Source organism: Cucumis sativus, chromosome 7, assembly GCF_000004075.3.
Source record: "Cucumis sativus cultivar 9930 chromosome 7, Cucumber_9930_V3, whole genome shotgun sequence".
NCBI classification, from domain to species: Eukaryota; Viridiplantae; Streptophyta; class Magnoliopsida; order Cucurbitales; family Cucurbitaceae; genus Cucumis; species Cucumis sativus.
The window spans coordinates 11,759,084-11,879,754 of record NC_026661.2 but is presented as its reverse complement, the minus strand read 5'-3'; the positions used below and the strand labels follow the sequence as shown (position 1 = coordinate 11,879,754).

The 120,671-nt window shown below is 33.5% G+C and overlaps 10 protein-coding genes and 1 long non-coding RNA gene across 22 annotated transcripts; 7 read left to right on the top strand and 4 right to left on the bottom strand.

The window, feature by feature from the left end:
• Positions 1 to 2,346: 2,346 nt before the first annotated feature.
• On the top strand, positions 2,347 to 9,086 carry LOC101215745 (hypothetical protein). 5 transcript variants are annotated; one of them, XM_011660743.2, is made up of 15 exons: positions 2,355 to 2,498; positions 2,949 to 3,025; positions 3,115 to 3,203; positions 3,356 to 3,544; positions 3,911 to 3,961; positions 4,223 to 4,353; positions 4,467 to 4,583; positions 4,734 to 4,853; positions 5,687 to 5,748; positions 6,407 to 6,585; positions 6,933 to 6,986; positions 7,716 to 7,825; positions 7,942 to 8,055; positions 8,152 to 8,277; positions 8,370 to 9,086. In XM_011660743.2, the coding sequence occupies exons 4-15, from the start codon at positions 3,368 to 3,370 to the stop codon at positions 8,398 to 8,400; spliced, it is 1,272 nt and encodes a 423-aa protein (XP_011659045.1). In that variant the 5' UTR covers positions 2,355 to 2,498; positions 2,949 to 3,025; positions 3,115 to 3,203; positions 3,356 to 3,367; the 3' UTR covers positions 8,401 to 9,086. The 5 variants fall into 5 exon arrangements, with proteins under 5 accessions (XP_011659044.1, XP_011659045.1, XP_031744864.1 ...); XM_031889004.1 differs by having other exon boundaries at positions 3,347 to 3,544; XM_031889005.1 differs by lacking the exon at positions 2,949 to 3,025 and having other exon boundaries at positions 2,366 to 2,498.
• A 7,317-nt stretch (positions 9,087 to 16,403) lies between these two features.
• LOC101213664 (probable disease resistance protein At4g27220) lies at positions 16,404 to 30,487 on the top strand. Of its 4 annotated transcripts, XR_004218227.1 has the most exons (7): positions 16,404 to 16,506; positions 17,002 to 19,837; positions 20,105 to 20,602; positions 20,801 to 21,559; positions 26,869 to 27,724; positions 27,832 to 27,908; positions 30,263 to 30,487. XR_004218227.1 is itself a non-coding variant. In XM_011660741.2 (6 exons), exons 2-6 carry the CDS (start codon positions 17,060 to 17,062, stop codon positions 27,837 to 27,839), a joined length of 4,899 nt encoding a protein of 1,632 aa, XP_011659043.1. In that variant the 5' UTR covers positions 16,404 to 16,506; positions 17,002 to 17,059; the 3' UTR covers positions 27,840 to 28,221. The 4 variants fall into 4 exon arrangements, 3 of the variants coding, with proteins under 3 accessions (XP_011659043.1, XP_031744706.1, XP_031744707.1); XM_011660741.2 differs by lacking the exon at positions 30,263 to 30,487 and having other exon boundaries at positions 27,832 to 28,221; XM_031888847.1 differs by lacking the exons at positions 16,404 to 16,506; positions 30,263 to 30,487 and having other exon boundaries at positions 17,426 to 17,566; positions 17,685 to 19,837; positions 27,832 to 28,221.
• An 8,239-nt stretch (positions 30,488 to 38,726) lies between these two features.
• Positions 38,727 to 41,990, bottom strand: LOC101215513 (phosphoglycerate kinase, cytosolic). The gene is made up of 7 exons (XM_004139789.3): positions 41,682 to 41,990; positions 41,377 to 41,580; positions 40,759 to 40,836; positions 40,395 to 40,655; positions 39,957 to 40,274; positions 39,639 to 39,797; positions 38,727 to 39,210 (listed from the first exon to the last, which is right to left on the bottom strand). The coding sequence occupies exons 2-7, from the start codon at positions 41,569 to 41,571 to the stop codon at positions 39,016 to 39,018; spliced, it is 1,206 nt and encodes a 401-aa protein (XP_004139837.1). The 5' UTR covers positions 41,572 to 41,580; positions 41,682 to 41,990; the 3' UTR covers positions 38,727 to 39,015.
• A 1,671-nt stretch (positions 41,991 to 43,661) lies between these two features.
• LOC101213430 lies at positions 43,662 to 47,623 on the top strand. 2 transcript variants are annotated; one of them, XM_011660740.2, is made up of 8 exons: positions 43,662 to 44,651; positions 45,111 to 45,170; positions 45,264 to 45,512; positions 45,653 to 45,729; positions 45,969 to 46,045; positions 46,338 to 46,470; positions 46,568 to 46,782; positions 46,912 to 47,623. In XM_011660740.2, the coding sequence occupies exons 1-7, from the start codon at positions 44,189 to 44,191 to the stop codon at positions 46,718 to 46,720; spliced, it is 1,212 nt and encodes a 403-aa protein (XP_011659042.1). In that variant the 5' UTR covers positions 43,662 to 44,188; the 3' UTR covers positions 46,721 to 46,782; positions 46,912 to 47,623. The 2 variants fall into 2 exon arrangements, with proteins under 2 accessions (XP_011659042.1, XP_004139896.1); XM_004139848.3 differs by having other exon boundaries at positions 43,664 to 44,651; positions 46,905 to 47,623.
• Positions 47,624 to 47,939: 316 nt separating this feature from the next.
• Positions 47,940 to 48,485, top strand: LOC101213185 (dirigent protein 6). Its single transcript, XM_004139847.3, has one exon. The coding sequence runs from the start codon at positions 47,940 to 47,942 to the stop codon at positions 48,483 to 48,485; it is 546 nt and encodes a 181-aa protein (XP_004139895.1).
• Positions 48,486 to 53,176: 4,691 nt separating this feature from the next.
• Positions 53,177 to 70,567, top strand: LOC101215272 (guanine nucleotide exchange factor SPIKE 1). Of its 3 annotated transcripts, none has more exons than XM_011660739.2 (30): positions 53,178 to 53,609; positions 53,694 to 53,856; positions 55,671 to 55,792; positions 55,889 to 55,989; positions 56,102 to 56,157; positions 56,298 to 56,395; positions 56,499 to 56,636; positions 56,940 to 57,251; positions 57,380 to 57,670; positions 59,055 to 59,222; positions 59,373 to 59,564; positions 59,665 to 59,708; positions 60,066 to 60,135; positions 60,271 to 60,432; positions 60,644 to 60,751; positions 60,906 to 60,943; positions 61,709 to 61,853; positions 62,525 to 62,651; positions 63,357 to 63,550; positions 64,043 to 64,173; positions 64,654 to 64,729; positions 64,902 to 65,012; positions 66,124 to 66,306; positions 66,706 to 66,855; positions 67,183 to 67,356; positions 67,510 to 67,857; positions 67,948 to 68,280; positions 68,711 to 68,896; positions 69,016 to 69,990; positions 70,076 to 70,567. In XM_011660739.2, the coding sequence occupies exons 1-30, from the start codon at positions 53,553 to 53,555 to the stop codon at positions 70,328 to 70,330; spliced, it is 5,508 nt and encodes a 1,835-aa protein (XP_011659041.1). In that variant the 5' UTR covers positions 53,178 to 53,552; the 3' UTR covers positions 70,331 to 70,567. The 3 variants fall into 3 exon arrangements, with proteins under 3 accessions (XP_031744912.1, XP_011659041.1, XP_011659040.1); XM_011660738.2 differs by having other exon boundaries at positions 55,886 to 55,989; XM_031889052.1 differs by lacking the exon at positions 64,902 to 65,012 and having other exon boundaries at positions 53,177 to 53,609; positions 55,886 to 55,989.
• Positions 70,568 to 70,639: 72 nt separating this feature from the next.
• Positions 70,640 to 74,242, bottom strand: LOC101215029 (peroxisomal 2,4-dienoyl-CoA reductase). Its single transcript, XM_004139787.3, has 5 exons — positions 73,874 to 74,242; positions 72,679 to 72,838; positions 71,904 to 72,073; positions 71,601 to 71,823; positions 70,640 to 71,058 (listed from the first exon to the last, which is right to left on the bottom strand). The coding sequence occupies exons 1-5, from the start codon at positions 74,057 to 74,059 to the stop codon at positions 70,904 to 70,906; spliced, it is 894 nt and encodes a 297-aa protein (XP_004139835.1). The 5' UTR covers positions 74,060 to 74,242; the 3' UTR covers positions 70,640 to 70,903.
• A 7,232-nt stretch (positions 74,243 to 81,474) lies between these two features.
• Positions 81,475 to 84,365, bottom strand: LOC101214792 (style cell-cycle inhibitor 1-A). Its single transcript, XM_004139786.3, has 4 exons — positions 84,151 to 84,365; positions 83,827 to 83,946; positions 83,393 to 83,448; positions 81,475 to 82,016 (listed from the first exon to the last, which is right to left on the bottom strand). Exons 1-4 carry the CDS (start codon positions 84,215 to 84,217, stop codon positions 81,783 to 81,785), a joined length of 477 nt encoding a protein of 158 aa, XP_004139834.1. The 5' UTR covers positions 84,218 to 84,365; the 3' UTR covers positions 81,475 to 81,782.
• A 4,239-nt stretch (positions 84,366 to 88,604) lies between these two features.
• Positions 88,605 to 90,464, top strand: LOC101212948 (putative Peroxidase 48). The gene is made up of 4 exons (XM_004139846.3): positions 88,605 to 89,019; positions 89,114 to 89,311; positions 89,458 to 89,623; positions 89,715 to 90,464. Exons 1-4 carry the CDS (start codon positions 88,732 to 88,734, stop codon positions 90,221 to 90,223), a joined length of 1,161 nt encoding a protein of 386 aa, XP_004139894.2. The 5' UTR covers positions 88,605 to 88,731; the 3' UTR covers positions 90,224 to 90,464.
• Positions 90,465 to 91,243: 779 nt separating this feature from the next.
• On the bottom strand, positions 91,244 to 103,995 carry LOC101212708 (hypothetical protein). Of its 2 annotated transcripts, XM_011660736.2 has the most exons (17): positions 103,572 to 103,995; positions 102,860 to 103,058; positions 101,734 to 102,039; positions 101,553 to 101,642; positions 100,350 to 100,832; positions 100,144 to 100,251; positions 97,809 to 97,939; positions 97,593 to 97,725; positions 96,706 to 97,051; positions 96,145 to 96,626; positions 95,866 to 96,045; positions 95,630 to 95,788; positions 95,304 to 95,378; positions 94,855 to 95,026; positions 92,987 to 93,135; positions 92,335 to 92,550; positions 91,244 to 92,049 (listed from the first exon to the last, which is right to left on the bottom strand). In XM_011660736.2, exons 1-17 carry the CDS (start codon positions 103,784 to 103,786, stop codon positions 91,414 to 91,416), a joined length of 4,080 nt encoding a protein of 1,359 aa, XP_011659038.1. In that variant the 5' UTR covers positions 103,787 to 103,995; the 3' UTR covers positions 91,244 to 91,413. The 2 variants fall into 2 exon arrangements, with proteins under 2 accessions (XP_011659038.1, XP_011659039.1); XM_011660737.2 differs by lacking the exons at positions 102,860 to 103,058; positions 103,572 to 103,995 and having other exon boundaries at positions 101,553 to 101,635; positions 101,734 to 101,872.
• Positions 103,996 to 106,875: 2,880 nt separating this feature from the next.
• LOC116405234 lies at positions 106,876 to 108,559 on the top strand. The gene is made up of 2 exons (XR_004218403.1): positions 106,876 to 107,455; positions 108,373 to 108,559. It is a non-coding gene; the product is annotated as an uncharacterized LOC116405234 (long non-coding RNA).
• Positions 108,560 to 120,671: the final 12,112 nt, after the last annotated feature.

The following is a 120,671-nucleotide window of genomic DNA, read 5'->3' as shown; positions in this document are numbered from 1 at the left end:
ACAGAGGTTAAACACTTGTAGCCTTTGTGCATGGAGCTATATCATAAGAAAGTACATGGACTAGAACGAAAGTCAATAAGTGAACCTGGCTGCTGGCAAAAAAAAAAAAAGAGTTTTTCGAAGGAACTTATATCATGAACAACTATGGAAGACAACGTATAGATTTGATGTTAAAAACAATTCATTGGATTAGTTCTAATCAAGCTAATCCTAGAGTGAGTTGTCTTATAATTTAAGAGTGATAATCATAGATTTTAGGTTTGATTTAAGTTAGCTTTCTTGGTGAGTTTTTGTAAGAATTTTAGAAGAATCTCGAGGTTTGCATCTAACAAACATGGTGGATGCTTATCACCAAGTAACCAAGAACATATCAATTTATCTTGCCTTTTTCATTGATCATATGCATGATTTAATTTTTGAGTAATGACAGATTTTTCACTACTTTTTCACTAACTTGAAGAAACTTAAGTGGTGCATCTGCTTGTTCACAAACATGTTTTTAAACAAGTCATGACCTTCAAGGAGAAATTTCTACAAGAAGAAGTTATATTGTTTAATTTGACTGTAAAGACTTTATTTCCAAGACTGATCATCATGGTCGATGTCGCTTGATTATTTGCCAAAACTAAGTTAGTGTCCGATTCATCAATTGAATTAGGAGGAGAAAAAAAAATGTTGTGAGACTATGGCTTTGATTGATACCATAAAAAAAACAAACAAAGGTAATAACCCACATAAAAGTTTTGCTATGAAAAAAGAAATTGGATATTGATACAACTAAAATCTAGCCAATATATAGAAGGCGGTCTAGAAGTTGGACGCTTGAACCTCATTGCATAGAATCTGGACGTTTAGGGTATGCGATCAAGAAATATGCAAAACAAAAACTTGTGAAGGAAGGGTAAGTCACAGATCACACTTTCTTTAAGATGTTTCGCGAATGTAAACAATTTATAATTGTCACGTCGTCTATAGGATAAAATAGCTGACTCAATCAGAGATGCACAAAAAACAATCGAAATACCAACACCCTTCAAAATGTGCTCGAAAACAAAAAGAACATAATGAAAACAAAGAAATCAAGAGAGGAAAAAATATATGTTTCTTGATAAGTTGCAAATGAACATGAGGAAGCTTATATAACGTGAAGCGATTAACGACTAGCAACAAAAGGAATTGTTTGAGAGCTAAAAACATAATAATAGGTTGAAATGTTGAAATGTTGAGTGGAAAGTGGGTTGAGCGAACGATATCTAAACGATGAACACTTTTAACACATATTTTCTTTTCCAAATAAATTTTTCATAAACAGAATATGCACAATCATACACTGAATATAATAATTAAAAACTTTATAAAATCTACTTTTTTTAATATGCACGCAAGGGCAAATAACTATATTTGTAATATGTTGTGCATATAAGTGGATGAAGTTCAAACTAATATCATTATAGTTTTGTAGTAGTGTAGTAATGCTATCGTTAGAGTTATAAACCATAATGGTAAACAACAAATATGCAACTATATCAATAGATAATATGAAGTTTACCATTGAATTTATGGAAAAGTTAAAGGAAATCTACTCGATGTCATATGTTGTCACATTCGTAAAATTACTGGTGAACAAAATGACATGTAAAACAAACAAAAGCTTGCTCATCTCACCCACTTAGTTTTCTTTTAAATTAGAGAATGAAAGTGTGTAAAAGCTTTAAGATTTGGGAAGTGAGAATTGACTTTTGAGAATGCATTCATACGAACACCTAACTTCTTCCTAACTATAGGAACAAAAGTTTTTTTTTATTCTATATATTATATGATATTACAAATAATAATTGTATAATTTTGTAATATTTAATTACAAATATAGTAATTAGATTTAAAATAATTAAGTATATTACAACATTTTAAAAAAACAATAAATATAGTAAAATTTGTTAAACTACCATAGTCTACCAACAATAAAATTCTATCTCTTATAAATTTTACGATATTTACAATTTTAAAAAATGTTACTATATGTTATTATCGTAAGATTGTTTCCACTAAAACTACCATGTTCGTCGACGTAAAATCATATTCATAAACAAATTAGTATTAATTTATTATCAACTAATATTTAGCGAGTAATTTACAAATAATTAAATTAGAATTGAGAAATTGAATTCCGCTACCAAATACATATCTAAAAATATAAAACATTAACTTTATTTTAAAATTTGTGTATATGACATTAGTATTATTGGTGTAAGAGTAAGTGAAACAAAAATCACCTGAGAGCGAGGCCACGTGTCCCGGATTATGGCAAGTTGAGCTGCCAACCGATTTGGCGAGACATCCCTATCACGCGCCCTACTAAAAACATTCATTCTTTTCCCATTCCGGCAACAATGGTCCACCTTCAATCTCATATCCTTCAAATCCCATTCAGGTTTTGAAGGCGTCTATGGAATCCATTTCTACGGAAAACATTCTGTGATCGTTTGTTTGCTCTTCTGGTAATCCATCTCTTTCTGCTACATTCTCCTCTCCTTTCTGTTTTGCTTGAATTCTGGTACAATGTATGATTTATTATGGATTCATAGAGGTTTGATCTTATACATTCTCGTCTTTAATATCTTCGTCCTTTTACGGAACCTTTGTTTCAGTTTATTTGTAAAATGGTCGTTGCTAGATTGTGGGTATTGATTTATTTTCGTTTATTTGGTTGTATTTTAGATGATTATTACAACCTAGGCCCTGTTTTTGAATGAATTCCTCAAGGCTAGGGAGATCCCAAGTTCTTTTCCTGCTTTGCTATTTGCTAAGAGTCTGAAGGTTTTGTGGTTATTGGATTTGGAGAATTTTGGACAAAAGAAGAAAATAGACTCATTTGTTTTGTTGCAAGCAGTCTCATTCTCATTCCATGTGTTTCTCCTTATCTAATTCAACAATGTTCATTTTTCTAGGCTCCCGATTTAAATATATCTTATTTCCAGCTTGGACTTCTCATATGGGGGCAAAAAAAAATAGGCATTAGATGAATGTAAGATGCTATTGTTTTAATATCAATTTATCAACCTGTAAAATCGTGGATTTTAAAGGAATAATTTATCGTTAGTTTTTATCTTAAAGCGTACCTAGCAGCACCTCACGTTTGATGCCTCACTGCTGTTGAGAGTATTCGGCTTTCCTTCGGCCAAGTTAAACCTCTCGAGCAAAAAGTATGATTTCACTTGAGGAGGCTCGTTCACACTTATGTGCATAATAAGTTGTCGACTTTTTTTTTTTTCCTTTAAGTTGTGCCCGCTTGTAATTCTGTGGCTAACACGTTGCATTGGTACTGACATACTATGCTTTTGGGGAGGTGCTACAGACGAAGTCAAAGATGGCTATTGGATTTAAATACTGGGATGATTGTGTTGATCCACAAGACATGGAAGCAATGTGGAGTTACCCTCAAGTATGCGCTGAATGGTTAGATGCCGGAGAGTCCAAAACACAAAAGGTTCACCTCTCACGAGATCCGGATGGACAGCCTTATTTGACTCAGACCGAGATGAAGGTCATACTCTTTCTATAATGTTTATGGACAGAAACGTGAAGCAACCGTTTTGCCTTTAACTTGAATATTTCTACTAGAACTTTAAGGAGTCAATTACATCAATATTAAATACTCTTAATGCCTTCATTGTATGTAGACTAAATAAAGTCCCTGCTTGATTTTGAAAATTACAATCTTGTTTTAATTTCAACTACTTATCTTCTTGAGGAATTTGATTATTTTCTTTCTGATTATTCAAGATCTTTTTCAATTTCTGACGTAGAGCATATAAAGAATTTATTTTCTTCTTTAATTTTGATGGACAAATTCTTAGACTAGGAATGCCATGTAGCCACCTGAATGATTGTAAATTGTGTTGTTCTCCAGGCAGTGGCAGATATCGTTGTGCATAGGCACTTTGGTTCCAATGTAGATTCTGTAAGTTTTTTTTTCCTGCAGATATCGTTGTGCATAGGCACTTTCTTTCTGCTTGCAGTTAATTTATTATGCTGATATCGATATTCCATTTACTTTTTTACAAGTATTCTTTTTTTTCCCCCTCAATGAAGGTGGTTATTTTTATTAAAAAGGAAAATCCCATACACACAGTTACTTCTTATGATCATAGCAGTTGTAGTCACTGGAAATAGTTGCTTTACTTAATTTCAAATATGTATTAAAAGTTCATAATTTGCACAGGATATGATCTGTGCCCTAGCAGAACTTGAGAGTGATAGACAGCCTCTTGCAACACGCTATGACAAAAAAAACAAGGAATCAACATTAGGGATCATGCAAATAACACTTAAAACTGCTGAGTGGTTGGTCAGGTATGAAGATTCGGTATTTTATATATTCTTCATATTTAAATATATACATAAAAAATTTCATTGAATAAGATCTGGTTAGGACACATTAAACTTGTACCATTTTTGGTTGGCAGTGAATTGCGTTATCAATCTTATGGATTAGAAGGGAACCCAGAAGTTCTGAGTAAGCCCTTTGTCAGTGTATATTTTGGGGCTGCTTACCTTAAATGGTTATCAAACTTTGAGCAGAAGTAAGTCGCTGGACTTTCATTTTGTTCATTTATTTGTTGTAAATTGTCTTCGGCTTCTCGTCCAGTTTATATATTTTTCCTCTAAGTAGCTAATATCATTAACCCTCTAAATATATGGTTCCCTATACTAATAACCAAGCTCCTTTTCAGAGAAAGAAGTGAAGAGTTTGTAGTTAGGGCCTATAGAGGTGGTACAAAGAAGGCGACTCACAAAACAACTTTACCATACTGGAAACGATATCTATCAGTAAAAGAAAGTCTTCCATCCAGGTACTCGCCTATTGATGAATAATGTTTGAACTGCAATAAAGTTTATTCTGTTCAAATGTTGGTTAATGTTAATCCTGTTGGCAGTTAAATAGGTACATGAAAATCTAACCTACTTGAACAACTTAGGGATATTATTTGCTTGGTATAAAGTTTTGGCATTCTTTAAGCTTATATTTAGCTCACCTCGTTCTCATAATGCATGAGTGAGCCATCACAGAAACTTTTTTTTTCATCAAAACTTGATTGGTTAGTTTTTAAAAAAAAAATATAAGTAAATAAATGAATAAACTTAGTCAAAAAGTTAGGGCATCAACTATTTAGTTTCCGAATCTGATTCTAACTTTTTGATTCTTTTACCCCAATTTCCACCAAACCAACTTGCCTCCGGAGCTATAATCTTGTTCTTGTAGTTGTTCTGTTAAATATATCCCATTTTCAAGTATAATCATGTTTCTTTTTTTATTCCTTTTTTTTATTATTTGTATTTTTTTTAGAACCATGTTTCGCTTCAGGCGTAAAGAAATGTTTCTACTCTGCTTTTGAGATTTGACCTGAAATGAAGTGATGAGTCTAAATGAAGCAGAACTTGCACATATTGGCAGAAACCATAAACTTTTAATTATCTCTAATATTTAAACTATCTTGTGGCTTGCATTTAAAATCATGTGTCTAATCCAGATAGGTGCTAGCTGTTTTTGGTATTACAGTTGAACTCCTTGTAAATAATCATATGTCTAACTAAAATGGCTTAACTGCATGAGTCTTGATAGAAAGAAAACATTCTTACAATGTTCCAACTTTAAACTGATCACCATCACATTGGTTATGTCTAGGAAACATATCAATGAAGTTTCCACCTCTACTACGTCCCCTCCATCTGCTTCAGGGAATACAGGTTGAATTTCTTTATATGCTACTGATGATTCATTTACTTGTGAATCGTATTCTCGATATTAGAAACATGGACAACTAGAGTAGAGGACTGGTTTCTTTTTTCTTTTTTTAGTTTTCAAAGTCTAGCAGAAAAGGGAAAGGGGTCCAACAATGCAGAAAAGAAGAAGCGAAGGACGCTCTTTTGGGCTAAAAAAAATATATAAGAGTCCTCTTTTTTTTAACTTCATGCAAGTAATATTATTCAACACCGTTTACCAACATAAACTGATTTTAACCATCCACTACAACCAAAGATAAAGAAGAACAAAAGAAAACTAGGATTATAAATGAAGAAAACATCGCTTAGTGTTCTTGAATCACATCATAGAATAATCTTCCCAAGAGAGAACAATCAATTGATTATTGAAGAGAAAATAAGAAGAAAGCAGCAAGAAGTTGGACTTCATGGCCACCCTTTCCTTCATACATTATTAGTGTGAATCAATTTTTGATACCTTGTTTCTGCTTATATTCCTCTGTGATGTCCTACATGAGCTTTGGCTTTATTACATATGCAACTTAAGCCTCTTCACTAGAGTACAGGATGCATACATACATGCCTGCGGACATCCTTGTATTTGCATTTCATGGAAATGACACGCTATTTTCTCCTCTCATAGAGGGCGCAGCTATTACTTATACATTTTGGGATTGTCGAGCTACCCCTGAGGACATGGAAGAGATGTGGAATAATCCTGATGTTCAAAAAGAGTGGACTAAATCTGGAGAGAAAAAGGGCAATGTACGGTTTTCTCATGATTTAAAGAAAAGACCCTATGTTTCCCGAGTAGAGTTGAAGGTAAAAATTAATAAGATTCTCATACATCACAAGAATACTTATTTTCTGTGGTTTTCTATGTTTTCACATTCAGCTTATATGTGTAGGAAAGTTGTTTTTTTCCTATTCAGATTTGCAGTAATCTAAAACTATCTCCAACTACTAACTTGTTGTTACATGCCTCTTATCAATGCTCTAATCTCTAAAGTCTCTCAAGAAAGAGGAAATACTTTGAAATTTCTTTCACAAGCTTGCTATCATATTATTAGCTTCTATCATCTGATTTCTCCAACTTTTTGAGGGAAATAAACAAACAGCATTCGAAATTTGTAAAGAGAATCTGCATTCTAACCGGCATCCTCTTGCAGGCCATTGCTGAGATTATTCTTTCAAAACATTTCAGTACAAAAGGAGTTCAACCAGTAAGTCTCCAGCCAATTAATCCCGTACTTTCTTCTGGAATATATCTTTCCAAATTCTTTTTCCCTTGGTTTTATACTTTTCCATTTTCTAGTGTATGTCAATAAAATGAGGATGGGAGCCGGAAAACTTATTTATATCTACAGTAATAATACGCTACAGAGAAAAATAGTATAAACAAAAAATAAAAATTGCCCCTATTTTAACATGAAACATTTGACGAATAATTGAAGCCATTTATCCAACAAACCCTCACTCAAAAGCTCTAGAATTTGAATTGATAATGGAAGGAGTGTGCTTGAAATTTGGAAAGAAAACTAGAAAGGGAACACCATCAAGAGAAATGAAGCTTGGCCAAGTTTAAGATGTCCTAAACAAAAACTCACTGATAATTGTCACATGTACTGTTGATTAGGTAATCCTGGATTTCCACACACATTCAGCATCTTCTAGTATTCAAGGACACAGTTGTACAACCTGTAGAACATATCCTTATTTAACTAAGGTCATACACACCTTCAACGTCTGTCCCTTTGCTTGTACACCTGAAGAGCAAATTGTGTTGATGAATTATTCATTTAAAAATTTAACACCAGTTTGAACTGATATATTGCAACCGTTTCCAGATATTTATTGGAACAATTTTCTTCTTAACTCACTATTCTAAACATTTATTCAATTTAACATTCTTCACAAAATTATTTATGGTATGAATTCTCATTGGTGCACAGACTGTTCTATGCGCTTTAGCAGAGGTAGTTAGCATGCGGTTCATTAATGGAGTTGGAGCGCGTCCTGGAATAATGGGGATTGACTATTCAACTGCATTTTGGCTCTATATGTATGTCAATCTTGTATCAATTTTACTAAACAATATCAGCATATGTCTATTCATTGTATGATTGTCAATTGTGGACTAGTAACATTATTTATGTTAATCATTTGTTGTTGGCTAAGGGAGTTGAGCTACAGAGCATACAGACTTGATTCTACTGACGATTTAACCAAGCCATTTGTGTCCATGTATTTCGGTGCTGCCTACTTGGCTTGGTTATCTGACTATGAAGGGAGGTAGGTTTTTTTTCTAGGATGAAAATTATCATTCAAACTCAAACTAAAAAACAATTATCTACCAACTACGGTATCTGAAGTGGTACTTTTGATCAGGGAACGAACTCGCCAGTTTGTTGTTCAGGCTTATATAGCCGGGCCGCAGAATGTAGATCTTCCAGAGACAGGTCCTCTTTGGCTGAAATTTGAGGAAGCGTTGAGCAACTACGAAGACAATAAAAGGTTAGCTATTTCTGGACAACGACTCCCTCTATTCAATGCTTCAATTTTCTTCTACTTACATATCTAATACAGTAATGGTTATTTTACCTCAGTGGCGCTCAAGGAAGCTGTTCCATCATGTAAAGCAGGCATTTATCTACTGTCTGTTTTCATCCGTAAGTTGTCCATTATGACTTGATGTCTCACGACAAGAAAAGGCTGGAAGCTAGATATTCATTCTTTCACACGACAAAACTGAACACCACTTGGAAGTTCTTTTGTACAGTACTGGAACATTACCAAAACATTTGTTCCATTAATTCCTTATATTCATTTGCCGACCACTAATCGGCAGCTCCTGTCTTTGGGTTTTCTGTAGAATTCCTAAGGAAGATTAGAAATTAGAACCAAAGCTTTTGAAAACATGAATAAAAAGCAGTTGGTAGTGTGAATGTAGCAAGATTGAAGTACCCCTGTCTTGCCTGATTGCGCAATATATTTTGCTTCCCCATCACTGTTTCTTCTTTCTCTGAATGTTTTCTTCTCTATTCAAATTTATATCTCCTGCATTTTGCGTGAAGGTCCATGAAACTTTTTCATAGCATACTTTGAGGCTTCTCTGTAATCACTTCCAGTTTATGGTGATATCTGACAGAACTTCTTCAGAGGCATCTTCAGGCACGTGGTTCTCTCATCTGAACAAAATGACTTCAATATGCCTAAACTTATCAGGCGACCTCTGCTTGGCAAGAATTTGAGTTATAGTCAAAAGTTCATGTAAACAATTAGGCCACTTGGCCAGAATAAATGTTTAGTTGCTTCATTTAATACATTTTTTCTTTTATTTCTTTTGAAAAGGATTTTTTATTATGAAACAAGGCCAAACAAAAAAAGGAAGAGCGGAGAAGAGAGAAAGTATAGAAAATAATTGAACTCAATTGTAGTATATCTTATAAAGTTTTCATGTACTTTTATTTACATAATATATGTTACAGTATAAAATTCAATAGGATGGATGTTACAACGTATTGACATGAAATTGGATGAGAATTGTATGAAAATTGGTAACATAAGTAGGTTATGGGATATCTATGAAAAAATAATATATAATTGTATTTACAATACTCCTTTTTAGATATTTATATTATATAAAATAAATGTCTCGTTAAAACAATATTAAGAAAGAATACATTGAAAAAAAATAATAGTGAAAGAAAAAATGTATATAAGTTTATATACTCTAATAACTAGCAGAAAAAACCATATTAAGAAAAACAGATTGAAATATTTCCAGTTCTCTCATGAATACATCACTTGAATCCTTTTGACGTTATGATGTTATGCATCAACATTTTAAATGTTGGTGTGGGTAATGTCTTTTGTCTTTTGAAAAAAGAAATTTGTTAAACACTAATGTGTTATTTTTTCGAAAGTAATGTGTATAGAAGAGTTTTGGTAACATTCGATTTGTTGAATTTCCTTTCATGTATCATCTTTTGACTTGTGTTATACATTGTTTTCAAATTGTAAAGTTTTTATCGAAAGACAAACCACACGTTTCTCAAATATGATGAGTCATTGACCTCAACCACACACATAATCTCATTGATTTGATGAAATGGGTGTAATGGTTTGCTTTGATAGAAAATGACAAATATCGAAGAGGTTTTAAAATGAGTTTATTATTGAGGGTAGAGTTGTAATTTTTCCTCAATGGCAATTTTGCAATTAAGTGCATCTTATCTCTTAATTGAGAAAAGAACAGAGAGGGCAATGAGAGGGAGGGCAGCCAAAAATACCACGTGAAGAGAGTGATTTTTCTACTACTGACACAAGCGGTGCGAAAGAGTTGGGTTGAATTGGATTAGATTATGAGACATTCTCGACTCAACGTCATTGACAACCCGAATTAATTTTTCAATAGGTTGAATTGGGTTGTATTGTTTTTTTTTTCTTTGAAAAATTTATACATAGAAACTTTTAGAGTTAGTATTTGGAAGGATGTCAAAACGGAAAATTAATAAGAGTTATAGCAAATAGCGTTTGCTACACGTGATCCATATTTTTTTAATCCAATAATATCCTTAGTATTTGAAAAAGAAAAAGCCTTCAATTGTAGGAATGTTGTTTTCTTTTTTACTACTTGGTTGTTTAAATTCAACTATTTTCTTTCTCAAATGCAGTTTTTTAAATTAAAACTTGTAGAGAATAAACTTATTATCCATCTACCTTATAACTAAATTCGTATAAATCTTATCAGATTTAAAATTTAAAATTCAAACCATTTTCTCATCTTATAGTTTAAGATTTTAATTCATATATATTTATTTTTCGTATAAATCAATTAAGTGAAAATTTGATTGGTTCAAAACTAGAAAGCACTTTTGGAATGTGAATATTGAATCAAAAGCTTGGTGGAATCGATAAAAAGTTTTTATGGACTGCAAACGATCCTAATAGGCAAAAGACTCCTATAGTCTCAAGGATTGAATGAGACATCCAACTACAAATAAATGAACGGAAGATGAAAATGGAAAATAAGGTCTGAGTATAAGTGCGAATTTGTAAATTTATTATCTAAACATTGAAAAATTTGGGCTGAATCAATCAAGATATGAGTTCATATTCATATAGGGTAGATAAGAAAAAGTGTCAATTGCCGCATTAAGCTCAATATGCAGTCTCAATTACGAATGTATATTTGAGGAAGAAAGTTGATCATTAAGAGATGTGAAGTTTCTACAATATTATCAATTGATGGAAAGATATGAAATTTATTATTCATTTTCAATGGGGTTGAGTCGAAAGACCATAAGATTTCAAATCCCTTCAAATACAAGGTATTTGCTAAAATGTTGTTTGTAATGTTCAACCAGACCCAATTATACAAATTAAGCCAAAATGTCAATCATGGTGATTTTTTTAAAATAAACCATTTACCATTCTCATGATTTTGAAGCTGTTAGAGTGAATTTCTTCATCAACAAATTTGTTTTTTTGGATTAAGGGTTCTAAAGTAGTGTTATATCATACTAACCTTGTGAAGTTTACGCTCACAATAATGATTTTGTAATAAGTTTCTCATACACATAAGCTATTTTTCTCGTCTCTATGGACTAATTTCTTCATCCATCATTTGGCTCTCAATTTTAGTTCAAGAACGATGTACTACCTCTTAATTTGTCAACAGATCATGAACCCAATAACATGGATAACTGAGGTATTTTATTCTATCAATTGAATTTATTCTTAACATTTGTTATGTTTTTTTTGTTTTCAAATACAAGAATACATTCAATGTGTTTAGTTATTTCTTTTAAGTATAAGGTATTGGTCGGTCTAAGTTTATGACTAATAGTTATTTTTTTCATGTTGATCACGTTATAAATTGGTTGTCCAAATTTTAGGAAATCCTATTTATATCTTAAATGTTGTGTTAGGTATAGTTTTTTCAAACGTAATTTAAGTTTTTTTAAAAAAATATTATGCTTCCCATAGTTAATAAATCAATTAAATAATAAAAATGGATATTAAAGTAATTTGAGCCTACATTTATGTAATATACTAATTTATTTAGGACTTTTATGAAATTTATTAGTAATTTGGATCCTTCGTATAATATCATATAACAATTTAAGCTATATGAAAGACCTTTTATATATTGAATAAATTGGTAGAAAGTGTGGGTTAGAGAATTTCAAAAGACATCCTTGAATTTATTATCATACTTATAAAAGCTCTTCCACTTCCCAAAATGTTAATTAGAGTAATAAATATTTTTCAATCAAATATTGAAATGGTTAGAAAAATGGAGTGGAAGAGTTAAAATTCACCGACTATTCATCGTTGAAGTTGAATGACAAAATTGTAAATGAACTAAAAAGGTAAATTTATATAAATATAGTTAGTTTACAAAATATTTATTGAAATATTGTAGTTTCAAAAATATTTATTGAAACATCGTAGATTTGTATTCTCTACTATGTCTTTAGTTCAACCTAAGACATAAGAGAGAATAAGAAAGTTCTCTTCATTCCAATACTTTTCTCTCATTTTTATTTTCTTTCTCTAAGGTCGGATTTTCAACCAAAGACGACTTTACCTTTTTTGTTTTTATATTTAAATATGTAAATTTAAATAATTACATAATGAGAAACTTTTGCTTTTTAAATCAAACCATATTGAAATTTCAATTGTATTTTATCTTTCATTCATTTGTCACGAATTTTATAAAAATAATTGTAATAGTATTTTTAATTATTAAAAATATGGTTGTTGAAAAGTTTTTTTTTTTTTTTAATAATGACCTGTAATTGAAAAAATTAAGTGTAAATTGAAATATCTTTTAATAACCAAATTACATTTACTGAAAAGATAAAAAAAATAAGTGTGTTCTACACACCTGGACATTATCGATTTTGAGCTAGTTGTCACTGTTTACTCTGAACTCTTTTGTTGTCTTGGCTCCTCTTGATTCCCTGGTTCTTGTTGGTACTCTTGTCGATTTGAAACATGTGCAAGTGCTTCATAGTACAAATATTCAGACCCCTAAATCATAATATCACTAATAAGGATAGATAGATTCGTTGATCGACATCCATATAAGAAGATGATAGACAAACCCCTTAATCATTATGTCACTACAAGGATAATGGGTATTTCTGAAGCAGTAGCACGTCAAAAAAATGAAAAAAAAAACATTGGTAAAAGTTCTCTTGACGTCAGAAGTAACCCCGTCAGCTAAAACGTCGGAAGTAAAACGTCGAGAGAACTTTAGCCAACGCACTAAAGGAATGACGTCGGGCGTGTATTATCCCCAACGTCGTCATCGGCAATGAGGTAAACCCGACACCACCTCCTCACATCAGATAATGATGTCCCAATCTGACGTCGGAAAAAGGTTTCTCTGATGTCATGGAAAGGACATTGAGGGAAAACCCTTATGCTGACGTATTGTATGCTTCGAGATAAATTTATATTTATATTTTTAATTATTGTATTATTGTATTATTATTTTTTGTTATAGTGAGTAATAAGTTTCACGTTCCCCTTTGAAAAGCAACAATTAAAATTCATAACAAATTATTATAATAAAAAATTACAATTTATATAATAAAAATTACAATTACGAAATTGGATTGCATAAGTTGATGATCGAAGTAGTAGATGATCGTTTGCATGTCTAAGTTGTGGAGCTATGGTGGAAAATCATTTCCAAAGCCCATATTTGAAGAAATATCAACAAATCGGTAATTTTACGAACATCTCGCTTTGATGTTTTGCATAAAGATTTAATTTATCTTTAATTTTAAAAGTCTCATCTTTAGGATTTTTTTTATAGTTATATATATCAAATTTTAAAACTTGACTTAATATTAGGGTCTCCTTCTAGCATTTATATGTTTTTTAATATACGAGTCCAAAATATGATAGATTTAATAGTATAACTCTTATAACTTAATATCATAACAATAAAATCATAGATCCACTGCTAACATATACAACCCTAAATAATGTCGTAACATGTATTTAATATAATTTTATTATCAAAATGAAATCACATATCTACTAATAATATGCATCTAATTAATAATGTTCTTATCATAATACTATAGATCAATATTAAATTAAAAGAAACTTACAGATTGAATAACGAGTCTACTTTTTTCTCAAATTAATGATGATTCTTCTCTTCTTTTTTTATATTAATCCAACCCAATATAACTATATATATTGTGTATATATATTTATTTATTATTTAGAATTATTTTTCTTAACATATTTATTATTTTATTCTTCATTTTTCACTTTCTCTTTTTAATCTTTCATTGAAGAGAAATTAAACTGTTAAAACAAATTTATTATTTTAATCTTTACCGAGAGAGAGTTTTCAAACCTATTTTAAAAATTTTTAAAACCTATTTATTATTTTATTCTTCAATTTCCATCTCAAATATGCAGGTAAGAGAAAAATGAATGATTGATTTAATTTATTTTTTAGGTAAAAGAAATTTTTTATTATTTTATTATTTAGAAAGTAGAGAGATCAGAGGACACTACAAGAAATGGGAGCTCTCCCAACGCATAAAATTGTCGAAAGATATATGAAAAGCGTCGAAAAAGACTTTTTCGATGCACAAATATACGAGACACAAGTCGGAAAAAATGTGTCGAGAGTTCCTAAACAATTATTGACGTTGTATGAACGTCGAAGATGTTGTCAATATAGAGGGAGATGTCTAGAAACTCCTAACGCACATGCGTACCATGTGTGTCGGGAGTTCCTCTATTTTTTTAAAAAAAAATACCTTCGAAACACTATTAATTCCTAAATTGAAATTCAAACTCAACTTCAACACTTTAACCTCAATTTCAACACTTGAATCTCAACATTCAACACTTCAATCTCCACTTCAACGCTTCAAATTCAAATTCAAATTCCTAAAACCTACAACTAATTCAAAATAATAACACTTCAAATTCAATTTCAATACTAAAACCTACCACTAATTCAAAATCTAAATACTAAAACAAATTTGAAATCTAAATCTAAAACCTAAAACTAATTTGAAATCTAAATACTAAAACTATTTAACTAAAACAAAACAATAACTAAACTAAACCACATAAGGCAATGGGGATGACAATGCCCTCTTCTTCTCGATCTCCCTCTCAGTCTCCCTCTCCCTCTCTCGGTTTTCTTTCTCTTTTTTGTTTCCATTCTATAAAGAATGGAGTTAAAAAAGACGGAGAATTTCCGACGCACAACGAAAGCGTCAGCACCCTATTCCTGACGCGATTAGTGACACGTCGAGAATCCCTAAACATATTTCCGATGGTGTTGACACCACGCCGGAGGAAGGCGTAACGTACAATTAATGATTTGCCCTTCCTCCAACGCAGCACTGTAGACGTCGGGAATAGTTACCCATTTTTCGACGCACCTGACACCACGTCAGAGGAAGGCCAATTAATTGTCTACCTCTTTCGACGCTACACTTTCCACGTCGGAAATAGGAGTAAATTTTCTGACGTACCTGGCACCACGTCGGAGGAACCCTAAACCATTCCAGCTAGTTTCAACGCTAATGTGTCTGCGTCGGAGGGAATGCCTTCCCCTGACATGCACCAAGATACGTCGGGAAACACCGGCTTCTACCGACGTCATGTTTCCCGACGATTTTTTATGCATCAGGAAACTCCCTCTTCCGACGCTACACTTTCCATGTCGGAAATAGGAGTAAATTTTCCGACATACCTGGCATCACGTCGGAGGAACCCTAAACCATTCCAGCTAGTTTCGACGCTAATGTGTCTGCGTCGGAGGGAATGCCTTCCCCCGACGTGCACCAAGATACGTCGGGAAACACCGGCTTCTACCGATGTCATGTTTTCCGACGATTTTTTCTGCATCAGGAAACTCCCTCTTCCGACGCTACACTTTCCATGTCGAAAATAGGAGTAAATTTTCTGACATACCTGGCACCACGTCGGAGGAACCCTAAACCATTCCAGCTAGTTTCGACGATAATGTGTCTGCGTCGGAGGGAATGCCTTCCCCCGACGTCAACCAAGATGCGTCGGGAAACACCAACTTCTACCGACGTCATGTTTCCTGACGATTTTTTCTGCATCGGAAAACTCCTGATTTCTTGTAGTGGGAGGAGGAAGATATTATTATTTGTTGGGGCCTACGTCTCGTTTTGAACACCATACACCTATTTTTTTTTAACATTGGTCGGGTTTTCAACGCTCGACCTATTTAAATATATATAATATTTAACTAAATATTTTTCCAACTACAATAAATCTCCGACTACCATATTTAAATAACTAAATATTTTTTTAATCTCTTTAAATTAATGTAATTTGTTTATTAGAAAATATTTTAATTTACGTTTAATTTTTTTATTACATGTCATTATTAATAATTAAAAAATACATCATATTTTTAATAATTAAAAAATATAATTTTAAATTTTCATACAATTATAAAGTTACAAAATAACCAAATTAAAGAGAGAATGCAATGTCGTGAGTTGATCGCAATACAAAAAGAGAGAAAACAAAATAGTTTAAAAATGATTAAAAAGTACAATAAATCTCTAAATATTTTTTTATTTACAATATTTAAATTAAACCTCTGACAAAAAACCCCTTCCGCCTAAACTCACAACCACAAATCTCTCATCTCATCTCTCTCACAGTTCATACACTAATTCTTTGGTCGTCTCTCTTCATCTCAACCAAGTAAGTATTATACATCGTCTTAATTAAATCTTTTGTTTTCCACTAATATTTTTCATGATGTGGTACTCCTAGGCTAGATCATCCATCTTCTCATCCTTCTAAAATCATTAATTTACTTTCTATTATTGTTATATAGATAATATCTTCAACTTCAATATATATAGTGTTTTGCTAATTATATTAATCTTTTATGAAATCTGAACAAGAACGCATCCATCCAAGTGAGATGATAAAGAACCAATTGGTTATAAAAAAATTGAGGATAAATAGGTTGAATTTTAAAAACAAACAACCACACACACATATATATAGTTACAAAACTATGTATTATATTTTTAAATTTTAGAATATGGTAAAATTGCAAGATTATGGGAAAAATGGGTTTGATATAGTTAAGTATCCACGATTCTAACGATAAGTTTTTCATCTTTTTTTATGTGTGTATATATATATTTATACAATAATGTTACCATATTCTACATTCATTTTCCACAGAGAATGAAAGGGTATTATTGAAGATCAGTGTGAAGGAAGAAGAGAAAATAACAAAAAAATGGCCGAATTTATAATAAATGTTGCGTCAGTAATTGTAACACCAATAGGAAAGTATGTGATTAAACCAATTGGAAATCAACTTGGTTACATTGTTTTCTACAACAGAAACAAGAATGAGATTAAAGAGCAACTTGAAAGTCTTGAGACTACTAAAAAGGATTTGGATCTAAGGGTTGAAGATGCAAAAAGCAAGGCATATACCATCTTTACGAAAGTTTCAGAGTGGTTGGTCGCTGCGGATGACGAAATAAAGAAATCTGATGAGCTATTCAATTCCAACCCACCTTGCCTTAACTTTCTCCAACGACACCAACTAAGTAGAAAGGCAAGGAAGAGGGCGACGGATATCCGCCGACTCAAAGACGGAGGAAACAACTTTCTGGAAGTTGGTTGTCCTGCCCCTTTACCGGATACTATGAATACTATTGTTCCTGAAGCTTATCAAACTTTAGGATCAAAAACCTCAATGGCCAAGCAAATTAAGGACGCCCTTGCAAAACCTGAGGTAAGAAAGGTTGGAATCTATGGTATGGGAGGTGTTGGAAAAACATATTTGCTCAAGGAAGTTAAGAAATTGGTGTTGGAAGAAAAATTGTTTGATCTAGTGATTGATGTGACTGTAGGTCAATCTAATGATGTAATGAATATGCAACAACAAATTGGAGACTTCCTCAATAAAGAATTGCCAAAGAGTAAGGAGGGAAGAACATCCTTTCTACGAAATGCATTGGTGGAAATGAAAGGTAATATCCTGATCACATTCGATGATTTATGGAATGAATTTGATATCATAAACGATGTTGGAATTCCGTTAAGTAAAGAAGGATGTAAGACACTTGTCACAAGTCGTTTTCAAAATGTTCTAGCCAATAAAATGAATATAAAAGAGTGTTTTAAGGTGACTTGTCTAGACGATGAAGAGTCTTGGAAGTTTTTTAAGAAAATTATTGGTGATGAGTTTGATGCAAAAATGGAAAACATTGCAAAGGAAGTGGCCAAACAATGTGGAGGATTACCACTTGCACTTGATATCATTGCAAAAACATTAAAGAGATCAAGACATATAAATTATTATTGGGAGGGAGTGTTAAGTAAGCTGAAAAATTCAATTCCGGTGAATATTGACGTGGGTGAAAAAGTTTATGCTTCACTTAAACTAAGCTATGAACATTTGGATGGAGAAGAAGTCAAATCACTATTTCTTCTTTGTAGCGTATTTCCAGATGATCATGGGATTTCAGTAAACGATCTGCAAATGTATGTGATGGGTATGGGACTATTGAAAATGGTAAATACTTGGAAGGAAGCAAGAGCTGAAGCACATTACTTGGTCGAGGATCTTACATCATCTTCTTTACTTCAACGACTTAAGAATAGAGATGTTAAAATGCATGATATAGTTCGTGATGTTGCAATATACATTGGACCAGACTTTAACATGTCTACACTTTACTATGGATATAGTACAAGTAGCAAAGGGCTAGATGAGGATAAATGTAGATCTTATCGTGCAATCTTTGTAGACTGTAAGAAGTTTTGCAACCTTCTTCCAAACTTGAAGCTTCCAAAACTAGAATTGTTAATATTAAGTTTTCCTTTTTGGGGGAAAGATAGAAATATTGACATTATGGATGCATATTTTGAAGGAATGGAAAATCTTAAGGTTTTGGACATTGAAGGAACAAGTTTCCTTCAACCATTTTGGACACCGTTAAAGAACCTTCGAACGTTATGTATGTCATATTGTTGGTGTGAGGATATTGATACAATTGGGCACTTAAAGCAATTGGAAATTTTGAGGATTAGTAATTGTAGAGGCATCACAGAATTACCAACGTCTATGAGTGAATTGAAACAACTTAAGGTATTAGTTGTGTCGCATTGCTTCAAGTTGGTGGTGATTCACACAAACATTATTTCAAGCATGACCAAATTAGAAGAGTTGGATATACAAGACTGCTTTAAGGAATGGGGAGAAGAAGTAAGGTACAAGAACACATGGATTCCAAATGCACAACTTTCAGAATTGAATTGTCTGTCACATCTTTCTATTTTAAGAGTACGTGTTTTGAAGCTTACCATTCTCTCCGAGGCTTTGAGTTCACAAATGTTGAAAAACCTAAGAGAATTCTTTATTTATGTTGGTACCCATGAGCCTAAGTTTCATCCTTTTAAATCATGGTCGAGTTTTGATAAATATGAAAAAAATATGTCCTTTAATATGAAATCGCAGATTGTTTCAGTCAACGGGACGAAACTTAGCATATTATTAGAAGGAACTAAAAGGTTGATGATTCTAAATGACTCCAAAGGTTTTGCAAATGATATTTTCAAAGCAATTGGAAATGGTTATCCCCTGTTGAAGTGTCTTGAAATTCACGATAATTCAGAGACACCACATTTGAGAGGAAATGATTTCACATCTTTGAAGAGGTTGGTTCTTGATAGAATGGTGATGTTGGAGAGTATTATTCCGAGGCATTCTCCAATAAATCCTTTCAACAAACTTAAATTCATAAAAATAGGAAGGTGCGAGCAGCTAAGGAATTTTTTTCCACTCTCTGTTTTTAAAGGGCTTTCAAATCTTCGACAGATTGAGATCTATGAATGTAATATGATGGAGGAGATTGTATCAATAGAAATTGAAGATCATATCACTATTTACACTTCTCCTTTGACATCTTTACGCATCGAGCGTGTGAATAAACTTACAAGTTTTTGCAGTACCAAATCATCCATCCAACAAACAATTGTTCCCTTATTTGATGAACGACGGGTATGTGGACCATAAAACTCAGCTCTTTTGCCTTCTATTTGTTGGTGTGATAAATAAATTATGTTTGTTTGTAGCTATTTATTGGGTAATTTACATTAATTTGAAGACTAGTACTATTTTCAAATAATTTGACGGAGGTTTTAATTTGAAAAGAAAAAACTGAGAAATTAGTTTGAAAACATGTTAATTTAGATTTTATGTTATGATAATTATATTGATATATATATTTTTTTTGTATCTGAGGAGATTATAGTAAAATTATTTCAGGTTTCATTTCCTGAATTGAAGTATTTATCAATTGGTAGAGCAAACAATTTGGAGATGCTATGGCATAAGAATGGAAGTTCCTTTTCCAAACTTCAAACAATAGAGATTAGTGATTGCAAGGAGTTGAGATGCGTGTTTCCTTCAAATATAGCGACGTCACTTGTCTTTTTAGATACATTGAAAATCTATGGTTGTGAGTTATTGGAAATGATATTTGAAATTGAAAAGCAGAAGACTTCGGGAGATACAAAAGTAGTGCCATTGAGATACTTATCTTTAGGATTTCTAAAAAATTTAAAGTACGTGTGGGACAAAGATGTTGACGATGTTGTGGCATTTCCAAACCTAAAGAAAGTTAAGGTTGGTAGATGCCCTAAGTTGAAAATTATTTTTCCAGCTTCCTTCACCAAATATATGAAAGAAATTGAAGAGTTAGAAATGGTTGAGCCGTTTAATTATGAAATATTTCCAGTGGATGAAGCATCAAAGTTAAAAGAGGTAATTCATACATCATGTCATCAATGTCTGTATGTAGGCAAGAATTGTATATGCTTCAATTTGATACTAATTAACTTCTATTATGTTAATCTACAAAGAATTTTGTTATTACATTTTTTTTTTTGGTGGAGCCAAATATATATATGTATGTGGATATTAAAAAAATAATGGTTTAGAGACTTTGTGTGTGTATTTCAGGTTGCATTGTTCCAAAGCTTGGAAACATTGAGAATGAGTTGTAAGCAGGCTGTAAAAGAGAGGTTTTGGGTTATGTCAAAGTTCTTCAAACTCAAAAGTCTTGAATTGTTTGGTTGTGAAGATGGTAAAATGATTAGCTTGCCGATGGAAATGAATGAAGTATTATACAGCATTGAAGAATTGACAATTAGAGGATGCCTCCAGCTGGTAGATGTAATTGGAAATGACTATTATATCCAAAGATGTGCAAATTTGAAGAAGTTAAAATTGTATAATCTTCCGAAGCTTATGTACGTGTTGAAGAACATGAATCAAATGACTGCAACCACATTCTCCAAGTTGGTTTATCTTCAAGTAGGTGGTTGCAATGGAATGATAAATTTATTTAGTCCTTCAGTGGCAAAGAATCTAGCGAATCTCAATTCCATTGAAATATATGATTGTGGAGAAATGAGAACCGTAGTTGCAGCAAAAGCAGAGGAAGAAGAGGAAAATGTTGAAATTGTGTTCAGCAAGCTAACTGGTATGGAATTCCATAATTTAGCAGGATTGGAATGTTTTTACCCTGGAAAATGCACACTTGAATTCCCCTTATTAGATACGTTGAGGATAAGCAAATGCGATGACATGAAAATCTTTTCATACGGAATAACAAACACTCCCACTTTGAAAAACATCGAGATTGGAGAACATAACTCATTGCCAGTATTACCAACACAAGGGATAAATGACATTATCCATGCTTTTTTCACAATTGAGGTATGCATTATTTCATTTCAAAATACACTAAATAGTATTTCTCAATTTCTTGCTCAATTATATTATCAAAATCCACTTTGTGTGTGATTTTTCCACAAGTTTCTTGAAAAAAAATAGGTTTGTAATTCCTCTATTTTAATTTAATTATATGGTAGAGTTCTTCTATCCTTGTTAATATGCATGCTTATTTTATCCATTATTCTTCTTCAATTGTCTTCTCGATCTAATTTTGTTGTCATGATCTTACTCTATTTTTGTTCACAACCCTTTCACTACATTTAATTTTTTTGTTTACAATATTGGTTATAGTAACCATATTTTGTTTTAATGTGATTAGTTTACTAGTATATGTGGTGTACATACTATACTTAGTGAAAAAGAAGGTATCATTAACTTGATGGCTTAAATTAACGCTTGGGCTAATAACTGAAGTAATAACGTAAGTTACAAAAAATAACAGTAATAACCAAAACACAGAGAATTGGTAATCCAGTTCGATGACACAACATCTACATCTGGGTCTCTGATCCATAGAATGAGATTATATATTGTCTTATAAAATTATTTATGAGTACATGATATTCATCAACGATACAAGTATCAACATAGAACACTATGATATTATATAGTGAAATCTAGAATACCATTGCTATATCTTGAAGGTATTCTTCACTAAGGTCTTCTCATGTACATTAGAGTCGTGCTCCCCTTGAATTCCAAGTCATAAAGCTGCTTCATTGTCAAGTTCTCACTTGACTATTCATTATCTCCTTGTTCGTTTATTTTGCAATCAACAACTATTAAAGAAGATAGATTTTCATGTAAGGTGAACTCACCGAACTCAAATATTGAATGATCGCACAAACATCGACAATCTTGCGACCCACCTCCACAACATAGTTTCTCAATGTTTCTCAACTGCCACGCTGAACACTTGCATGCACCAAATAGGTCCAAAACCAACCCATAACAATATATAAAACAAACTCATTTAGATAAATAAAAGAAAATGGGAGCAACAAACTTAACAAAATCCCCCTCTGTCACCATTTTCACTTATTTATCTAGGCAAGCATAGCAACCAATCATCAGTAGACAAGCTAGGCAAAAAAAAAAGGATAGAGAATCAACCAAGGCCAAAAGCACAACCCAATAAAACCAAGCTATATTCCAAAAGCGAACAAGCCCCATAGAAGGAATAAAAAGATCTAAAATAGTCCAAACAGATTACCAGAAGCAGAAAACAAAAGGAAAATTCAATAAATCAAAAAGCAAAACAACCAACAGTAACAAGAAACCACCGCCACATAACACCACAACCAACAAAACAACAACCACCATAAACTCCAAACACAGCCACTCCCCCTTGCTTGCAAGATAAATATAATTAAGAAGCCAAAGCCTGACTAAAGGATTTATCGTCTTGAGATGGATGCAGCGCTGTGAGAGATTGAAGTAGAGAGTCGACAGTAGCACGAGGCTCGGTTAAACTATGAATAACACCTCCCAATGTCTGAATTGTGCCACTAAGAGAATGAGATTTGACAGTTAGAAGAGCTAGAATCTGTGTGGCCAGAGCAAGAGAGAGAGGACCCCATCATCTGACACTCGAACTTTAATAGGAAGATCTTGATCTACACCTCTCGGGGAGCGAAAATTGTGTGTAATATTGTGGAGAACATGAGACCCTTGGAAGATGTGATAGCTCAGTGTAAGGTCTTCGGATCAGGGCCAAGAACATCCTGAGTAGTGAGAATGGAGGGGTGTTGGGCCAGAAATGTCCCACATAGGAGCTGTGGGAAGATATAGAAATTTTAATGCCAAAAGTCTCAACATGCACAAAATGAGGTAGAAAACACATTGTCCAACATCAATAAAAGACCCAGTCCCAATCAGATAAACGAGGTTGGTCAAAGCAATAGATATAGTGGTAGTATGAGTGGAGGGGTACCAGTTTGAGATGCCAATCTTATGAAGAATAACATATCTAACGTTGAGAGATATAGCAAGAAGTTGACAATGAACAGGCCAGATCAGTCGTCGGCGAATTTAGTATAGATCCAAGGGAGCTCGACCCTCTCAACTTTATTGTGATATAATATATATAAAAAAAAACTATTTAATTTCTAATATTTGTACCTAGTTTAGTGGTTACTTTGTTGTCCTCCTTCCAATCCAAATTCAAATGCTACTAGGTTATTCAATTTCATGCATTTTATTATTATTTTTAGTTTTTTCCAGTTCTAATCTTTAAATTTTTCATCTTTTTTGTGCTTCTTCCAAAATTTTCTCATAGCCTGTGAGATAAGGTTTTATTTATTAATTAATTTTTATTTCTTTCTTTCTAAGTTTCTTATTTTATTCATATGCATTCGTTTTAATATTTAAAATCATTCTTATTTTTTGTTTTAGTTTTTAAAATTTCTTCTTCAACTTCTTCTTGGCATCTTTTTCAACTTTATCTTCTAATTTATGAGGTAAGTTTTTTAATTATTTTCTTCTCTTTTCAAGTTTGTTATTTTATTTTTATACATTTAGTTTTCATATTTCAAATCATTCTTGTTTTTTTTATTAGTTCATTTGTTTTATACCTATTTTATTAATTCTTGAAATAATTTATGGATCTGGAGAGAGATCTATTTTGATAAGATAGATAATGAAGTTATTATGTATCGATTTCAAAACATGAAATTTCGTAGAGGACAATTGTGATATACGAAAATCAGTAAATTTATTAACTTTTAGAACTACTCACTTATAAATTATTTTGACTAAACTAATTCTCTGTCAATAATTTTCTGGATCTGCTACTGATGATAGTACCACTGGATAGTTCCAAAACCAACTTGAAACTATTAATAATAGTAGGAGAAATGGTGAAGCAGTGACCTCTAACATGCACTTTTTGAAACTCGTCAACACTAGGATTATTAAGGGCCCGTTTGGTATCGTTCTTGTTCCTTGTTTTCTGTTTATGTTTTCATTTTTTTAAGAAACAGGAAACGGAAGCGTTTGGTAACGTTTCCTGTTTCTTGTTCTAAAAAAAGTAGAAACATTTCTCATTTTATAAGGAATTATTGAGAATAAAAAAAATAATTTCTCTAGTTCTGTTTCTCAATTATTTTTATTGGTATTTTTTTCTTTTCTTTTTTCTCAATTATTTCTATTGGTTTCCTTTTCTTTTTTCTCAATTATTTTTATTGGTTTCTTTTTCTTTTTTCTCAATTATTTTTTAATTTTTTTTCCTTTTAAATTTTTCCACGTGATTTCCTTTTTATTCTTCCTATTTCTATCTTCTTCCCCAAACAACCACTCTCCATGTGGTTTCCTTTTCTTCCTCTTATCTTCATCGTATTTCCCAAATAACCATCGTTTTCCTCTTCCTCTCATCATTTTCATCGTCTTCCTTCTCGCCTCTCATCTTCTTCCTCTACACATACGATGTCTTTTCCTTCATCAGATCTGGGTTTTCCTATTCCTCTTCGCGTGGATCTGACTGCCCCAACCTTGATTGATTTTTTGGTGATCAAAGAGAGGAAGTAGAGAAAGATGCACATTTGAAGAGAATAATAGATGATATAAAGAAGGAAGAAGAAAACCTAGGAAACAAGTACTCTATACAATTGGAGATGTTGAGATACAAAAACAGATGGGATATTTCCAAATCACAACACTAATTCCCACCGTCTTGCATACATATCATGATTCAGTGTTTGGAGGTTATTCGGGATTTTTAAGAACTTACAAACAATTGACTGGATATATTGGAAAGGAATGAAGCAAAATGTTAAAAAGTACTGTGAAGAATGCATGATTTGTCAAAAGAATAAATCACTGGCTTTGTCACGTGCGGGTTTACTATTACCTCTAGAAATTCTGAATAGTGGAATGATATCTCAATGGACTTCATTGAGGGATTACCAAAAGCCAATGGGTTTGAAGTAATATTTGTTGTTGTGGATTGGTTCAACAAATATGGTCATTTCTTGGCATTGAAGCATTCCTACATAGCTAAAAAAGTAGATGACTTATTTGTTAAAGAGGTCGTAAGGCTCCATGACTATCCTCGATCCATAGTCTCTTATAGAGATAAGGTGTTCTTGAGCAACTTTTAGAGGGAATTATTCAGATTCGCAAGTACAAGGTTTAATCGAAATTCTGCATTCCATCCACAAATGGATGGCCAGACTGAAGTAGTTAACCGCGGAGTTAAACATTATCTTCGTTGTTTCTGTGGAGAAACACACAGAAACAACGAAGGAGTGAGGGAAATGGCTACATTGGACGGAATGTTGGTACAACACAACGTACCAAAGATCATTAGGGGTGACCATTCCAAGCAGTTTATGGTCGATTACCTCATCCCTTGATTTACTACGGAAATGTAGCATTGGGGGTGTTAAAGGTGCACTTGAGAATTGCACAGGAGATCATGAAAAAATACGCGGATTTGAAGAGAAGGGAGGTGGAGCATCAAGTAGGGGATATGGTATTTCTGAAAATAGGACCCTATAGACAAGTGTCCGGCCTTTAAGAAATAAAAGAAATGACAAATCGTCTCCTAAATTCTTTGGGCCGTACAAGATAAGTGAACGTATAGGACCAGTGGCATACAAGCTGGAATTATCGAATATTGCAGCCACTCATCCTGTATTTCATGTGTCACAGTTGAAGAAAATGTTGGGTGAACATAATGAAGTTCAGCAGGAATTCCATACATGACAGAAAATCATGAGTGGAGAGCAATACCAGAAGAGGTGTATGGGTATTTGAAGAATAAGGTGGGAGGTTGGGATGTGTTAATCAGTTGGAAAGGGCTGCCAACATATGAAGCTACAGTGTGGGAGACATATGATGAAATTCAGCAATTATTTCCAAAGCTTCACCTTGAGGAGAAGGTGAGTTTGGAGAAAAATGTAATGATAGACCCCGATCATACGACAGTATAGCAGAAGAGGGAAGAAGGAGCCAGCACGTGATAGTTAAATGAGTCTGTTTTCTTAGCATCAGTATAAATAGTCTTGTATTTTTGGAGGGAGAGTTAGTTAGCTTTTTGAGAATTAGCTTGTACTCTGTTTCTTCCTTGAGTGATAGGATAACAGAAGGTGAGTGCCCTAAGCATCGAATTGAGATCCTCTCAATTCGATTCTTTACTTTCATTGACATTGTATTGTTTTTCCTACCAAAGATATCAATAAACTTCTATAATCGAATCTTCAATTCCGGATCCCATTAGAAGTCTGGGATTTTGAAACAAAGAAAAATAAAATTTTAAAAATAATAGTTTTTGAATTTCTGTTTCTTTTCAGATTGGAAGCCTCCAGGGTATAAGAAATCTGAAATTGAGCTTGAAATCAGTGAAGAAAGGCTTTCGACAGAAACCAGAATCATTCTCCGAACTCAAAAGTCTTGAACTTTTTGGTTGTGAGGATGATGACATAGTTTGCTTGCCATTGGAAATGAAAGAAGTATTATACAATACTGAAAAAATTGAAATAAAAAATGGCCATCAGCTGGTACAAGTGTTTGAAAATGAAGAATTAAGTAGAAGGAATAATGATGATGTTCAAAGATGTGGAAAGTTGAAGAACTTAACATTAAGTAATCTTCCAAAGCTTATGCATGTGTGGAAAGAAAGTAGTGAAGTCACAACAATTAGCTTTGATAGTTTGGAAAAGATCAACATAAGGAAATGTGAGAATTTGAAGTGCATATTGCCATCCTCAGTCACATTCCTAAATTTGAAGTTTCTTTGGATCAGAGAATGCAATAAAATGATGAACTTGTTTAGCTCTTCGGTGGCAGAAACTCTGAGAAATTTGGAGTCTATTGATGTAAGTCATTGTAGTGAAATGAGATGTATAGTTACACCAGAAGGAGGAGAAGAAGAAAATGGTGAAATTGTTTTCAAAAACCTGAAAAGTATCATCTTATTTGGCTTACCAAGACTAGCTTGCTTTCACAACGGAAAATGTATGATTAAGTTTCCATCGTTGGAGATATTGAACATAGGTTGTCGAAGGTATGAAATGGAGACATTTTCACATGGAATACTAAGCTTCCCCACACTGAAATCCATGGAGATAGAAGAATGTGAATTTAAAATCTCACCAGGGCAAGACATAAATGTCATTATCAGATCACATTTTGCAAATGACCCAACAGGTACATAACACAATTATAATTATTTAGATATGGTTTACAACTCTTCAAATTAATGATTTGCAATTTTATTTTTTAATTTTGTCACTTTCCTCTTCTTGTGTATTCAGGAAAATAAGGAAAGCAAGATGAACAGTAGTGAAAGATTAATTCAAGCTATTAAAGATTTTTCATCACACAGTACAAAGTAAGCTTCTCAAACACAACCTTAATAATTATTAATGTTATATGTAGGTGCTTCTTAATTATTTGTAGAGATCAATACATTCAATCATAAGTTTACTTTTTCTATTTTACTTTTACGCTTCAATATCCATTCTCTCTTTTCTTGAGGATTGAGAATGGTCTTTGATTAACAAAGTTTGGAAAGAGAGGTGTTTTAGAAAGAAAATTGTTAAATGAAAAAGAGAACTTATAAAATATGCTAAAGATTGTTTCTTATTATAGTATGGGGAGTGTTGGATTCAACATCTCACCCAAAGATTCACAGTACAAGTTAATATATATGTTTGCAAAAGATTTTTTTTTCTTTCTAAATTTTCAAACTTATAAAACCAAACTTTTTTTTTCAAAGAAAAAACTTAGATAGTTATGATTGATGACAATTTTAGGAATAATAATCAGCTATATAGAAACATTTTGAAAAAATTATAAATATAGCAAAATCTACCTAGGCTTCTACTTAATATGTATTAGAAGTGTTACTAAGTGACACACCAATATTTACAAATAGATTTCCATAATTGATAAATTTTGATAAATTTTATTATATTTATAAATTTTTTTAAAATGTTGTTATATTCTTAACTATCCTAAAAATTTGGAAAGAATCTTACTAATTTAAGAGTTTTATTATTTAATATTCTTGAACGAGACAAATTATTAATTTAGCTCGGAAGGCCAAACTAAAATTAAATGAAATTTTTTAATAGCCTTTGCCCCTTGATAATTATCTTATTATTTTAACTGTATCAATAAATCATAATAAGTTGTTTTTAAATATTGCAAAAGAATTCAAATATTTACAAATATTAAAAAAAAAATCTAAAATCTATTAATGATGTATATCACATATCATCCAAAAATTCTAGAATTTTGGTATATTTTGTTAATATTTCTCAGCCATTTTATTATTTACAATAATTTGTCCATTTAAAACCTAAAATCATTTTTTATAAAGGTCATGTTCTTTAAAGTATGATATAATAAGTAAAATAATATTGCTATTCATCAACCAATGCAATAACAATAGTGGAAGAAAATGAAAGATCTAGTAGAGAAGACGATGTCAAGCACAACGTCACAGACAATATATTTGACAAGAGAGTTGAAACGAAAGCAAACAAGAAAAAAACACAAAAATTGATAACCCAGTTCGATGTAAAATCACCCATGTCTGGAGGGATAGTGTGCTCGGTGGAACGAAACTTTGTTATATAAAGAGTTTAACAACTCTTCAACATTTCAACTTAGGTTCCCTATAAATTTGAGCTCCCCTCACAACTTCCACAAAAATGTTTCTTCAACGCTTTTTCGACCGACTCTTTCTTAAGTGACTCACATATAACTTGCTTTCTAACGTTTCAGCTTAGGCTCCCCTAAGTTTAAGCTCCCCTCACTTCCACAAAAACGTTTCTTCAAGTTTGTATGATATTCTTTTAATATATATGCTTAGACTTCCCCTAAGTGTGAGATCCCCTCAAATACAGTATCAATATCGAAGTCCTTCCGAGTTCTACAATGACTACCAAACCAAAAGCCTCAATGACAAACACAAGAATTTTCAATATCGAATACATAAAAGTTGAGGCTTAGACAAATCCTAAGCTCAAAACGTTCAATGCACACTCTTTTCTCACGAGGCAACTAACCCTAAAACTGAAAAGAGTAACATATATATATTTTTTGGTAGCTTAGAGAATATTAATTTAGGAGAAAATAAATATTCGATAGAAACAGTTGGAGAGAGAGATCAACGAACTCTGCAAATCATATGCAATTATATATGAAAAGAATCTTTTATTGAAACTGCTGTTTGACGGCCCGAATCTTATTGTCCATATGTTTCTTACATTTCGCTTTTAATAAAACGAGTCGACCAATGTAATAACAATTAGTATTAATTTGAAGACTTTTTTAGCAAATTTTGGATGTCCAATCGTACCCTTAAACAAGTGTTTAATGTGATTCAATTTTTCTTCTCTTGAAATAAAGTTGGTTGACAAGTAGTCATAAACTTATACCCATAAATATCTTTAATCGTTTTAAACCAAGTTTCGTCATATGAAAATTACTTTCAAAAGTGTCAAACTAAATATAAAATTAAAACACATGTTCCGTAGTGAAATGATCTTAACAAAAATATTTTTAATTACTTCAAAATGATTACATGTAAAAATATGGTTTAAGTTAGATTAATTATGGAGTTTTGTTTGCCTTTGTTTACACCCTTTGTTTACACAATTGCACATTTCTGTTCTTTATAGCACTATTTGTAATTATAATTCACTAAAATGTTATTATTACTTTTATGTTTTTCAGCTACATTGCAATTTCCAATTGTCAATATGTAAGATTTGAGATGAAAAAGAAGTTTGGAGACTCAAATTGAACTTAACTTTGGAGAACTCTGCAAATTGCAATTTCCAATTATCAATATGTAGGATTTTAACACTTTTTTTGGTTTTCATGGATATGGTTATGAAGCTAAAGAAGTTGTCTGATTTTATTTGGTTTGTTATGATAGCTGATGTAGCTTTTTATTGTCGTCTATAAAGGTCAATCAAATAAAATTTATATTATATGAATCAATACTACTTAATTATACTACTAAGTAGTACAAGTGGCAAGATCGGATGGATCCGCAAGAAAGCACAAAAGAGTAGTTTCTCAAAGCTAATTATTTAATTAAAGTGATAAATGGAGGAGGGAGGATGGTTTGGTTTGAGATTCAAACGAATAAGGTGAAAGAAAAATAAAGATAGAAATGCAATCAATCAAAACATTTCTAGCTTAGAGGAATGGAATTTAACGACCCAACTTTTCAAACTAAGTTGAGGTCATTACTTTATCCCAACGACACTTTATTGTTTCACCCAAAAACAAATCATCTAAACATAAAAGATTGTAAAAAAAAAAATTCAAAAGTAAGCATCAAATGAAAATTTAATTTGGACCATGTTTCAAACAAAATAAAAATCATGTTTTTAGTCACCCAGAAAGAACAGTCATTCTACTCAATAAATTCTTTTCAATTAACAGAACTCAAAGGAAGAAAACAGTAAAATGGTAAGACATTAAAACTATAAGCAGAAGCGTTTTAAAATGTTTCCATATGGCGATAACGAGTCCTTCTTGCCTCTCGTAGGTCTACTTCTCGTATTACTTTTGCCTAAAAAAGTTAAACACGAAAAGAATGAGTATAAAAATATACCCAATAAGAGACCCACTACTGGTCCTGTTAGGAGTAAAAAAATGTTAGCTTCCTATTATAAGGTACCCTGAATCATAACAGTCTTGTGATCCCGTAGGATACATGTCAATCAGTCTAGCGATCCCAGAGGATATACATGTCAGCCTAGTGATATTGAAGGATGCATAAATCAGTCTAGTGATCCCGAAGGATTCACATATCAATCTAGTGATCTCGTAGGATGCACTTAACAGTCTAGTGATCCTGAAGGATGCACAACATGTGGTGATGCCGTAAGACACTTTGCCTGCAAGGTCCACTGTCCCACAGATAACACTAACAGTTTTTCCTCAATCCATTCTAAACAGTCAAAGACCGTCACATCAAAGCACAATTAAAACTATCAACAATAGTCCTTCTCTACTCATAACCAATCAAAATAAACACGATAATGTATATGTCAATTGATGAATAAAAGTTCTATCGACTAAATGCTTGATTTGTAAATAGATGTTCTTTGTCCATGTAGTATCTTTGTTAAATCTTTTTTATATATGTTGATTGATGAATAAAAATTTCATCGGCTAAATGCTCGATTTGCAAGTCAAGGTAAAATTGTGTTTTTCCAAGATTTTTCATCTCAATTTTTTTTTAGATATTCTATTCCCTTTAAAAGTTCTTTAGGAGTTGTAATTATATTTAAATCATCAACATATACAGTTATAATAGCAAACTCTAATAGTGATTTCTTAATAAAGATACATGGACAAATTAGATGATGATGATAACCTTCTTTTCCTAAATATTCACTTAAATGAGTGTACCACATTTGTCTTAATTGTTTCAACCCATATCATCTTTGTAATTTGATTGAATATAATTTTCTAGAATTTAAATTATATGATTCAAGTATCTTAAGCCTTTCGAAAATTACCATATATATCATTTCATTTTTATAGAGATCCATACAAGTATGACGTGACTACACGCTACAAAAGTTTTGGTTTCTACCGGTAGTTTTTTCTTGCAACCCAAAAAGAAATGGGGGCAAAGATATGATGTGTCGAAGTTTTCATTGCGTAGACACATCTTCGTTTTTGTAGACGAAAATATGTTCATAGACAAAAATTGTGTATTGTGTTGGCACATCATCATTTTTTTCCACGAAAATATACACGTGGGCAAAAAGTTGTGTGGTTTTAAGAAAATTTTTTAAGTTGGATTTCTGCCAACGTTTATTTTAGTTTATGGTCAAGTATCGTGTGTAGATAGATATTAAATATTTGTCGACGTAATTTACGTAGTGGAAGATCCAACATTTTTTACACATATTTATGCTGACATAATTTACGTGATGAAAGACCAGACATTTTTTATATATATTTATGGCGACGCAAAATTTATACATATGGCAAAGAAAATAAAGTGGGCATAAGTATTTTTAATTAAAAAAAAACATAATTTCTTTAATTTTCCTCATTTCTTCTTACTTTTTCTCTCCAACATTTCCCTCACACGTTTCTCTCTCCCACACAACCCCCTGATTTACCTATTCTTCTCATAGAACGCAACCCAGCTACTACCCTCCCGATTTCCCTCTTCCTCTTCTCACAACCCACCTTCTGAACGTCGTTGCTACCCTCCCGATTTTCACTACTAGAAAAATGGACTTTCTTGACGTTTGTCATTTTAAATACTTGACGGTTTAAAAAAAAAACATCAAGAAATTGGTGATTTCAAAGATAAAACGTCAAAAAAATTATGAGGAGATAGAGGTGAGCCAATTTTCGACTTTCTTGATGTTTTTTAAACGTCAAGTGATATGTACTTTTTCTTTGACGTTTTAAAAACGTCAAGTAATATGATCTGAAAATGTCTTCAATACTAGGTATTGTGCCCTTATCTCTCATGAGCTACCAAAAATCAAAGTTGTGGAAGATTGATTGGCAAACATCGAAAACCCAATCAGAAAAAATCGAGTTTTCAACTATTGGGGAAGGTGAATCCATAAGATGTATATCAAGCTTTTCACATACATTCAGACTAATTAAATATCTTAATGTAATAGCATCTACTACAGAAGAATATGTATTGAGAAAATCCTTGTGCAACAAGTCGGACTTTATATCTAGTGACCTCATTAATTCATTTCTTTTACGTAAAATTACTCATTTAAATCCCACGTGTTTTACACCTTCATATGTATAACTACAGGTCCAAAAATTTCACATTTTGAAAGTGAGTTTAGTTCTACTTGGATCTTCTTTCCACTTGGGCCAATCCTTTCTATGATGACGTTCTTCAACAGATTTAGGTTTTAAATCCTCATTTTCATGAATGATATTATTGGCAAAATTATAAACAAAAATGTTGTCTATAACTACATAATTTTATTCTATCTTTTTTCTGTCATGGTATAATTTATTGATATCTCACTCTTATCTTTATTTATTTGAGTCTTTTCAACATTTTTATCATTAGTCATGTCGAGAACTTCTTTGTGAATGTTCTTAATTTCAATTGAGTCATTTCGATCATTGATTACTTTGTTTTTTAGGATTTTTATCTTTGAAACCTATTGATATATCACATTTGAATTGGGATCTCAATTATAGATAAAGCATTTGCAGCTGAAATATATGACTTGGTCACTTTCTTATAATATGTAAATGCATCTAGCATTTGGTTTGCTACATTTTGTAAATGAATTATGAAATAAACATGATGATCAATAATATCCTCTAGCTATGTCAAAAGTAATTAACTACAAGAATAGCTATCAAAATAGAATAAACAAATAACTCGAAGGGATTTGTTAACCTAGTTCAGTGAATACCACCTACATCTGAAGAGCTTTCTGCTCAGATAAAAAATATTATTAAGATTCAACAAAGTAAAAAGCTCGCCACAACTTAGAGGTAAACTCTTCTGACTAGGCTATTCTATTAAGCTATAAAGAAAACTTAAATAAAATAGGCTCCACCTGAATGTATGATTGAATCTAATGGAAGATAACTCTAGCTCCCTCTGAGTTTGTTGAATGCATATCAACTATCATAGTTCTTCACTATATTTTTTATCAACAGGTGCAGCATAAAACCACTTGCAGAATCTTCAGTAATACATTATAAACGAAGAAGGCAATTCGACTACCTAGCTCCACAAATAATAATGCTTCAAGAGAGAACTCTAGAGAACTTCTTTGAAGGTCAATTTTTCATCAATTCGCACACGAAACTAAGCTCGAAGCTTAGCTATTTAAAGATCTCAATAAAATATCCATAACTTTTTTCAAAAAATATAGATAGAAGATTCATATTATTAAGAAAAAGCTTTTATCTTTAAAATAATATCCTTATAAAAGTCACGTAATAATAAAAAGAATATTTATTATTTCTTTTTTACAAAAATATCTAACAAATTATCTTTTTAGCTTTCAATTCACATTGATTTGTACAATGATTTGAATGAGACAGTAATCTTCTTAGTTTCTCCACCTAATGTGAAAAGGTTGTCTCATTGAAATGACAATCAGCAAATCGTGCAATAAATATATCATTCGTTAGAGGTTCGAGATATCTAATAATTGATAGGGATTCAAATCTGACATATATTCCTAACATTCTTTGAGGTTCGATTTTAGTAGGTTGTAGTGGGGCAATTGAAACTATACTACACAACAATAAAATTTGCAAATGAGAAATATTTGGCTCTTGGCCATAAGCTAATTGTACAGGAGAATATTTATGATAAGATATCAGTCGCCTTATGCATATAAGTGACATTGAATGCAAAATAGCATGACCTCGTACATATATTGAAAATTTTGTTCTCAAAAGTAATTGTCACACCCTATCCCGGAGTACCTCCTCATTTTGTCCGAGATGTGGCGTGAAGCTGATCGACATCATTCTTCTTCAATATCTTTCAACCTTACTTAACCTATAACTCTTGTTTATCTCTTTTCAATTAAACTTAAACATAAAATGCAAAAAGAAAATGTATATACTTGAAAACAATGAATTAAAGTCTTTGGAGAACATTGATTTACCCAACCAATGGACAACCTATTCAATAGTTTTATATAGACAAAAATGAAATTCAAAGTCTCAACCAGACAACACTATTTTCAAAATTCAAATCATAACTCACTAATTTATTATAGATAACGTCAACTTAGTTTTCTATTAGTTTAATTACAAATTATCATGCATGCATGGAATGAGTGTACAAAAATCTAATCAACTTCTATTAGAGTAGCCGAATGCTTTAACATGCGCCGAAACCTGTGTAAGGAAATTTTCTTTTCAAACCTAGCTTTCAATTTTCTCTGTTTTTCTTTCTTGCTATACCTTGAACTCTTTGTATCTATGAGATGAAACTCTAGGCATGGAAGCCCTAATATCCCTCGATACAGTACTTGTGAGACAAAACTTTATGCGCCAGTAGCACCTTATCTCAGTGTAGCTATCATAAGATGGAAAAATCTAGGTGTCCATAAAGGCTCTCATCTCTTACCTAGTCTATATGATGAAACTCTAGGCATCTACTGAATACCCTCACACACAACCTCTATGCACAGGAAAAACTCTCCCGTAGGGTTGTTGTCAAATCAAGATATCTCGGTATAGACTTAAACATATTAATAAATCTTATGCTAAAACCTTAACTTAATTAAGTTAGCATGCTTATGAAAAACTTGCATTAAGCAAGTCCCAAATATAGCTTTGCTTTAAATAATCTCTTTGCTTAAATATTTGTAGAAACTTAGCATTCAAACACATTCTCTTAAATCTCATATTTTAAGAAACATTTTTGAATTAGAATACTTTAAAACTTTAACTCAACCATGTTTTCCCATAACTCTTTTCTAAACTTGAAACTCGTGCTTTGTAAATAATTCCATAAATCTAGCATATTCAAATGCTTAAACTCAAATCATGGTTTAAAACATAAATTCTTAAATCAAGCTTAGAAATTCATTTTAGTCACTCACAACTTTTGGCTAGATTCTTGGGTTATAGATTTGTCATATTTTCTCTTGCCCGGAAAATAATAAGAAAATATCCAGTTACTTTAGGTTCCAACTAAAGGAAATTTCTCCAACTTCCTTACCTTTTCATTTTTCTACTCAAGAGAACCATTTTCTTACTAACCTTGATATCTTTGAACTCTTGGATGGTCTTAGCTTGCTCAAGCCCGTTCCTACAAGTTTGCCTGGCTCAAAACGAGCTTATGTACAGATTTAAAGTTCAAATCAACATTCAAAACTAGCAAAAACTGTTCTAGAGCTTCTTAAAAAGAGAAGAGGAAGATTTAACTTTACTTGAATCTAAACCTCAAACTCTAGCTCTTCTTTCTTAGCTTAATCTTGTCAAACTCTACAACTTCTCGAGTACCTTTTTGATAGAAAACCCAAAACTGATCAAGCTTGATCGAACAACCTTCTTGTTTGGCTCCTAACACTTTCAAGAAATCTCAACTTATCTCTGCTTCTTCTCTCTACTTGGATTGTGAGAAATGAGAGAAATGAAAGTGTCTACATAAAATGGTCTTTACTTCTGAAAAATGCTAGCCTTCGTGAGATATAAATTTCTAGAGATCTGTCACGAGTTTTCTTTTAATGATCTCAATCAAGATCAGCCTGAGATCTTTCCTTTTCTTGACTAGACATGCTCGAGAAGCCTAGAATTTCTTTTTTCAGTCTCGATTGAACACGGCCCTAAGATGGTTTGAGATTTATCCTTCCAAAAACCTTTTGTTTTCCAAAGTTGTCACAACCCTGAGATGCACCGGGATTTGCTCTTTGTCTTTCTCTACCTTTTTTCTAAACCGAACAAGGCTCGAGATTTTCACTTATGTCCCGAGATGTTGTCCCAAGATCTTGGACAAACTCTTAGCTTAACTTTTTAACTTTTTAGCAAAGCAAATTGGATAGAAGATACGTGTATTACAGTAATGGTCTAGCAATCAATTGTAAACATTTGATAAATGATTCTGTCAACCCATATTGTGTATGAACATGAGCTACATGATGTTTAATACTTTATCTCAATTGACATGTAGTAATTATTAAATGTTTGGGATGCAATGTTTTTTATTGTATAATCGTGAAACTGTGCTCTTAATTTAATTTTATTATTTGAGCAAGTAATTTTACAAATGCAAAAACTCACATCTACCCATCTATTGGATAGTCCACCTGACCGATTAATGAGTCAACATGTCACCATGCATGAATCATTCAATATGAAGGGATTAAAGCCCTTAGATAGGGAAAAAAATTTATAGAACCTTTTCTCAATTAATGTGAGATTTTAGAAATACCAGTACATTGGTAATTATACATACATGAACATATTACTGTAAAATAAATAATGGTTAAACATAATTTTTTAAATTAAAAATAAATTACAAAGAAGGATATAATTTTTGTTTGTTGTCAACCTGTTTCTACAAAATACAAAAATTGGTGTCACCACCAGTTGAAACTTTTTCTGTTCTCTGAGCAGAAGAGGCTTTGACGTGTGGGAACAAATTGGATTTTGGAAGCCAATTGAGAGAGAATTTGTTTTCTTTTCTTTGAGAGAGATTACGTATAGAGATCTTTGGATTGCAGTGCTTCCTCTACATTTCCAACGAGAGGAAGAAGAGGAAGAAAGAGCTGAAGATACGTAGATACTTCATTCCTAAATAGAGAATTATTAATTTAATTTAATATTTAATTAATTAAATCATAGTTAAATAAATATCTCTTGCATACCCTATAGCTTTAATTTAATACATAGGTCAAGACAACGAAATTACATAGGTTAAGACAACGAAATTACATATAGTGAAACCACCACTTACATATCACCTACACGAATCTTTTGGATCAACACAACCTTTTGGATCAACACAACATTTTGGATCATTACATTTGTATTAAATACAAAGTAGGTTGTGTCCATCAACACAATCATTTGGATCAACACACAACCTTTTGGATCATTACATTTGTATTGTTTTAGATCAACACACAACCTTTTGGATCATTACATTTGTATTGTTTTGGATCAACACACAACCTTTTGGATCATTACATTTGTATTAAATACAAAGTAAGAATTAATTAAATACAAAATAGGTTGTGTCCACAGTGTTGCCAAGATAAAATACTCAGTCTTATAGTCTTATTTCTATAATATAGACCATTTAAATGGTATCTAGAAGACTGTTGTAGTCAAATAAATCAATTTTAGTCTAGAATTAAACCTAGGAAGCCTGCCCTTGGCCCCTTCACATTAACATCAATTCTTTCGATTTCTTTTTCTTCCCACAATTATTTAAAGCAAAAAAGAAAAAAAAAACAAATGAAGAGTTGACAGAAAAGCTTGACCCTTTTGCAGTGATGAGGCCACAGATCAAAAGTTAAAAGTCGAAAGAATCTGTCATTGGCTTCATTCACGTTGGTCTCCGTTTGGGCGAATGATGGTATTTTAATCTTTTTCACCGAGTAAATGGCAGCTTTCTCGCTACAAAAATCCTGTCTAGTACGATATTGCATACTGAAAACCAAACCTCTTTATATGACATCAACCACAACCCTCGTGAGCTAAAAAGGCGATTGATTAATGGTTGAACAGCCTGAATGCATCAGGCATTAACATTACTTAACATTTCAAATAGATGGGAAAAAGATGATCCAATCCAATAACGTGGACCATATACGTTCATAGGAGAATTTGAGACTTATTCAAATGATAATCTATCCTATAACTACAACCTCTTCTCAAAGAAAAAAAGACAAACTCGAGAAATCCTCAAAAGGGTTGAACAACAACCACCTTAACGATATAACACATGGAAAATGGCGAGAGGTTTGAGTTCCCCCTCAAGCTCAAGCATCGTCAAGAGCAAGGACACCGGGAAGCGTTTTTCCTTCAAGAAGCTCTAAGCTGGCACCACCACCAGTGGAGATGTGGCTCATCTTATCCGCAAGTCCAACCTTCTCAACAGCCGCAACAGAGTCGCCTCCTCCGATTATGGTGGTAACTCCCTTTCCACTCAGCTCTGCCAACTTCTTCGCAATAGCCTGAAAAACAAAGTGCATAAACCAAACAACACCATACTGAGTAACGTTCAAGTTTATTTTCTTTCCATAGATTTCAGTTTCCCTCGAAGTGTAGAAATTGAATTGGACAGCCAAATCACAAAAACTTATGTGGGGATAAATTTCTTCCGTTAGGAGGGTCCAATTTTAATACTAATCTAATCATAGTTTATATTAACAACACTACCATTGAAATCCATTGTATAGCATAAGTTCAAGGCTCAATTTTCTATATGGCGGTTTTTTTGCAAGTTGTCCTACATTTTAATAGTTTGGAAACGTGTATGCTAAAGGTAAAAGTTGGTAACATAATTTCTAGAAGTTTATGAAACAAATGCAGAGTTGGTATTTTTCTATAATTTAGCATGTATAAAACTGAACATAAAAATGGTCACCCCCTTATTGCATACCTCTGTTCCAGCCGCAAACTTTTCAAACTCGAACACTCCCATAGGTCCATTCCAAATAATGGTTTGGGTAGAATCCAAAGCTTCACCAAAACTCTTGATAGAATCAGGCCCAATATCCAAACCCATCCAGCCATCTGGAATACTTGATGCTGCCACAACCTGAAAGAGGATGGAAAAACTACTTGCAATGAGAGAATGTCGAAGTTGAAAATGGTACCATCTTCGATTGAAAAAAGTTTTTGTTCAGTTTGTTTATGTTTTATGTTTATTTTTATTTTTTGTACAGCTTTTTTGATTGAAAAAAAGTTAACTACAAACCTTGCTGTCAGCATCAGCAGCAAATTTATCTGCTACCACTACGTCGGTTGGAAGCAAAAGAGAAACTCCCTTGGCTTTTGCCTTCTCAATGAGCGAGGTAGCAAGGTCAAGCTTGTCTTCTTCCACAAGTGATTTACCCACTGCAAGTCCTTGGGCCTTGTAGAAGGTAAAGATCATTCCTCCACCAAGAACAAGAAGATTAACCTTTTCCAACAAGGATTCAATCACTCCAATCTTTGAAGACACCTTTGAACCACCAACAATTGCAGCAAATGGTCTCTTAGGATTAGACACAGCTCCGACCAAGTAGTCAAGTTCCTAAACCAAAAGCACACCATTAGTTGCCCCATCAAGCATTTTCACAATAACAACCAAAAGTGATCGAGTGTTGATTTCTATTTCCATTCTCAACAAGAAAGATGATAAAATACAACAAACCTTCTGCATAAGGAAACCAGCAACAGAAGGTTTCAAGTACTTAGCCACACCCTCAGTGGAAGCGTGGGCTCTGTGAGCAGTTCCAAAGGCATCGTTAACATAGAGATCTGCAAGAGAAGCCAACTTCTTGGCAAACTCGGGGTCATTCTTCTCTTCCTCCTTGTAAAACCTCACGTTTTCAAGCAGCAATACACCTCCCTCGGGCAATTCAGCGACCATCTTCTCAACTTCCTCGCCAATACAATCATTAGCCATTACAACCTATTATCGGAGGGGTAAAGAAAATTTCAGTAATCGGAAGTGTTATCAATAAATACAAACATAGGTTCCAAAAAAAGCAGTATATAAAACGAAGATGTCACACCTGAAGCCCAAGAAGCTCAGAAAGCCTGGGAACAAGAGGCTTCAAGCTGTATTTTGGTGTTACACCCTTTGGACGTCCCTGAAGAACCAGGATAATCGATAAAAATGAGCAAAAGGAATAAACAAAATGAAAATTACGGCGAATTTGGAAGGGGAACGAGCATTGACGCAGAGTGAAGGAATGGAACAGAATAAGTGAACTAAGTTGTTGTCAGTATAAAAGATCGTGATATTTGATCAAGCACAATAGAATAATACATAGCGACACTAAGTTTTGCTATCGATTATTGATTCTAACACCCATGATCGATTAGATTCCTACACTTGACACTGTGAACATTAGATCCACAAAACTGAATCATGCATACCACAAATGACGGAAGAAACTGTACAATAATCTAAATTCATTAAACAAGGTGTGAAAAAAAAATGGGGGAAATGATGAAGATCGTTCCTGAAAACCAAAGATCGAAACTTATAATCCTCGGACAGGTTATAAAATGCAACAATTGATGGAATCCATAAACTAAAACTCCGGAGAAAACATGCGAGATAGATAGATCTCGTGAGAATGAGAAATAGGGGAAGAAAATGAGAAGAAAGAGAAGAAGAATCGGACCAAATGGCTGGAGAGGATGACCCTAGCGCCATGGCTGAGCAAATATTGAATGGTAGGGACAGCGGCACGGATTCTGGTGTCATCGGTGATGTTAAAATTGTCATCCAAGGGAACGTTGAGATCGACTCTAACGAACACCCTCTTTCCCTTCAAATCAGCCTCCTTGAGAGTACCGACGCTCTTTTTGGTAGCCATAAGAATAGCCTGAGAAAAATCAGAAAGAAAACAAGGAATGGATCAAAAAGGAACCCAGATAAGAAAAGGATTGAGAAAGGGAAAAGAGGGATGAGATTGGTGAAACTTACGAGGAAGATGAAAATGTGAAAATAGAAAAGCGGTGGAGTGAGGTGAAGCAAATGAAATATACAAATGAAATGAGGAAGGGAAGGTGAAGGCAAATTTATAGAAGGAAAATGGAAAATGAGGGAAGCGGGACACGTGGTGAATAGCGGTGATCAGCGGCGGGGTGAGCGGGTTGGGATTTAGACCTATTTGTTGGAGTTAAAAATAAAAAAAAAAACTCAAAAGAGCAACCGAAGCAAAAACGGTGGGAGTGCGATGGTGGTTTCTCTCTCTGTGGTCTCACTAAAATCCCATCTTCTTAAAACGTTTTGTTTTTCGTTTGCTTTCTTTCCAAATTTTTCTTTTACTGTTTCCAAATATATCCAAAGAACTATAATTTTATTTTAAATAATATTTTTAACCAATGAGTCCATGAATAGGGTTCAACTATCAGAAATTGAAAACATACATGGTTTAATTGTGAATTAGTGTTATATGGAATGGTGACTTGCGTGCTTGCTTGTCAATATGAGTTGGATTGAAAAGGTACTAAGCTTTTTCAAAATGATTAATAACGTGAAATATTATTTTTACAATTTTATATTTTTATCTATGAATACTTAAAAATATTAACTATTTTAAGTGGTTTGATATGACATTATCAAGTAAAAAAGTTTGATAATGAGTTAAAAAGTGAGTTTAGTTGAATGATAATTAAATGAACGTACGATTGTTGTACTTAACAAATTTCCAAAATAAACTATCAAATTATAGATTTTGATAACAAAAGATAACTCATACATCAAGTTAAATTTCAAGTAGGTACTCAACAATTTTCTTTCTCATTGTCATCATGAAATACTTATTTTACCGATAATATCAATTAACCTATATCCAATTAAAGACTAAAGATATTGTAACTACCGATCTGACATGTGTTTTGATGTAATAGAATGCACTTAACTTTTTTTTTTTAATGTGTTGAATTATGCTCACTCAAATAAATACAATAAAAATGTTTGACACTATCTATTTAATACATTATAATGATGTATACAAGTCCAAATTATTTTTGTAGTCCAAATGATGAAAGCATCAAAGAGACGGGTTCATGGAATGGACCGTGATCGCTTACCTCATCTCTCCACAACTCTCCACGAGCAGAGAAAAGATGGGTTTAGAATAATCCCAATAAGATTCTGTCTACACAGTGAAGTATATGGTTGAAGAGGGAAGGCAGAAACCAAAGTTAAGTCAAATGAAAAGTTGTGGCCTTTGTTGATGCTCTTTTTCTTCTATAAAGAAAATGTAGCACATTCATTTATGCTCCAAAGCCAAGCCCCACCACCACCACCACCACAAAAGTAGCCATCTTTTACACCACACATCACCTCTACCTCTAATGGACTCTTTGGACAGCCTAAAGAAATTTTTATTTATTTTTTCTATCAAATGGACACATATAATGTTTTGGAGTAGAATATATAGAAATTTGTATCAAAATCATTGGTAAAATCTAAAGATTTGGTTGATAGAAACTTTGAAACTATATCTATAGAGAATTTGAAGACTAGTCTTTTTAAGAAAAATATGAAAATGTCAAACTAATAAATTAACGTGTCGTGATGATAAAATAAACAAAACTGATACACTCGAAGAGAAAACAATTATCACCGACTGAGGCAAAGCCACACATGTATTAATAAGGTTATGCTATCACCAACAACATACTTTATATTCATTTATATGTTTCAATAATCACTCACCTCATCTAAAATTATCGATCATAGGTAAAGGTTCACATGTCGTTTCTAACATAGTTCACCATTATTTCAATTAAAAATGTTGATACAATGTTAGTTATATGTAACGAGGGACTAAACCTATACTAAGTTCATCCACCAGGAAGATGTTCTTTATTGGAAAAACTTTAGATTAGGCTTACATATATCTTTAGGAAGTAGTTGTCTTTTAGAGATGAAAGTGTCATGAGCTATTTCTGGATAGATCGGCCGTCCATACTCATGTTGGGTCGGTATTGTTAGGGCTCTCAAGAGGGGCGTTGCCCCCAAGCAGTAACTCATTAAAGCTGAGGTCGAGACTGGTGTCCTCTACTGATTGAGACATATTTGACATGCTCTCATTATTACCTCATAACATGGAACAAAAGGAGATATATGCAGTCAGTTCAGAAATCAGAGTTATCATTTATCAACAAAATGAACAGAAGCAGCAATTATCCATTTTGAACAACTGCTGTGCACTGTGCACATTACTATACGATTGGGTTCAAAGTCAAATTAATCCAGATCATATTGCAAGCTTTGTAATATGATGAACATTTCGGTTTGGCTGCTCAAAATCCCAGATTTTCATTTCCATGCCTTTGCTTTCACCATGTTTTCTGTTATCTGATTGAGCCCTTTCCGTAAAAGGTTTTATTTATTTACTTACTTTGTAGTTGGGTGTGGATCCACGTAAAGTTTCCGATTCCAAAATTTTCTTTGCAATTCTGGACGTATTCCTTCTCATGGCTATCCTTAGTCCTCCCAAACTCCTAATTTCATCTTCTCTTCCCCAATCCCAACTTTTTCATTACCCAATTCCGTTCCATTTTCAGCAAAAAAACCCTAATGGAATCAATAAATATTTCCATTTAGAACGTCATCACCATCAGCGTCTCCTCCCTCTGTCTAGAGCTCTTCGCGAATGGCAAGATTATGAGGAGGCAGTGAAGCGCAAGGATCTCGCTGAAGCTCTTAGGTTTCTCGAATCCTTCGACAGAGACAGCGCAATCGAACCCATTAAGGATTCGGCACCTGCTGGTTCAGCACCATCTGCTATTAGGAATCTGCGGTTGTCTGGGTGGGAGAGGGACTGGGAGGTATTAGACACTTGTTTGAATGCCGATGATATGAAGCTTGTCGCCAATGCTTATAGGTTTCTCAAGGATAGAGGATTTTTGCCCAATTTTGGAAAATGCAGGAACATTGGTACACCCCTTTCATTGTCTCCACCATGGAATTTATTTAATTAGTTTTGAAGGTTTTTTGCCTTGTTCTCTGTTGATATCCAATTGGGAAATTTTAGTTTTCCTCTCATCTGTCAACTTTGAATTTTGTGAAGATGGTCCTGGGTGAAGAATGCAAGCAGCGTGAAACCACTTACCCGTTCGGCATTCATCAGTCTTTTTATCTCATATGTACATGTTGTATTGAATGGGGCTTTACTTTATTGTTGATTTTCAGTGCTCATTTTACCTGATGATTTGTTTATGTTGAATTTCTTTGAGGGGATAAATTTTTGTGTAGTTATGGCCTAATATAACTTATCGACGTTTAAAAACTATAAAAAACGAGGGCTGTCAAATTTATTATTGTTCAACTTTATCCACCAGTTTTGTGCTACTTATTTGAGCATGGTTCATACTGATGAACTAAGCGTACCTGCAGTTTTGGAGGGTCGAAGAGATGTCACGCCATCTGTGTTGGAGTTGACTACTGGATTAGAAGGTGATTGGATAAATCTCGGCTTTCAGATGGATTTATTATTCATATTCCAGTTATCGCTCACTTCTCTTTTCCTGGCCTCCTGTGTTATTCCAGTGTCCAAGTTGTCACCAAAGAAGTGGGGCCTTTCAGGCAGCTCTCGTTATGCTTTGATTGCTTTTCTTGGTGGAACGTCATTTCTGCTTTCGCAGGACATAGATATTAGGCCAAATCTTTTGGCTCTGTTGGGGCTAGCATTTTTGGATTCTATCCTCCTTGGTGGTACTTGTCTAGCGCAAATCTCAAGCTATTGGCCACCATATAGGCGTCGAATCCTTGTACACGAAGCTGGACATCTACTGACTGGTATGCTCTATCAGTATTGAATCATGTAGTGTGGTAATATCTACTAATTGTTCACATGCTATTTACTTGGAATGGTACTTTATTCAATTATGTGAGGTCGGCTGCTGAGTGTTGATAAAAGTTCATCTACCCTATTGCAGCTTACCTCATGGGCTGCCCAATCCGTGGAGTGATTTTGGATCCAATTGTTGCTATGCAAATGGGGATACAAGGACAGGTAAACAATCCCTTTCATGTCTATTTCAAACTTAGGTCTTGAAATGATGGTAACTGAAAATGATTTGAATGAGTTACTCATGTAGGTACTCAATAAGATAAACTCACAATACATCATATGAAGTTGTCGCTGTGATAAAAATGATAAGCAATGGGATAGAGAGTAGTAGTGGACTGGGATAGTTAAATGTGAAATATTTGATTATGTGTTGATGAGTCTTTTTATTCTGAATTTAATAGGCAGGTACCCAGTTTTGGGATGAAAAAATGGCAAGCAACCTTGCTGAAGGGCGTTTGGATGGTACTTCCTTTGACAGGTGATTACGATGAATGGTCACCTCTTTTGAAAAGGATTTAATCTATTTTTCTATTATTTTTACTATTGTAGGTTCAAAAAAGAGCCTAAGTAGCAATATATATGTTGCATTCAGCTTCCTGAGCCTTTTAAGGCTTCAAAAGGTTGTGATCTACAAAATAATGAAAGATATAGGACAGTTCTTTGCAATGTTTTCTGATTAAGAGTGATCATATGAATGGACTAAATTTTATGCTTGAAACTCTCTATATAATAACTAACTTGGCGATCCCCTGGGTCATGACTGTGGTCAGGTACTGCATGGTCCTTTTTGCTGGCATTGCTGCTGAAGCTCTTGTTTATGGTGAAGCAGAGGGTGGAGAGAATGATGAAAATTTGTTTAGAAGTATTTGCGTTCTTTTGCAACCCCCATTGTCTGTTGCGCAGGTTCTCATTCTAATGTGCTTGAGTTGATACATTCCTTCCAAGGTGCACAGATATGTTGACCACCTTTCTGACTTCTACTGGTGTTTTCACTTTATAGATGTCAAATCAAGCAAGATGGGCTGTTCTACAATCTTACAACCTGCTGAAGTGGCACAAACATGCACACCAGGTAGCTGTCAAAGCTATGGAAAGTGGAAGCAGTCTCAGTGTTGTAATTAGAAAAATTGAGGATGCATTGTCGACAAATTGATGAAGAACGGAAATACGGTCCTACATATTTGTTTCATTCCTCTTTTTTTTACCTCCTGGCAGGTAACGTCTCTGTGAGATAGCTTTATTTAGTTTTCTTTTTATCCTTCTTCTTTGGTTTTAGCTGATTACAGAGTATGGTAAAAAAAATAGAAGTTGATTCAACCTGATCTGAACTTTATCAGGATGCAGGAGATAGCAATCTTATACATTTACGAATGGTGTGTATAATAATTCGAGGGGGCCAGTCTTTCTGTTGGTCACTTTGGCTTCCTGCTGTTTGCATGCATAGTGCTTTCGAGGATAAATGTGTTTGGTGCCCCTGTTTTGAATCTTTGGAAAAAGGTGACGCTGGAAGGCTGGATGTACAGCATTAAAGAGTTGAAGAATTAAACTTGGCTCAGCTGAATCTTTTGTTTTTAGATGGCTGGCACCTGTACCTTCACTTCTCAAGCAGTTTGAAGTGGATCCAATTGCCTAGACGTTCCTGCCTGCTCTCTCTCTCTCACACGAGTCTTGCACACACACAATTCTTGAGACTGATCTTTCTTGTCAGTTTTCTACTCCATGTCCTGAACTTAGTTGATAATTTTGACTAGAACACAGATTTTTTACCATTTACGTGCCTCTGATTTGCCTTGGCTGTTAGTTGCAATTTGCACTTTTTGCTGTGCAGATCAGTAGCCTCGTTTGTTTCAGATTGGACAGTTCCTTTCTTGTGAATGAAAGGCCATCTACTCGAATTATTTGTAGGGATGACCATCTTTCTTTTTTCCTTTTTTTTTTTTTCCTTTTTAATTTTTTATGTATGGAGATGGCCATCCTAAAGCAGCATACTTCATCCATTTTCTTTCAGGCATTGTCAAAATGCTACTATAAATGCACTTTCATGGTTTTCTGTGCAGGAGGGACACATCTAAGTTATAACCTCATTTTGTAGCATAACCAGGATTGACTGAAAGTCAATGGATTTAGTAGTGGATTTGTTATGTAGGGAGCACCGAATCCTTTTAGATGATTGACCTTTACAAGAGGCAATTTCTTGAAATAGTCACCGTCAAGGACTCAATGTATTGGGGGCGATGGATTAGGTATTAAAGCTTAAGATTGAATTAGTTGACCTAAACTTTAAACAGGGTGGACAAGCTATATGTATCAATTGGATACTTCATTATCAATACATAAATGTACTTTTTCTTAAGAAGGTCTTTCAATGCGTGATGAAGAATAGGATTATATTCTGCGCTGCAATCTGCTTGGCCTTACTAGCTGTTATTCTCCTGGCAGTGCTCTCGCCAGTATCTCACAAAAAGCAGGCCAAGCACGACAGAAAGCCACCCTGGACAGATCTATCCCTCTACATCCAACGACCACATTCTAAAGCAAATGCCAGACCTAACAATATGCAGCCTGTAACCATACCAGATTCTGGAGTTTTTGTCTTCCGAAGAATGCTCACTAAGGGGCCTGAGAACACATCCCAAATTGTTGGAAACGCTCAAGGTTTCATCATCCCTAGCGAACAATTTGCTCGTTCGTCGTTCAATATCATCTATTTGAGTTTCAACACACCTGAATATTCGGGGAGCTTGGGTGTCCATGCCAAACATATTGGGCATGAGAATAGAGAAGAAATGACGGTGGTTGGGGGGACAGGCTCTTTTGCTTTTGCACAAGGGGTGGCTATTTTTCTTCAGACAGAGAGGCAGACATTTAATAGCGATACATCTTATCATCTAAAGCTTCAACTTCAATTCCCCAAGTGATAATGATATTTCAAAGTAGTCCCACATGCTGCTTCTTTGTTTGATGATTTGTAATAAAGCACAATTTTGTGTACCACTGAGGAAGCATCCTCCGCATTCCAGTTGTAAAAACTGAGTGAGATATACATTGTTGTTCAAATAATGACTAATGAATCTTGAGATGCAATTGATCTTTTTAGCTTCTTGTTGCAATCTGCTTTCAGTTCTGCCATGAAGTTACTGATTTTCCAATTCATTTCTTTTTAGTTGGAATGTTGATTTGGCAACATATTCTCTTAGTCCCTTGTTCTTTTAGTTTACTTTTGTTTGGACCATATCATGAAAATTATTTCTATAGATTAATCCATCATAACGAACAACATTAAAACCAATTCTTATAGTACATGGAATTTTTAACTGTGCAGTAGATGACAATTATTGATGATTTATATATGCTCATCCTGGCAATCAAAAAAAATATATTGAACTATGAATCATACACATTATCTCGTGAGCAATCTTGAACATTATGTTCTTGGCACTTATAAAGAACTTGATTCATTTGAAGTCTAAGTTATAAATCTATTATTGTTGCTATCAAAGTTCACCTACATTACTAGAAAGTAACACTTTTATTCGAAGCATGCAAAATTAAATCGGTTTATTATTTACCATGAATTGAGTGAAGTTAGAACCTTCACAGAAGCATTGCTCTTTTTCATGATAAATTATTCAATAAAGCTGCTATAACTACAATGTAGTTGCCTCCTAAAAGTCCACGATTGAAAAATCTAGTGTGAGTTTCTCTCTTACATCAAATAAACCATTTGCAAAGGAAAATTTGATAAAGTAAACTAAATAGTAAAAAAAATTGACATTTCTAAAAACTTTGTTACAACTAACATTTTCGCTATGTGAATTTACATTTAATTTTTATCCTTATCTAAGGTTTCTTTTTCTCTCCAAGTAACTTCTTCAATGCACTAAAATTTTACAAATTATCAAAGTTATTAAGACATTTGTTATCATCCTAATGTCACATGATCGTTTAGATATAATACTTAGCATCGGCTAATATTTACTATGTGATGGCATAGTCTCAAATGCGCGATCACTTAGTATTCATTAAACGATCACTTAGTAGTAAGTGTTCGATCGTTTAGACTCAAGTACACGATCGCATGGTAGATAATTCACCGATCGTTTAGTTCTATCATTTATTAATTAAAACATGCCGAATGGCTAAATAACATGTGAATATCCTTTTTACCCATATGATATAAAATATGGATGAATCCAATCATCTCTTACCTCATTTACTTACTTTTCTTCTCATTTCTTTTCTCTCTTCACTTACGCTTCTCTCAACGCTCATCTCACTTTTGCACTTTTCGTATTCCCTTTGAATTTTGAAGGTATTTACATCGACTTAGACTTTCATGTACTTTAAATGTTCATCTGAAAGAAATGTCCTCATACTAAACGATATCTTAACTCACAATAAACTATCTCTTAACCCAAAATAAACGATCTCTCAATTTCTACTAAACAATCATCACTTACTCAACGATCACTTACCAATAATTGATAGAACGTTTAGTCTATGTAAAAATTTCGTTTAGATTTGCTGAAAGATTGTTTAGTTAATTTAACTGATCATTTAGTCGTTTGGCATTTCTACATGATCGTTTGACATTTCTACACGATTGTTTAGAGTTTAGGCTTTAGGCTTTAGTAAATAGTTGACGTTTGTATTTTATTTTTCTCCAATCAATCTATTATGATGATTGTATCTGAGGACATATATTTTGTAGCAACCGTTTCTTGCCAAGTACACAAGATTCGTACAATGGTTAAGGATAAACTAACCAACGAACAAATGAAAATGAAATGATATTTGGACCATTGCTAAATTTGGTTAAGAATTTTGAAAATTTTCGTTTTAGAATAGAATAGGCGTTTTGAAATAAGATTTCGTGTTAAGAAGTAAAATTTGGCTAAGTATTAAGAAGTTGGCGTTTGAATAAATCCGCGAAAATGATAAAGAGATAAAACTTTTATGGTTAAGTATAAGTTTTGTGATTAAGAAAGTAGTTTACAAGGAAGTTGTGAGAAAAAAGAGTTACTGCGTTAAGACCTTCGAAAGCTATGTTGGGTGATTGAAGTTATTCGCGGAACAAAGTTAGGCGAGAAGAAAAGTTTGGCGAGGAAAATGTCAAATTTGATTTGACAGGGTTAACGTGTAGGGTCGTAATAAATTTACACATGTAGAGTTTTAAGCAAGAGCTGGTGAACTGAGAAGAGTTTAAATATTACTAAGTTAATTTAGTTTAAGGGTTCTATAAATAGAGGATTTTTGGTCAATAAATGAGCAAAAAAAGTTTATAAAAAAAACAAGAGCTAAAATGAGGTAGTTTTGCTTTGGCAAGAAGAAGAAAAACAAAGTGTTAGGTGTTGCTTCCACAAGAAGGCTATATGAAAAGAGAAGAAAAGGGAGGATCATTGATAGAATGTGATGAGTGTTTTCTCTCAAATGAATTTATGTTAAAGTTTGATTTGATGATTATGATTTCAATATTACAAAATGGCTTTCAAACCATTAGTTGTTTTTTTAGATGATGCTAACTTTTATGTGCATATAAATTGTTAAGGCCACCATGGGGTGTACAAGGCTATATGACGACAAGAAACTGACTTATGCGTTGAAAGAAGAGTATAAAGCTAGCGGCCAGAGCAACAAGGACAAATTTATTCTCGAATGTTGTTGAAACAATAGTTTAAATGCGAGGTAATTAGACCAAGCATAGAGAACAATTCGAGATCCTTAGTGAAATGAATAATTGACTAATGAGTGTTTATGTCAAATGAATGTTGATGTGATTCACGAGTTGATCTAATTCTATTGTAAAAACGATTACATACATTTTGATATGTTTTGCGAAATGAAGTATTTACCGATATATTGAATTGTGTTGGAATTTATGATTTGACGAAAAGGAATTATCGAACGGATTGCGAAAAAGATTTCATAAAACCTCACTAAGTTTTTTAAACTTACATTTTAAAAATTTCATATTCCAGGAACAGACGTTTAGGCCAAGTAGAGAAGAAAGTTGAAGGCCTTGCGGCGAGTTGAAAAAGTCACAAGGCGTTTAAGAGTTGTTAATTATGTTTGGTCAAGTTGTTGTAATTGTATATTCTTACATAACGTCTTTGTTAATAAAATTTATGTTTTTGTTAAGTTATTTATCACATTTGGTGTTTAAGGTTGACTGCCATTGCGCCATTGCGTTTTGAGTTTCGTTTGATAATATAAAAGGAGTTGAAAATAAGCTTGGCGATAAGATAATTGCAAAGTTTAAGCTAAATCATGTCCTATTCGCACTAATTCCTGCGTTTTGGTTGTCTTATAAATTAGGGTGTGATATAGGTACAACGACATTCTAGATGTTTCCATGTCTTCTAAACAAAATTGAGATCTTCATCGTCATTTACATGTGTTGGAGGGGCTAGAACATTCAATTTGTAACAACACTTGGTATGTATATCAATCATATATGAACCAATGTTCAACCTTTGGTGCATATGACTCAGAAATTCGAAAATAGGTAATATCACGCCTAATCTTCAATCATTTTGTCTAACCACCTACATATTTGGATCATGACCATTGATATTACACGATCTTTCAACCTTACATTGAACGATCGAGAGTAATTCAGGCTAAAGTAAAAAGACTAAACGGTTGTTTAGTTATTCATACACCATTTTTTAACATTATATAAGTGATCATTTGAACTTTGTTATACAATCGTATACGAATATCCAAAGCGATCGTTTAGGCTTCGTTACACGATATCATTTGAACTTTGTTATACAATCGGGATGAATATCCAAATGATGGGTTAGTATTTGTTACGTGTTCATATATGAAGAACTAAACAATCGTTTAGGCTTCATTACACGATCTTATATAGATAATTACTCGATCGTTTGAGTTTTAATAACTATCATGTATGATTGCATAAACGATCATGTAAACAAAAATGAAACTAAAAGATAAAAAACAACCGCCCGAACTTAAAGTCGGATCGTTTTGTTTCTGAAGATGGATTTGAGCAAATATTACGAAAACGGTAGAGAAATGGAATGACCAACTTCAAATATTTTGAGAGAGTTTGATTGGAGAAATTTTTTTGGGTGGAGAGTACAGAATGAGAGTTAACGTTTGAGGAGTCTTTTCTTGTCTATTGAATAGATAAGTGTAAGAATGCAAGTTCACATAGCCAAAAAGGTGTTGTAATAAAGTTTTTAGAAACGAGGCAAATTTTGTACTATTTAGGTTATTTTATGAAATTTTGATTTGCAAAAGGACTATTAGTGGAATTTAACCTTCTTTGGCTCAAGGATTCGAAGCTCACGGCGATGGCTCATTCTGAAAGCAAGTGTGGATATGGTGGGCTTTATATTGAAGTAGTTGGGTGTGGCAACGTGCATTAGTTGATGAGAACAAAAGCATTTCAAAGGAGAAAAGGGAAATATATTTGTTTTTTTTATAATCAGAAGTATTTCTATATTTGCTTTTCTTAGAAGCCAAAGAAAAGGAAGTTCATATATATATATATATATTATATATATTTCCAAAAGAAAAGAAGTCAATAATAAATAAATAGAAAACCAAGAGCCCAAAAGCCGAGGGTCCGAATTCATTATTAAACGATTAGTTAGGCCCCCGAGATTCGGTGTCTTGCTGTATTTTGGACGCCTCACCCTTTCACTTTCACTGGTTTTCTCTACTACTGTGTAGTCTGTACCGCACTGCAATGGCTTGAGCTTCAGCTTCTCCTCTGCTGGCTGGCGCCTCTCTGTTTCTCTCTTTTACGCCTTCTTCACTTCTCTTTCTTTTCTATTCACTACAGATCTACCAACTACGCCATTGTTATTTCTTCCTCAGCTTCCTCACCTGTATCCTCTTCCTAAATACCAAATTTGAAAGAGACTTCTCAACTTCATTTTTCGTTTTTCGTTTTCTTCTTATCCTACTTCACCACCTGCTATTCTTCTTCCCAAAACCCTAGATCTACCACAATGCATCTTCTACACCGTCGAGATTCCACTCCCGCCTCTATCAAGTGGCACAACAAGGTATATGCTGCTTCTCCTCTCTTCCCGCTCGATTTTTACTTATTCTCTCGCTTTTCTGTTTTTCATTTCTTGTTTTCTGTGTAGTTTGAGGAGAATTTGGAGCAATGGCCACACCTCAATGAGCTCGTGCAGTGCTATTCCACTGACTGGGTAAAGGATGAAAATAAGTACGGTCACTATGAGACTATCGGTCCCGTTTCCTTTCAGAATCAGATATATGAAGGCCCCGATACTGACATTGAGACTGGTAATTATACTTTTATTTTCTTACAACTGCTGCTTATTCTCTATCTCGTCAAGAATTTTGATATTTAGCTCGAATGGCGGTCGACATACAGTCATTTTCGTTGTGGACGGCTTATATCTTCCCCTTATGTAGTTTCGTTTGTTCTATTCCTCTTTCCATACGACTTCAATCGGTTGTGCATGTGTTAGACTGGGTGGACTTATGCACGTACCCCCTCTACCATACATAAATACATACAGTTAGGATTCTGAATGGTACACGCGCTCTTTTCCAATCAAGTTTGGGATCCTATGTTCACGAATATTCACACATGTTGACTTCACAAGTCATGAACATTTGTCTCTCTGTAGAAAAAACTGAGGGCAGTTGAAGGTACTAGAGATCTCTTTTATTTGCAGGCTTGTCACTTCATAAACTACGAAATTAATATCTTGATTAAACCGGGACTTGTGTGGTTCGAGCTTGTCACAAGCCATGATTAATTTGCTTGTAGCGAACAGTTGGCCTAGATCCTGATAATTGTAATCTAGCTATAGTTATAGTGCATTGTGGCTCTACTTTCCTAAACTACGGAATTAATATCATAATTTATGAAGGCTACAGGCATTTAGCCTATCAATAGTACGAGGCATTTTGATTTCAAACATGCTAATTACAATTGTCATCACATAAAATAAGGGGGGACTACTTGTGTCCTATAACTTTTTGAGTCAACTGATATAAAACAAATATATACATATATACTTTGGATATAAACAATATGTTATTCATAAAGAAAGAAACAACTGAGGGGCCAAGCAGAAAAAACCCTGCCCAGAGGCTGGAAAAGATTACAAAAGAAGATCCTTTCAATCATTGATAAACATAAAAGAAGATTTATTGTGGTTGGAGCACCACAAAAAGGTTGTATGGTATGCACTGCTACAGAAAAAATTCAGCGAAGATGACTTATTCTAATAAATCCTATGTTATCTTGCCCTCCAAATATGCCACAGAAGGGCTCAAGCCACACAATTCCATAGAGCGTCTGCTTTGCACTTGAAGGATATTTCTGCAATAGCCTCTGAAAACCAACTTTCAAGCTTAAGAGAGAGGCAGACTGCAAAGTTCAGCTGAGAAAAGATGAATGATCAAAGCCCCTGGCAAACAGGCAATGAATGTAGAGACAATCGTCCTTAACCCTATTACACAAGCTGCAAATTGAGTGATGGGGAGGGGGGAAGTGCTCATCGAATCAATGAAGATGTATTTTGTTAAGATAAAAAATGATTGTTTTCATGCTTGGCATCGAGATGATCTTCAAGTTTCTTAATGGGGTTTTTGTCACTAATTGATGTCGGAGTATGTTCTTTTTAAATAATTAGAAAATGAGATGGCTAATTGTAAGGGTAAAAATTAGAATGATAAATAAAATTAAAAAAATCGTAAAGGTATATGTTTGCTTTCACAATTGTCTTTTGTTTGGAGGGTTAGAAACAAATTCTAGAGATGCTTGGTGCCTTAGTAGGTTTCATGCTCTTTGGGCTTCAATTTTGAAGTTCTATTATCATCATTATTATTATTATTATAATTTTTGTAACTATTTTATAGACACAATTTTGCTTGGTTGGAGCCCTTTGGTTGGGTTCTCATTTCTTTGGTTTTCCTCTATTACATTGTAGCCTTTAGATAATCTATCCTGCTTTTATATTAAATCATACTTTCTAATGCAAGCTCTTTTAACTTCTCCAAACAGTTTACAACTGTCATTTGGTGCTTCTGTTAGTCTTTGAACTTGGTTATGTTTCCATATAACTATTCCAATTCGTGTGCAGAAATGCGTCTTACTTATGCTAGACGCACAAAGCCTGATGATACTACAGAGGATGATGTACCTAGTACCTCCGGAAGGCCAGAGTCTACAACATATGATCCATTGTTATCGAATGTTCCTAAGGTTTGAGATGAACCTAACTTTATCAAAGATTATACTGCTTCTATTTCCCTACTATTACATTTTTATGCCAATATATTTCTAACATTTTTGCAGCAGATTGGTCCTTCTCCTCTTCCAGCTTACGAGCCAGCTTTTGATTGGGAAAATGAAAGGTCAATGACATTTGGCCAGAGGATACCAGAAACTCCTGTAACACAGTATGGAAATTATGAAAATCATATATAGAATTCTGTCCTCTTATCAAGCTAATTTACTATCTTTACAAGTTTGAACCGCTATTTATTTATTCCCTCTTGTAAATCACGCCAGTGGCTTGAAGATTTCTGTTAAAGTTCTATCCCTATCGCTTCAAGCAGGGTTGGTTGGTAAGTGTTTTTAGAGTGGTTCGTATCTTCATGGGGTTCATACATCTTCTTTATATTTTGTTTGTTTCACTTCAATTCTTTATGATTGCTGACTTGAACATATTTCTGTCTGCACCATCCACTTTCAACCCTTTCCAAAGAGCCATTTTATGGTACAATTTGCTTGTATAATAGGGAGAGGAGAGAAAAATTATCTGAGGATTTCCATTTTCGCATTGCACCTAAAGAAATGCAGGATGTAAGCTACTTCCTCTGTTTTCTCCCCCTCTGAATTTAATTTGCATCTTCTATGAGTTTATAGTGAATGAAGAATATAATCTCTTTGCCCATATCTGTTTCAGCCTAAAATATCATTTGAGCCGCGTGGAATTTTCTATTTGGAGGCTCCATCAGCATCCGTCTGTCTTTTCATTCAGTTAGAGAAACATGCCACAGAAGAAGGAGGGGTTACTGCTTCTGTGTATTCACGTAAAGAACCAGTATGTCTAAATATATGTGTTCCACTATTCTTTTGTTCAAGTTATCTACAAATTCAATTTAGTTTTGCTTCTTCTTTTACTTTTTTGAGGGTTTATTCTATCAATCTTCATAAATTATCCCTACCCAAAAAAAAAGAAAAAGAGAAAAGGAGAAGAAATCTATCTATTATGCTGTGTATTAACTGAAAGGGCCAGCATGCGTAAATAAATATGTTTTCTCCATGGTCCCGATCCTTTGAATATTTGTTTCATGATTTCATCATCTGAACTAATGCTCTTTAATTGTGTGAACTCCACCTGCAGGTGCATTTGAATGAAAGAGAAAAGCAAAAATTGCAGGTCTGGTCTCAAATCATGCCTTACAGAGAATCCTTTGCCTGGGCCATTGTTTCATTATTTGACAACAGCACTGGTGCAGCATCTGCTGGATCTGCTTCCCCAAGTAGTCCTCTAGCTCCTAGCATAACTGGCTCTAGTTCCCATGAAGGCGTCTTTGAGCCTAGCACCAAGGTCACTGTAGATGGAAAGCTGGGTTACTCTAGTGGAAGCTCTGTAGTTGTTGAAATATCCAACTTAAATAAGGTTAAGGAAGGCTACACTGAAGATGCACTTCAGGTGTGATGCTTCAATCTATGTTATAAATCTGATCTTATTTTGTCCTAAATATATGACGTTGTACTTCTCTAAAAAATCTCAAAGTGCCTCTAAATGTGATCAATGATGGTTACCTGTTCAAATTACAGGATCCCAAACACAAGGTTCATAAGCCCGTAAAAGGAGTTCTTAGGCTGGAAATTGAGAAGCACCAGATTTCCCATGCTGACAATGAAAACATGTCAGAGAGTGGCAGTGTGATCAGTGACTCTGTTGATATGGTGGACCGACTGGTTGATTCCACATTTAAGAAGTTCCCCAATAATGGTTCTGATAGCCATCATCTTAGTGGCAGCTCGAAGCTAAATTTTCCTGTCGGGAAAGAATTTTCTGGAAATGGATCATTTTCTCATGAAAATGTCGATACAAATGCAGATGACGTAAGGATAAATTGCTAATATTCTTTATTTTAATATATCACCACCCAATAGTTCTTTGTTTGATGGGTTTTTTTATCATTTATTTTGAATTTTTACTTGCTTTGGAATCAAGAGTTTGCTATGAAATGAAGTAGTTTTCTGATTGATGATATGCTTATAATCCGTTTCTATGATAAATGTTAATTAGAGATAAGTGGTCGGAGGATGAGGAATGGCTGAATTTTAGAAATTCTTTAGGATATAGCAAGGAGAAAAGATAAATAATATTTAACAATTAGTATATGTGTCAGGAATTGCTTTTTTGCTACCCAAAGTGGTTTATAGGGCCTTAATAAATTTTATTTCTTTTTTAACTGGTTCGTTGGATCTCTACCTGCATCAAAGTTTTTTTCCCTTGTTGGAGCAAGAAGTTCTTATTTCCATTTCTGGTATCTCAAAAGCTAATTTTGTTTGGTCCTTGTTTTCTAGAACTTCTTAGGGAAGGATCTCATGTAGGGGATCCCCCATAACTTGTAAGAAGAATTTTATAGGACGAGTTGATGAATAAAGTTCACTTGGAAAAAGTTTTAGATTTTAAATAGTATAATTAAATTGAATAATAGTTATGCATTGCAGTTAGTATTTAGCCTGAGGAGAAATTAGACGGAATTAATTTCAGTGAACAGATGTTTATGGAAAAGAATGGAGAAGTAGTGAACTGGTGATGATCATGAAGGATATTGTGAAGACCTGCTTTAGAAGGGGTAAATTAGGAAGTGGCTAGGAAAATAGTTATACCTAGCTGGCAGTGGATCATGTGTGGAATATGGTCTATTGGGTTGTAAGGGGTTTCGGGTGGCTGAGAGGAGGTAGGCATTGGAAATTTGTATATCAGAGTGTCTATTAGGAGGAGGGAACAGACCAGCTTTCTCAAAATTGCTGGATATCGTACATTGTAGAAAGGGAATCGTCCTACTATCATCTCACATGCACAACACACTGTAGATCGAAGAACTCAGTATAAAAGTGTTCTCAGAAGCTCTTGGTCTCTTTTCTGTGTTGTTTGGTTCGTTTGCGTTGTTCGATTTCTTTTCTGCAGGTTAATTTGTTTGAATACCTAACATATTGGTATTAGAGCATGTCTACTCTGGGAGCACACACGCAATGGCACATAGACAACTGGAGGTCTCACATATATATAGGAAAATACACTGTTTTCAAAATTTGACATTTAAGCTATAATTTCTGTAAAATCTTCACCATTTACAGCCAAAATTATCATGAATACACATCTTGAAATTTGGAATTTGAAATTTAAGCTATAATTTGTATAAAATCTTCACCATTGACAGCCAAGATTATCATAAATAACTGTTGACCGTAGAGTTTGTTGGTTGGCTTTCAGTTCCATGCATTTGACTTCCGCGTTATGATGAGGAACGAGCCATTCTTGCAGCTCTTTCACTGTCTTTATGTTTATCCCCTGACTGTTAGTTTGAGCCGCAAGAGGAACTTGTTCATTCGGGTAGAACTTAGAGAAGATGATAGTGACCCACGCAGACAGCCTCTGGAGGTAAATGTCTAAATATAGCAATATCAATTACTTACACATATCAATTTCAACTCTGCATGTCGGTTATGACTGATGAGGTGATGGTCTATATGGAAAGTAATCTGGATTTGGCATACTTATATGTATGATTTTGGTGGGAGACTTGTTTAGGCTATGTATCCAGTGGAGCTGGGTGCATCTCTTCAGAAGTGGGCTCACACTCAAGTTGCTGTAGGTGCAAGAGTCGCTTGCTACCACGATGAGATTAAACTTTCCCTCCCAGCTACCTGGACACCAAAGCATCACTTGTTGTTTACTTTCTTCAATATCGATATGCAAGCAAAACTAGAAGCTCCCAAGCCAGTATGTTCTTTTCTGCTTCCTTTTTATCATGGTTCTTACATGGCTGTTGGTTAATAAATTAATATTATGAATTATCTCATCTTCTGCTGTCATATTCCAGGTGCCAATTGGATATGCATCCCTCCCTTTGTCAACACATGCTCAGTATGTACTCATTTATGACGTTTGAAAACATTTGAAAAGTGACAGTACCAGATTTTAGGTTGAGTTGAATATGGCTTCTGTATAGTTTCCTGATTGTACTTTTTGTGAAGGACACAATGCATCCTTTCACCTTTTGTTTCTGTGAATTTTAATTAATTCTGATTTTTACAAAAACTTAATTATTTTGCTGTATACCTCCAAATTGCAATTTTTCCTTTTCTTTTTCTTTTTCTTTTATTGGAAACAGGCTTTGAATATGTTATTGGAAATTTAATACCAATGCTCTCGTATTTCGGTGAACTGTATTAATGTATGGATCTCCTTGTTGAAATCTCTGATCTTGATGGTTTAATTTAGGTTACGGTCTGAAATTTCTTTGCCAGTAATGAGAGAGCTTGTTCCACATTACCTCCAAGATACAAACAGGGTGTGTTTTGGCTTCCTTCATTGCTGTGCCCTCTGCAACACTGAAAATTTCTGATGCAGTGATTTGACTATTTCATCTTGTTCGTCTGCATTTGTTTGTCTTCTACTTACGTTTCTTGTTTTTCTGATTGTACAGGAGAGGCTAGATTACTTGGAAGATGGGAAGAACATCTTCAAATTGCGCTTAAGACTGTGTTCTTCCCTTTATCCCATCAATGAACGAATCAGGGACTTTTTTCTGGAATATGATAGACACACTCTTCGAACAAGCCCTCCTTGGGGTTCTGAACTTTTGGAGGTTTTTTTCCCTTTAATTTTTACGAAAATTCTGCCCGCCACAGGCGCGCGCGCACATCCCTTGGGCATTGCAAGAATTTTTTAACATTATCAATTCCTATCATTCTATTAAACAATAGGCGATAGCTATGTAGATTACTAGATGCTTTAATTGTTTCAACCCAACTGGGGATTTAGTTAACATCTTTGGTGGTGTTGTCCATTACATGCAGGCTATTAACAGTTTAAAGAATGTTGATTCTACTGCGTTACTCCAATTCCTTCATCCTATTTTGAATATGTTGCTCCATCTCATTGGCAACGGTGGAGAAACACTCCAGGTTTTAAATTGAGTTTATTATTTTATTTCAGGGGGCTTTGAATGCTCTATTTAATTTCATCGAAGTATAGATAATTCTGCTTGAACTTATGAATTTCCTTTTGGGGTTTCAATACAAGCTGTCATCTAATTCTTGTTCATCCGATGTATTTCAGGTTGCGGCTTTTAGAGCAATGGTCAATATTGTTACTAGGTACTTGTTTAAGTTATGTAGATTCTACATTTATTTTTGTCTAATTTATTAAGGCCCCTCAACTGTTTTGTAAGTTTTGAATGTTTCTTTGATTTATGTAATTTGAGCTTATTTTCTTACTTTTCAATCTCCAAATTGAGTTCCTATCTTACTCTTCTAGAAATTGGCTTAATATATTTTTTTTGAAAAGGATACAGCACTTTTCATTTAAATAATGAAAAGAGAAAATGCTTAAAATACTTAGAAATGAAAACGGTGAAGTACAAATACAAGGACTCTGCTGTAAAGACAAATGCAATCAATCCAAATAAGCATAAATTCTCAATGGGAAAGTCATCAAAGAACTTAGAGAGATAATTTCAAGTGAAGAAGAGAATAATCCAAGCAGCTTCGAAGCAAACATCCTAATCAATTACTTCTCCTGAAAATATTTCTGATTTCTCTTGAACAAAATTTCAGCAAGGAATACTTTCACAATTTAGGTCCTGAAGAATGAGAATAGCTGTTGGCATCCCTGAATGTTGTTGACCCACAGACGCCAACCCCACTATGCTAAACGCCAACGCCTATAATAGAAATTGGCTTGATCATCATACAGTTTTTTTGGTCTTTTAGTTTTTTTCCTTTTCTTTTCTTTTCTTTTTCATGTTACAAAGTTCTTATTGTTATATGTTTGACATCTTTTGGTTCACATTCTGTCTTACGAAGTCGGAATTCTTATTGTTTGTTTATTGATTTTGTTACTTGTGTGACAAAAATATATAGGGTGCAGCAGGAATCGGCCGAAGATGGTGAAAGAAATCACTTCCTTGTTAATTATGTCGATTATGCTTTTGATGACTTTGGAGGTCGCCAGCCACCCGTATACCCTGGTCTGTCCACTGTCTGGGGAAGCTTGGCTAGGAGCAAGGTGGTTTTGGCTCTGTTATTTTCAGTTAGCTTTGGTTATGCAATCATGATCTTTAATATCAAAATAATTACTGTATATTTTCTTTTGTACATGAATGATGAAATGACATCCATACTATTGAAAGTAGAGACGTAGAACAAACACACATTTACGTGGAAACCTTAGTACAGGGAGAAAAACCACGATTTTGGTATTTCTATTTATTCTCTTATGATAATAAAAGTACAAGGGGAAATATTTATAGGCAACACAAGCCTTATTAAAAGAATAGAAAATTAGGGCATAGTAAATGACAAGTACCCTTGGGCTTTCAACATGACGAAGCCCACTATTTCTAACACACGTATTTATTGTATAGCTCAACCCTTGAAGAAATTAATTGGTCCTTTGTGGGTTTTTCAATTATTTTTTTCTTCTGGGTTGTCATTTGGATCCCTGCCTATTTTTCCCTATCTATTTTTGGTGTACTTCTTTTGATGAATGATTGGTAGATTATGTTCTTGATTACCGTAAGGAACATAACATCAACTATTCTTTACATGCAACCTTGTGATTATTTGATTTCAGTTTTCAAGTCTGGTAGCTCTGTTAAAATGTTATTTAATTGGTTCTCCATGTATCATAGTGGAGAAACATATTATAACTTGCTGAAGATTTTTTTAATTTTGTAGGCCAAAGGCTATCGTGTTGGACCAGTTTATGATGATGTTTTGGCTATGGCCTGGTTTTTCCTTGAGCTAATTGTCAAATCAATGGCACTGGAGAAAACTCGGCTTTTCTATCATAGCCTTCCATTAGGTGGGTTTAATGTTCTCTGTTCTTCATGTTTGTACCAGGATTTAGAGAGAGAAATGTCTTCCTATATTCTTATGTTTTTCTTGATGAAAGCACAGTTTCTTGCCAAAATACAATGTGGAGAATAACACTAGGGATTTTTTCGTATAATTTTCTCATCTTCATATTAAATTACATCAATCCTTTAAGCTTATGTGTATATATATTTTTATTATTATTTTACCCAAAGTTTGCTCCTTGTACTTGGATTGTTGGATTTCTACTTCATTGTCTCTAACTATTCACATTTAGCATTCTGTTTCTGGAAGATAAAGCTTTTTGTTCTTCCCAAAGTTGGTTTGAGCATTGGGCGTTCCCCTACTTTTCATCTTTGCTCTATTAATGAAAATACTTTTTCTTATCTGAAGAATTTTCTTACTTTTTCGTTGATGAAACAGACTAACATTTGACAGATTGTCTATGATTGTCTTCAAAATTGACAGTCTGTCATGCAAGCAGAGTTGGTTTTATTATTATTATTATTATTACTACTACTACTACTACTACTTTTGGGTGAGCAGAGTTGAAAATGATAAATGAGAGGTTTCTGTTTTGTGTTGAAAAAGAGAACCAGAACTTGCTTGTCAAGGATTGAATAGAGAGATGTTTCTGGCTTGGCAGTGGTGAAGATATTCCTTTGATTTTTCCTTTCTAATTTTTGCCATACAGGTGAAGATATTCCTCCAATGCAATTGAAAGAAGGTGTATTTAGATGCATAATGCAGTTGTATGATTGCCTTCTTACCGAAGTACATGAACGTTGCAAGAAGGGATTAAGCTTGGCTAAACGTTTAAATAGCAGTTTAGCGTTCTTTTGTTATGATCTTCTGTCCATTATTGAGCCTCGCCAAGTATTTGATTTGGTATACTTCTCAAATATTTCTTTTACTTATTTCTTGGTCTATATTTTGTTATGGGAGTAGGCGGATAATAATTCTTGTGTGTACTTCCAAAATCTAGCGGTGAAGTTTATGTATTTTTGTAAAAGAAATCAATCTAAACTTACAAAGGAAGACGTTTTTTCATTTATTTTCTAAGTTGTAGAACCCTCTGTAGGTATGGGTGTAATTATTCTATTGATAGTAATATGGAGTAATCCTTTGCTTCTGTTAACCATTCAATTTCAAGTTGAACTCGAACTTTTATAGTTGTGTAGACCACTTGGTGGAATTATTTCTAAAGTACTAAGAAAGCTGGACATATATTCTCTTGCAAGTATAAAGGTGTGACTTAGCTAAAGAGATTTCTTCAAACATTGAGCATGAAAAGCTTTTCATGTATAACCTCCAAGATGTGGCATTTCTATTCTATGGTTCACCCAATTTGATAGTGCAGTTTTAATCAATCTGTTGCAGGTTTCCTTGTACCTGGACAAGTTTTCAGGTGTCTGCCAATCAGTTCTGCATGACTGCAAGCTTACATTTTTGCAGATTATATGTGATCACGACCTCTTTGTTGAAATGCCTGGAAGAGACCCTTCTGATAGGTGCTGTTTCTTCAGCATATACTCTTACAATCCTTATGTATCATTTTCCTGCCCTGGAAATAAAAAACATGTTCATTTATACTTTTACAATGGGGATATGTGACTGAGTGCTTTGTAGAGTAGAAACTTTCTGTCCTTGGTTTTGGTAGAAAAAGTGGGAATAGGAACCTCTGACTCGAGGAAAGAGGCAAGCCTGAAATTTCAGGAAGTCAATTGTAAAATGGGAGAGCTTCCTTTGGGTACAAAAGTTCTGTCAGAGAAGGGTTCCCGTAGTTTGTATGAAACTGAAAGGAACTTTTAGGAAGCAGAATTTAGTGGTTCTTACTGTCTTGCTAAATCTTATGTGCTAATCTTGCTAAATAGAATTTTCTTCAGAGCAAAGTTGTCTTTCTTTTATCTCTTTTTTGTGAAGGCCTTGTTATTTAGGCTGAATAATACCTTGAGGTTTTTGTCTGACCGTTTTTTTTTTTTCTGTTATAGGAACTACCTTTCATCTGTATTAATACAAGAACTTTTTCTTACTTGGGATCATGATGATTTACCTCTACGGGCAAAGGTGAGACTAGCCACAATCTGCAAGGATTGGAAAAGTAATCATGATACTGTTCAAAGGGCACTTTAATTATCATACAGATTTCATTGCTTTTAGTTTAACCCACCTACTGTCTAAATTTGTTTTTGCGTTTGTCCAACTTGGTTAAATTTTCTAATCTGGCTTGTGTCTATAGGCAGCCAGAATTTTAGTTGTTCTCTTATGCAAGCATGAATTTGATGCCCGGTACCAGAAGCCTGAAGATAAACTATACATTGCTCAGCTGTACTTTCCACTTATTGGGCAGGTGCATGTTTATCTTTTAATCTATCCTATCTTTTTTGTGTAACTAAAGTTAGTTTGTCAAAAACTTAGCTTGGCTTAAATCTATGGCGCTCATTGTCTTTTAATATCTAAGAGATATTTTGGAATGATTTATTATCATTTCCCATATCTTAAAATCTTACATTCGTGTAATGAAACATGACTCTCTCTTTCAAGTTCTTAAGTGTAGTTTAAAGTTAGCTTGTCAATCACATGGTTTCAAGTAGATTTACATGGTTGTGGTCTGCTTGGTTAGTTCGGCTTTCTATTTAAGTTTGTTCAGTTTTGGGGTAGTCGCTTTTGTTTCTGAAGTTGGAGTCATTATTTTGGTTTTTGGACTGTCTCATTGTTGTCTTGTTGTATTCGTTCTTTTATTTTCATTATATCAATGAAAAATTCAGTATCCCTTTCAAAAGGAAAAAGAAAAAGAAAAACAAACAACCGGTGTATGTTGGCAACTTCTGTTGAATAATGAATACTGTCTGTTTTTCCATGTCCGTAGAACTTAGTTTCTCATGAAAAAAAAAAAAAATCCTACCATTTTCTTTGTTTGACCTCACTAAAAATTTTCTGACCTGTAAGCTTTCACTGGTCCAAGACATAAATTATATGATCTGGGAAAAATTCATCTGCGTATAGGTTGAATTAATAGTATGTCAGCATTTAAATGATTTCATGAAGATCATCTAGGGTTTACATGATTGGAAATAATAATTTCTGCTACGAATAGGCATGTCCAATATAAAAAAGTTATACACCTTGTACGTTTTCCCATATTCTCATTGCCTAGTGGAGACCTGGGGGTATATATATATTGTTGCACTCTCAAGATATTGAAACTTCTCATTACTACATTAGGATGTATTGACCAACCTTTCATTAAGTTGTATTTTTTTTTCCGTTATTTCCAATTATAATAATCTATTCATTTTATACTTCACCAAGTTGATACTTAATGTGCATATGCTTGATGTATGTTCAATTCAAAGATGCACGCTATTGCTCATGCACATTGGAATAAATTACAAATATATCACCATGTTGATCTTAACCGAGGTCAGTTTCTCATAATGATTGTGTTATGTTTTGTGCAGATTTTAGATGAAATGCCTGTCTTCTATAACCTAAATGCCATAGAGAAGCGTGAAGTTTTGATTGTGATTTTGCAAATTGTGCGCAACTTAGATGATACTTCTCTTGTCAAGGCATGGCAGCAAAGCATTGCTCGAACCAGATTGTTCTTCAAGCTCATGGAAGAATGCCTTATTCTTTTTGAGGTGGTTATTTTGTATGAAATATTCTTTTGACGTTTTATTTGGGTTCTTGTTAAGACCACCGATTGTCCTAGTTGGTAATATATAGTCTCACTAAGACCACTGGTTCTATAGCTGGTAATATTGCTTGCTTCAATATTCTTATTTTTGGTTAATAATCCCACTCTTATTGAAGTTATCTTTTACCTGTTTCCTTCTGCAGTGGTGATAACTGATAGAATAAATGGTATATGAAGTAAATAATATGATATCACCTTTGATTTTGTGAGTTAGCAGAAAAGTAAATGATATAAATCACCTTTCATGTAGAGCACATATGATTCACTGATGTTATGTTTCTTAAGAATGGTATGGAGATTCATTCAAGTACTTTAATTTTCTTGATGGCCTTCTATTTTACAGCATAGAAAACCTGCTGATGGCGTGCTTATGGGATCCAGTTCTCGGAGCCCTGCTGCTGTTGGAGATGGACCTGGTTCCCCAAAATACTCTGACAGACTTTCTCCTGCAATCAACAACTACCTATCTGAGGCATCAAGACAAGAATTCAGAGTGGGTGTCTCTTTTTTGTATTCTGTGTAACCCCCCGTGTGGTTCAGGGGGTCTGCAATTTTCAGAACTTGTAATTGTTTCTAAAAAAATGTTTTCCTGTTTTTGTTTCAAATCCACGGAGGTTGTGAATAAAAATATGATAAAGACCTTTATAAGTTTTAAGGTCACAACTATTAGAAAATTCTGACAACATACATTTTTTCTTTCTTTCTTTCTTTTTTTTTTTTTAAAAAAAACCAATTCCTCATAATTCATTAGCCATACTTGACAACTGTTATTTTTGGTTACTGTTTCTTTTGATAATATTTTGCATCTTTTTCATTGCAGCCTCAGGGAACGCCTGATAATGGTTATTTGTGGCAAAGGGTGAATTCTCAGTTGAGCTCCCCAAATCAGCCATATTCCTTGAGAGAAGCACTAGCTCAGGCACAATCTTCTAGGATTGGTGCATCTGCACAAGCATTAAGGGAATCGCTGCACCCGGTATTAAGACAAAAATTGGTAAGCTTCTCTAATTTTCAATTTTCTAATTTGATTCTCAATAGTGACTTTTTTAGAATTTTCAATTTTCTAATTTGATTCTCAATAGTGACTTTTTTAGAACATTATTGTCATATCTATGTTAGGCAACTTAACTTGCAAGTCTTCTCTCAGGAACTTTGGGAAGAAAACTTAAGTGCAGCAGTAAGTCTTCAAGTTTTGGAAATAACAGAGAAATTTTCCTCGATGGCATCATCTCATAGCATTGCCACTGACTACGGGAAACTTGATTGCATCACCTCCATATTCATGAGCTTCTTCTCTAAGAATCAACCTTTGGCATTCTACAAGGCCTTATTTCCTGTCTTTAACAGTGTCTTTGATCTTCATGGTGCAACTTTAATGGCAAGAGAAAATGACCGTTTCTTAAAGCAAGTAACATTCCATCTTCTTCGGCTTGCAGTTTTTCGAAATGATAGCATAAGGAAAAGGGCAGTTACAGGACTTCAGATACTTGTGAGGGTAGGATTCCTGAATTGTATCATTCACCAATTTTGATCTCTTGTTTTGTTGTTTCTAATATTTTGTTTTTTTCCTCCTGTTGTGTTGCAGAGTTCTTTCTGTCACTTTATGCAGACGGCTAGATTGAGGGTCATGCTTATAATTACTTTGTCAGAGTTGATGTCTGATGTGCAAGTAACGCAGATGAAGGCAAATGGGACACTTGAAGAGAGTGGTGAAGCACAGCGTCTACGAAAATCCTTAGAAGACATGGCAGATGAATCAAAGAGCTCCAGTCTGTTGAATGAATGTGGACTTCCTGAGAATGCTCTTGTCATAATTCCAGAAGCTTCTGCTGATAATAGGTGGTCCTGGTCAGAGTTGAAATATCTTTCTGACAGTCTCCTTCTGGCTCTTGATGCTAGTCTAGAGCATGCTCTTTTAGTAAGTACTTTTTCTTTTGAGTTAATTTATTGATATCATTTTTTTTTTGTGTTGTAGTTGTATGTCCACAGTTCATTCTGTTCATTCCAGATTAAATATGGGAATCGCAGGGTTTTAGTGGTATCTTTCTAGTTGTATTTCTCCTGGAACTTCATGTAGCGATACTTGGTGGCAATACCATTTTGAGATGTCTGCTATAGAAAAATTTCTGTCTGCATCCTCAATAGTATACTTTATTTAATTTAGCATAGAAAGTGCACAAGGGTAGGTTGACGCTTTGAAGTTCTTAGTGTTATCTCTGGTTATATATGATGCTTTCACTCCCAAAGGGAGTTTTATTTCTTCGAACCAGTTTTGTTTCTGGTAGTACTCATTGCCCTCCAAAGATTTTGAACAGTAACAGATGATTGCTATTTTTCTTTTGATTTAGGCATCTGTGATGTCAATGGATAGATATGCTGCAGCAGAAGGTTTCTACAAACTTGCAATGGCATTTGCCCCTGTGCCTGATCTTCATATTATGTGGTTATTGCATTTATGCGATGCGCATCAAGAGATGCAGTCATGGGCAGAGGCTGCACAGTGTGCTGTGGCCGTTGCAGCTGTGGTCATGCAGGTATTATACGTTTGGTTTTCCCTATACGGAATTTGTTCTACTCAAATTTGTGTTGTCTCTGTGTTGGGGCTTAGGGAGGGAGTTCTTTGTTCTTTGACAAATACTTGGCTTTCCCTTAGGCTCTTGTCGCTCGAAATGATGGTGTCTGGAGCAGAGATCATGTGACAGCTCTACGCAGAATATGTCCTATGGTCAGCAGTGAGATCACCTCAGAAGCATCTGCAGCTGAGGTGGAGGGATACGGGGCCTCTAAACTCACAGTCGACTCTGCTGTGAAGTACCTACAGCTCGCAAACAAGCTTTTCTCCCAAGCTGAGTTGTATCATTTTTGTGCTAGTATTCTGGAGCTTGTAATTCCAGTTTATAAAAGTAGGAGATCATACGGACAATTGGCGAAATGTCACACTTTGCTGACAAATATTTATGAATCGATCCTTGAGCAGGAATCAAGCCCAATCCCATTTACTGATGCAACATATTATAGAGTGGGATTCTATGGTGAAAAATTTGGGAAGCTGGACAGAAAGGAATACGTATATCGTGAGCCCCGTGACGTACGGTTGGGTGACATAATGGAGAAACTCAGTCATGTATACGAGTCTAGAATGGATGGCAGTCACACTCTGCATATTATTCCAGACTCCAGGCAAGTGAAGGCAGAGGAGTTGCAGCCGGGAGTTTGCTACCTACAGATAACAGCAGTTGATCCTGTTATTGAAGATGAAGATCTGGGAAGTAGAAGAGAGAGAATCATTTCGTTATCTACTGGGAGTGTCCGTGCTCGTGTATTTGACCGCTTCTTATTTGACACCCCGTTTACCAAAAATGGAAGGACTCAAGGAGGACTAGAAGACCAATGGAAGAGGAGGACTGTTCTACAGACTGAGGGATCCTTCCCAGCATTGGTAAATAGACTCGTAGTAACTAAGTCTGAATCACTCGAGTTCTCCCCAGTGGAAAATGCAATTGGAATGATCGAAACTAGAACTGCTGCTCTGCGGAATGAACTGGAAGAGCCTCGCAGTTCTGAGGGCGACCAACTTCCACGACTCCAGAGTCTTCAGAGAATACTCCAAGGCAGTGTTGCAGTTCAAGTGAGTTTCTCTCTTAATTTCTAATGTAATTTTATGCTCATTGATTGAATCTTAAGAACCCTAATGTAATTCTCTATGAATCCAGGTTAACAGTGGAGTATTGAGCGTGTGCACAGCATTCTTGTCCGGTGAGCCGGCTACAAGGTTGCGGTCGCAAGAGTTGCAGCAACTCATTGCTGCACTTCTCGAATTTATGGCTGTATGTAAGCGTGCTATTCGAGTTCATTTTAGATTAATTGGAGAGGAAGACCAGGAGTTCCACACCCAATTAGTGAATGGATTTCAGTCTCTCACCGCCGAACTATCGCATTACATTCCCGCCATTCTATCCGAATTGTAAGCATGGTGTGAATAACCACTTTTTTTCTTCTCTTTTCTTTAGTTGCCCTCTTCTTTTGGGTTTCATGTAGTAACCAAGTCTTGAGGTTTTCATCATTGATGTTGTGTAGTCTGCAGCAGCATTGTATTCTTGTATATACAATTTTTTTTTTAAGTAGCACCAAGATTTTATTGTATAAATGTGGTGTGTGCTAATCGGTTAAAAAAAGGACCAGTTAATTAATTAGTTGTTTGTTCATAATTCATATGCATATTCTTGAAATCTAAATTTCCTATTTGTGTTTGAGCGTTTGTAAAGAAAACTAACACATTTAAGATAAACCAGAGTCTTCTTTCTACAATCTCTGAGAACTAATTTCATACTATCCCGGTTCTTGCAATTACAGCCATAGTGTAAAGTACATAAATAGATATGCGTTGAAGCTGTCACATAATATGTGGAATCAAATTTCCCATTCCCAGTTAGATTTAACTTTCTGGTGGACATAAATTTGGATTCCTTGAATAATGCCCAACAGTAATACCTAAAAAGCGCACATTCAGCACTAACTTATCAAATTGGTTACGTTGGTCATCACAGCTTGCTTTTTGGAGCACCAACAGGTAAATTTCTAGACCTCTTTTCCACTACTCGTGACAACTGCTTAACAGCATCCTTGGGCAACCGACGTGGTGAGCTCAACCACATACCTCCATCAGCAATGATAGTCGTTCCATTCACGTATTTACCTTCAAAGTAGATGCAATGTTTGATATTAAATTACTAAAGCTTAACCTTCTGCAGTTCCAAATAATTCACTCCACAGTTTTTTGGATTCTCAACAATAACATTTTATACTCGATTTCTTTTTAAAAAATGGCCTGGTATCCAACTTTCCATGATGTTAAATGTCTTAAAACTCTATTTTCAGATGGTGACGGAATGATCTCTTCAATTTCTAGAAACTGTATGTAAAATCAAATTTCTTAAGTTAATCGTTAGCAGACAATTATTCAACGGTTCTTTGTAACTATAGATGTTTAGAGACTACTTAACAGGGTTGTTGAAAGTTGTTTAAAAGATCAAGTTGAACGAATATACATTTTACTTTTCAATTTTAAAATGAAAGATGTGTGTATTTCCCAATGCGAAAACCTAGTGTACGGCCTGAATTAATGATCTGTTCCTCTATATGTTAGATCATATGCTAAGAAAATTAACATTCAGATTAACATCCAAACTAGCGTAGAAAATTAAGAAATATTGCATGAATAAAGAAATGGGAACACACCTGCATCCGAGGCAAGGTAAAGAGCAGCCATAGCAATATCCCATTTTTCTCCTATTCTGTACAAAGGCATATCTTCCCTTATTTTGCTATTTATCTCTTCAGGTGCGAGTTTACTCAGACCAGGAGTCCCCTGGATGGGTCCAGGTGCAATGCCATTTACCCTAATATCATGATCAGCTCCCCACTCCAGAGCTAAATTTCTTGTAATAGCGTCTACAGCTGCCTGTTTGAGAGAAATTTCTAAGAAATTTCTTCCAACCAAAAGTACAGAAACTATAACCTTCAGACATTATCACAACTAACCTTGGCTGCAGATACATGAATTTGATACCATGCAGCTGTGTAGTGCAAAGTTGCACTAATATTAATAATTGTTCCGCCGGTAAGTGAATTCCTTCCAGGTCCACCTTTCTTGAGATATTTGAGGGCTTGATGGCACATTGTGAATGTGCCAACTGAATCAATATCCATAACTGCAGGGGATTGTTGAAATCAAGTGTAAGTAAATAGAATATGTGGCACTTCAAGAAAAGCGTGTTCTAGCAATAAGCCCTGTCGCATATAATGTAGTAATAATTCTTTACTGGTAGTATGAATCTAACATAATCACCAAACATCTTTTACATAAGAAAATGCAGCTCTATTAAAATAATTTGATTAACTTTGAAAGACAAACACAAGGTAGTTACAGTTTCAACTTTGTGTATTGTAGCAAAAAGAATAAGATGGACAAAATGGCTAAAAGTTCGCTTGAAACAATTTCATCAAGCCTGAGATTTAAACTTTAATAATAACGTATTTATAACATCTTTCTACTTCTATTTTCTCTTTTCAGTTCAATAAAAATTAGATGGGTTATGATAGATGGAATTCAATAATTCAAAATTTTCTAGAGTGAATGTGCGTTCAAATTAGTATAGTTCCCGAGTTAAAAAAAAAGGTTGAAGATAAATAACATGTCAGGAGTATCCAACAACTATTTTAATTTTTGTTTTCTTGCATGATCCGTATGGACTGATATCAAGTAAAAGCAAGGCTACCGAGATTATTGAAAGTAGCAATAGAATACAAACAGAACCTGTTCGAAATCCATTTGGAGACAAATCTTCTGCTGATACCAGAAAGTTCCCAGCTGCTGCATTCACAAGAATGTCCAGACTACCAAGTTTATTGAAAGTAGAGTCCACTACACTACTTGCGTCTTCTTGTTTACGAACATCACCTTCAAACCCAAATGCCTGCAATGGACAGCAAACAAACAACAGGTTTCAGATCAGAATCAAGTTCAGATTTTTGAAAGCATGACACGAGTGATTTATACATATTAGTAAGAGCCCGCCTAGACAACATGTGAAGTATACACAAATTACAAGCGTACATTAACATAACTACTCTTGAATTTTCCATAAGCAACTTTTTGGTAAGAAGCTCCAAAAACTTTCATCTTTCAGAACTAGCAATATATTGAAATAGTTTTTCTTCATCCTCCTTCCTCGCCGAGATCAATCCCAAGGTTTGAAAAAAAAAGTGTTCTTTTCATCACACATCCATACGGGTAGAATCTTGATCAAGATAAAAATAAGTAATCTTTCCCAAATCTTGTAATATTTAATCTTCTTCAAATTTAAAGGATTTTATAGTTTTTTATAATTGGATTCAATATTTATGATGAATCAAATCTTCACTAGTTCGGACTCTTCTAAACCAAAGATTTCCAAAATTACAAAAAAGAAAAAAAAAAGTAATATTTATGAACCATATATTTTAATCTTCTTGAACATTTATGGTCAATATTATTGACTAGTTTTAATATTTATGATGAATCAAATTCACGACAAAAACTATTTCAAAGCGTTCTCAGATGCTAATTGTGAAAGATGAAAACAGATGTTCCAAATATGTTGATGAAATATATCAGAGCATTTCAGTCTACAATAGTGGCAGAGAGTATTATGAGCATATGCTGCTTCTGCTTTGATAAGGTATTATTATTGTTCTGGCCATGAGAAAGCAAACCAACTAAGAAGAAAACCTTTTGCACAATTCCAGCAAGGCTCTTCTCTAAAATAACATTAATCACTCAGAAACAATAAAACGAAAATGCAGAGACAGAAGCTTCACGAATTACTGCACTGTTGTTACATTTGTTTAGTGCTTTTGTATTTTATTAGATAAGAGTTAATCCCACCTAATTAACATCGTTAGGAGAGAAGGAATTATTGTAGACGAATAAGAAAAGCAGGGAAGCATTATGGTAAAAGAGGAATTAATACCGAGATTCCGAGAGATCGGAGAGCGGCGACGGCGGAATCGAGGACTTGCTTCCTTCGACCCATGATGGCAATGGAAGCTCCATGTTGACCGAATTGGGTGGCGATTTCGAAGCCGATTCCAGAGCCGCCTCCAGTAATCAAAGCCACCTTCCCTCTCAATATGTCTGAACGGAAGGGAGAAGCCATAGAATTGTGTACAAACAACAAGGAAGGAAGGAGGTAAGTGAGAGGCAGAGATCGAAGTTCCTCAAACAACGTCCAATATGTCCAATGTCCAAACTCTCTCTCTCTCTCTCTCTCTCTCTCTGATCTAATTTAATGTCATAAAATGAGAAACGTCCCAAAGTTTGCTACAACCACAACCCCTATTTCGTAGGTACCATCTGGGTTGTGAATTAAACCTTTCAAAGAAGAAGAAAGAAAAAAAAAACATAAAATAACCAAAAAAAATTGAAATCGGTGACTATTTTAGCAATAATAATTAAGAATATAGTAACATTTTAAAAAAAATTGCAAATATAGCAAAACTACACTTGTATCGTTGAGAGACTTTATATTGTATATCAGTGATAGATCAATATTTGCAACATGGTCTATCAGTGATAGATTTATATCATTGATAGAATTTGACAAATTTTGCTATATTTACAAAATTTTTAAAATTGTGCTATATACTTAATTAATTTGAATTTAATTGTTAAATTTTCAAGTATGAATGACATTTCATTCTACAAAATATTTATTTTGTTGTAGGACTGAATAATTTGTAATTTTACTGACAGACCCTAATGAATTCATGTACAATAGTTTTTTTAGGTCTCTTCCCCTAATTCCGAAACATCTTTCTTAGTTTTTTTTTATTATTATTTATATTTTTTTAACCAAGTTTAAATCTATTTAAAAAAACTAAATGCCCCTTAAAAATTAAGGAACCGTTTGGAAGAATATGGTTGTGTTAATGTTATGATAAATCAAGTATTATGATAAGTATGTGTTTAGAGGAATGGGTTAGCCAAATGTCTTTCTATCAACCATCCAACATTATGTCACGTGTCTATAAAAGACTCACTCTTAGTGACTATGTAATCCACTCATGCTTGCCAAATTACCTATAAATAGTGACATTTGGTGGGTCTGAAATATATTTTTTCGTTTTTCGTATTTCGATTGTGCCTTGTTTTCACAATACTTTATCAGCACGAGCTCTGTTAGTCTCCTCCGCGAAAGGTAGGTCGTTTCCTTCGATTGTCCTAACGGTATGTCAATTTTTCCCTACTTGTTATGATTAATAAAACAAATATTATTTTGCATGTTTGATATATATTAAACTTCTATTATTTAATTTTAATAGTAATAATTATTTATCATGAAAGTTAGGGAATTGACAAAAATAGGCCAAAAATGGAGTAGATAAAGACTTTTAGGATTGATTGTAAAAAAGTTGACATTTAGGACAAATTGAAGGTAAAATGACGAAAATACCCTTATTTCATATTAAACATTTCAATTTAAGAACCTGCAAGATGTCTGCGAGATGTTTGCGAGATGTCTACCAGATGTTTGCGAGATAAAATAATAATAATAATAAATTGCTAACATCCTTGGAAACAACCTTAAATCAACCATAAATCAACTTGAAACAATAAAAAATAATATTTGATTTATACATTTAAGATGCAAATATATATACATACAACACAATTCATATTCGGATTTTAAAAAAAATAAAACAATTAAAACAATTTATTATTATTATTATTTTATCTCGCAAACATCTGGTAGATATCTCGTAAACATCTCACAGGCATCTCGCAGGTTCTTAAATTGAAAGGTTTAATCTGAAATGAGGGTATTTTCGTCATTTCACCTCCAATTTGTCCTAAATGTCAACTTTTTTACAATCAATCCTAAAAGTCTTTATCTATCCCATTTTTGGCCTACTTTTGTCAATTCCCCCATGAAAGTTTGATAATTAAAATATCATTAAGGATATGATCATTAGAATGCAATTATCTTATATTTTGGTTATGCTCCTACGGTAGCAATATCGAGAGAAATATTTTGAAGTATATTATCTTAATTTTTTTCTCGTGGTTGAATGAGATAACGAGCTTTTGGTTGAAAAATCATAAACATTAGTTAATTATAGGAACATTATTTTTCTGAAGTGAAATATTGTTAATTTTAAATAGCAGTGGATGAAAATAACGAATCTTGACCAACAGGAACAATCACATTCCCTAAAGTGAATGTTGTGAATTTGACAATTTTTATAAGAAATAATCATCTTTCATGTTGGTTCGTTATAATCATCAAAATATCAAAAGAACCACATGAAATAATTATCATAAAAAAAAAAAAAAACAAAACTCCACAAGAAAAGGAGAAAAATGTGGAAGCAGATTTTGCATATCAAACTAATAATATATTTGGCCCATCAGTAAGACAAATTTGGATGCAGTACCATTTTGAATCTTCCGAAGAGATTGACATATTTGATAAAAAAGTGTTTTATTTATGAATTAATAATTAAGGTCGTTCTTTTACCTCTCATTTTTATATATATTTTAAGTTTTTTTTCTAATTGTAATTATTTTGTTTAATGAAAAAGCATGAATAATTTTCTTATGTTGAATAATTTAAAAATGAGCAATGAATTTATATGTTTGACAAACAGTGCAACTACGCACACAATACTGACAAGTAAAAAATATTTTTTCAAACCAACAATGTTGAAAGTAAAAGTCAATACAATGTCAAGTTCTACAAACTTGATTGAAGGGTTTGGAAAAGCAAATATTATTTTGCCTAGAGGAACAAAATTCACAATTGATAATTCATTGTTCTCTAGTCAATCGAAGATAAATCTATTGAGTTTTAAAGATATACATTGCAATGGTTATCATATTGAGATCGATAGAAAGAATGAAATAAAATGTCTTTATATTAAATTTGCTGTCTCAAATAAAAAACGTATATTAAAAAAGTTGTCTGTTTTATCTTCTTGATTATATTATACTCATATTAACTGAAACATATGTAACAATAAACTTGAAGTTCATAAATCCAAACATATTTGCAATTTGGCATAATTTATTGGATCATCTAGTATTCATAATGATGAGAAGAATTATTGAAAATTTACATGGACATCTATTGAAGAACTAGAAGATTCTTCAATCAAATGAATTTTCATGTAATGCTTGCTCTCAAGGGAAATTAATAATTAGACCATCACGAGATAAAGTGGGAATCAAATCACCTACATTTTTAGAACGAATTTATTGTGATATTTATGAACAATTTAAGTATTTTATGGTCTTAATAGACGCATCTAGCAGATGGTCGCATGTTTGCTTACTATCAAGTTGAAATCTTATATTTGCAAAATTAATTTCTCAAATAATTAAGTTAAGAGCATAATTTTCTCATTGTACAATTAAAAATATTCGACTTGATAATGCTGATGAATTTACATCCGAAACATTTTATAATTATTGTATGTCTATTGGGCTAAGTGTTAACATTTTATAACTCATGTTCATACACAAAATGGTTTAACATAATCATTTATAAAACGTTTGTCATTAATTGCTAGACAATTGCTTATGAGAGCTAGACTATCTACATCTGTATAAGAATATGCTATTTTGCATGTTGTGTCACTTGTGCATATTAGGCCAGCAGCTTATCACAAGTACTCGACATTACAATTAACATATGGTCATGAGCCAAATATTTCTCATTTAAGAATTTTTGGATGTGCAGTATATGTTTTAATTGCTCCACCACAACGTACTAAGATGGGTCCTCAAAGGAGGCTAGGAATATATGTTGGTTTTGATTCTCCATCAATTATTAAATATCTTGAACTTGTTTACTACACGATTTGTTGATTGTCATTTTAATAAGACAAATTTTTCAATATTAGAGAAATGAATTGAGAAGTTTGGAAAAAGAAATTACATGAAATGTATCATTAGTGTCTCATTTAGATCCTTGGACAGATCAATATGAACTTAAGGCCCATAAAATAATTAATTTGCAAAATATAATAAATCAGTTACCAGATGCATTTGTAGATGCAAAGAACGTAACTAAATCACATATAGCAGCCGCAAATGTCTCATCAAAGATTGATATCTCTACACAACATGTTGTCATTAATGAATATGGAACACGCTAGAAGCATGGTAGACCAGTAGGTTTTGAAGATAAAAATCATTAAAAAAATTTAGGAATCTAGTCAATAGCTCGATTAAAGATGTGGATATTCCAGAAAAAATCCAAAAATTAACTTCTGACAAAAATTTCAAAGAAGATAAAACAACCGAAGATAATAATGAGATCTCGAAAAACTATGGCAAGACAAGAAAAATGTGAAACCAAACTAATGTAGTTCTTGACAACATTTTTTCGTATAATGTTGCTCTTGACATTATATCCGAAAATGAGGATTTTGAAACAAAATCTGTTGTTGAAGAATGTCGACAGAGAAAAAATTGATTTTTAATAGAAAGAAGCAATTGAGACATAATTAAATTCACATTCCAAATGTTAGATTTTTGGACCAATAGTCCAAATACTTGAAGGTGTCAAACATGTGGGATATAAATGAGTATTTGTGAGAAAAAGAAATGAAAATAATGAGATCACAAAAATATAAAACAAGATTAGTTGCACAAGGTTCTTCAGAAATACCTAGTATTGATTATAAAGAGACATATTATCCGATGGTAGATGCAATCACATTAAGACTTTTAATCAGTTTGTCCGTGTATGAAAATCTAGACATGTATCTTATGAATGTAGTCACAACATATTTATATGGATCTCTTGATAATGATATTTATATGAAAGTCACAGAAGGATATAAGATATCTGAAACATATAAATCAATTTCTTGAGAACTATGTTCAATAAAATTACAGAGGTCATTTTATGGATTGAAACATGACGAATGTGGTACAATCACCTGAGTGAATATTTGCTGAAAGTATTATATCAAAATAATCTAATATGTCTATGCGTTTTTATAAAGAAATCACAGCCATGATTTGTTATTATAACTGTATCTGTTGATGATTTGAATATAATTGAAACTTTTGAAGAGCTTTTAAAGGCAATAGAATATCTTAAGAAAGAAATCAAGATGAAGATCTCGAAAAAATAAAATTTTACCTTGGTTTACAAAATGAGCATCTGCTAGATGAGATATTTGTTCATCAATCAAGTTATACAAAAAAAGTTGGAAATGATTTTATATGGATAGAGCACATCTATTGAACATTCCAATGCAAGTTCGTTCGTGAAAAAAGATATATTTCAACCTTGAGATGATAATGAAAAACTCCTTGGTTCAGAAGTATCTTTTTAATAATACGACCAAAAGATATCTTAGTGCACTTGATACACATATGTATCTTTCTAATAATACTAGACCAGATATTGCATTTTCAATAAATTTATTAGCTAGATACAATTTCTCTCCAACAAAAAGGCATTGGAATGAAATTAAACATATATTTTGTTATCTATGATGAACAATTCATATGAAATTCTTTTACTCGAATAAATTAAATTTTAACCTAGTTGGTTTTGAAGATTCTGGATATTTATATGATCTACACAAAATTAGATCTCAGACAAGTTATCTATTCACATGTGGAGAAACTGTTATATCTTGACGATCATTAAAGCAGACCATAACAACGATCTCCTCAAATCATGTAAAAATTCTTGCAATTCATGAGGCTAGCCGAGAATGTGTATATGGTTAAGATTGATGACTCAACACAATCGGAAAACATGTGGTTTGTCTTCTAGTAAACTTCATCCAACAACATTATAGGAAGATAACACGACATATATAGCTCAAATAAAATGAGGTTATATTAAAGGGGATAGAACAAAACACATCTCACCAAAGCTTTTCTATACTCATGAGCTTGAAGAAAATGGTGACATCATAGCACAACAAAATAGTTCAAAGGATAATTTGGCAACCTTATTTACAAAATCATTATCTATTGCAACCTTTGAAAATTTGACGCACAACATTGGAATGCGGCGACTTAGAGATCTAAAGTGATGTTACCATGACGAGGGAGTAAATTTTATTTTTGTAAGTATATATGAAATATGTAATCTTTTTCCTTCACTACGATTTTTTTCTTCTAGTAAGATTTTAACAAGGCATATTTTATATATGTAATAAACATCGAATAGGAGTATTATAAATATTAATATAATAATGAAAATGTGCATTAGTGTGCTGAGTGATCATATAGCCAAATGTCAGAATCAATCATCCAACAGTCATGCCCCTATGTGTCTATAAATAGTGAAATTTGATGGGTTTGTAAATATGAACAAAATTAGGGAGAAATAAAAAAAAAAATTAATGAAAATTTTTATTTTCCTAATTTTCTTTCTCCCTTTTTTTTATTTCATTTATATTATATTACATTATTTTAATATTATATTTTCTCAAATTTTGTATTGCAATGTGACCCCGTTTTCATACCAAATTCTAATTATTTTTCAAAGAGACCCTTTTACCTAAACTTTTTTCTTTCAAAACTACAATAGTTTCCCAATTAACCCTTCGTTGGTATCTATAAACTTTACTAATTGATATCTCAATGTATATTCTTAAAAATACTAATGTGATTTACAACAAATATATCCAAACAAATTTTCTCCTCATAGGGCTTCTTGAAAGTGTAAAAAAAAATGAACCTTAGCAATTAATTAATATAAAAAGGGGGAGTAGTTGTGAACCAAAACTCCAAAGAGAAGCAACAAAAAAAAAGTGATCTATGCAATTCAAAACTTCTTTGTAAGCATCTTGAGTAATGATCCTTTTTCCTCTTTTTTGTCAATCCTCTCGCAAAGAAAACATCAATTTGGAGAGAGAATGATGAGAGGCTTTCCTTGTTTGTATCCAATCCTTCAATGGTGAACTAACCCTTACTTGGAATATTTCTCTTCCCTCAGAAGCTTGATTCTTGAAGGGAATCTTATGAGAGAGATGCAGTTGCAGCAAGTTTGTAAAGTGGAACTTACAAGAAGTAAAAGGCAGCTAAGGATCCTAAGTGTCTCGATGAAATTCTCCAATATAGCGTTTTCCAGCACTATAGCAAGAGAATGTTTGGTCAATTATCTTCATCCACTTCAAAAAGTAACAACTTATTGTTTTATAAGTCTCTAACTAAATATATTTTACTTCCGGCCATGACCAATATTATTCTCTAGGCATGCTATTTAAAACAATGAAGAATATGTAGAAATGTAACAACTAAGGAGATCGAGAATCGAACTTTCAATGTCTAGAGAGGAAAGTCATGTCAACTGTATAAAACAACTACAAATCCATGATCTCTACTTATAATTATAACTAAAGTCCGTCCTTCAGGCTTCAGCTAGAGTTTGACCAAAGATGTGTCAATCTACTATACTACATCACAGGCCTTCACCACAATCTTCCCTTTTCGTCCCTATTCACTATTGATCTTTGGAAAAGGTTTCAAGGAAACACCTTTAAAAAGCCTACTACCAAAAACCCTTAAACACCACCTTAAAGGAACGACATAAAATAGTTCCACAGCCACAAATCCTTCAATGATAAAAAGAATAGAAGTTTCTAAATACTCTAGTTTATAAACAAAGATTCATTTCTACGTTTTCCGATACATCGAAATAAGAAAAGTAATACACTCCATATCAGAAGCAAGGGTAAGACTATAATTCTACGGAGAACATTGAATTCTCTTATGCATCCGGTGTTTGTAAGAGGATACAATCCGCTGGCTAGAAACTACTAGTATAGCGGAAAACCAAAATGCAATAATTCAGACAATCTTGTTCATTCAATTCTTTGTTACTTCAATCCATGCTTGCTAAGTTATCACCCCTTGATTTTCCAGTTATGGGATGTCCGAGGCCCACTTGAAATACCCTCGTAATATCGAGATTCAAGCTTTCTGTCATTCCACAGTTCAACAAAATCTGAGAAAAGTTCGCGAGCAGACTCTGAAGAAAGATCAGAAAAATACACATTCTTCACATCTTTCAACCAGGTAGCAAACTCATTATTCTTTGAGAAATAGTCTTCCTTGGACAGTTCTTGAATTTTGGCTCTCTAGATCAACAAAAGTAATATTAAACCCAGAGAACCAGAGGGTCATAGCTCAATAACAAGAAATAGGAGATAGTATATACCTTGCAATTCCAAAAAAAAGTAATAATGATAAATAAATAAACTAGGGCATTACATTTAATTTCTGAAAAAGCAATAGAAAAATACTACGATGAACAAATCTTGCAAGGAGTTCTGTAGAAGTAGCAAACAAAACAAGGTTTAAGTGGAAAACAATGACGTGAAGTTGAATTTGAACAATGATTGCTAGTCCTTGACATTTTCTAAACATCCCCAAAGACCATGCCAGTCGCAGTAATTAGCCGGCTGAATCATGTAGTATGCAAGGTTCACAACAATCGGATGAGGCAGGAAAGAAATTTATAGAAACAGGAAGTTCGGTAGAAGCTAAACTACAAAAAAATATGGATAAAACCCAGATGTTTCTCCTATTTTGTCCAGTCTAGACACCATAATTCACTTTGAAAAGGAATTGGTTGATTTAATTCTTCAGGGTAACCACACCTGCTAAATAATTCACTTTTCTAGAACCATGTATCATGATTGTGCTTAATTTTCTGTATAAGACTCTGTCTAAAACTAAGGAATGGAGTACATGGTTAATATACTTCAGAAGTGGTGATAGGGCAACCTTATTGCAACTATATTAAAATTAACTTCTATATTCAAGTAGCCTAATACAGTGAAATAGCACCAAATAATTTGATATGAAAACTGGTTCTTTCATGTCAAAAAGCAAAAGAAAAATAATAAAGAATAGGAATCCTAAGTTATGACAAGCTGGATTTTAGATTGCAAATTTGCAAGCACCTTCCCCTTGTGCAACTTATATTAGTAATTTCTAGCCCTCTACAAACCTGAACCAAAACCTTAGACACCAGGTAACTTTCCATAATCTATAACAACTCTCCTCAGTTATATCCTTGTGCAACCTCACTCACATCCAGTGATCCCATAAATTGAGTTGAGCTGCACAGACCCATGAATTAGAAATAGTAAAGAGTGAAAAACAATCCAAAATTTTCCAGACATCTTCACTACCTACAATATGTTTGAGTTAACATATCTCAAGGACATTTAAGATGATCTCGAAATAGGATAATCTATAACAAAATTTGCTGGATTTGAATACCTAAAGATATAACACTAAAAATTAAGACAGTGAAAGTAGGGGGGGAAAACAACAAAAGCATGATAAATCAAAACTTCTTATATAGAGCATTGCAATCCATTTCCTACGTCTGTACTTCCCAAACCCATTAAAGAATAATAAACAGAGGAGAAATGCAGGGATAATCAAGTAGAAAAAGTAAAACACATAAACTATGTGCATGCTTTATCATTACAGAAGAACTCACTGAAAGGTGATCGCCCTTGTGATGCTTGCCTTTGTGAAGATCCTTCGACTTCTTCTCTGAGAGAAAAATGCAGGGCATGACAAAACTTTACTTTGAAAACATATTTATAAAGTACTTCTTCACAATCCGGATCAAAAAGTAAAACAAGTAAAAGTTTACATCTGCATCTGCATCTGCGTCTTTCTTGAAACCACAAGTTCCTTTCAAACATTAATTTGGAGAAAGAGATTGAAAAAATAGCAGAGATAATAAATTTGAAGAATATAAGAAAATAAAAGGATTTTGATTTGTACATAACCTAGCCATAGTATCCACATTTCAAAGTCAGTTTAATACCAAAAAACAACCAGTCGACCAGCTATGAGATGAAACATAATGATATCAAACAGGAACCGTAACATGCATATTTCTGCAAATTGGCAATTCGAGTTTACCTGAGTGGCGTTTAGAGTGCTTGTGAGATTTCTTCTCCTTCCGCTTCTCTCTCTTATCACTCCTTCTGCTTTCCCTTTCCTCATCTTCTGCAGCTCTTGGTCTCTTGCTTCTCTTGTCGTCTGAATTTTTACAAACAATAGCATTAACACAGCACACAGTGCAATCCACCATAGATTAGTGAAGAATACAGTCCAAGAAAAGCAAAAAAGCAAATGTCTGTAGGAGCACTGCTTGTATTTGGTAGAAATTCTTGAAAATAGTTGAGTAAAAACATATTAAAAGAGGGGAGGTGCATAGAGGAAAGAAGAACAGATATGAGTAACCATCAGAAGATGAAACCGATTTTCTATGCTTCCTTTTCTCCTTGGATTTCCTTTCGCTTCCGGCCATAGCAAAATTGAACGAAGATCGTGAAATTGGGTGATTCGTGATTGGAGCTTCGATGACCGATTCAGGCAGTCGGTGACCGCCGTAACAGTTCGGTTAACAGAAGGGTTTTTTAAGAAAAATGTTTTTTCTTTTTAATATATTACTGAAAAACGGTTTTATTATTCTAATTTCTAATTTCTAATCCAATTAAAACCAATTTCTTTCTATTCATTATGTAAAACTCATTCAAATTAAACATAATATTGCAAATCTAAATAATAACGGGGAATTGACAAAAATAGGCCAAAAATAGGGTAGAAATAGAGTTTTAGGATTGATTGTAAAAAAGTTGAGATTTAGGATAAATTGGAGGTGAAATGACGAAAATACCCTCTTTTATTTTCCTTCCTCTTTTCTTCTTTTTCCTTTTCTTCAACCCGAAGACAGAAGGCCGTTCAAAAGAAAAACGTAAACCAGAGCATTTGAACTCTCCCGCGTCTGCAGTTACCCCCTTCAACTCTCTCCCGCCTCCGGTGAACGTTTTTCTCTTCCGTCCATTTCTTCTCCACTTCCATCCATTTCTTCTCCACGACTCTCCGCTATATTTTCCGATTTCAACTTGTTCACGGAACGTCTCCATTTCTTCTGCACGGGTCTCTGTTTTACTTTCGACTTCATCTCCGGCGGACGCTTCTCCACTTCCATCCATTTCGATTTCAGGTTTGTTTTCACCGGACCTCTCCATTTCTTATCCACTCCTCTACATTGGCAGTGCCGTATCCATCATCTTTGAAGTCAAGTGAGTAATAAAATCTCAGTTTTTTTTTTAGAGTTAGTCTGTTGTAGCTTATTTATTATTACAGTATTCCATCTTGTTTGTTTAAGTTGTCTGTTGAGATGTGAGTTTTTTGTTTTTGGCACATTTTAGAGAAGCACATTTTAGAGAAGAAATGCATGTCATATGCACACAGACATAGAGAACCGTGGGAGCCATTCTGTTTTTAGGAAGAAAAACCATTTCCTTTGCAATGTACTGTAATAATAGAAAAACCATACCTTGGAGTTTAGAACTTGAATTCGAACATATATTTGGTATCCCATATAAACTCTGCAAAGTTACCAGTACAATAGATATGTGCTAAACATGCATTCTAAATATTGTATTCTAAAGACATTATCATAAGCTGCATTGTTGAAAGACCATTTCCTTTGCCTTGAATTTTTCCATCATCTCTCACCTATCAGCACCTATCTCTCACCTTCCAAAATTTTGAGTAGAAGTCCCAATATAAGAGTGTTAACTTCCTAAACCGTTTAGAATGCATGTTTAGCTAGTCTACTAGGTGTTAAGGCTTTAGGGTTAGCAATTGTATTAGACTTAGCAACTTTGCCTTGAAGTTTTCCATCATCTCGCACCTATCAGCACCTATCTCTCACCTTCCAAAATTTTGAGTAGAAGTCCCAATATAAGAGTGTAAACTTCCTAAACCGTTTAGAATGCATGTTTAGCTAGTCTACTAGGTGTTAAGGCTTTAGGGTTAGCAATTTTATTAGACTTAGCAACTTTGCCTTGAAGTTTTCCAGCATCTCGCACCTATCAGCACCTATCTCTCACCTTCCAAAATTTTGAGTAGAAGTCCCAAGATGCTAGTGCATCCATGTTTAGTAAGTCTCTTATGCAATTATATTTAATTAGTTTTTTTTTTATGCAGGTTTCAGTATGGCTTCGACATCAACTAACGGTCCCATGTACAAGATTGACCCTGCTCATCATTTTCAGTCTATAGTAAGTAGTTTATCACATTTAGTAAGCAGGTTGACTATGTTGTCGGATCAAAACAAGACTGTCAAGATCCTTGGGTGAATGTTGATTACATTTACTCTCCATTCAATATCCATGGCAATCATTGGATTCTATTATGCTTGGACTTGGTATACGTTGTCAAGTTAAGGTATGGGATTCGCTTCCGTCGCTGACGAGTGCCGAAGATATGAGAAGCATATTAGAGCCAATTCAAGAGATGGTGCCAAATTTGCTCGATGCTACTGGATTCTTTGTTAGGAGAGGCGGATCATCAACACACAAGGAACCTTGGCCACTTGTCATTGTCGACTCCATTCCACTTCAACGCAACAATAGTGATTGTGGTGTATTTACAATTAAGTATTTCGAATATGAAGCTTCTGGTTTAGATGTAGCTACATTATGTCAAGAAAACATGTCATATTTTAGAAAACAATTGGCATTTCAATTATGGACCAACAATCACATGTATTGACTTTTAGTTCCAACTTTTGAAGGAATTGTATATGTTCCAAACTATGTACATAAATAGTTTTATATAATGGAATGAATACCATTTTTGTTTTTTGGTATGCAATTTTTATTTCATTATCTTGGAAAATTGTAAAGTGTGCAGAACTTTTATATAATGTACAACAATGCAGGTGAGAGCAACATTCTCATGCTCTTAGAATTAGGAAGGCCAATTTATCCCACAATGTATGAAAATGGAGAGAGATGAGAGAAAAATGAAATATTCTTTTTGGAAGTGAGAAAATGGAGAAAATGGTTTTCAAAGGCCGGTGGAGACCATGGGAAGAGCTTGAGAAAGAAATTTCAAGAAAACGAATTAAAGAATGGAAAAGGAAGAAAAAGGAAATTTCGTGAAAATGAGGGAAAATGGAACACCAGAGGGAGGGATGAGAGAAAAATGAAACATTTTTAGAAAGTGAAAAAACGGAGGGAGAAGGAGAAGGAGAAGAGAGGATTCATAAATTGATTTTAGGATATTTTTTAACTTGAGGGTAATATAGACTTTTTCCAACTAATTTGTCCTAAAAGTCATCCTTTTTAAAATTCATCTCAAAACTCTTTAGATCCTTCCAAATTATCCTATTTTTGATAATTCCCCAATAATAATCATAATATTCCTCAAAATAATAATAATAATAATAAATGTCATTGTTTTTTTTAAGCAAATGACACAGTAAGAAAGGTTTGTTCGACGAGATCGTCATAAATAGAATATTTAACAAAATATTTATACTTGATAGAAAATTTTATTATTTAGTGATTTTGTTATATATAGTGTAAGTAATTTGCTCTTATAACTTTATATGTTTTATAATTTAAATATAATTGAAACTGATAAACAACTTTCAAAGGTCAAAGATAATAGAGTACTCTAAGAAAGAACTCGACATGAAAGACAAAAACAAAATTTGATTTACAAATTGAGCATCCGACAGATGTGATATTTGTTCATCAATCAACTTATACATAAAAAGTTTTGAAAATATTTTATATGGATAACGCACATCCATTGAACATTCCAATATAAGTTTGTTGACTAGATGTGAAGAAATATATATTTTGACCTCGAGATGAAAACGAAGAACTTTTTGGTCCAAAAAGTATCATATCTCAGTGCACTTATGTATCTTGCTAATAATACAAGACCGGGTATTGCATTTTCTGTAAATATAGTATATGTTCCTATCTAACAAAAAGAACATTGGAGTGAAATTAAACATATACTTCATGATCTCCGAAAAACAATTGATATAGAATTGTTTTATTCAAATAAATCAAATTTTAACTTAGTTGATTTTACAGATTCTTGATATTTATTTGATTCAGACAAAGCTAAATCCAGATAACTTATGTATTCATTTGGGGAGAAACTGCTATATCTTGTCGATAAAGCATAACAGACACCTCCTCAAATCATGCTCGAAATTGTATATGGTTAAGGTCAATGACTTAACACATTTAAAAATCATGTGTTTTGTTTTCTAGTAAATTCTCTTAAAGGTGATAGAAAAAAGCGTCTCACCAAAGCTTTTTTATACTCATGATCTTGAAGAAAATTGTGACATCATTTTACAACAAATTTGTTCAAAAGATAACTTGGTGGACTTATTTACAAAATCATTACCTACCACAATCTTTAAAAAATTAGTGCACAACATTGAAATGCGACGACTTAGAGATTTCAAGTGATTTTCACAAGGGGGAGTAAATTTTATTTTTGTAAGTATATATGAAATACGTACTCTTTTATCTTCACTAGAATTTTTTTTCATTGAGTTTTTCCTAGTAAGATTTTAACGAGACATATTTCATACATGTAATCGACATCTAAAAGGGAGTATTATAAATACTATAGATATATAGATGCCCATTATCTAACTATGTCATGTGTCTTATTATTGTAAACATATTTCATACATGTAATCGAAATCTATTTTAGATTGTATTTGTTTTTTTTTTAAAAAAAGCATATTTTTATTAAACACAAAATGATTTAAGAGTATTTTGAAAGTGAAGGGAGTAAATGGTAATTTAGAAGATTATTGTTATGGTTTTCAAAATTGGTGAAGAGCAGAGTGTTAGAGTATAATGGGAAATGGGTATGGCGGGAGTTTCCCTCTCTCCATTTATTACTTTAACAAAGTTTTGATCAATTGATAAACAGAGTGAAAGAGTTGAGATTGTTTTGAGTTTGAATCTGCAAAACCCAACAAAAAAGATGTTGAATGGTTGGGTTGTTTCAGTCCTCTTCATCACTCTCCTCGTTTCTCTCTGTAATCCAAGAGGCGTTTCCGACATTAAAACTCTTCATTTCTCTGAAACTCACACTAACACCCACACCCACACCCTCTTCTCTTTCCTTTCAACTCTTCAGTACGATTTCTATCGAAAATCCTGCCCCAACGCCGAGAACATTGTAAGATCTTCCGTCGCTAACATTTACTCTCACCACCAAGATATCTCCGCTTCTCTTCTTAGACTCTTCTTTCACGATTGCTTCATCCAGGTATCCATTTCTTCATTTCTTGTTTTTTCTCTTTTTCTTTCTTTCTTTCTTTCTTTTCTTTCCGCTCTTACATTTCCTTTTTTCCTTCAATTAGGGCTGCGATGCTTCCATCCTATTGGATCCCATTACCGGTGATGCAACCTATTCCACTGAGAAGCAGGCTATTCCCAATTTGACCTTAAAGGGTTTCCATGAGATTGATCAAATCAAGGAAGAGCTTGAAAGGGTTTGCCCACGTGTTGTTTCTTGTGCCGATATTCTTTCCCTTGCTACTAGAGATGCCGTCGTTCTGGTAAAATACACATACCACTGCATTTTTCTTTTTTTCTTTTTTTCATTTTCCCCATTTCTTGTAGTTCTTTCGAGCCTTTTTGATTGTGGGGTTTATTAGTTTAATGTGTTTCTCACATTCGACTAACTTAGTGATTCGGCGCTTAGGCTGGTGGCCCCTTCTATCCAGTTTTCACGGGCAGACGAGACAGCACGAGGGCGTACTTTGAAGAAGCAACGGCGGACATGCCACGACCGGACGACAGCATCAATCGCACTCTTTATCTATTTGCAACAAGAGGACTTGACGAAAGAGATATGGTCAGTCTTTTAGGTATGTCAAAATAAAACTAGCTCTTCCTTCAAACTCATTCTCCTCACAAATCACAATTAGTTTCAGTCATTACCTTTTTTGGCTTTTCAAGGAGCGCATAACATTGGGAAGATTGGGTGTCAGTTCATTCTGAATCGTCTTTATAACTTTTCTGGAACCAACCTACCAGATCCATCAATTGACCCTGAGTTCCTAAACCACATGAGATCCAAGTGCCAAGAGAAGGAGAACAATGAAAACAACAATGGCAGTCAAGATCAAATGTCTCCAGCATCATCCCCAATTTCAAAGGAGGCATCAGTAGAGAAGCTGAGAAGGTCTACATTGGACGTGTCAAACTTTCAAGAACTGTCATCTGCATTGTCGTTGGAGGGAGGTTTCGACACTCATTACTACAAGAGCTTGTTGAGTGGGAGAGGATTGTTGTATGCTGATCAGCAACTAATGGCAAACGAGAAAACTGGGAGACTGGTACAGGGTTATGCTTCTGATGATGGCTCTACCTTTCGCAGGGACTTTGCAAGGGCTATGGTCAAGCTATCGGTTCTTGATGTTCTGACTGGTTCTCAAGGTCAAATCCGTGAGAGATGCGGGTACTAAATTGCAACAGCATATTCTTCTTTTTTTGTTTTGAGTCCTTTTAGGATCATTGCTCTGTTCTCATTCTTGAACAAAGCTGCATATCTCTTACAAGTTGTTTAGAAGTCAATTGATGTTAATATCAGGAATGTGTATAATAGAAACTTCTCGCCAACAAAACCAATAATAACCATGTTCTTCCTGCGTGTTATATGGCCACTAAATATATTTTGGGGTATACATGAATGGATTTCACAGATTCCACCAAGGTAAAAATATGGACCCATAAAAGTCATAGTAGACAGTCTTCATGCCTATTTGGAATGACATTTTTATATGAAAAAAATGTGTCTATAAGCACTTCATTTGTAAATTGTGGAGACTGAAACATGTCTTACGTAAAGTAATTTGTTTACTAATAAACCCGTTGTGGATTTCCTTCTATATTTTCATTGCGTGTCCACTTTTTGGGCCTTTTTTAGAAACTTGTCGTTCATACTAACATACTAAGAATGTTAAATGTACATTTAATTTTTCATTTAAATTTGTAGATCTACTAAACATTCAATGGGTAAGAAGTCTTTGATAAATGTCTTAGCCTGCCATAATTTATGATGATTAGACTAACTAAACCACCAAATATTACGTTCTTTGTTAATCTGCTTTGTATGTGCTGCCTATCAGGGTTGTAACGTCCCAAGGCAATAGTACACTATGAAACTATTTGCTAGAATGGAGACATTGTTTTCATCTTTGTTGAGTTGAGCTTAAAGAAAAAAAAAAAAAAACTAATTGAAGAGAAATGCTAAACAAATCAAAACCGGTTAGGTCACATCCCACATCCCGCATTGTAGTACTAAACTCAAACTCTCAATTGGCTTTGGTATTAAAAGATGTATGTATTCTTGATGCATGATGCATCCTCATGAATGCAACTTTATCTCTTGCCGCATTATTTAAGGGGGCACAGCCCAATAAAAAGGAAGAAAAGCATATTACTAAAGGCGCCCACATTTTTACTACTTTTCTAAAAGAGCTCTCTAAGCCCATCGACATCGAGCATTGAGTTTTTAATTATAAAGCTTGGGGGAAAAGATGAGCCACACATTCATGAATACAGGAATAACGAATCAAAGTAAAATCTCAAGCTTATCTCAGAAACACAGAAAAAAGGTAGATATACCACTGCGTGATAAATGGTTGGAATTGTATCAACACGTAAAAATGTTGGATTGCAATTTCTTAAATACAATTTCCACAGACGAAACTTCTATGTCAAAACCATAACTTTGACCCCCATAAAGCACATAAAGATACCCTTTTGGAGATGAAGGTGGTGGAAGAAGTCGAGATACCTCAGGAAATTCTGATGAGGGTGGCAAAGGCACGTCCTTTTTTATGGAGTAGTATACGTCAGCGACTAGAAGCCAAATAAGGTCAGGATCTATAGATGCAAGTCCTCCAAGCGCATTCAAAGATGCTTCCCTAAGCCCCACAACACCACTAAAGGCTACACCTGCTACAAGGCCACTGATCTTCTTCAGAACTACTTCCAATGCCGATGCACTTCTTCTGTTTCTAGATAGATCAGCAATCATATTGAGCAGTGCGACCTGAACTTTCAAATTGGAACCTTCAGCAACCGAGTCCTCTGATGATATATATGTGTTTCGATAGGGAAGTTGTAGCACTGCTTTCTCTTCTCTCACGTTTTGTTTCCTTAGAAATGGAGACGATGTCAGAAGCTTCCAAAAATGAGATCCATCTGTATGGAATCGTCGTGTGAAGAAATCTCCTCCACAGATTTGTACTGAACTGCTTATCACGTTTAAACATCTTCGTGCCGCCTACAAAAGTTAAATAGGAAAAAGGTATTAATATTAAATAGGAAAAAGGAAGCAGCAGAGCAGCAGCATAATCTAAAATCAACTAGAAGTATTTGTGTAGGTCAGAGGCAGGTTGAACTACAAGAAGACAATACTGTTTCTTTTCCTGTAGGCTTGCGTACTCTTGAAACTAAAATCCTAAAAGCCATTGTCCTGAGTTGCATGAATTAAGAGATGCAACAATTGCTCAAGTACAAACTAGATCAAACACTAGGGAAAAAGACAAATAGACAAATGATAACTCACCACTGGATTTTTGTTCTGAATGCAAGCAACCAAAAAGGGCCATATTTTATTCATTGCAGGAAGCAATCGATTCTCATCCGACCCCTCTTCAGAAACATCCAAAGTGTCCAGAAGTCGATAAAAAGAATGTGAGTGCAATGTTTCCTCAATTGCTTCCTTGATATCCTTCTCATGCTTATAGGCTTCTTCCACTTTTGCCAATGCCGCGACACCATACTACAAACAATTTATGTAAGTGACTTTTTTCAATAGAATCAATTTTAAGCAAAACAAAATGCAATCCCGCAAAAAGATTTTATGCATTATAAGGTGAATTCATCACCAAAAAGGGAAGGGGTACGTGGAATCTTTATTATAGCATCAAAGTGCTGTGTGGAACAGAGACAAAGAAGCATCAACCTATACTCAGAAACCCACAATGATCGTAGTTAGATCAACATTTTGTGTGCATTGTATACCCTAAACTTTAAACCCTATAAAAATAATTATGACGATGTGATGGATTACACAAAACATGACCGTGTGGCAATTAGCACCAAGGACATGTAATAATTCTTGATGACATTCTCAGACAGAAAATGGCCATGAAAAGATCTCTCACTAACAAGGGAATCCAGTTCTTAGCTCGAATATAGACAATCTTGAGACATACCTCAACAATATCTAAGGCCACCAAGCATGTAGCTTGTTTCTGTGAAGCTAGGAGAGGTATAGCAGTCACAATGCACGAACCAGCAATTGATCCAACTGTTCGTCTATATCTTCTGGAATCATTGAGCTTGAACAAAATATTTTCCCACTCTACACAGAAAAAATTAACCTTTAAATATTTCTTTCATTCAGCCATACATTTCTTAGTACTACAAGATTAGAAACATCTTATATAATTTAGATTAAGTTCGTCCTCTTATGACATTGCAAAATAACAACTTTGCTGTGTTGATTACGTCATCCTCTTAATATCCAGCACTCTTTCCCTTGCAAGAGCAGAGGAATTGAATGGAGCATTATATTACATCTAGATTGGCAGAAAGCATACTAGCTGTTTAACTAGTTCATCCAATTCCTTCATTCACGGTTCATAATTAAATTTTGTTCCTACAACAGTTAAACATTTAATTCAAAGGTAAAGTTTACAAAATACTCTGCTTTTTCTTTACTAATTCAAAGGTAAAGTTCTTGAGATGTTCTCCAAGCCAAACTCCGGTCCCCTCAAAAAAGAAGCTTGTTTCAGCTATGGAAGATGATTTGATAAGATTAAATGAGAAGGAAGATCTATTGTTGAAGGACCCTGTTAAGGCCTTAGCCACAATTTTATTTATCAACTATGGGGAAGGATTTGAGAGTTCCCCAATCTCTCCACACTACTCTAATGAGAGTCTATACCAAAATCATTTAGCCAAAAAGATGCCCACCCCCAACATTCACAATACCTAAATAGGCAAACACTAAGACAGCTAACAGAATACTTGGCCCCACTTTAACAGTCATACTCCTAAGGGCCCACCTTACGGGAAATTACTAACTAACTCTCAATCATTCTTTCTTCTTCCCACTTTTATTCCTACGTGAATACACCTTTACTATGGGGGGTCTATCAGACCCTTTAGAGACTGATCTAAATTCTTTGTTTCAGACTGAGGAAGATTCAATTAATGAGAAACGGGCCTCTAGAATTTCCACACAAGCTCATCAATGTGATATTCCAGATCATTTGAAGTCCTTTGTTGAGAAATGTGGGATAGTTTTGGCTTGCGCACAGAAAGTCGCAGACATTTAATCTTAAAAATTGAATGGGAATCTGGTGATTCTAAGGGCATATGGGAAGGATTGTTGAAGCAAGATAATGGTTTTTTTGTAAAGTGAGAGATTTCATGTTTGGCCTTTTCCTGTGTATTTCTTTCTTCCTTTCAGAATTCTGTTCAAAGAATTGAAGCTTTGATGGGCCATTTCAATAGTACACGTGCAGTTCTTTTTCGTGAGGTGGAAGATTTCAACAAGTTTTCCGTGGCACACAATTGTATTTTTCAATCAAGCTTTGCCTCAGCTGGTTAACTTTTCTTGGTGTTTTCCTTTCCATTCATTTTTTAAACCATTTGTTATTAAGCTTTTAGCTTATTTGGGGCTCCTTGTTGAAAGTTTTTTCACTTTGCTTTGTATTTTCTTCTTGTTTTGCTCAGGTTCTAGAGGGTCTTGTCCAGCTCATTGAAATTTTATATGTTCTCTCCTGTCTCGGTTTTTGCTATATCTGTTCTTTTAGTCCTTGTTGCTCTTGGTATATGTTCTTGTACATTGAGCTTCAGTCTCTTTTATTTATATTAATAAAGAGGCGTTTCCATTTCAAAAAAAAAAACACAGTTAAACATTTAATACTCACCGTATACAGTTCAGAACTAAAATCTCAACTTTGTATCACCAAGATCAGAGACTAAACGTTTTAAGTCTGATTAAATATCAAAAACTAAGAAGCAAATTTTTGACATCATTGTAACATGAAACTAGTTAACCAAGATCAATCACCTGACTCCAGTGAAGATATATTTATGTCGTCATCATGACATGATCTCGATACCCCTCCTGCCTGCTTTTCCCCTTTAGAAATTAAAGACTTGACATGACTAGTGTATGATGCTGCTTTACTAGGCAGGGAATTAGATTCGTGCTTTGACACTCTGGCAATCTCTGCTACTGCCTGGAGAAAATGAAACTTCCATAATAATATAAAAACATGAACAGTTTGGTTTTACCTTGCAAAATATCCTAGAAACAGAGAACACATTAGGAAACACTCCTCCCACCCAAAGGAGTCCAAAAATTCACCAAAGAGCTCAATGAGCAAAGATACTCAACAGAATGGCCATAATAGCAAAAATCTTACAGCAATGAAAAGTACCAGATACCTCTCAACAAAAAGTCATTAATTATTGTAAAACTTAGCACAAAGTGGATATGCATAATTCAGAAGTGACCTTTAAGAATGGACCAGTTAGATTGGGGTGCTGATGTCTTCCAAGGATCTCAAGTTCCGATGATACTTTATGCATCTGCAATAGTTCAGTGCATTAGACTTCCAACCCATTCCGACAGAGTCAAAGACATGCAGAAAACTATACATCCACGCATACAAGTAAATATATAAAATCTTCATTCTAAACGACCATCAAGAATGTAAAAATGGCAAACAAAGGCCACAGAGCTATCTACATTCGTTCTGTACACACAGGTGCTCCCTCAATTGGTAAGTACATAAAATTCTGTATGTGAATTAGGTTGTTAAAGGACGTTAATTGCATACAGGTTCCTCCAGTAGAGGCAAAATCTCATGAGCTATTCCAATATAGGAAAGGATAGCAGCAAGAACATTTGGCACGTGCGGATTGAGATCCAAATGACGCAACTGCCTACATATTGAATCAATCACATAATCTGCATTTTCCAAAACCAAGTTCCGAACCTGCCAAAAGATCATATTTGCAACTGATCAAAAAACAACTTGAGAACATAGTAAAATATGTGTTTGTCTTATCTCACCGTTGGGTAGCCAGATGAAGAAGAAAGAACGTGTAAGATAGCATCAGAGGTGCTTCTAACTTCCGCATTTGAGGAAATAAGATTCTCAAGCAGCAAATAAAGTGATGAATGAAGAAATCCACAAGAAGAAAAATATTTTCCCAGACACATACTGAAAATACCTATTCCTTCAATTATAACCTGTTCAAGAGAAGAAGTTGCAGTTTAAATAGTGTGAAATTACCTTATGGCCAAGTAAAACATCCACAACTAAATATAGGTTTTGAAGTTTGATGTAACCTGATGCAACATAGCAGTGTCTCTGAAGAAGTGTAAGCTAATGTCATCTTCACCAGCAGAATGCATCGGGGAATATTTATGTTGTGTAGGAAGGTCCCATATCTCAGGAGATAGGTATTCATGCAGGATTCTACCAATACAATCAATTAACTGTGCTCTAATTTTTTCCGGGGAAATTTTCCAACAAGCTTCATTAGTGGTGACACATTCGTAGTCATTGGTAACCTTCCTGTGCATTCTTGCTCTCTGAAACATACTTGAGAAGTAATCTACTGAATGTTCTGAAACACCAAATATCATCTCATTCAGAATACAGACAGCAGTGCTTGCCTGGCGCACTAGCTGTCCTGAACCTGTCCTCCTGTACCAATATTCCCAGTTTTCTTCACTGTATTCTTTCTTACGAAGCTCGGAAACCAGTTTTTGCAAGTTTCCCAGTGGGATATCAATGGTAACCGACAAACTACCTTCACCTTTGTTATCTGGTAATAAGAAAGCATACATGATGAGGACAAAACATAACAATAGAAGCTAAATAATCAGAGAGGAATAGTTTCAGACCTGATGCCAAAGACAAACCAACGAGTCGGAGAACTCCTCCAAGAGCTTCATAGAGTTTCTGATTGCCAATGCCATTAAACCATGGGGGCATGCGAGGAAGCACGTGATTACGTTGCTGTATATCTTTCTCCTGAACCATTGTGAGCTCTGAAACTGCAGGCGAGGCAGTATTCATGATGGAAAGGCAATCACTAATGAGATTAGTTCCAACTTTTAACTCAGTAAGAGAGTGCAGATATCCTAGAGAGGATGGCCTTGCTGAGAGAAATTTTCCAATAGAACAGGCGTAGACTGAATTCTGATTTAGACAAACAGCAAATACATCTAGAAAGCGAACTGCAGTTACCTATACATTCAACAACCAAAACAAAATTAATATGGTACTGATCACATAAAAATCAGTGAATGAGAGATTAAAGTGCAAAAGGACACAAAAGTATAGGGGAATAACCAAAAAGAAAAAAAAATCATGCAGTGCCAAGATTAAATATAAATAGCAGAATAAAGAGAACATGAATTCACTGTCTCCCTACTTTCAGACATTGCTCATTATTCACCCCAAGTGAAATCAGACAGTAAAAAACATTTCAACATTATGTAGCAAAACATGCATCCAACTATGTGAAGTATCTTTATGTTTTGAAACTATGGTTGACCTTTTGTAATTTCATTCTATCAATGAAATAAAATCTATACGTTCCTCATAAAAAAAAAAACAATAATACAACCTATGGTTGAACCCATAGAATTTAAATAAATTGGCAAGCAGTTATGCAGCAAGTCATACTTAATACTTCATCTACATCTGTGTGTTAAAGATTGAACATGATGTAATAAAGTAAATGTAAACAGCCATGTCTGTTAAAACATTAGAAGGAAGCTCATACTGGAGAGTGGATAAGATGATCGATAATGAGCTGGGGCCCAGAATAATATGCCACTACAAGTAACTGTCGTGCATGTGATAGAGCAAACTTCTCATCAGTTCCAAGAACCACATTAGGAAGCTTTTCAACCAACCTAGATTCAATAGGGGACATGTTAGCTTCACAATTCGTCCAAGAAATTTAGTCATTTGTAACTTCATATATCAAGATAAGAACCTCACAAAAATTTTGGCAACGTCATGCTGCAATTGATGGTTCCCAGTTATCCAGAATAAATATTCGAGGAACTCTTGTGCAGTGAATGAAACATCCTCAGATTCATCAATAGCCAAAGTACACAAGCACTCCTGCAACAACAGACAGGATATATCATAAATTAAACATTTTGAGAAGCAAGCTTAAAAACTTTTCACAATATATAAAATGATCAAGATCACAACCAACTAAATATAACATTTTCTAGTTGCATCAATAGACTGCATAGGTAAGTATACAAAACTTTCTAACAATACACATCATATTGCAAGAGTACAATGCATATCAAGCAACGCCAAGATCACGTTATCTTGCTTTAATCAAGGAATAATAAAAACAGAAAAATGAGGAGCTGAAACAAGAAATACCAAAATTCCAAAATCATAGGTACCTTCGTATCAATGTCATCAAATATGGTTGATCTTAAAATAACCTATTAATGTCCATAGTTGTCACAATCTTAGAGCTACCATAGTCGTCAGAGTCTTAGTGTTACCATTTCTTTGAAGATCCTAACAGAGAGGAAAGTGACTTTTTTAAGACAAGCAATACTCTTGAAACAAAGGAATTCTTTCTGTTTGCTTCCCCATCATCTTCCATAATAAAAGAGCTTCATAATGAAGCTTCCTTTTTATCTTGGGAAATCGGGAATCATTTTAGTAACCGCCTGAGGCTGGACCACCAAGTTCTCTTTCTGTAAACTCATGTTTATATGGTTGCAAGGGAAAAAAATGTAAAACCTGGTACTATTTTAATATATGTAAATAAGTGATTTCATTGAATAAGAAAGGTATGAAGTTCAAATTATTGAAAAACAACCAATTTCATTGTTGAGGCAAGGAACTACCAATTTCGCTTTTAACCATGTTCATGCACCATTAGTCTACCTTTGTGGTTTTGCCCTTCTTAATTGAAACCCGTCTTAACTGATGAAGGGAAATGGAAGAGATCACACTTCGTTGGCCGGAAGATTATTGAGAGACCAATCTCCAAAGGGGGTCTAGAAATTGAGAGTTTATGATTCTCCCCTAAGCACAATTCTTTTTGTTGAACATCATCTACACCGTAGGATCATTGTTAGTGAACATCACTCTCATCCTTTCGAATGGTTGTCAAAGGGGGTTAAAGGTACTCACCAAACCTTGTGGAATGATATTTCAACAAAGCTCCCTTTTGTAGTCCATTTGGTCCATTGTGTGGTGGGAGAGGGGAGGTAAACATATTTTTGGAAAGATCATTGGGTGTGACTGAGACGGATTTGCACCTTTTTACCTAAACTTCATCATTTGCATTCCGTTGAAAACCATTTTGTTGTTGACTTCCTTATGGGGTTTGGGAGCTCATGTTTTTTTCTCTCTAGATTTGTCGCTCTCTTTCCATGGGGAGTGATAGATGTGGTTTCTTTTCTTCCTTTGCTTGAGGGTCATTCCTTTAGGCGCATGAGAATGGATGTGATGGACCTCCAATCCTTTGGGGTTTTCATCTACGTCTTTTTTCATAGTGTGGGAGATCCTCCCCCTTCGAAGAGTTGATATTTTCAGTTCTTTGGAAGATTAAGACCCCTAGGAAATTGAGGTTCTTAACTTGGAATGTTTTACATGGCCATACTAACATGATGGACCGCGACCGCCTTGTGAGGAAGTTTCCCTCATTGGTTGGTTAGTTCTATTGTATGCTTTGTCAAATAGCGGGGGATATCCTGGATGGACCATATTCTCAAGCTCTGGCATAGTGAGTTTGCAAGTTCTGTATAGGAATTTTTCTTCCAGTGGTTTAGTATATTGTATGCTCGTCACAAGGACACTAGAATTTTGATTGAGGAGTTCCTCCCCAATCCACCTCATGGAGAGAAGAATCGCTTTTTAAGGTTTGCAAGCATTCATGTGATCTTATGGGTTTTATGGGGTGGAACAGGAGCCTAGTGAAATTTGGTCCCTTATTCATTGTCGTGTTTCTTGGTGGACTTCAGTTTTGAAGATCTTTTGTAACTATTTATAGGCAATCTTTTGCATAGCTAGAATTTCTTTCTGAGGCCCCTTTTCTGTGACCTTGCATTCTTTCTTTTTCTTTTTCTTTTTCTTTCTTTTTACATTTTCATTTTACTGCTCACGTACTTCACTATAGGTTTTCGGGTTCCACATATATGAAAAAGGATTTTATATGCTGTATTATAAAAGTGCAACAAATTCAACAAAATAGGTGTTATAACCAATAGTGTAAATACGTCAATAAGAGACATCTGACTCCCCAAATAAATTGATTTCCAAAGTAGGTGGTGGTAGTTCTTTTTGCTCACCAAAAGCATCGATCTACTCTCCTTTAGTGTGCAGCTGCACCTTGACAATAGACCTTCTATGGCAGCCAGGATGCCCAGTCTAACCTTTTTTACCAGATGCATACAAATCTAACAAGCACCAAAAGAAATTAGTTCAGTAAACACATCAGCAGCAACAAGAGCAATCAAGTATTGAAGCATTCAATACATAACATTCAAGGACATACATATGGAAAAGTTGCCCTTAATAGTTTATCCACATGAGTTGAAGTTTGTGCAACCCATTCCTTCGTTCGATCCACATGAAAAGAATTGTTCCCCTTGAGATAGTCAGCACTCATTGTCTCCTTTGATCCTGATTCATAAGTAGTTTTCTTTGCCACCACGGCAGATGAACATTCTCCTACCATTATACTCCCACTGCGGACTTTATCGGGCAATTGACGGAGTTCCTCTAGAATATATTGTGCCTTTTTACCCTTCTCCATAATAATTTCAGACTGAAAATCCATAAACATGACAAGGCTAGATTTATTAGCTTCATTCTCGAGGACTATCATTAGATATTCAGCCAAGCCTCTAATTGCTTGATTTGTGGCTTCTGTATTCCCAGCAGCCCCACTTAATGATGTTTTAGAGGCCCGCAAAACTTTAGAAAACTGACTGACAACACCAGGCAAGAAGAAGGCCAATGCATCAGCTGTTCCAACCTACAAAAGAATAGTATTGATAATCTAAACCATTGGAACATCCATCTTCGAGATTATTATCTCTATTACCACAGAACTAATATAGAGAATTGTTGAGTATCAAAGAGAGTATATATATATTATTAATTTGTTTTTTTATACAACAGGGAACTTCCCTCTTCAAGCAAATAAATAAAGAAGTGACAGGGGATTACAAGTTTTCAATAGTTTTAATTTTTTGGTCCAAAATGTATACATTTCCGCTAAAGTAAATCAGGAATAAAGCCCCACACACACACGTGGTAATCTCAGCATATTTGTGGTTGATATATATACATATATACATATATATATATTTTTGATGAAACGACAACTTTTATTAAGATAAAAAATGAAGGGTACCCGCCAAGAAGCCCCATAAAGACAACCCTCAAGTTATGAAAGGGATCCAATTAAGCAAAATTTGACCAATTGTATTGTTTTACCTTGAACCAGGTTTTCCATGTGTGGAATACATCAATCAATATAAGATCGGTAGGATAACTTTGTCCATATTTCTTATTTTAAGCAGTCCAATCAAGAGGTATAGTGTCAAATCTTTATCTCAGGAAGAAGACTCAGCCTCCATGGAGGAATATCGTGCTACGTATTTGAAGGGTCGTATTCCTCCAATCAAGAATTTACTCTAAGTCATGACAGGTAGTTCATTTAAACATGGTTAATTAAAAGTTAAAAGTTTACCTTTGCCACAAGTATGCGAAGGGTCATAAAGGCTTCAATACGAATTTTGGAACTTCCAAGATGTCCCCGTGTGGCCTCAATATCTGCAGCCTTTGCATATGCTCATGAACAAACAGAAAAACTTGGGGAAAATAAATGCTAGAAAACAAGGGAAAATCATTGAAAGCATGTTTATTCATACTTTGAGAAGAAGTGACAGCCAGTGTCCAACAGCAGCTGAAGCAGTTTCACTCCGGAGAAATTCAAGCAAGCATTCATTTGGCTTTGACTCTTCTGAAAACACATCAAGATGACCTTGAAATTCTCTGTTTTCTGCAAGTGCTGGAGAACCAGATATTTGTTTACATGAGCATGCATCATTGGAGCAGGGGTATAAATTCATAAAGATCGCCTTGAAACACTTGATAATTCCTTCACGGAATTCTTCTGATGCCTCAAGGGGAGATAACAAAGCTCCACAGGTTAACTTTTTCAGCACTACAACCATCTGCATTATCACATCGACATAATTAGGTGAAGCAATTAATTAAGAAAAAGGATTATTGAAACGTCTTTAAAGCCTTAAAGGTTATTCACAGAACGACAGAAGACAGCACAAAGAGGCCAAATAAACCTCTAATTCTTTTATTTACTTTCTATGAGAGCCTGAAATTAACTGATGCAATAGAAGAAAAGCTTGAATGCTTCTTTGCAATAACTTTCCCCAAGTAGGGACGACCCCCCCCCCCCCCCCCCCCCCCATCATATGGTAAGATTTCTGTCTGCATGGGTAAATTTATATCTTCTAAGGATGACAGCTATTAACATTTAACACAACCCTGAGTCAAAAGCAGGGGATCTAAGAGACAAACAAGAACCTACTTACCCCTTGTCATAGTCATTTGTGTCATAAGTCAACTAAGTCCATAAATAACAAATCTACTAACCTTATAAAACCCATACATGTCATAAGTCAACTACGCTTGTAAATATAAATCTCAACCCCAGCACCATAAAAAATAAAACTAAATTATACCAATAAGATATTAGATACTACAGTTCCATAGGCATATTTTGGAGGAAGAAAGATGAAGTAAATAGAAATGCAAAGAAAATCAAATCTCCTCTGGGGCTGCTTCACAGAAAGTATTCTAGTGAATAGTAATATTCAGTTGAGTTTAGTTATTTGAAATTCATTAGAGTGTGGCTAGCAACCAGCATAACTCTAAGAACGGTCCCCTGCACTACAAGGATAATACACATCTGAGAAATGAAAGCTAACGAATGAAGCACATCTCAAGTCTAATGTTATATTCAAATAAGACCACCTGCTCCACGGATCCTAAACGACACTTCTTCAGGAGTTCTTCGAGACACTGAAGCACACCTTCTGCCACACTGTCACTCACTCTATGAGGCAGTTCATGACTAACAGACATCATATTGTTTTCTCCAGAATCAACCTTCTGCTGAGATCTATCCACAACAGCTGCATCCAATAGCAGCAGTAGCGGGAACAGCACGTAACTGAAAACAGAAAAAACTAAACTATCAGGTAGGGTCGCATAAAAGTTCAAATGCACTGACATTACAAAAAGTTTACAGAAGTAGATAATCTTTTTATTACATGCTTTTAATTTCTTAATGCATATGAAGATACATAGTAAAGTTTTGAGAAACTCGCTTCATAACCGAAAAATATTTAAATGAATAAAATAAAATTCATTGACATCGTATTGATCGTCTTTTAACCCAGTTTTCCAATGCCCTTCCAAAACTTTTCCAAGTTTTCCATGAAATTGATTGAAGAGCAATGAAATCCAGTCGATCACAATTATGATTCAAAGGCTAAAATACATTCTTCGTCCCTGAAATATAACTATATTTTGCAAGTAAATTCCTAAATCAGTTATGGAGGAATGCTTAATTGTGTGAATGTTGAGAGTTCGAATGGAAAACGCAAGGGATCAACATATGTAGCAAACGAGCACGTAAAAATGTATAACATATAGAATATTCCACGAGGTAAGAGAAACTCACTCAAAGCAATGTTGCAGAGAAATTGTGGGCGTTTTTCGAAGCAGTTCAAACAATGAAGGAATTGAGGAGGAGCGTTGCTTGGGCCATTGGAGAAGCTGTAGCAGCTCCAAGCAATATGTTTTGAGCTCTACGAACACTCCACTTCTCTGAAATCCTTCATCCGCTTCTTCCAGCTTTTCTTCCTCGCTTAAATAATTTGTATCAGCCATCTCCATCTTCAACAGCTCGGGAGAAACAGAAGAAAAACTCTACTTACAAACAAGAACATCCGTGAAACCCAAACAATCAGGACGGTTATTAGCGATCAGTTGATTGGAATTCGTATGAACGTGAAGACGTGGATGTCGTAAAACCTCTCTAGAGAGCACGAGAAGACCCGCCATCATTTACGACGCTTGCTATTTTTTTCCCCCTTTTTTCCCATCTGCCATCGAACGAAGGGTGGTGACGAACTTTGAATCTTGGGCTGGGCTAAAGATGATAGCTATGGACCGTAAATTTTTGCTACCCCCCACCCTTCGGGCCTTTCTTTCTTTGATTGGATCATCAATTGTGATTCTATTGATGTTTATCCTTTCCAACCATTGCAGATGCAACCAATCTTGCTCAAAATATTAGGATTCATAATAGAATGCAAACACATTTAATTAATAAAGTAATGGTAATTGAGGGCCATTTTAGGAATAATAATTAAGGATATAGCAATATTTTAAAAAGAAATTGCAAATATAGCAAAATTATCACCGATAGATTTATATTGCTATAGATTCGTATGATCTATCAATGATAGACTAACATTTACAACATGGTTTATCGGTGATAAACTCTTATCGTTGATAGAATTTGACAAGCTTTGCTATATTTGTAAATTTTTTAAAATGTTGTTATATACTTAATCATTTTGAAACTAAGTGTTAAATTTGCAACTCTCCCGTATGAATATGGTATAATTTAGATCAAGTTGTTGGAATATATCATTGGCATGGGTCTAAACATTTATAGATTTTGGTATTAGTAGTAATCGTCTCTGGTTGCTAAGAAGTTTATATCAATGGTAATTTTCTATCATTATTGATAAAAACTATTACCAAAAGACTTTTATCACTTAAAGAAATATATTGTTGATAGTCTTGTTTCTACAAGTCCTGGGTAGATTCTATTGATGATATGAAGTATTTTTTTGAATATTTTAAATATTAAATGTTATTTTTTCTTTGTTTACTCTTTCGAGGAGCAAAATTCACACCTTCTTGTAAAATTGGAAGAGTGAAATGTAGTTCACGCTTTCTTCTATGTTTAGTAGAGAACGTGAATACTTCTCTCACACCTTTTGAATCTTACTTTTCCACTTGAGATTTGGTTGAATCTCTTTCATTTTTCTCGTTTCTCCAATGGAAGAGTTGTTTTTCATTAGATCATACAAGTAATTGACTATCTTAAAAGATTTGTACCTTCAAAGTGATGTGTTAAATAACTTAGTGTAGCGAGAGCACATGCATCTTTCCTATGGACAAAGCCATTGGCGTGCCTCAATCAATATGTGAAGTTTTTATTTTTCAATTGTCAATATAATTGTTGTTAATTTAATTACATAAACTTTTATCTCTATTCTCCACAGTGTATAACTTTCCAACAGTATCAACTGATAGGCTCTATCAATATGATTTACGGTCATAGGATAGGACTCATGTATTTGAACTCTATCAACAATAGAAAATTATAATTAAATTTCACGTGTGACAGAATTGTAGTGGGGAAAGTTTCTTATAGTAATTGAATTATGTAGTACTTCAGCTGTGCTGTAGTTTTCATAGTTGTTTTGAAATTTAAATTGCATGAAGTTACGCATTTCTATTTTGTTGAGTATCGATGAAAATGAAGAGGAAGACAAAGGCGAGAAAATGGAGAAAGGAAAAGAGAAACATTTGGTTCAAATCTATCAGTGGTGGAAAATATTTAATATAGCTAGCTAGTTACCTGTGCACCAAGCAGGTTTCAAGTCTCTACACAATTATCTTATTAAGCATTAGTCATAAAAAAAAAAAAGTTTTCATTGAACAAACTTTATGTTGCCACTAAGAAAAATCAGAATTCATGACTGTCATTTAGTCATTGAATTATACATAGGAGATTAGGATATTAACAATTATTTAGCCAATAAGCTAAAGTTTTTATCAACATGCCATATTACTACATAAAAGTGACAAAAGCTTAGTAGAAATTTTAATAAGAAGGCCAATTATTTGATATTTGTTTTTATGGAAGTTAAAAGGTGGCATATAGCTAGGTATTTTAGTAGGAAGACTAATTTGTTATTGTTTTTATAAAAGTTAAAGATGATCGCATGTCAGTTTTAAGACTTTAAGTGGGAAGATGTACCATGATCGGGATTACTAAGAATAAAAAATGTATTAGAAAGTGTATCGAGGACAAAACAAAATGAGACCGTAAAGTGTGTAAACAATAAAAATTAGGGTTTAATTTAAAATTGTCGAAATCGAATGAGTTTAATATTATAATTTGGATTCAAAACTCTCCATCCAATATATTTCAATTCGATCCAATTACATATACTCATGTTAAAGAAATTTATACAAAAGCAAAAAAAAACACTCACTCGGAAGAAGGAAAGTTTTATTAAGAAAATTTACAAAACGATTCTTCATAATTCAATAGAATATTTGATCAGAAGATTTTTTCTCGAGGCCTCTGTATTTGAAGTTATCATTTTATTAAAAGAATGTCTGTTATGTCAAAAATATTCTTTTAATTAATTATCCTATCTAAGATATTATTAAAGAAATAAAAAAAATCTTTAAATTGTGTTACTGTGAAAATCTTGTATAGCAAGAAAGTAAGAAGTATCAAGTAAGTTATCGATGTTTTGCTTGGAATAATTTTGTGATGTTCTGCCGAAGAACGTATATCTCAACATTAGCATGAAGATTGAATGTTTCATTGCGATGAAGAAGTATTACACCTTAATCAGATGATTGATGAGATACTTGATTAAGGAGAAGATCTTCGTCAACAATTCCTTAATAAGATGATTGATGAGATAAACAATTAAGGGGAAGATTATTATCTAAACTATCTTTGAATTATAGTAGTGATAGATTTACTTTCAGTAAAATTGTATCATTTGAGGTGTGGGGAATATGGGGGATTAGGATTGGGTCAAAAGTTCAATCTTTGTTTGGGCCTCGATTTACCATAAGTGGGGATTAGAGTTATCTTAATCCCCCATATTTCCTCTATATCCCGTATAATAACCCTTCTAATATCCCCCTTAACCCTTCATCCATTTCAAATGGAATCCCCCAATTTCCTCCGTAATCCCTACCTTATTTCGTCAGATTTCCTTCTCCTTCTTCATCATTTTCCTAAAATACACAGTCGAACGAGTTTTTCCATTTTTCCATTTTCGAATCTACACATATTGTGTAATTTTCCACAAATGTTCATTGTTTTGTTTTCGTCCCTGATTTCTTTTCCCCTTCGTTGAAACCAAGTTTCTTTTTCTTGACGACTGCATTTGCACACATTGCCTCCGAAACCAAATCCATCATTTCTTTCAATTAAGGGCTCTGCTGAAACAGATGAGTGTCGGACTTATTAGAGTTAACTAACCCAGTTAGTTTCTAGTCAGCATCATTATTGTTATTAAAACAGTTATAATAATTGGCTATTTATATGCCCTATTCAATTCAAATGAATCGCCTTAATAGGACTTCCCCTTGTGGCTGCGTTTTCATTTCCACCCAACGGTGCTTCAAGTGACAAATGCTCCATGGCAAATGCTCCACTCAAGTACCATGAGTTGAACGAAAGAGTCCAATAGGGCCATCGACGGAGCATGGCAGGGTAGTCGCTCCTTTTGAAAGGTATGTGTAGCCAATGATGAACACGAAAATAATTTGTACCTACTATGATACCTTCTTTCAAATTTGCATTAGTGCTTTTTTTTTACATTTGCATTAATTTTCTCATCCTTGACTCTTCTTATTCTGTTTTCATATAATTTTTGCACAATACCTATCTGTTTTCTAAGTTCTTTGATTACTGTTTTCATACCTATTTTGTTCATTTTAATATGTAGTCTCTGGTTTTGACCCCTTCACCAAATGTTTTATGGATGTTATCTTGATGTATGTCTTCGAATAGGTTTCACTGAAGCACCTAAGGTGTTTGTTTGATTGCATGTTCGTATTTTACTTCCATGCATACAATTTGAAAGGTAAAAAAGACGTTTATGTTGCCACCTCTCAATTTGTAATGGATCTTTGCGTTGAACTATGCTTTTGGATGGTTTTATTATGTTTTTGTTCTGATTTATTATGTTTTTGTTCTGATTTATTATTTTTCCACATACCCCATACTCCATCCGTTTGGTCTGATTTCTTATTTTTCCCAATTTTCATGTTCATTGTCCGTGAATTGGTAGAATATTGTTTTCATACACTTTTATCCCTCTATTTAGTTTAAATGCTTCAAAATTCTATTGTCCTTTTAAATTGTGTGTATGACGAATAAATTCTTCATACACATACACTGTTCCTTTAATTCTGATGACATTGTTTCGAGTATGAAATTTGAATGCAACGTCATTCTTCGTAAATGCCTTTGCACAAATTTCTTTACTTTGAGACTACTTCTTTTCTCTTACATTACTTTCTATACTTATGTATTTAATCCTATGATGTATCAAGTTTTAAACAACTTTTGATTCTTTATTAACATTTCTAATTTCCAAATTTTGTTCATACAGTTCTTTCTAATTTATGTTCATTAATATTTTCAGGATGTACCACTTAAACAAGTCATTCACGAGGTACTATGGTTTTAAACATGTAATTTCATAATTTGGTGTATGTATAATTTTTTTGTTTATGCATTGTTGTAATATGTTCCTTACAATTTGGGCACAATTTCAAGGGTTTTTTTTTTTCATTTAGCACTATAATGACTATTTCTCAAATTTTGATCAATTTCGTAATTTTATGCTTTTTTATGGTCGAATGTTCTTTTTCATTGCATAAGTATGACCTAAATTGCTATTAGATACAAATCGTCACTTTCTTTACTTGTGTGAAAAATTTTAAAATATGTACTTAAGAAAATAACAATGTTTTCATACCATATCTGATCTCTAAATCCAACACTTCAAATTTTTGTAAACATCATATTTGGAAAATTCGAATACTTTTTTGTTTTCGTCACAAATTTCACGTAGAGTCATAACTTTTTTTTAAAAAAAGTTTTGTAATCAATAAAACTGTAAAATGTCAATATAGGTCTAAGACACATTAGGTTGGTGCAATAAAAAAAAAATCTTATTACAGTAGATTACCGCGATATATATATTATAGAAATGTGTAACTAGTTCAATAGTATAACATATAGTATAATACATATCGGTTTTACGAACTTTTATTTCTTAAGGTATTAAAGGGAACCACAAATGACTCATCTAACCGCATTGTATCTTTATTACAATATTTTTTTGCAAGGAGGCTTCAACATATTTGAATAAATTTTCAAGATCCATAAACCAAAATTCAAAGTATGTGATTAGGTTAACCAATTTCATTTTTAACGCTCTCGTAAGCTTTTTTTCCAACAAGGTGTCGATCTAGAATTTCTAATGGACGAACACGAATTTGTGTCTCTAGTGTCTCTACCAAATGTGTTCATAATATCCCAACGTCAGTTACTACTAATAGCACTAATATGTTTGCGTTCATTTCATAATATGGTTTATTATAATTACATATATTAATATTGTTTATTTTATAAAAAAATATCACAAATCCATTAACGTAATTCTCCCCCAAACGCATATTATTATAACACTGCAATCGTAATCCTTTCTCCAAACACATGTTATAATAACACTACAATCATAACTCTTCTCCCAAACACATATTATAATAATATTTATAATAATACTTCCTTCAAACACATATTATTGTAACATTACTATTATAATCTCTCACCCAAACACATGCTATCATAACACTATCGTTCATATTCCTTCCCCCAAAACACATATTACCATAACACTATCAATAATAACTCTTTCTCCAAACACATATTATGATCATAACACTAGGATTATCATAATCCTTTTTTCCATAACTATTTCCCTCCCTCAAACACACCCTTAATTAAAGTATAGAGTGAAGAATTGAGTTTGTAAACTCTATACTTAGCATCATAAGATTGCACTTATGATTTATATCTCAAAGTAATAAAATCTCTAATCTCGAGTTGAACATCCCCATACGTAGATGTAGCGTCATTGAACTTGGTTAACAATATCTGACGTTTCTACTGTCTCTACTTACATGCATTGTTAGATGCTCCTAATTTTGATTATTCGATGGTTCATCCTACTTACTTGCACTGTTAGTTGTTCCTCACTTTCACTGTTCTCTTCGACTCTCTCTAACTTTATTTCTTCCTTTTTTGCTTACTTTGCTTTGTTCCGAAGATGAAAACACAACCTCTATTTATAGGTGTAGGATCTTTACTGTCTAAGCAAAAAGATCTCCCTAGAATTCTAACTATTCTAAATATTTTATAGTTTATTTTCATCTCAAGAAACTCACTAGAATTCCTTAACTCAAATAAAAGCTAAAATATTTCTATTTTTTTTCGTACATCATATCCATTATAATTCTAGAGAAATATAATTTACGTACTTACGTCATATTGAAAATACTTAAATAAACTTTTAAAATAGTTAGCATTGTCTCCTTAGTTTTAATTAGCATTTAAATGATTTTGAATTATGCATTTGTAATTAATACTCCTTTTTTTTTTCTAGAACAGCTAACTCTTTTTTTTTTTTCAACCATGGAATTCATTTTCTAATTTTCTTTTAAACTCTAATATTAATAAGTTGACAAAATGATGTATTATCAATATACATTGAATGAAAGTGATACATGGAAAGAAAAATACATTATCATAGGGTCTTTTTTTTATTTATTACAATCATTTTTCTTTTAAGAAATAAATACAACGACAATAGTAAAATTACAACAAATACATACCTCTAAACAAATTGTATATATACATATATATCTATGAAATGTGTCCATCCATTCAAACATGTAGATGTACAATTGACATATATTAAATATTATTTTAATCATTGTACTTTAAAATATTTTCAATTTTAATCTTTTTGTTTTGATGCGTTCAAGTTTAGTTCACAAACTTAAATGTAAATTGTCACTTACTTAATTGACAATATCTTTTAAAAAAATATTTTCGTTATTTGTTATCATTTTTGCCATACATTTAGAAAACATATTACCATATTATATATTTTTTTTTCTTATTCTTAGTTAAATCTGATAAAAATTAATTCTTATTGTATAGTAAATTAAAAATTTACTAGAAGAATTGAGACTAGAATAGAAATTTTGAATATAGGAAAGTTTTCATAAATAGCAAATTTTACCAAATATTTATAATCTATAGTAAAATTTTTAAATTCTATATGCTACAAAGATAAAAGTTTATATCAATTACTATCATTGATAGAATTCAAAATTTTGCTATAACTTTGTAAATATTTTAATTTATTTTGCTATTTTTAAAAATGTTATCTGAATATGTATAGGAACTAAAATGATGTGTTTTAACCATTATTTTTTTTAAGAATATCGATAAAATATCAATATTTAGGGCTTTTAAAAATTGTGGATAAATTATTATCTTTAAAGTTTGTTCAACTTTGATCTTATACTTTTAATTATCTAATTTTAGGGATGTAATTTCAAGTAAATCTTTGAAAACTATTATTTAGAACGTTTCTACTCTAATTTTATATATTTATATTCTCATGTTTTACTTTAATAATTTTTGTTCTCATGTTTTACTTTAATCATTTAAAGATTAAGTTATTTTGAAGAGACGAATATTAATAGTACATAAATTAAAATTACATTAAATAGTATCGTAACAAAAAGAAATGAATATTTGAAAAGTATTGTAGAATTGAAAAAAGAAAAAGAAAAAAAGAAAAGGTATTAGATAGAACCAAAATTAATTAAATTTGTTTTTTACTGTGGTGACCACAATGCGAGAGAAGCGCTCATGATGAGGAAACGTTGAATTGATTTTGGTTTGGAGCACACATCTTGTTTGTATTATAGGTCCAATATATTTGATTTTAGGCCAAATAATTAATTCACAATGCAAACAAATGCATAAAAATAAGCTTTGATAATACACATTATTTCATGTCACTTCATGGTTCCTAATTGAATTCAGATTTTATTTCCAGACTGTTCAAACACCTCACCCTCCAAATCTGCACATAGTACACCATAGTACAAACATGAAACCCAACATTGTTATGACCAATTTAGATATACTTTAGAGCTCAATTCACATTTACACTACGTTTATAACAACACCAACAATAATACTAAAACTTATGCATTTACTCCAATATTTATTCATTCTTAAATACATTATATTCCACCCAAGTCAAAAGATAATAGACATGTATATTATTTAAAAAATGAAAAGCAAACGTTGGATCTTCATTATTAATAATAATAATAATATGTATATGTATATGTATAAATGTATAATGTGGGTTAGGGGGAAAAAAAAAATAGAAGAGGAAGAGGTTGCGTCATGTAAAGTGGTTTGGTTTTAGGTATTAAATGTTGCATTCAAAACGTTTTTATGGGTGTGTCTTAAATGCCCATCGACTTTTCTATGGTCCGCTGTACTAAATCCAAATCAATTATTAAACCAAAATAAAATGAAATGACGACATTATAATAAAACAAACGCATTTAATTCTCTTAATTTTGAAATCTAAATTATAAACAAAAGCAGGCAGAGGAAGCTTTAATTTAGTACAAAATAAAATGTATGTTTTATGACTTTCAACCGTAGCAAAATTAAGGATGAGACTGAAAAAGGAGTCGTAATTCATGCGTTTCAAAAAAACCGAGTTTTTCTCTTTAATTAATTCTCTTAGCTTAGCTTCATAAAGAAGAGTTTCCAGGGACAACTTATTATTTCATCATATTGAATTTTAATTTTAATTTATAAACCATAGTTAATCATAGATACGTAGTGTTAGTTAATACTTTGTATTCTTCTATAATTTCATAGTCTATAATTATTTTTTTTATAAATTTGTGAAGGTATGATTTATATTTTGTTTGGAAGGAAGAGAGAGAGGAGGGGTGGGGAGAAAGGGATTGTTTTGTTTGGAAAATAGGAAAGGGGGGCATTAATGAAGGAGTTTTGAATGCTTGGTTTGGGAGGTACTCGTGTGTCCATTTCAATATTTGTCAATGTTTGACTAACCAACAACAACAATTAATGTATTGATTTATTTCTCTGATGGAGGAGAGACCCTTCTTCTCTCTTCTCACATCCACCACTTTGCCTCTTCTTCTACTCTTAATCATTTATCTATTCATTCATTCATTCATTCATTATCTTATTAATTCCCTAATATCATCCTTAATTATTCATTATTACTTTTAATTCTTTTCTAATTTTAGTCTTCTGCCCATGAATTTTAACTTCAACCTAATTCCATTTAACATCAATTTCACTGCCTTCAAATTAATCATATCTCACACTCCTTTCTACATTCAAAATCCAAGCATCCTTTCATATCTTCACCTACGAACAACAATTATCCACAACCTGAGTAAAGGTTATTGATAGGGTGATAGTAAAAACAAATTATTTAGGAATTTATTTTAGTTCAATAAAGTTATTGTTATTAATAATATAGAGAATAGTAGAGGCATATATTAGATGTCCATCTTTAGCACCCTTTAGTTGTATGCCATATTTGTATCAATTTAAGTGTTCTTTGTGTCTCAACATTATACAGTTGATGTCATTCACCTTATATTTACCACATTGTCTATAAATAATAGCGACCCTCTAGAGATTTTAGAGTACACAAATTGATAGAATTCCATAAATTCTCGAAGAAGGGTTGATATTTTGAGAATTTTCATTTTTCATATTTTATATTTCTAGGCTGTTGTATTCCTTTTTATGAACATAAGATCTTGTTGTTTCTCCTCCTAGAGGTAAGTCCTAAAGTTATGGCAGTTTTTTCCTTCTTCGTTATGATTAATAAATTTAAATGTTGTTTTTATACCTTCGATATATATTAAATTTCGAATATAAATACTATGTTATGTGATCATGTTTCAATGACAAATTTTATAAAATTAGGATTCAGAGTTTTTGATGTTAATGGTAATTTTTATTTATTGTGGATATTTGAGGGTGAGATACGTACCAATAAATTATGATTATAAAAAAATGATTATTCTTTTTAAAAACTTCTTGCATATGGACGCACTTAAGGCTCCAAAATGTTAAATCAATATGTTAAAGAACGCATTTTATACATTGATATGCTCCCACACAATAGTATTGAAAGAAATATTTTTGAAAGTATATGGTGAATCAATCCAAGTGAAACAACATCATTCTTTGAAATATCTAATGTTGTGAATTTTAATTGTGATCATGGCTGAGGTCGAGATCGTCATAGTTGTAGCCGAGGAATAATTAACTATTATTGTTTTCATAAAGGTTGTTCTAATCAACTAAATTTCAAAATTACAAGATGAACATAAAAGAAAAACTCCACCAAGAAAAAGGTAAAAATGTGGAAGTAAAATTTTGCATACTAGGGTATGGTATATTTGACTCATCCAACGTAATTAAGTTAGATGTGGTATTGTTTGATTCTTTTGAAGAGAAATTTGATAAAATTGATTGATTCTTTTGAAGAGAAATTTGATAAAATTGATGGCATATCGAATGTTTCTTTTAATTTTGAGGATATGCAAAGATTAGTGTTTTTTTTTTCGAATCTATATATCTTACCTAAGATTTGTAGCTACGATTGGGTCTTTAATATTCTAAATTTTATTTCTCTTATTATAATTGATTCGCTTAAATGAAGAAGCATGAAAAGTTTTATGGTTCGAGTGACTAAAAAAGAAGGGAAGACGAACAAAATTCAGAATTGAGAATGCATTGTTCTCTAGGCAAAGAGAAATCTACTAAGTTTTAAGAAATATATGCTGCAACGGTTATCATATTAAGACTAATGGAAATAATGAGATATAGTATCTTTATATTATCTTCTACATCCTCTGTAGCCTAATAACATCATTCTTGTTTGTCTTAAAGGACTATTAAAGTGAAAATTGTTCTCACAAATAAACATGAGTTTTTTCAGCATACTTTATCCTCATTTACATGCATCCTCAGAAAACTCCTAAGAGATCATCGAACATAGAATTGTTCCAAGCTAAACATGCTTGACTTTGAAGTTTCTATGACTAAGTCATTGAAAAGGAAGGTGCACATTGTTGGTATAACTTGTAACTTTCATTTTTTTAAGTATTTCTTAATCTTACTCTTACGTGTCCTTAGAATCTCTCTCATTAAGACGTTGTATCGGTTCATTCATGTCTTCCTCCTAAACTCAGTGGGTTACAACTTTATCTTATGGATTATATTTTTCTCGTATATGAATAACCGAAACACATATGCAATAATAAACCTAAGATTCATGAATCCATATATATTTACGACTCAACATGATAGATTAGGTTATTCATGGTCTATAATGATGAAAAGAATTATTGAAAATTCATATGAGAGCATCCACTGAAGAACCAAAAGATTCTTTAGTCTAAAAAAATTTCATGTGATGCTTGCTCTCAAGGTAAATTATTAATCAAACTATCATCAACTAAGATGAAAATTGAATCACCTATGTTTTTAGAACAAATTCATGGTGATATACGTGGATCTATTTATCCACCAAACAAATCATTTAACAATTTTATGGTACAATATTAATAGACAAGATAATCACCCATGAGTTTTTATCAAATTGAAATCATGCATCTACAAGATTACTTGATCAAACAACTAAATTAAGAGCACAATTTCTTAATTATACATTAAGTTCATTCGTCTTAATAAGTTCGGGTGAATTTACATATAAGTTTTTTCTTTTATATATATATATATATATATATATATGTATATAATGATTGTATGTCAAATATTGGGATAAGTGTTAAATATCATAAATTAAGTTCATGTTCATATACAAAATTATCTCAATCCCTTATTGAATCTCATTGAAGGCTCTCATACCAATTGCTCGATGCACAAAGAGAATTATGATCGAACTTTTACAAGGAAGCAGTCAGAATACTATCAAGCTATCATTCTAAAGTTTCTAATATTCTGACTGCTTCCTTGTAAAACTTCTATCCTAATTCTCTTTATGGTTTAGCATCTAACAATCGACATCAAAAGCCATCAATAAAATTCAATTGATTTCAAATTTCAATCTTGGGAGAAAAGGGATTGAGAAAATTTTATCACTTTTCCAATAAATCTTATTTTTTAAAATATATTTATTATTTCAAAGAAATTTAAATATCGAAGATCCAGCATCTACGTCTACCTGTATGCTTGCGTATCTTAAGTTCGTGGTCCTAGCTGTAAGACACAAGGAAGCACGGTGAGTTCGTTGATCAACAGTAATTCACGTATAGATATCCTTGATTTGAGAAATTTTTATTTCTAGAATTAATATTTTTTGGAAATGAAGACTTATAGTACGTTAATTTAAAATTTTCTCAAATGTCTAATTTCCTAAGAAATTTGTCATCTTCTAAATCTTCTTCAAAAGAACTTTCTCAAAAGCAAAGAAATGAGCAACATAATGCTTCCTCTAGTTCAAATGATATTACAAATGAATTTGATGCACTAGAAAAAATAGAAAATGATTTTCTCAATTGGAGAATACTCAAACTTGCTTCAATAACTATTTATTTTCAAAATACTTTAACTTCAAAGAAAATCTTTGTGTCAAAATTGTTGAAACAAAAATCACGGTCTATGAAAAAATTGATTCTATACAATTATTTTCAAGAAATTATATAGAAAAATATCAAAAAGAGTTTTCATTTATTCACAAGGTGTTGCCCAAGTAGCCTTAATTTCAATGGTTAGATATGGACTAGATACATCAGTCTTAGCAAATTTATGTGACAAACGTCACAAAGACTTTTCAAACTCTTTATTAGGTTTATTGCATCAAATTTGGCCAATGATCTTGTCTATTTTAACTATTTTTCAAATTATATGTTGTCTCTTTGTAAGGCTTTGATCATGTACCAACAACATGATGAAGGCCCTACGGTAAGAATAACACACAAAGAGACTTTTGTTGATAAAATGCGTCTCGAGAAAAGAGTTACACGATGAACGGAAGAGCAGTTTGAACTAAGAAACAATGATGTGACTCTGATGTCAGTAGGTCGTCAATTGATTGGACTCTACAACCCAACACAGTTCAAGATAAGGGTGGGCAGAGACACATGGCGCTTTGAGATTGGGTCATTCCTTGTCGTCATTAAAGGTAATCATTTCATCTTGAAAAATTTCATCGAGGAAGATCTATAAATAGAAGGAATTCAAATTTGTTTGAAGTTGCTTGTGCACTAAGCTTATCTAAGAAAGGATTGAGGAGAATACCCAAAAATTTTACAGATGCAGAACGAGCTTGATTTCGACAAAAAATTCAAGAGGTTCAAGGAGACTCTCGGTCGAGGAAGCTAGGTGAAAGACCAAGTGGATTGTAATTGTGAGTGGTTTTCCTTATAAAATGTTTTCAAAACGAAAAAAATTCTAAAATATATTTAAATCCTCAAATCTATTTCTATTGAATTCATGGTCCGTGTGATTTCTCTTATGCTTCCAAACCCTTAAAATGCCTATGATTTATATATAAAGAATTTATTATTGAAATGATGTATTCAAAAGAGTATATGAGATTTGATAAGTTGAGAAAGTGATGGTCTTTAGTACCCTATGCGATGAGAATGTCGGTTCATGTTATGTGATCTTGAATAGGATCGATGTCTCATACTTGTGTGATCTGGTATGAGATGATTTATCATTGTTGTGTGATTTGATATAAGATATTTTATTCTTACTATGTGATCTGAAATAGAATGCTCTATTCATGTTGTGTGATTTTGAATATGATGACTTATAATTGCTATGTCATTTAGGGATTCATTAAACTTGTTGTGATCTGGCATCGAAAGACACGCATGGTGCATAGTGAAATTTATGAAACAACTTGCTAAATGCGTTGAGATTACTGGTAAACGTTTGAGATGAGGAATGAGTACAAAGACGTAATTAGCTGTGTAGTATGATTCTATGAAATGGCGATATGATAAATTGTGAAGAACTGCCTAATGCATTGAAATGATTGATTTTAAACTCAATCTTTTGCTTTTTAAACTCTTACTACTTGTATTACACGAATTGGTGAAATGAATTATAACACGTTAGTACATGTTTTGAAATATTAAGAGGGATGATAAAATATCCCACTCACTAGATGTTCTGTCTAGCCTTTCAAATATTTTGTTTTATCTCTCCTCTAGATAGCGAAAGAAATACAGTGTTGGACTTGTAGCCTTGATTGCCTATTGTGCCTTGTGCTCACATAAGTTTGGTAGTGGCCACTGTCAACTCGCATAGCATGTAGAGTTAGATGAAAAGAATCTAATTATTGTTAAGTTGTGTTTGTTACCACATGTATTCACTTATTTTGAAATGAAATCATCTCATTCCATTCATGTTCGTGTTTCGCGTTTGGACTTGTTGGTTGTATTGTTACCGCTCACTAGGGGTTCAACGCTAACCTCGCGGGAGCTACGCGTTAATTGTCTAGGTGACATGCCTCCATCGGATCATATAAAGTGACATTTAGGGCGGGGCATGACACTCTTAATGAACCATACATTCTCAAAACCTTTAGCCTTGATATTACTAGCCAATGATTAAACTTTGAAGAAGGTGTGTTAAAAAACTAACCCTTGTTTACAAAGTTACGTACAAAGTTTTAACTACTACCATGCATCCAAATGCTTTGATGTCATCAAGTAAAGGAAAAACCATGTTGATTGAAACAAATATAAATAAATATTCAATTAGGTTCTAAAACTCCTTTATTGGGAAGAAGTTACCAAGAATCCTCATTGGATTTTAGACAACATTTTTATCCCTCCAAATTAGAAAGAGAAAAAACTTTTCCATATAATTGAACATCCCGATGAGAGAGTGGAGATCAAGTTAGAGAGTGAATTGTCTAGATTCTTTGTTGTCAAAGTAAACATGAGTTCTTGAGAATACATTATCTCAAGGTCAAACACATCTAGTATTCGAACTGAGGAAGTACCTAATCTAAACAGATCAAATTCTCTAAGAATTAAATCTATCATATTAGATCAAGGAATACCAAACATTGTCTATGAAGAAAATCTCTTAGATTCTCCAACTCAAATCGAAATGGATACAAGTTTTTAATTAAATGTAAGTATTTTGGATTCAAAGCTCAAACTCGAGACAAAAAATCCTTCAAAAGGAATTCATGTAAAAAATAATTTGTATCGAAAAAATTGCCTTTTTCAAGAACTATTTAGAGAAGAGTATTTTAGGACTCTTGAAATACTTCAAGAACATATTATATTTTTTAGATGGTTCAACCAAAAGAAAGTCTTTGACAATCTTTTAGAATTAAAAAAAAAAAATCTTGCAAAACACATAGAGGAAAAATCAAAGCCGACTTTCCTTCAACGGTTGACATTGAGTTTAAAAGGTTCTATAATGAAAACATTATAGCAAAACCCTTTCAAATCATCAAGAAATCCGAAGAACATAAGGCTCCCGCAAATAAGGAAATAGAAAGTATCCAAGTTCAGATCAATTAGTCTAACATAATACTTTCTTCAATTACAAACAATTATGGTTCATTCAATTGTGGAATAAAATTGGTTTCACATAAGATATTTGAGTTGAAATTAGGCGATTAAGCTTAAGTTCAACAAATTAAGTTGAGCATTCTGACGTTTCATCTTGTAGCGGCAGGACTGCTTAAGTTACATCGCGTGTCTTATAACAAGATTCAAGACGCATGCAGGGTGGGGCGTGACAATGAATCTCATACCAGATCACACAGCAAAACACCTACTTCCTTGTGTTGTAACTTGAACACATACTTTCTCACCGCATTGCCTAGCTTCAACGCCAACTTCCAAAATGCCTACTTGTCAAAACACCATCTACAAAAACCTTTCTAAAACAAAACTCTTCAAAAAGACCCTTCTATTTCGAACTCGACTCTCGCACATTATGTGATATGATGGAAAGAATAAACTTTAGTATATTTTCCACCACTCTTTAATTTTGTAAGTATATTGTTGTCTTTTCAGGTTATTTTAATGTTTTCTTTACAAAATCTTATCAAACAAGTGGTAATGTCCCGTCTGATTCGATATTATCTGTTAATTTTTTCATTTCAATTTATGTTCAAAGTTTGGAGTTTATAAAAGACTTCCAAGTTGTAATGAATAACACATATCAAAATATTATCGAGCTATCATTCTAAAGCTCCTAATATTTCGATTGTTTCCTTGTAAAATTTTTATCCTAATTTTCTTTATATCTTTCTCATAACCTATAGTTTTAATATGTATGATATATGCATTAAACTTTAACTTACAGTTTTTTTTATAAATCTAATTCACATTAAATTAATATTTGAACTCATTCAAGCATTTTATTATCTCATAAATTAATTTTGAATCATACATTAAATTTATATAATAAAGTTTAATTAAAATATAAACTTTATATTATAATGTATCACCATACATTATATTAATTTCCCAACTAAATCTAAAATGTATAATAACCTCACCCTTTATGGTTCAATCAATAAATAGAAATCCCCCTTGTTTCATAGAGAGGGTAGAGTTCCTTTTTCAAGTTTCGAAGACACGATTCAAGAGAACATTTATCTACGTATGTTAAAGCCAAGAATGAATGAATTGCATCTTGTGTAATTATAGTTTTCGCTCCCCACTCAGTCTTGTCCTTAAAATGGTAGGCATATTGAATCGACAATCTGGTGATTCTCACCCTTACAGATCAAAGGACAATTCCTCACAAACAAGAGTTCATAATACATTTAGG

Excerpts from the sequence above, each read along its gene's own strand:
- LOC101215745 (XM_011660742.2), top strand. The coding sequence starts at position 3,368 with ATGGCTATTGGATTTAAATACTGGGATGATTGTGTTGATCCACAAGAC. Across the intron at positions 3,545-3,910 it reads TGACTCAGACCGAGATGAAG|GCAGTGGCAGATATCGTTGT; the intron begins GTCATACTCTTT and ends GTTGTTCTCCAG. Across the intron at positions 7,826-7,941 it reads ACTGCATTTTGGCTCTATAT|GGAGTTGAGCTACAGAGCAT; the intron begins GTATGTCAATCT and ends TTGTTGGCTAAG.
- LOC101213664 (XM_011660741.2), top strand. The coding sequence starts at position 17,060 with ATGGCCGAATTTATAATAAATGTTGCGTCAGTAATTGTAACACCAATA. Across the intron at positions 19,838-20,104 it reads CCTTATTTGATGAACGACGG|GTTTCATTTCCTGAATTGAA; the intron begins GTATGTGGACCA and ends AAATTATTTCAG. Across the intron at positions 20,603-20,800 it reads AAGCATCAAAGTTAAAAGAG|GTTGCATTGTTCCAAAGCTT; the intron begins GTAATTCATACA and ends TGTGTATTTCAG.
- LOC101215513 (XM_004139789.3), bottom strand. The coding sequence starts at position 41,571 with ATGGCTACCAAAAAGAGCGTCGGTACTCTCAAGGAGGCTGATTTGAAG. Across the intron at positions 40,837-41,376 it reads TCATCCTCTCCAGCCATTTG|GGACGTCCAAAGGGTGTAAC; the intron begins GTCCGATTCTTC and ends CTGGTTCTTCAG. Across the intron at positions 39,211-39,638 it reads AGTTTGCGGCTGGAACAGAG|GCTATTGCGAAGAAGTTGGC; the intron begins GTATGCAATAAG and ends TTTGTTTTTCAG.
- LOC101213430 (XM_011660740.2), top strand. The coding sequence starts at position 44,189 with ATGGCTATCCTTAGTCCTCCCAAACTCCTAATTTCATCTTCTCTTCCC. Across the intron at positions 44,652-45,110 it reads TGGAAAATGCAGGAACATTG|TTTTGGAGGGTCGAAGAGAT; the intron begins GTACACCCCTTT and ends GCGTACCTGCAG. Across the intron at positions 46,471-46,567 it reads CCCCATTGTCTGTTGCGCAG|ATGTCAAATCAAGCAAGATG; the intron begins GTTCTCATTCTA and ends TTCACTTTATAG.
- LOC101213185 (XM_004139847.3), top strand. The coding sequence starts at position 47,940 with ATGAAGAATAGGATTATATTCTGCGCTGCAATCTGCTTGGCCTTACTA.
- LOC101215272 (XM_011660738.2), top strand. The coding sequence starts at position 53,553 with ATGCATCTTCTACACCGTCGAGATTCCACTCCCGCCTCTATCAAGTGG. Across the intron at positions 53,610-53,693 it reads CTATCAAGTGGCACAACAAG|TTTGAGGAGAATTTGGAGCA; the intron begins GTATATGCTGCT and ends TTTTCTGTGTAG. Across the intron at positions 57,252-57,379 it reads ACACTGAAGATGCACTTCAG|GATCCCAAACACAAGGTTCA; the intron begins GTGTGATGCTTC and ends TTCAAATTACAG.
- LOC101215029 (XM_004139787.3), bottom strand. The coding sequence starts at position 74,059 with ATGGCTTCTCCCTTCCGTTCAGACATATTGAGAGGGAAGGTGGCTTTG. Across the intron at positions 72,839-73,873 it reads TCCGATCTCTCGGAATCTCG|GCATTTGGGTTTGAAGGTGA; the intron begins GTATTAATTCCT and ends TGTCCATTGCAG. Across the intron at positions 72,074-72,678 it reads TCCAAATGGATTTCGAACAG|TTATGGATATTGATTCAGTT; the intron begins GTTCTGTTTGTA and ends AATCCCCTGCAG.
- LOC101214792 (XM_004139786.3), bottom strand. The coding sequence starts at position 84,217 with ATGGCCGGAAGCGAAAGGAAATCCAAGGAGAAAAGGAAGCATAGAAAA. Across the intron at positions 83,947-84,150 it reads ATCGGTTTCATCTTCTGATG|ACGACAAGAGAAGCAAGAGA; the intron begins GTTACTCATATC and ends GTAAAAATTCAG. Across the intron at positions 82,017-83,392 it reads ACAAGGGCGATCACCTTTCA|AGAGCCAAAATTCAAGAACT; the intron begins GTGAGTTCTTCT and ends TTGTTGATCTAG.
- LOC101212948 (XM_004139846.3), top strand. The coding sequence starts at position 88,732 with ATGTTGAATGGTTGGGTTGTTTCAGTCCTCTTCATCACTCTCCTCGTT. Across the intron at positions 89,020-89,113 it reads TTCACGATTGCTTCATCCAG|GGCTGCGATGCTTCCATCCT; the intron begins GTATCCATTTCT and ends TCCTTCAATTAG. Across the intron at positions 89,312-89,457 it reads CTAGAGATGCCGTCGTTCTG|GCTGGTGGCCCCTTCTATCC; the intron begins GTAAAATACACA and ends TTCGGCGCTTAG.
- LOC101212708 (XM_011660736.2), bottom strand. The coding sequence starts at position 103,786 with ATGGAGATGGCTGATACAAATTATTTAAGCGAGGAAGAAAAGCTGGAA. Across the intron at positions 102,040-102,859 it reads GTTTAGGATCCGTGGAGCAG|ATGGTTGTAGTGCTGAAAAA; the intron begins GTGGTCTTATTT and ends GTGATAATGCAG. Across the intron at positions 96,627-96,705 it reads TGGTTTGTCTTTGGCATCAG|ATAACAAAGGTGAAGGTAGT; the intron begins GTCTGAAACTAT and ends TCTTATTACCAG.